Source organism: Pinus tabuliformis, chromosome X (assembly GCF_031772625.1).
Source record: "Pinus tabuliformis cultivar Carrire ecotype Pingquan chromosome X, CPIR1, whole genome shotgun sequence".
NCBI lineage: Eukaryota > Viridiplantae > Streptophyta > Pinopsida > Pinales > Pinaceae > Pinus > Pinus tabuliformis.
In genome coordinates this window covers 668,778,839-668,923,017 of record NC_142308.1, presented here as the reverse complement: position 1 = coordinate 668,923,017, position 144,179 = coordinate 668,778,839, and the positions used below count along the sequence as shown (strand labels likewise).

Here is a 144,179-nt window from a genome sequence, read left to right as displayed (position 1 = left end):
AACATGTATGTTAACCCAATTAAAAGGTTACAATTCATAAGAGTCAAAATATTTCATGCATAGTATGGAAATTTATTAATATAAATGTTTTTGCATTTATGTAATTTTGGCCTAATTAAATTATCTCATACAATATTTTGGAATGGGAAATTTCCCACCAATGTTTCTAAATCTTTTTTGCTCAGTCAATGGTTGTGAAGGAGGATTTTGTTTCTAAATCTTTTTTGGCTGAACAATGTGAACATATTTAATATGTAATGTTCTGCTAACCTTAAAAAAATAAATGTAACAATTGGAATAGTAAGGTAGCTATTCTGGCAGTTTAGATGTGTAAATATTGATGGTTCTCATTTTACATAGGAGCAGATGGAATAGAACTGATTGTTGTAAATTCTCTCTGGTTTATTTGAAATAAATTGAGTTGCGCGATTTACATTGAACATTACCAGTGGTATGATGCTATGAGTGGATGATATCTAAACTAATACTAAACCAGAAATAAATTGAGTTGCACAATTTACATTGAACATTACCATTGGTGTGATGTATTGGATGGTTGTTTTGTTTGGTAAATACCATTCATTTTTCAGATAAATTTCTTGGCAAAGTCACAATTTGCATAGTCACAAAGCAATTGTGATTGAAAATCTTGAGATTGAATGCTTGTTGTTTTTTTTAAATAACATTTTTTTAAGATAAACATCTCGGCAAAGAATATCCAACATGTAAAATTTGCAGCAATCGAGGTTAAAATTGCATGCCTCCCCTCCCCTCGGATGGGTGCAAATTCGGCATGGCAAATAATCTTTGATAAAGTCAATATCTTTTCCATAAAATAGTGTCAGAAAAAAGTACTCCAAAAATAATTCCTATGTTCACATGGTGAGTATTATCTACCCTATTATCTACCCAAAACAGTGTGAGCAGATGTATTATCTACCCAAAACAGTGTGGGCAGATGCAATGCCAATGAGGTTTTTCTATTCAATGCCTCAGAATTTGAACAAATTGTGCTTTGAAAAATGTGAAAAACCTTTGCGTGCAAAGGCAGTAGGTGAAATTGCATGCCTCCCCTCCCCTCCCCTCGGATGGGTGCAAATTTGGCCTAGAAAATAATCTTTGATAAAGTCAGTATATTTTCCATAAAATAGTGTCAGAGAAAAAGTACTCCAAAAATAATCCCTATGTTCACATTGTGAGTATTATCTACCCAAAATAGTGTGGGCAGATGTATTCTCTACCTAAAACAGTGTGAGCAGATTCAATGCCAATGAGCTTGTTCTATTCAAAGCCTCAGAATTTGGACAAATTGTGCTTTGAAAGATGTGAAAAACAAAATGAACCATTAATCTACTTACTTGTTGATATCCAGTCCCTTACACAATACTGAATAGATATTGTACTAAATTCTTGGTGTCCTATTTAAAAAAAGGTGTGGAGGTTTTTGTTTATGTCATTGAAGCCTTTGATGTAGCAGGTAGGCTCCTTTAAATAGTTCAGAAGTTGGTCCAGTAGAAGAAGCACTAGTAAGAGTGGGTTCTATTCTTGTGAGTGTTAGTTATAGTTTATACGGGTGAACCTATACTCATTGCGATATGCTAGTCTTGCATAGCAATTTTGATCATGTCATCTTTAATAATATATGCTAGTCTTGCATAACAATTTTGATCATGTCATCTTTAGTAATATCCCTACCAAGTTTCTTACATAGATAATCGTGGGAAAGCTTTTGTATTTAAGGACTTGTGAACATTTCTTATAAAATTCTTAAATGATATAAAATTCTTAAAGACTGATTTCTCCTTCTACTCTGCCACATCTATCCCTTAATCAGTAAAGTTGGTTAGTCCAAAAAATCCGTTGGTAAAGGCATTGATTGTGGCTGTGGGTTTTGCTACTGCCGTGTAGCTGTTGCTGGCCACTTGCCATAAGTTGTGGTCTTCTCTGAGCTAGTAATTGAGCAGGTGCTTCTCCAACAGCTGAAAGAAGTCCTTGTGGATTTTGATCTTGGTGTACTCTGGATTGACTTGGAAATTGACATTGGAGTTCGATTCTTGAAAGGAAATAAGATTCATACTAAATCTTACCCTTGGGAAAACCATGACCATCAATTGGCCCGGCCTATCCATGTTTGATAGCAACAAATAGTGCCCACTGTAGCATGAATAAGAAACTGAAGATTAGGATATCTGAACTTTTTTATTATACTACTTGCAGATCTGTCTCAGAGGTTTTTAGCCCTTGAACACTTACGGCATGTGCTTAATTGTCCCACACATAGCACGAGCAAAGTAACCCCCACAGGATTTGAATATGGGTTGATGGGAGTAAATACAGGATTTGAAAATGGACGGATGGAACTAAATCGATGTGGTTGGATTTTTTTAAGGGTTAAATTTAGCGGATTAACTGATTGTTATTATTATTATTATTTTTTAATATAAATATCCTTGTAAAAGAATGTGTCATTTTCAGAACCATCCATTAATTTCACATAAAAGATATCATTTATATTGCAATTCTCACAAAAAAAATTTCAATCAGTTTTCAAAGCTTGCGAGTATGGCAGGAAGTCAAATGAAGTTCATTTGAAGTCTGACAATATTTTCACTTGAAGGTTGTTGGACTGCAGAAGAGAAATCTTTATTTCCAACCTTTGAGAATTTTATCCACATGGTTTCTTGGTGACTCCAACATTTTCTCAGATGTTTTTGGCAAATGAACAAATGTATAATTTAGAATGGTCTTTTCAACGATGAAAATGACTTGTACATAAGCCCTCAAATACATTTCAAGGCAACTGCCATATTTGGCCCACATATACCTCCCTACATGAATATTTCTCACCAGCAAACAAATGCGGACTTGATTGATAAACTCCAGATGACACAAGTATGAATGGATAGTCCCAATGCTAGCATGCAATAAGTTAATTCTGTGCACTTTTCAGGGGCTTTTGTGTTGCTCTGTTGACTTAGAACACTTCCTATTTTTCTTTCACAGAAAAAGCTTGATGACACTGAGGAAGCCTTGAAAGATTTTCAAGAGAAACACAGTCAAGCTAATTGCACAATCAAGGAAAAGGAGTTCATTATCTCAAATTTGTTACAATCAGGTAGGTTCTAATATCTGCAAATGCTCTCTTTGTTTAGATATGATGTCTCTTCTTAAAGTTCACTAACTGATTTTTTTTTTTTTTAAATATCCTTGTAAAAAAATGAGTCGTTTTCAGAACCATCCATTAATTTCACAAAAAAGATATCATCTATATTGCAATTATCAAAAAAACAGTTTCAATCAGTTTTCAAAGCTTGTGGGTATGGCAGGAAGCCCAATGAAGTTCATTTGAAGTCTGACAATATTTTCACTTGAAGGTTGTTGGATTGCAGAAGAGAAATCTTTATTTCCAACCTTTGAGAATTTTATCCACATGGTTTCTCGGTGACTCCAACATTCTCTCATATGTTTTTGGCAAATGAACAAATGTATGTTTTAGAATGGTCTTTTCAATAACGAAAATGACTTGTCCATAAGCCCTCAAATACATTTCAAGGCAACTGCCATATTTGGCCCACATATACCTCCCTACATGAATATTTCTCACCAGCAAACAAATGCGGACTTGATTGATAAACTCCAGATGACACAAGTATGAATGAATAGTCCCAATGCTTGCATACAATAAGTTAATTATGGGCACTTTTCAGGTGTTTTTGTGTTGCTATGTTGACTTAGAACACTTCCTATTTTTCTTTCACATAAAAAGCTTGATGACACTGAGGAAGTCTTGAAAGATTTTCAAGAGAAACACAGTCAAGCTAACTGCACAATCAAGGAAAAGGAGTTCATTATCTCAAATTTGTTACAATCAGGTAGGTTTTAATATCTGCAAATGCTCTCTTTGTTTAGATATGATGTCTCTTCTTAAATTCACTCAATGATTTTTTTATTTTTATTTTTTATTTTTTTATATAAATATCCTTGTAAAAAATGTGTCATTTTCAGAACCATCCATTAATTTCACATAAAAGATATCATCTATATTGCAATTCTCAAAAAAATAGTTTCAATCAGTTTTCAAAGCTTGTGAGTATGGCAGGAAGCCAAATGAAGTTCATTTGAAGTCTGACAATATTTTCGCTTGAAGGTTGTTGGATTGCAGAAGAGAAATCTTTATTTCCAACCTTTGAGAATTTTATCCACATGGTTTCTTGGTGACTCCAACATTCTCTCAGATGTTTTTGGCAAATGAACAAATGTATGTTTTAGAATGGTCTTTTCAATGATGAAAATGACTTGTCCATAAGCCCTCAAATACATTTCAAGGCAACTGCCATATTTGGCCCACATATACCTCCCTACATGAATATTTCTCACCAACAAACAAATGCGGACTTGATTGATAAACTCTAGATGACACAAGTATGAATGAATAGTCCCAATGCTAGGATACAATAAGTTAATTCTGTGCACTTTTCAGGTGTTTTTGTGTTGCTCTGTTGACTTAGAACACTTCCTATTTTTCTTTCACATAAAAAGCTTGATGACACTGAGGAAGTCTTGAAAGATTTTCAAGAGAAACACAGTCAAGCTAACTGCACAATCAAGGAAAAGGAGTTCATTATCTCAAATTTGTTACAATCAGGTAGGTTCTCATATCTGCAAATGCTCTCTTTGTTTAGATATGATGTCTCTTCTTAAATTCACTCACTGATTTTTATTTTTATTTTTTTAAATATCCTTTAAAAAATGTGTCATTTTCAGAACCATCCATTAATTTCACATAAAAGATATCATCTATATTGCAATTCTCAAAGTGACAGTTTCAATCAGTTTTCAAAGCTTGTGAGTATGGCAGGAAGCCAAATGAAGTTCATTTGAAGTCTGACAATATTTTCACTTGAGGGTTTTTGGATTGCAGAAGAGAAATCTTTATTTCTAACCTTTGAGAATTTTATCCATATGGTTTCTTGGTGACTCCAACATTCTCTCAGATGTTTTTGGCAAATGAACAAATGTATGTTTTAGAATGGTCTTTTCAATGATGAAAATGACTTGTCCATAAGCCCTCAAATACATTTCAAGGCAACTGCCATATTTGGCCCACATATACCTCCCTACATGAATATTTCTCACCAGCAAATAAATGCGGACTTGATTGTTAAACTCCAGATGACACAAGTATGAATGAATAGTCCCAATGCTAGCATACAATAAGTTAATTCTGTGCGCTTTTCAGGTGTTTTTGTGTTACTCTGTTGACTTAGAACACTTCCTATTTTTCTTTCACAGAAAAAGCTTGATGACACTGAGAAAGCCTTGAAAGATTTTCAAGAGAAACACAGTCAAGCTAACTGCACAATCAAGGAAAAGGAGTTCATTATCTCAAATTTGTTACAATCAGGTAGGTTCTAATATCTGCAAATGCCTTCTTTGTTTAGATATGATGTCTCTTCTTAAAGTTCACATATTTGCTCAAATTATGGGCCTTAATATCATATTTTCTTGTGGTGAACAAAGAAATCCCTTGTTGAGCAGGCAGCAGATCTCCGGTCAGAACTAGAAAGTGTAGCACAGGATGTTTATGGCCTATTTGCAAAAATTGGTACTTATTTCTTTGAAGACTTTCTTACCCTGGGTTTTGGGTTTTACTTTCATTCTGCTAAAAAATGCTCAGACACTGGCCATCTGTGCAGAAAGGAAGAATAAGATAAAAAGTGGAAACCAAAATTTGGTTCAAACATTTCAGTCTCAGCTGTCACAACATCTGGATGTCTTACATAGATCGGTTTTGAATTCAGTCTCACAACAGCAACAACAGCTAAGTAGTGAAGAGTGGATTTATATATATTTTACTTGTGTGTAGGTTTTGGCCATTGCTGTTTCAGAGGCTGATGCAATGCTCTGTGAAATGCAACATGCACTTGCAATTAATTCAACTTTTGGAAGATAGTTGAAGCCTGAGAATCACATCAACATGAGAACATATCCTAAATCAGCATTTATGATGGATGAGAACCATGGATTTGTGAGTGAACAAGGAACTTGTGAGACTAGAAAATGCGACTCTGCAACTCTTTGTAAAGATGGCTTACACTAGGTAAACAATGATAATGATACAATGGAGACAGAACAAACAAGAGTGGAGTGTCTCATTAGCTAGGGAGTGATAATTCTGTAAGTCATATCTTGTTTCATGGATCTTCTTGTACTCTGGAAATAATTATTTTGAACTTGTGTATGCTAATATGTCTAGGATTGCAAGGGATAATATGCTTCTACCAGAAAGGAAAAGGTTTGGGATGTTATCCCACAGAACTGTCATTTCTGCTTTGAGCATCGATGTCGAACAAAAATCATTATATATGTTGCAATTTCTAGACAAACTGCTCCAAAACTTTTGACAGGGTAAATGATCTTGCACAATTTATGTTGAAAACACATCATCTTGTAACTGATGTGTGGCCTGTGCTTTCCTTCATGGGGTTGCCATATTGTTTGTCTTGGATCAAAGAATTGAATTATTCCGTAAAATTTATTGTATTTCAGTTTGTTGCTGCGCAATTTTTGACAGTTCAGACTGCGAAAGAAGTATAATAGATTTAATGCTGCAGTAAAGTTCTTAGGAGAAATCAAATGCTCCCAATTCAGGCTCCTACCAATTCAGACTCTGTAATCAATATTACCAGCTATGTGTACTCTAATAGAGTAATCCTTTGCCACAAAATGCTGTTGCTTTTATTTCCTTCATCTAAGGTCTATTTCAAGCTACCCTTCAATATCATTTTAATTTTACTGAAAACATGGAATGTGATTATCATTTGGGTTACTAACAATATCTATTTCATGTATTTTAATTGATACATAGACGCATCGTGGCACTTTAAGATCACAGTTTTTACTACTCCGTTAGGAACAATTAGAACATATTTTTTTTATGGGAATTTACACAAAAAATTTATAAACAGGAAAACTTTACTATGGCCATATATATATATATATATAGTTGCTTCTTGATCTGATTTCAAATTTTTACAAATCATAACTTTTTGAGTGAATAGAATTAACCACTGCGACAGTAAAAGGGGCACACTAGAGGCTAGAGAGCATAATAGCTCAAAGAAAGGACTAGCAAATCCAATACAATGCATAAGTCAACAGCCTTAAAAATTTCCTCGGCTCAAATCTGTTCACTTCAATCAACAAAAATCTCTGTCCCTTCTTGGCATACATTGTGAAACCTTTTACCAGTCTCTTAAAGATTATTCTTGTAGACCTCAAATAACACCAACCTTAGGTGATGCGACAAGTAAATGATCAGGACTAAAAATTCCCCAAAAAATTGGATTCAAACCACAGAAATAAAGATCCAATATCATGCCTGAATCTACTTGTTTCTTGCATCCTACCCTGATTCCATTTGTCTCTTCAAAGAGCATTCAAGCACCTTTAGGGCTTTTGCTATTTAGTCATCTCTTAGCTCTCTTGCAGAATGCATGTTTCCATTTGTCTTTCCCCTTTTTGGAAGGAATTCCTATGCCTGCAGAGTTTTTTGGTGAGCTGCAAGTGACGAGTCGAGCCCAGGAGCGAGTGAGTTGTAGGGGTGAGTCGAGTTGGTTGGGGGAGCAACGCGCGGTTTGCAAATTCCTCCATTTTGAATTGGAACGCGCATTAACTCAATCCTGTCAGACCAGCTCCGATCCGAGCAAATGAGGCATTTAATGCGGAGTGGTGGCGGAGGGTGGCTGAGCTTGGGGAGGGTGGCAGAGGGCGGAGGAATTGTCGGCGGCAGAGCCGAACGTTTTTCCGGGCGGCGGCGGAGCCGGACGTTTTTCCGGGCGGCGACGGAAACCGAGCAATTCCTCTGCCTAGCTAGACTACTTCGTGACAGCAATGGTTACCTTTCTACTTGTCAACGTAGCAGTGCAGCTTTTTCCACGCAACCGCGACCCTTGTGACAGACCAAATCTACGCGCACCCCTATTGTCACGCAGCTGCCCCCTAGACTGCTTTATCGTCCCGCACTCTCTTTCTACTGGCTGGAGTGGTGAGGCTGTCCTTCGGACAATTAGTCAGGCGGTTGGCCCACCCATGTAGAGCTTCAGGCGACTGCCATTTACTCTGCCTGGGAAGGGTTCTCCATTGAGCTTGGCAAGCTGGACTGTGCCTCCATATGTAAATTCTTTGACTACATAGGGTCCTAACCAGTGTATGCGAAGTTTGTCAGGGAATTTTTCGAACTTGCTGTCATATAATAATACTAGGTCGTTTGCTTTGAACGTGTGCATTTTGATATGGCAATCATGCCAAGCTTTTTCTCGTTGCTTCTGTACTTGCTGATGAAACCCTGCTAGAAATCGCTCCTCTTCAAGTTCCTCTAGTTGTGCGATCCTTTCTTCCAATGCTCCGCGGTCTGCCTTACCTGTCGCTGCTGTGATTCGTAAAATAGGAACAATGTACTCCATTGGCATGACAGCTTCCTTGACATAGACTAACCAGAAAGGGGTCTGGCCTGTCAGATTCTTGCATGTTGTTCGGTATGCCCATAGCACAGCAGATATGCGAAAATCCCAATCGTTGCGTTGTGCATTACACACCTTGGTCAACGCTATCTCTAAAATTTTGTTAAATGCTTCAAGGTCCCGTTTGCTTGTGGATGATACGACGTACTCTGCTAATGATATATCTGAAATTCCTTAGTGAGCGCGCTGATAGTCTCATTTAGAAAATGCGTTCCGCAGTCGCTCATTAGAATTTTTGGACATCTAAATCGCGTTAACACATTCTCGAACAAGAATTTCGCAGCTTTAGCAGTCGTACAGTCTTTAACCAGCTGTGCTTCCGCCCATCGGGTCAAGTATTCTATCGCCGTGATGATATAGCGTGCCCCAGTCTTTCCTGGAGGAGTGATAGGCCCCACAAAAATGATGCCCATTTTTCAAACAGTTGTAGCATCATCTGTGGCTTGAGTGGAATTTCATCCCTCCGCGATGGTTTCCTAGTCCGGTGACATACGTCACAAGCCCGATAGTACGCTTTCAAGTTTTGATGTAGAGTTGGCCACCATAGTCTGCTGCGAAGAATATTTTGTGCTGCAGCGCGGCCCGCATAATGTCCTTTGGCAACCCCTCCATGTGCTTTGGCCAGGATTTGTCCTCGCTCGAATTTAGGCACATATCTACATAATATTTCGTCGTTGCCCATTTTGTAGAGGTGCCCTGCCATAACAGTAAAATTCGCTGCGTGTATCACCAATTCTTTCTTTTGCTGAACGGAATATCCCTGCGACGCAGTTCCTATGGTTAAGAAGTGGATTATATCCTCAAAATGGCCATCCACAACCCGTACTGCATACAACTGTGCATCTGGTAGCCCTTCCTCTAAGTTTGTGGGCTCTTCACCGTTCTCAATCCGGGACAGGTGATCTGGGCCTGCGTTTAGACGTCCTGGCTTTACGATGACTTCAAAATCATATTCTTGAAATAATAACAACCATCTACAAATGTGCCCCCCCAACACAGGCTTGTTCACTAGGTATTTGAGCACAGAGTGATCAGTATACATCTTAAAGTGTCCTCCAAGTAGGTAGTGGCAGTATTTCTAGAGTGCGTACACCATCGCCAGTCCCTCCCGCTCTATAGTGGAGTAGTTCTTCTCAGCTTTGGATAATCATCGACTTGCGAATGCGATTGGGTGATCAATTCCTTCCGCTCCTTCCTGTGTGAGTACTACGCCCAACGCAATACACGACATGTCAACATGTACGTGAAATTCGATGTCCCATTTTGGAAAGACCAAGATAGGAGCTGATGCCATCTTTTCCTTGAGCATTTCCAGACTTTTGTTACATTCCTCATTCCAGCAATAAGTAGTGTCCTTCTTCAACAATTGTTCCATCGGTGCCATGATCTGCGCATAACACTTGATGAACTTTCAGTAGTAACCAGTGTGTCCTAGTGTGGCGCGCAACTGCTTGACACTTCGCGGCACTTGGAGATTGAGTATAACAACAATCTTTTCCGGATCCACCACGAGGCCTTGTGTTTCCTGGAAAACTAGTGTCTTTTTGATCTGCTAGCCCCATTAGGATTAACAACTATCCTAGAAACAAACAATCAAAGCAATTTGCGATTTCCTCTATGTACGATAGATAAGAGAGAAGCAAAGGGACCAACCTGGATCTTCTGCTTGACTCCTTGCTTGATTTCTCTCCCCCTTGATAGAGCTTGCAACTCTTCTCCTACTTATCCCGCTCAGTGAATACTTGTAGAGACAAAGTAACAAAACACCATCAAAGCATCTTGATCTATCATATCATAAGCATTGCAGAATCAGAAATACAATGAACATACAATAGTATTCACAAATACACAATTGTATGGAGGAAAACTCAAAGAACTTTATTAATAATAGAAGGGAGAATTACAACCCAGCGGTCTGATCCAACATCATCCTCCTAGCATCAAAGCCCTCTTCACCTCATGAAAAGCAAGATCACCCAACAATACAATGCTCTTTCTCAGATATAAACTATCAACACTTCCTTACAAATTACCAAATTCCAGCCTCCAGATCTCTCAGATGAGGGATCCATTTATAGATGTCTGCAAGGGTGTGAGTCATCTTTGGGTTTTTGATTAGCGTCATTCCACTTGTTGTTTTTGGTTCCACTTGGAGATTTCTTGGGTCTCTTACTCATCCTTGGGTGAATTCAGAGAAACAAGTGTCATAGGAGAAGTTTCTAGTAGATTCCATGAGCATCCACTTAGCAAACTGTCTCGGACATTTGTCCATTCTCCTAGAACATCCAAAGGTTCACCTATTTTTAAACTCTGTCTCAAAGCCTTGGAGCACTTCAACCATAATCTGTATTGGATCCCAGGTAATGGGCAAAAAATTAGAATCTGGGATGATCCAATTCTGGGCGATCAACCTTTGAATCAGATGGAAGATCTAGCCAATATCAAAGCCTGGCTACAGGCCCACAATCTAAATACCCTCTGGGACATCTCCACCTGGTCAGAGGATGCTTCCTGTCTATGGAACAGCTGGTACCTGGGGGAGATTCCTCAGTGGCTGGAAGGTGAAGCCTCGATTTTGCTGGATAGGCTCCAAGGAAAATCCCCTTTAAGAGCTTCTGCTAAGGACAAACGAGGGTGGGGATCGCGCTCTGGTGTATATTCAGCTTCTGAAGGTTACAATAGTTTGAAGGCCTTTCCAAATGTTCCTCCGAATCCTGCTCCATGGAAATTTATTTGGGCATTCCCCTCTCTCCCCAAAGTTGATTTCTTCTGCTGGACTTTAGCACACAACAGCATCCTCACTAGAGATAATCTCCGCAGGCGTGGTATGGAAGGTCCTTCCATGTGCACCCTGTGTATGTCGGATGATGAAACCGCTGATCATATGTTCTTAAATTGTCCCTTTGCTCTAGAAGTCTGGAAGGGTGTCCTGCTGCTAGATTCTGACAAAATAGAGCTCCCAGGGAACATCCCCAATCTTATTCAAAACTGGGTCACTCTATCCCCGTTCGATCTCTCCAAAAAACACCTTCTCAAAACTTGTTGGATGTGGATTCCCAAATTTGTTTGTTGGAAGCTGTGGCTGGAAAGGAACAACAGAACATTCAGGAATGAAAGCGGCAACCCAACAAGAGTCATCAATAAAGTCAAAGCTTTTTTGGGGGAATCTCTAGCAGCCAATACTATCATAAAGAATGGAAAAGAGCTGGACAGAGAGGAGGATCTCTGGTTGAAAGGGCTATTCCCAAATCATAAGGATCGTTCCCCTACTCCTGCCATTGCCATCTCCAACTGGGAAATTCGGTTGGGAGAACAGGAGTTCATTAAGTGGAGATCGGCTCTGAATGAACACTGTCTATTTTTCGACGGGGCCTCTAAAGGCAACCCTGGTATCGCTGGAGGTGGAGGGGTTCTCCTAGGTCCTGATGGTTCCACTGTGATTCGATTTGCCTGGGGTCTGGGCAGGGAAACTAATAACAGAGCGGAGGCTCTTGCTCTGTGGCAGGGTCTGAATCAAGCGATTAAAGGTAACTTCCTCTCCATCTCTGTATTCGGGGACTCCAGGCTCATTATCCAGGCGTTGAATACTCATAAGAATCCTGCTAAGCTTCAATTATCCACCGTCCTCAGGAAAATCAGGTTAATATTGCCAAAATTTCTCAAAATCTCTTTCTATCACATCCCTAGGAAGTTAAATTCCCAGGTGGACAAGGAAGCCAATCTTGGCTCTCTTCGAAGTAAAAGATCTCTTACTGTTAATCAAGCTGAATCAATCTGCAATATCCCTTAAGACCTGTGACTTTTGGGTCCCCCTCCCCCTGGGTTCCACTCTGTTTCCAAACCACGGCCTTTTTCTCCCTGATCCGATCGCCAACCTTCTGTATCGAAGCAACCTGACCTATCCCCATTTCTCCGTGCTGTGACCTCTCTCAACTTTATTTCTCTCCAAGGTTGACAGAGAGGCACATTGGATTTACTGATTAATTTCCCAAGCCTGTGACTTCGACCGAATATCTGCAGGTTTTACTTGACTTCACTTCTTAAAAGCCAGCATGCTCCTTCCCCTGTTTTCCATGCGGTTTCCCTCTGCTTTCCGTGGAAAGGACGCCAGGCGATCATCTTCAGCTCCGTGGTAGAAGCACTCATTCAGTTTCAGATTGGATCTACAGGCTCCTAAAGGGGGGATCTCCTCTCGGCCCCTGATCTGCTAAATTTCGGGCGTTCATTCGTGACTTTCCTGTCATCTTCAAGGTGTCTCAGTACCTGTTGCAAGTTTTCCTGGCGCTTTAGAAAAATGCTGCTCCGTGCTATTAGCAAGAGCAGGAATGTAACGGCTCTCGGCTGCTATTTTGGCGCCGATTAATAAAATTTACCCGTTTCTGTCTAAAAAAAAAAACATTCACAAAATTAAAATATTAAATGCCTCGTTATAATGAACATCATCAACACACCCATCACACCTCAAAATGACTATTACCTTTAAAAAAAAAACACACATAGCTATAATGTTGAATATGTTACTAGATGTATACTATCGGAATATCAATTATAACTATAACATATTCATTGCAATTTCATAAAAGAAATTTAAAATATTTTCATAAAGATTATGGTAGGCTGGTAGTTTATATATTTCTATAAAATAAATATAAGGGTCAAACTCTAGTAGAACCAAGTAACTTAGATGATACTGATTAAACAATTTAAATATCATATTTATTTGTCCAACATAATATTTACATTATCTTATTCTTCTATCAAATTTTGAATTATAATTGATTAAATAATTTGTAACATATATATATATATATATATTAATTTCACAACAAAATTATAAATGATGATCTAAATATATAAAAACAAACTGCTTTATAACTATTACGCATGTTAATTAGAGTTTCGAATTAAAAAAAAAAAAAAAAAAAAAAAAAAAACTATTGTCATAATAAGGTGATGTATCACTATTTTATTAATTATATTTTTTTTATCAACCCAAAAAGATTTGCATGCAAACATGCGTGAGTGTGTAGAGTCAAAGTTCAAGGGGCTATGACTGCGCCGACGAAAGAAAGCAACACAAGCCTGGCATCCAGCGTCCGCGACCACGATTAAAGTATAGATATAAGGCCATCCTATTTATAAATAATTTATAGTCATTATTATTTATAAACATTTTAAAGTCATTTAGGCATCTTTATAAGATTAAAATGAAACAATATTACATTCACGCACCCATATCTATCAGGTATTAATATACACCGACATCTCTTTACATCGAACGGCTTGGTTTTAAATGAATTTATATCGATGCGCAACATCTAGTTAAAAATCTTAAAATTATTTAATGACTTTTGGTTCGAATGGATTTTATATATATATATATATATATATATATATATAAGAAATTAATTAAAAGGGGTACTTAGTATAATTTTATAATTTTTATAATAAAAGGAGTACGTTAATAAAACATAAAGAAAGACAATTTATTAAATCACAAAGTATATATATACGTGACCTTAAAAGAAATATGGGAGATGATACGTGACATGGAAGGGTGTCACCAAGAGACTAAGCGGTGGGCTGCTGGTGGAAGAGCGGCCACCGCCAAGAAACCAGATAAAAACCACGGAGCAGAATTTTAGAGGGGAACCGAGGGAATAGGAAGGTAAACAAGGAGGAAAGGAAAATTGAAGGAGGAGGAACATCATCAACGGAAATTATCCACAGGAAGAGCCGGAATTGTTCTGAGGTTTTGGGCACGGGGGAACAGTCGGCTTCATCTCAGAAGCTTACTAGATTGAGTAGCCAGGTTCTGCTCAGTTTGGCTGGGTGGATTCGGTCTTTTGGTAATCGAAGCAAGGAGCTAGAGGCATCATCAACTGCAAGGGCACATGAAACATTACAATGGTAAGGACATATGAGAAATGCCGACGTGATCAGGCAGCATCACCGTCATTAATGCCACCACCGTCATCATCATCATCCCCATTGCCACCAGCATCATCATCGTCTCCACCGAGACCATTATCAACACCAATCGCTCCAGCACCGGAGTTGACCGTGATAATGAACTCATTGGAAGCCTTGTTGGAAACATTAAAAGAATCAACTATGGCTAAGACCAAAAAAGAACTTCAACCCTTAGTAACCAATTCAGCGGAACTAAAGAATTTTGAGCACAAAAGATCAAAAGAAGATATTTCTAGGGAGCTTCAGAAAATTAAACTCCCAGAATTTTCAGGAGGTCGAGCAGGTGAATGCGCTGAGACATGGTTAGAAGAAATGAACAGATGCTTTAGATTAAGAGAATATTCTTCTTCTACAAAAACAAAAATTGTTGTATTTCAATTAAAGGAAAGTGCCTTGATTTGATGGGGAAATCTGGAAAAACAACTATACCTGACATCGGATAATGTCCCTTTGGGAATTGTTCGAAAAAATATTCTGCGCAAAGTATATACCTCCAGATTATATATATTATAACCTAAAACAGCGATATATATATATATATATATATATATATATAATTAACATAAAGTATATATGATTAAATATATATAAATATATTAAATATATAATATTATATATTTATATTATAAATATATAAGATAAATTTATATATATATATATATATATATATATATATATATTAACGCAAATATTATATATTATATATAAACTTTGAAGGCTATATATAATTTATATTAATTCCTTACATATAGTTTGTTTTCTATCTAATAATCATTTTGTTGAATTTAATTTTCGGCTAGCACCAGATATTGTTCTAAGGATGGTCATTTTTCTTTACTTACTTCTTGAATTACATATGCCTAACAACATTTTCTTAAGCAACGCTTCATTTTCATTGCGAATATGTAATGTAAAGATACTTTTCTTTTGATTCCTTGAATCTGGATCGCTTCTCCTTCATCATTTATACTTAGAATTATTTTCCCATAACAGTCTATCCAAGCTTGATGAGCTTCTAACCAATCCATACCTATGACAACTATAATTTAGTAAGATCAATAACAGATTCTGTCTTGGTATCCATGTACCAGTGGAATTTAAACATATATTATGTCATAAAAGTTCACGTTTATATATGATCATTCAAAATGGTTTTGAGTCTCTGATTTGCAGTAAAGTAAATATATACAAAACATAGTTTAAAGTTCTTCAAATTTAAGGACTTTACAGAATTTGATTTAAGGACTGTACAGAATTTAACAGCCATTGTAAAGATAGTAAAGGATTTCTGAAATAAACATCATGAACCTTAAATTAAATTAAATGAAATTGCGTACCTAATTCTCCCATCTGGTGTCAGTCCATGTTGCTCCTAGTTTTTGAGTCCCTTACATGTAAGGACTTTACATAATTTTATTTAAGCACTGATTCTCCCATCTGATGTCGGTCCACATTGCTCCTAGTTTCTGATTCCCTTACCAAACCCACTGATTCCTCCCTGCCTATCTGCGATCAACCTCTGCGGTTCCAAGATCCAGAGAACTGGAAGTTCACTGGCCCCCATGCCCAAAACTCCAAGAACAGCTCAAAATTTCCCAATTCTCAATCCAAAATCGAGCCCCTGGCTCATCCCTCAAACAGTTTGATTTTCTATCACCCTTCCCTGTATTTTTTTTCTCTTTTGAAATCCTCTTTCCCCTCTTTTAAATAGTAGAGGTCCCTTCACCTCTACATATCCGTTCACCGCCTTTATGAAAGAATATTTTTTTTTTTTAAGCGGTGGTTGCTTTGTCATGCTTCTTGCCTTTAATTGAATCAAATCCCCTTATAACATCGAGTGGTGTCACTTTTAATTATGATGGTTGGTATTTTAATTTATTAAATAATATATGCCCACAATGATTTTAAATATTAAATATTATTTTATGTTCATAACATATCAGGTTTAATAATAAGATTTATGGGTTTAGTTTATTTAATATATATTTTAGGTTATATATAAGCTGGTAAGCCTATGAATAAACTCAACTATATTTCTTACTAAATGTATATCCCTTCTATTTACGAGAATTAGATATTTAATTAACACTTTTAATAGTTAATTCATTTATCTTATATTTAGACATTCTCCATGAATAGTCGATATATATATACTAGTGCAATGTATATGATGCATGTATATGTAGCTATCATATGCATGTCTCACATGCATGCTAATATTGCTATGTTGTTCAAATCAACATGCATGCTAATATTGCTATGTTGTTCGTGATTTGAAATAGGTTGTTACATACACCCCTCCTTTAAAAAAAGCTTTGTCCCGAAGTTAAGGGTTTATAAAATATATCAATAATTCCTTTAGGGTATGTAAAGATTGTGTTATGTGATTGAATTTTCATTTATAATTGTGAGAACACTTTAAAATTTGTGATTTGAACATTGATAGGTTTATAATTTTAATGGTCATGCCTTGCCCAAACCAAGTTCCCAAGCTATTATAAAATCATCCTATCATTCCTAATCTATTACGCTCCCATCCTATCCATCCTCTACTGGAGTATGCTATGACATTAGTTATACTGACCTAACCATTCATAAACTCTAAGGATGGCAGCGTCGACTATATCGACCTGATTTCTCAGTAGGCATCCGGCAGTCATCATCACACGTCTAGGGGAACGTGACTCACACAGTCCTCCCATGACTCCAGGTTTTGGAGGATAAACGGTGGGCAACACCTCAACCCCTCCCAGTAGTATTAAGGTCAATACCCTATCATGGAATCTCATTGAGCCTCAATTGTTCTTGGAGTTTTGTCATCACGTAGTCGGTTTGGTAATTATACTATCTGCAATGTAAACACTTGCCCAGAAATTATAACATATGCATCGATATATTCAAAATCAATTCAGATAACGATTTTCTATGCATTTTAATAAACTCTCATCTATGATATTAATATTTGAGTTCATATAACATACTTGACTATGTCTAACCAATATATTTGTAAATTCATTTTCACATCAAGTAGTCAAGTGTATTCATTATTTTATTTCCATCTCATCATTAATGTTGATATGTAAAAATAAAAATAAAATTATAAATATCACATTCATAACATAAGTCATGATTTATATAGGTATCCATGTACCAACAATGTTAAGCATAATAATTTGAAGTCATTCTTTCGTGTATTGATTGTGCATGAAACTTATGACTTTGGATTGCTAACTGATACTTGATATTTGATTTTACCAACACATATCGTTATGTCTCAAACATTCATTGATCTATATGTTTTTTTGTTCCAATAACAACTAACTAGGTTATTATCTTACTTAGTAACAAAATGCATCATATGGATACACATTAGCAAAGATAGACCTGAATTCATTCCTTTTAATAATAATGTTGTTTGTTGTGCTCTTTTATACATATATTATTTGAAATGCCTAGATCAAAGCATGGTATGCAACAACATTTGGGGAACATGTCTTGTACTCAACATTTCCTCTAACAAACACCATACATTGCTTAATGTTTAAATGGTAGTATACTCTTTCAATACCTCGACCCTATATGTTGTATTTATGCTCATGGAACCTGTGCTCAGGTTGTATTCATCAATTATAAGAATGGTTAAATTAGGTCTAAATGTTGTGTATGCATCCGTTCCTATTGATTGTTTCACTACCAAGGAGCTGATATCCACGTCAAGTGAACTATTGTTTCCAGATCTGTTGCCAGAGCACATTCTAGGTTCCAAACTACGGTATCATGATAAACTAAAACTATCTTAAGGGTTTAACAGATCTAAAACAAGACCCTAATAAACAAACCAAATAATGGATTCAAGAGGACCAACATAGGTTAATTGCTGGGGATGTGGAGGACCGCATTTTCAACGTGATTGGCCTGAAACTTCATCAAATATACTGCATAGGACTCGAAAGGAACCAATATCAAACAACCAAGGCAGTCATAGAATTCATGCATTAGTCAACAACGACCAAGCAGCACATCAATCCACTACAGTGGAATCTTCAGGTATTATTAATGGTATAAAACTCAAAATATTATTTGATACTAGTGCCACAGATAGTTTCATTTCGTCATATGCATTAAACAAATGTAGGTTGGTAGCTTGCAGACAAAATGATTTCAGACAGGTAGAAATGGCCTCAGGAAAATTATAATCCGTAGACTTAAATGTGGATCAATACAAAATTGACCTAGGGGTCTGTACGACTAAACTAAAAGTTTATGTCACAGTCTTAGAAACTTATGATCTTGTCATAGATATGGATTGGCTAGAAGCTCATCAAACTTGGGTAGACTATTATAGGAAAAGAATTCTAGGTATAAATGATGAAGGAGAAGCGATCCAAATTCAAGGAATCAAAAGAAAAGTATCTTTACGTTACATATCCGCAATGAAAATGAAACGTTGCTTAAAAAAGGGTTGCCAAACATATGTAATTCAAGAAGTAAATAAAGAAAAAGGACCATCCTTAGAACAATATCCGGTGTTAGCCGAATTTCCGGATGTGTTTCCAAAGGAACTACCAGGATTACCCCCTGTAAGAGAGTTGGATCTCACTATTGAATTGAAACCTGGTATTCAACCAATCTCTAAAACACCTTATAGAATGACAGGACCGTAAAACAGATGTAAAACAGTAAAGGAGATTTTATCCTGAACCTGTAATTATTTTCCTGAAGTCTTACAAATTTAACTAACAAAACTGTTGAGGGTACCTACCTATGCCCTTGCGGTTGATGATGCCTCCAGCTCCCTGCTTCGGTTACTAAAAGACCGAATCCACCCAGCCAAGCTGAGCAGAACCTGGCTACTCAGTCCAGTAAGCTTCTGAAATGAAGTCGACTGTTCCCTGTGCCTAGAACCTCAGAACAATTAAGGTTCAAAGAGATTCTATGATAGGGTATTAATCCTAATTCTATTGGGAGGGGTGGAGGTGTTACCCACCGTTTATCCTCCAAACCCTGGAGTCATGGGAGGACTGTGCGAATCACACTCCCCTAGACGTGTGATGATGACTATCGGATACCTACTGGGAATCAAGTCAGTATAACCAATGTTGTCATCCTTAGAGTTTATGAATGGTTAAGTCCGTAAAACTGATGCCATGGCATACTCCAGTAGAGGGCGGATAGGATGGGAGCGGAAGAGATTAAGAAGGATAGGATGATTTTGTAATAGCTTGGGGACCTAATTGAAGTAAGACATGTTCATTAAAGTTGTAAACCTAAAAGTATTTAAAAAAAAAAACAAAAATTTTATAGTATCTTCACATTAAATAATAATTCAACCTCGATGCACAATCCTAAGAAGAATGTACTAATTGCAATCATATAAAATAAAAACTCTAAAAATAACAATCTATCTATAAATAACAATCTATCTATAAATATAGAGAACGCAAAAATTATAGCAGGCATATGATGCATACATATGATAGCTACATATACATGTGTCGCATACACCACACTAATATTTATATACTAAGTTAACTATAAGTACTAAATATCATGACACTTCTTTAAATAGAAGTTCTATTCATCCATCAACACCCATATTGTTTAATGTATCATAATTAACGGGTAAATACTAAAAGAAGGCTATATAAATTATATCTTTCGGATTATTAATAAAAAATTATATTAATAAAATAATAAAATAATTAATATATATATATATATATATAATTAATTAAAAGGGGTACTTAGTATAATATTATAATCTTTATAATAAAAGGAGTACGTTAATAAAACATAAAGAAAGGCAATTTATTAAATCATAAAGTATATATATACGTGACCTTAAAAGAAATATGGGAGATGATACGTGACATGGAAATGTGTCACCAAGAGACTAAGCGATGGGCTGCTAGTGAAAGAGCAGCCACCGCCAAGAAACCAGATAAAAACCACGAAGCAAAATTTTAGAGGGGAACCGAGGGAATAAGCACTGTTTTACAAGCCGGCCGATTCGAAACCGACTCGGCCGAGTCGAACCGAGTCATTAGCCTGAGGAGTGACCCGGCCACCTAACCGGTTTGGTTGACCGAGTCACACATGACTCGGCCGAGTCATTGGATGACTCGGTCAACCCGGCCGAGTCCGTTATGACTCAGCCGAGTCACACTTGGGACGACTGGGCAGCGTAAAAAGTTAAAAAAAAATCACTTTTTTGGTAATTTTTCAAATGTTTAATGCAGTTTATGGATTCCAAAGGGTAATAGTAATTTGTTAAATGCTTTTGGGGTCCATTTCCCCCTCCCAAACCCTATTTAAGACACCCAAATGCTCTCATTCACTCACAGCAGTCTTATGCATTTGAGTGAGAGTCTTCTTTGAGAATCAGTGAGCAGTTCTTGAGCTTGTTTTGGAGCAGCAGTGAGGAGTCTTGGAGGAGCATTGTAGCTGGAGTGAGGAGCTTCTTGGGCAGCCATTTGGAGCAGCATTGAGGAGCTGATTCTTGGAGCAAGCTTGAGGAGGCAGTTGTGCCTGGAGGTATTTTTTTCCACCTCTATAAATCTGTTTTTGCTTAGTAAATTTTAGGTGCATATCAAGAAAGCTTAGAAAGTGTTTTTTGTCAAATAAATGAACATTGAATCAATTTTTTTATTTTCATTTTCAGATTGTTTTCCTAGTCAAAAAATGGCACCTAGAGCAAAAGATCCTGCTTGGGCATATGTTGAAATGGTTGATAGTCAGATGCATTGCAAATTTTGCCATAGGAAAATTAAGGAAGGTCCTGGGGGCATTAATAGGCTGAAACAACACTTGGCAGGGATTAGAGGCCAAATTACCCCATGTACCTCATCAGAAATTAGGGAGATTAGAAAGAATTTGTTGGTCAGCTTTGAGAAATTTAAAGAAGATAAGGCTAGGCAAAAAGAGATACAGGCTGAAATTGGGAGGAAGAGGGAGATACAAAAAATGATGGCTACCAACCCCCACTATGATTTTGAGGGTTCTTCCTCTATCCCTCAAACTGAGGCATCCAACCCTTTTCGTTATGTTCCTCCCTCTTTTGGTTCTGTTCAAGATAAGGGAAAGGGTAGAATGAATTTGAAAAAGGGTGATGTGACTATCAAAAGTTATTTCACTCCATCCTCTCCATCAGATGCACATGGTCCTGAAGTTAGTAAAGGTCAAATTCAGCCCACTTTAGATGACCATTGGAAGAAAGAATTGAGGGAGACTGCTTGTGACTACATAGCTAGATGGTGGTATGATGTTGATATCCCCTTTAATGCTGCTCGTTCACCATATTATGAGCCTATGTTTGATGCCATACATGCTGCTGGAAAAGGCTTCAAAGGCCCTACTATGCAAGAGCTAAGGGGGTTTCGTTTGCAGAAAGAAATTCAATCCATTAATGAGTATTTGCAAGAGTTTAGGGACTCATGGGCAAGAACAGGGTGTACCATCATGTCAGATGGATGGACTGATCAAAGAAACCGTACCATCATAAACTTTCTTGTCTTCTGCCCACAGGGAACCATGTTTTTAAAATCAGTTGATGCATCTGATAAGATAAAAGATGGCCACTTGTTGTTTCAGCTATTGGATCAGGTTGTTGAGGAGGTGGGGGTGGCTAATGTTGTTCAAATCATCACAGATAATGCCTCTAACTATGTTCTTGCTGGTAAACTGTTAGAGGAAAAACACAAGACCATCTTTTGGACCCCATGCGTTGCACATTGCATAGACCTCATGCTTGAGGATATTGGAAAATTAGATTGGGTCAGAAACACTGTAGATCATGCCAAAAGCATAACAAAATTTATCTACAATCATACACTGGTTTTGAGTCTCATGAGGAAACACACTGGAGGCAAGGATATTATTAGGCCTGCCATCACTAGATTTGCTACACATTTTTTGACATTGCAATCTATGCTTTCCCAACATAGAAACTTGCAAAAGATGTTTTCCAATGATGAATGGAATCAAAGCAATTGGTATAACAAACCAGAAGGCAAAGAATTGAAAAGGAAAGTCCATGAAGAAGCTTTTTGGAGAAAGGCAGCAGAGATTGTGAAGCTTGCTGAGCCACTAGTTAAGCTGTTGCAATTGGTGGAAGGGGAAAGGTTGGCTATGGGCTTCATTTATGAGGCTATGGATCAAGCAAAGGAGCAAATAAAGACGGCATACAAGGATAGAGTGGCAAAGTATGGGCCCATTTGGGCAATCATTGGTGAAAAATGGAACAACCAACTCCATCGCCCTATACATGCAGCTGGGTATTTTTTGAATCCACGGTATCATTATAAAGCTAAGGAGTCAGGAGCTTTGAGGGGGGAGGTCAAAGATGGACTGGTTGATTGCATTGAACGCATGATCCCATCGGAGTCTGATCAGCTGGAGATACATCGACAGGTCACATCCTTCAGCAATGCAACAGGTACCTTTGGGAAGAACCTAGCAAAGATTGCAAGAGAAGCAGATGAGCCAGGTAAACAAAAATTTCAATTTTCAATTTCTTAATGGTTTTACAGTTTTACTTTTTTTATTAAAGTTTGTTAAATCATTTATAATTTGAAAGTTAGATATAATTTGTAATTTTGTTGAGCTTCAGCCTTCATCTAACTCATAATTCATTACACTCCTATGTTTTTTGCAGCACAATGGTGGGAGGCCTTTGGTGGCCAGTGCCCTGAATTGCAAAAGTTTGCAATTCGTATTTTGAGTCAAATTTGCAGTGCATCTGGGTGTGAGCGCAATTGGTCTGTCTTTGAGAGGATTCACACAAAGAAGAGAAACCGTTTGGATCAAAAACTGTTGAATGATCTAATTTTTGTCCAATACAACCTTCGACTCAGACGAAACCAATTGCTGAACAAAAGACCTGATTCAGAGCCCATCGCGTTGGAAGACATTGATCCAACATCAGATTGGGTAGTGGAGAGTCGTCCACCAGAGTTTGATCCTGATGAGGATCTTGATGAACTTGAACATGTTGTTCAACTTCAGCCTGTTCAGTTGAATGCAGATCCCAATCCACCAACCTCAGTCTCACAGCCAGCAAGGACTCCAGTTGTAGGTGCTTCCTCTGCTCAATCACGACATAAGCGCAGCCGCATATCTACTCTATCTCAGCTTGCATCTGCTGCACAGCCTGCTAGTGGTACTGGTACCACTTCTACAGTTGCAGTTGGAGACGATGATGATGATGAGGAGGAGCCATGGGGCCCCTTGTCTGACTCTGATGATGATGATCCAAAGATTGGTCGAGATGATCTTGGCTCCCTGGCAGTAGCTACTAGCCAGTAGTACTAGTATTGCAGTCTGGTCACCATCACAGTTTACTTTTGTTGTAGAGGCCATTTCTAGCCTCCTTGTTTATTTGTATTTTGTTTTGAGTCTTTGATCATGTATGACAGTTGACTATGTATTGCCATTGGGTACCATTTTGATATAGTCGATTGGTTCATGAGCCTACTTTGATCATATGTTGTCTTCCATCTATATTATAATGCTGTGTGTTTGGAAACATGAATGAAAATCTTTAAAATTATGTTTAAAATATTTAAAATTATGTTTTTTAATAAAAAAAATAAATATTTAATGTATTTTTTACAACGACCGAGTCATTGAAATCGAGCCGGCTGAGTCATTACCGTTTCGGAGTCGATCCTCGGCCGACTCGGAGTCGGAGTCGGAGTCTTAAAACATTGGGAATAAGAAGGTAAACAGGGAGGAAAGGGAAACTGAAGGAGGAACATCATCAACGGAAATTATCCACAGGAAAAGCCAGAATTGTTCTGAGGTTCTAGGCACGGGGATACAGTCGGCTTCATCTCAAAAGCTTACTAGACTGAGTAGCCAGATTCTGCTCAATTTGGCTGGGTGGATTCGGTCTTTTGGTAACCGAAGTAGGGAGCTGAAGGCATCATCAACCGCAAGGGCACAGGTACCCTCAACAGTTCTTTTAGTTAATCCGTTAGTTAAATTTGTAAGACTTCAAGAAAAAAATTACAGATTCAAGATAAAATCTCCTTTACTATTCTACATTTGCTTTACAGTCCTGTCAATACCCTTTGCTCATAGATCCCTGTCACCATTGACCTCTTAGATTTGCTTCCATATAAGCATTGCAGTAGCAATTTATGGATACATTCTGCTCTCAGTTAAGAATTATTTAACCTTCTTGAATGTGAACAGAAACTCCTACTGTTAAGCCACATTTAGTAACGGCATCTCTCTTTAGCATTTATCTCAAGCTATTGTTCAATCATATATCACGTTTCACTGGTTCCTTTACTGCTACTTTAAGCTAGCCTGTTAGGCTATTGAAGCATAATAGAAAATCCTACTGCAAGGCCAAAATTGAGAATGGAAACCCTCTTGAGCATTTATTTCTCAAACACATGATCTTAGCTGGGCGAGTATTCGCATCACACTCAACCATGAACTTGCCACTCACCAAGACTTGCCCTTACTCGCCAAACTCACCAATACTCACCCTTACTATATTTTGATTTTTTTGTATTTGTAAAGCCTGAGCCTTTCTTTAAGTCACCGAGTCTTGCCGAGTTCCGGGCTATGTTACTAGAAACGGGACGGTTGCCACCGTTCCCCGTAAAAAACATGTAAGAAACGGAAACCAGACGGAAACGTCGTTTTCTACTGTTTCTACTGTTATTTTAGCTAACGGGTGCGGGTGTATATGTTTTATGGGAAATATTTTACCGGTGGTAGTTCGCTCTTTTGCATGTCATTCTCAGCCCTGTATTTTCACTTTTTATTGTAGATTTCACTCATGTATTCATTCAATAACCTAGAGGCTTATGCCAAGTATATAGAAAGTTGATCATTTCTTTACTATTGTCCCTTTTTTAGTTGATTTGTTTTCCTTTAAAATATATATTGTTAAAATTCATAGTTTAAACACTATTCTATATGTGGCTCAAGAAATTCACATTTAATTGCAAATTCTATTTATTGTTATATATATATATATATATAATTATTTGGAATTTTTTTTAAGGAAACAATAATTAGCTGAATGCCCAAAATGCATAAAAATGTATACACTTAATTGATTAGGAGGCATAAGAATGTATATATTTAATAGTCAATTTGCTAAGCATCAGTTTCTTATTTAAATTATTTAGGTTTTTAATAAAATTTGGGCTGGAAATTTAGTTGAAACTATATTGAAAATTGAAACTAATGTATTTTTTATTTTTATTTTCATTTTCTCTCTCCTCGTTTCTTGAGTGCGAAACCTCCAAACTCCGTTTCTCGTACCGTTTTCGTTTCTCGTTTCGTTTCCCGTTTCTCGTTTCTGGTAACATAGGTTCCGGGCCAGCTTAGTGTTTGTTTAGTCCAAAGTGTGACAACTGCGGTTGAAACAGATTTTTAAGGAAGAAAAGACACAACTACATCCAAATATCCAACTTGTCAAAATTCAAAAACATAAATTGATGAATGCCAAATCAATCCTCCCTCTGGGTAAGCACGATTTTACGAGAACAAAATAACAGGCCTGAATTTTTAAAACTAGATTCTTGAAAGCAACCATTTTTTCTGAATGATGAAAGAAAAGACAGTATCCAGGAATAAATAACATTTTTTACACCAAATTTTGCAGTGTCAAAAACTGCCGCTTACATTCTAAAAAGAACTAACATGGAAATGTTGAAGAAACCAAGCAAAATCCCGGCATGGTTATCATGGTGGAAAACGGAACTAAAAATTATACATAAAGTCTTATATAAAATGGCATTGCTAGAACAACCTCAAGTGATATTGCTGGATCTTAAGCTGAAGCAATTAGGCCCAAAACTTGCCATAAAGGAGACATGGATACCTCAAGTACCACTGAAAACGGGCCCTTTTTACAACTGGAAGCTCAAAGGAACCACCCAATATATATGTTGCAAACATTTTGAGCTCTTACACTCTAGAAGCATTTCCTGTGCACAATCGATGGACCGGATTCATCATACTCTGATTTTGCAATCCACATCTGCAATGCGCCCATAAACAAAGAGGTAAGTGAAATATTTGATAGCGCTGGAAAGGAAATACATACAGACGCACACAAAAAATGAAAACGAAACGTAGTACATACCTGCTGGAAGGTAGTCAAAGATGCCAAGATAGAGCCTCCAATCCATACACTGTACTTTCTCTCTGGAGGTGCCACCACCTTTATCTTCATACTACTTGGAGCAAGTGCGATGATTTCCTTACTCATACGATCAGCGATTCCAGGAAACATGGTTGAACCACCACTTAATACAACATTCGCATACAAGTCTTTACGAATGTCCACATCACACTTCATAATAGAATTATAGGTTGTTTCATGGATGCCACAGTATTCCATTCCTATCAAAGATGGCTCGAACAACGCCTCTGCACATCTGAACCGCTCAGCACCGATTGTTATCACCTGACCGTCAGGAAGTTCATAGCTTTTCTCTATAGACGAACTTGCTTTTGCAGTTTCCAGTTCCTGCTCATAGTCAAGGGCAACATATGCTAACTTCTCCTTCACGTCTCGTACTATCTCACGCTCTGCAGTTGTCGTAAAAGAGTACCCACGCTCAGTAAGAATCTTCATCAATGAATCAGTCAGATCACGCCCGGCAAGATCCAGTCTGAGGATGGCATGAGGCAAAGCATATCCCTCATAAATTGGGACAGTGTGTGTAACACCATCACCAGAGTCCAGTACAATACCTGGAAAGAATATCAATAAACAATAAATTAATGCCTCTCAAATTATAGTAATGAAACTGATTAACAGAAGAACATCGCACTTTCATTTCATGAAATGCATTTGAGTTCAGAATATCGCACCGGTTGTACGCCCACTTGCATATAAAGAAAGCACTGCTTGAATGGCAACATACATGGCAGGCACATTGAATGTCTCAAACATTAGTTGTGTCATCTTCTCTCGGTTAGCCTTGGGATTAAGAGGTGCCTCTGTGAGTAAAACAGGATGTTCATCTGGAGATACACGGAGCTCATTGTAGAAAGTGTGATGCCAAATCTTCTCCATATCACCCCAATTGGTCACAATACCATGCTCAATTGGATATTTTAGAGATAGAATACCACGCTTTGACTGCGCTTCATCACCAACATATACATCCTTCTGCCCCATACCCACCATGACACCCCTATGCCTTGGTCTACCAATAATACTGGGAAAAACTGCACGAGGAGCATCATCCCCCGCAAATCCTGCCTGCCGTTATAAAAAAGTAACATTGCAGTACCATTTGCAGATGTTATCTAACTACACAGGATTACACAATATAATATTGTCTGAAGATATTAATATGTAAAAGAAATATTCTTTGCAATTTATCATACACTGACTTCCAACATAGATTATACTCACCTTAACCATACCAGATCCATTGTCAGAGACAAGAGGCTGGATATCCTCATAAGCCATTTTGCTCAAGGTATGAAACAACCTATAACAGAAAGAAACCATCACCTCAACCCACAATCCACTGAAAAAGGAGACTATTTATATCATAGAAAAAAAAGGGATAGAACTCTTATGGTTGTAATCCCATGTCAAGGGATGAAAAGGAATCCCGTGACGGAATCCGAGGAAGGACTACTGCATCATCAATGAGGAAACTGAAATATACCAGTAGAAAAATGACAATAATTAAGTAAATAATGTAATTGTGGGTAAATATGGTTTTTACCGTTCAGTCAGTTTTATAACGAATAGAAGTTATGTAACGAATTAGCCCAATAATGAATAAAAGTTATGTAATGAAGTAGCCCATATTAATTAGGGATTTCCAATCCATTACAACGTGGAGATTTCCATGACACACTATCAAGGTTTTACCACGTAACTCTTTGTGTATTCTTGTTGTGTCTTTCAGTTTCCACTATATATTTCTTCCTCAATTAAAATTGTTTATAGGTTCAAGTACAAGAAGTGGTTTTTTGTTTTGAGTAACAAAAAAATATTAGAATACGAAGGGAAATCCAAAAAACCAGATTTTTTTTTTTAAAAACCCCTACTTGAAAGAAGGAAACCAAAAATTTAAGGAAACCCTAGTAGGAGGATTTGTAAGAAGAAATAGCAAAAATGATGACTGCTAAGTTTGAGGTAGAGAAGTTCACTAGCAAGAACAATTTCGCATTGTGGAAACTGAAAGTTGGGGATTTGCTGGTGCAACAAAGGTTGCACAAAGTTTTAGATAGGGTGAAGAAGAAACCTGTAGGTATGACAGATTTGGATTGGGAGGACTTGGATGCCCGAGCTCTCAGTACCATCAAGTTGTGCCTGGCAGATGAATTTCTCTTCAATATTGTTGAAGAACTCTTAGCAGCAGGTTTATAGGAAAAACTAGAAGCATTGTATATGACGAAATCTTTAACCAACAAAATTTATCTGAAAAGACAATTGTATAGTCTTCGGATGAAGGAAGGTACAAAAATTGCAAAACACTGAAATATCCCAAATGAAATAAATTTGGAACAAGAAAATTTTTTCTTCAAATTTTAATTCAAAAATTCTTTAGATAAAAATTTTATTCATAAACAAAAAATTGCCACATAAAATTTAAGCCAATAGAACAATGCAATCCCATAATACACTGAACAAGAAATCCTCAGCTTTATTATATTAGATAAACTGGGGTTTACATGCAAATACAACTCATATAGTTGAGATAAACGAGCCTCAATTAAATCTACAATAATGTCGCAAATTGGCCTCCCAAACAAACTAAAAAACAATACACTGCAACCTGTGAACCTTGAATGGATTCACCAAAGGAAGAGATGGGTGTTCGCCCACTCTCGCTGAATCACTCGAGGGTCTCTGTCCTAGGGCTACCAATGGAATAGAGAACCGGGTTCTCAACCTCTCATACAAGAAACAATATCAAATCCAAGATCCAAGATGTCTCCAAATGTCCTCCTCATTTATAGATCTGTTGGATAAATCTCCAAGCTTCTAAAAACATCTTGTTTTATTATTTTATTATTATTCTAGAAGCTCCTCCATTGACTTTATCAAGTGACCTTTTAATTTTATTTCATTTCACTTAAGTCACTTTTGACCCCTTTTCCCCAATTAATTATTCTTCCTTAATTCAATGACTAATTTAAGTCATTTTTAATTAAAGAAAATGGAAAGTCGTCCACCATACTCTCTTCGGCCACTGGAAGTCACTTCTCAATATCCCATTCTATAGATCTTTTCGTTCTGGTTCCAATGAGCTATTACACTAAGGTGTTCCATCAATTAATCTCCCCGGAATGTCACTTCGAGCATAGTTAATTAAGTTAGGCTCCATAAAAATGTTAATTTTGAAAGTTGTCAGAATGCGATGGAACGAAAGGAAAATTGTGCAGATGATGAAATATGTCAAGCGAATGCCATCAGATCCCATGAAAACTTCTCAAAACTCCATCGGGACCCTTGATGACATAAACTTGCTCCACTGACCTGGTCATCACCTGCCCTGGAAATCCACTCTGTTGTATCGTGGAGAAAAATACAAGTGGGGACAATACAAACACTTAAATGTTTTTAATACACTTATTTGTCAATTGTTAGATATGGAAGTTAAAATTCAGGAAGAAGACAAAGCTATCACCTTGTTATGTTCTTTGTCCGAGTCCTAGGACCACTTTGTAACTTCTATTTGTTTGAGCACAACGAAATCTTTGGAATTTGATTTAGTTGTGAGAGCCATGTTATCTGAAGAAGTACGGAAGAAGTCCAACATTGAAACCTTCGCACCAGAAGCCATAGTAGCTAGAGGTCGGTCAAAGGAAAGAGGGTAGAAAGCAAGGAGTTCTTCCAGATCAAAATCAAAGGGCAAGAAGTGTAAAGCCAAATGTTGGTACTGCAACAAAATAGAACACCTCAAAAATGACTATTGGAAAAGAAAGGAGTCCGTTGAAAACCAAAAGAAAAAGGGAAATCAAGTTGATTCAGATATGATTGATGAAGTTTTATCTGCAGAATTAGGTATGGTAGATGAAGCTTTACCTATTAGCAATGTCTCTCAAAACTACGAAAATTGGTTGTTAGGCTGTGGTACTTCTCATCACATGAGCCCGCACAAAAATTGGTTTACTTCATATGACGTTGTGAATGGTAGTTATGTGTTTATGGGAAATAATGTATCTTGTAAGACTGTTGGGATGGGAAATATCAAAATTAAAATGAACGATGATACAGTTAGAATATTAATTGTTGTTAAGCATGTACCTGAATTGAGGAAAAATTCAATTTTTTTGAATTGTTGGACTCGGATGGTTACAAGTTTACAGGTCAAAATGGAATGTTGAAAATTTCAAAATGCGCTCTAATTGTTATGAAGGATGAGAAGATCGGAAACCTTTACAGACTCAAAGTACTCGGGGCGGTGAGGTAGCGACTGTATCTGAGAAGGCGATCTGAATATGGAACTACTTGTAAATGCTTAGCAAGGTATTCAATTCAGTTAACATACATGTTTAAATGATGTACATGTCTTGCAGTTAAAATCAAATGAGTTTTTTAGCTGTTTATGACCCTTTTATGTGTAGTAAAATTAATTCATTTCTCTATTTAACATACTAAAACAGATTGGTTCTGAAAAATAACTCAACCACAGATGCAATAGCATATGATGAAGCAGTTCACCCCTCCTGGGTTACATCTGCTGGGTCCAAGGCTCCCAAATGGGCATGTCCTTAATTTGATTAAAAGCTCAAAATGATTGTACAGCGGAATACAAGCCTTAACGGGTGAAATGGACTGTAAAAATAGATTCAGAACGCTCAAATCAGTCAAAAATGACTACTGGTTCTCATCCAATGGGTACCTGCAACCCTATACAGCTCCCACAATACTAGGCCCTAGTGGCTCCTAGAACTTCCACAGAGCAAAACCACCTGCAAATGACCTCTATTGGCTGTGAAACCTATGCCAATGGCTTCAGAAAGTCGAAGAGACCCCAAAATCAAAAAAAAAAAATCGTCCAAAAATGACTTTCCTAGCCAAAGTTATGGCTCATTGTAGTCTACTGCCAGTTGGTCCTAGAAAGACTCCAGCTAACTTTAGTTAGAGTCTAGTTAACTCCACCAATTATGGCGAGACCGCCCAAATTTGGTGGTCCACCAAAATTTCCGCCAGACAGATTGCGCTCTTAACTGAGCTTAACTATTACATGTGAATGATTTTCAGCGGTGGTTAGAACTGGCAGTTGCCTCGGATTTAGCGCCATGCGTTTTATGAAATGGTTTGTTGAACTGTGTGTTAAACCATATTTTCCACCATATATAATGTGACCACGTTAATATGGCATTAACCATGCAGTTTTGTTTGACCACCGATTTTGGAGATTAGGCTACGATTCTAGCGTTGAGGTTCCATGAATGGGGGGTTGGCCCCCTTTCGTGCCCCGCCCAAAGCATTGTAAACCTTAAATATGGTTGCCTCCACCCTCATATCAAGTCCAAATACATGGTGCGTTCATAAGACTTTGCATTAGTACAAAGGAGGTCGCGGGTTCGATCCTCTACACCTCCACCAACCTTTTAATATATATATGCCAATAATTGCTGATGTCATCCAGGCCACGTGGTGGCCTCCAGGCCTGCCACGTGACAGCCTGTGATTCGCTGCCCAAAAGGAATAATCCCTAGAATATTCTGGGAATATTCTATGGAATATTCTATTTTAAATTTTTTTGAAAAAAAATCATAATTTCAGTGTTATTGGGCAACTCTTCTTTTTGGCATAACTTCCTCATACGGAGACCATTTTTCGAACCATTCGCGGTGCCGGAATCAGAAGGACGAGCTCTATCCGGTCGTTCAAGTTCGAACCAGTTCTGAGCACTTTCAAAATTAAGCATTTTCGACACTTGGTCTTGAGCTCCTGATCACACCTCCCAAATGAGAGTATTTTGGTCCCCAAAAACTTACTGAAACGCTGAACTGAACTGTAGTACAGACAATGAGAGAATGAGCATCCTCTTCTCTTCAGCCCTTCAAACATTTGCTTTGCATGGAAAATGATTTTGAACCACAAATGGAAAGAAATTGACATTTCCCTTCCTAAATGCGCTTGTCCTCCTGTCCACAACTGTCTTTCTTGCACTCACACAGAAATTTTCTGGCGAGAAAATTACAGAATGAAACTGAACAACGCTGCCTTGATCAATGATCTAAGGTGGCTCAAAACAAACAAGATATTACAGCATAGAATACATGCATACATCTAAAATTTACATAGGAATACGTCTTACTGTGTCAAGAAGTCCATCCACTTCTCACCAAGCCACTTCCATGGCGATTTTTGTTGCTGCAACTTTTCTTCGTGTGAATCTTCACTATCCACATCAATAATGGAATCTATGGTTCAAACTTTACCAATCTTCTTGTCATCCTGCTGCATGTGTGTAAGATGACAGGTTGGATGTAAAAATCCAACAATGAGAGGCAATAGGTCCCCTCTTTTGGCAAAAAGTGCAAATCTTATGCACCTTCTTGGAAGGTAGTCTTTGCTTCATATGTTCCTTGTATGCTTTCTTCCTCATCCAACATCTTGAAACATGATGGTTAAATTGACCACAATATGTACAAGAAATCTTTCTTCCATTCAAGCATGTAAAATTTTCATGCCTTGCAGAAACACAATCGAATTAATCATGAGAAGATGTATACCTCTTGTGTTGCTTTGCATGTTCATCCTTTTTGCCTCCATGAGGAGATGAACTAGTAGAGACTCCAGTTTTCAATTACAGACTAACATCACCGTTCTTGTCTTGAAAACTGCCTGAAATTGCATGCTTGCCATAAGCTGCATGTCTACCATCTTCTTGCTGCAACAAAGGCTTCAAACAATGGCAATCATCTTTGAAACAAATTTGACATATTTGCCTCATGGCACTTGGAACAGAAGTTCTCTTTGAATTAGCCTCACATGCCTTCATGGCTTTTGAGTCTTCACCATTAGATTGCACATAACCAAGTCCAAGATTCTTTGGTCGTTCCTCAACAGAAATAGGTTCAACAATGCCTTGCGCATGCTTTCCTAATCCTTTGCCTTCATAACCCATCTTAATCATTAACTTGGATCCTACTCCCCTTGTATGTTTTTCGAAAGATCCAACACATCTTTCTAAAAAGGAAACTAAAGACAAATCAGAATGGATTACCTCTTTCTCGCGCATGTTCTTGGTCAAAGCCTCTTGGGCTTGATGAAGCTGCAACTCCATATCATGCAATCTTTGAAGAATTTTTTCCTTCTGCTTCATGGCCGACAATCTCTCACGAATCTCTGTGCCTTTTCTTCTATCCTCAAACAGGATTTGCACCATATCCTTCAATACGAGGAATTCACGCTTCATATCCTCATCGAAGAACCTTGTGAAGGAGAAATCTTCACTTGAAGAAGTTGTCAATATAATGTTAATGAACAAATTAACTTCAACAATGTGCTTAAAGCTTTTCAAAACAAATAACAAAGCTTTTTACCCAAATGTCTTTACAACCATCACATTCAAGCAGCCATTAACACACAAATCAAGGGAACATCTTGTTCACGCAGCCAACAGCAAATCAACTCAAGTGAAATTCTTGAGGTGATTTTGAGGTCCTTTTGGGGTAAGGAAAATATCTGCTCTTCCTTTTTGTCTTCTCCAAGAATTAGCTAATCAGTGGCTATCCCCAAACTTCAGCATCTCAAACAATATGCAGTTTGCATAATAGTAAAGCAGTCAATCTTCTACACTGCTTAAAACACCTTTCAAGCTATACAATCAAGCTATTGTGATGTCAATAAAGAAAACTATCTTCCTTATGAGTGATAGCTTCTATTGAGGCTCTTGAGGGTGAATCTGAAGGTGGAGATAATGGCACCCTGGCCCTCCTTAACTAAGGATTCTCTCGTTCTCTAGTCAAATGTCCTTCCCCTCTCTGAAGTTTTAGCCTGGTAAGCATCAAAACTTGCAAGACAGTCAAAATATCCTTGCACAAAAACAATCAAAAGACAACTACACCAGAGATTGACTAAAAAGAGCGTTTATCTACTTTGCAATTGTATAACAAGAGCATTTCGAAGGCTACCTGGCTCATTTCAGGCTCTGTCTATAGTTTATTTGACTGCTTTTGATACAAAGAAACAACAACATAGCTCTGATACCAACTTGATCTCAATATGAAACTACTTGTAAATGCTTAGCAAGGTATTCAATTCAGTAAACATACATGTTTAAATGATGTACATGTCTTGCAGTTAAAATCAAATGAGTTTTTCAGCTGTTTATGACCCTTTTATGTGTAGTAGAATTAATTCATTTTTCTGTTTAACATACTAAAACAGATTTGTTCTGAAAAATAATTCAACCACAGATGCAATAGCTTATGATGAAGCAGTTCACCCCTCTTAGGCTACATCAGCTGGGTCCAAGGCTCCCAAATGGGCATGTCCTTGATTTGATTAAAAGCTAAAAATAATTGTACAGCTGAATACAATCCTTAATAGGCGAAATGGACTGTAAAAATAGATTCAGAACACTCAAATCAGTTAAGAATGACTACTGGTTCTCATCCAATGGGTACCTGCAACCTTATACAGGTCCCACAATACTAGGCCCTGGTGGCTCCTAGAACTTCCACGGAGCAAAAACACCTGCAAATGACCTCTGTTGGCTGTGAAACCTGTGCCAATGGCTTCAAAAGGTCGAAGAGACCCCAAAATAATAAAAAAAATCGTCCAAAAAGGGCTCTCCTAGCCAAAGTTATGGCTCATTGAAGTCTACTGTCAGTGGGTTCTAGAAAGACTCCAGTGAACTTCAATTAGAGTCCAGTTAACTCCGCCAATTATGGCAGGACTACCCAAATTTGGCGGTCCGCCAAAATTTCCGCCAGATAGACCGTGCTCTTAACTGAGCTTAACTGTTACATGCGAATGATTTTCGGCGATGGTTAGAACTGACAGTTGCCTCGGATTTAGCGCCATGCATTATATGAAATGGTTTGTTGAACTGTGTGTTAAACCATATTTCCTCCATATATAATGTGACCACATTAATATGGCATTAACCATGTAGTTTTGTTTGACCGCCGATTTGGGAGATTAGGCCACGGTTCTGGCATTGAGGTTCCATGAATGGGGGGCTAGCCCTTGGGGGCTGGCCCCCTTTCGGGCCCCACCCAAAGCATTTTAAACCTAAATATGGTTTCCTCTGCCCTCATATCAAGTCCGTAATACATGGCATGTTGGTAAGACTTTGCATTAGTACGGGTTCGATCCTCTGCGCCTCCACCAACCTTTTAATATATATATGCCAATACTTGCTGATGTCATCTAGGCCACGTGGCAACCTTTGGGCCTGCCACGTGACAGCCTGTGATTCGCTGCCCAAAAAGAATATTCCCTAGAATATTTTGACAATATTCTATGGAATATTCTATTTTAAATTTTTTTGAAAAAAAATCAAAATTTCAATGTTATTGGGCAATTCTTCTTTTTGGCATAACTTCCTTATACAAAGACCGTTTTTCGAACCGTTCGCGGCACCAGAATCAAGAGGACGAGCTCTATTTGGTCGTTCAGGTTCGAACCAGTTCTGAGCACTTTCAAAATTGAGCATTTTCGACACTTGGTCTTGAGCTCCTAATCAGAAGGCAAAAGAAGGTATTCGCCTATGGCATCAGTGGCTCGGTCACATGAGCAAGAAGGGTCTTCAAGCACTGATGAATTGCAAGTTGCTCCCTGATTTGAACTCCTTGAAGTTGGATTTTTGTAAACATTGTGTATATGGTAAACAATGTAAACAAAAATTTAAAACTAAAAGTCATAATAGTAAAGAAATTTTGGACTATATTCATTTTGATCTTTGGGGACCATCTCCTACTGTATCTTATGGAGGTGCATTATACTTCTTAACATTTATTGATGATTTCTCCAAGAAAGTCTGGGTCTATATGTTGAAAAGAAAAGCTGATGTATTTAATGTTTTTAAACAATTTAAAGCTATGGTGGAAAAGAAAATAGGCAAATCAATTAAATGTTTAAGAATTGACAATGGCGGTGAATTTACTTCCTTAGAATTTGAAAAATACTATAAGGATGAAGGGATTGTTAGACATAAAATTATTGTTTATACTCCTCAGCAAAATGGCGTTGCTGAACGTATGAATCAGACTCTTATGGAAAGAGCCAGAAGCATGATCAACAATGCTAACCTGCAAAAGGAGTTGTGGGCAGAAGTAGTATCTACTACTTGTTATTTAGTAAACAGGTCACCTTCAATTGCAATTAATTGTGAAATTCCTGAATAAGTTTGGTCAGGTCAGTCTTGTGATTATTCACATTTAAGGAATTTTGGTTGTGATGTCTATGCTCTTATTCCGAAGAATAAGCGTTCAAAGTTAGATCCAAAAGAAAAATGTTATGTCTTTGTTGGATATGATTATGCAGTGAAAGGATATAGGTTGTATGATCCTTCTTCACGCAAGATAGTCATTAGTAGAGATGTAAACATTTGATGAATCTTCTCTTCTAAACTCAAATGTTGAAAAAGTTGAATAGGAACAGGTATTGCCGAATCAACAAATTCAGTTGGAGGCTAAATCCTTTCTAGAAATTCGAAAGGAAGGAGAGACTTCAGAAGAGAAAGGTGAAGAAGATAAAGGAAACTATAGAAGTTCAACAACTAGTTCAACAACTAGTCACTCTAAGAAGGTCTACAAGGGAAAGAAGAACACCCAAAAGGTATGAAGATTTTGCTTCATCTATTGCATTGATTACTAAAGATGGGGAACCTTCTTGTTATCAGGAAGTAGTGGATGATGCGGATAGCGAACAATGGAAAATGGCTATGGACGAAGAAATGGATTCCTTAGCCAAGAAGAAAACCTGGGATCTTGTAGAACTTCCTGAAGGGAGAAGTGTTGTCAGATGCAAATGGGTCTTCAAATTAAAGCGAAATGTTGATGGAAGTATTTAAAAGCATAAGGCAAGACTGGTTGCAAAAGGGTATTCTCATGTTGAAGGTATTGATTTTCATGAGATTTTTTCCCCAGTCGTAAAACCTATTTCTATTCGTACTATGTTAGCACTAACTGCATTGCTTAACCTTGAGTTAGAACAGTTTAAAACAATTTTTCTTCATGGTGATTTGGATGAAGAGATTTATATGGAACAAATAGAAGGTTTTGTACAAGGTCGCAACAAAAGATTAGTTTTCAAGCTCAGGAAATCATTGTATGGTCTAAGGCAGTGTCCCAAGCAATGGTACAAGAATTTTGACTCCTTTATGGTGAACTAAAACTTTAGTAGAAGTGAGTATGATCATTGTGTATACTTCAAAAGTTTCAATAGCATATTCATTATCTTGATCTTGTATGTTGACGATATGCTTATTGCGAGCAAAAGCATGGAAGAGATCAACAGGTTAAAGGCTCAGCTCTCTAAGACATTTGATATGAAGGATCTTGTAGCGGAAAAACCTATCTTGGGCATGGAGATACATTGAAACAGGAAAAATAGAAAGCTCTGGTTATCACAACAGAAGTATGTGGAGAGAATACTTGAAAAGTTCGGTATGGACAATGTGAAACCTGTTAATGTTCCATTAGCTTCCCATTTTAAGCTTTCTTCGGTTTTGAGTCCTAGAACTGATGAAGAAAATAAGTATATGTCTCGTGTACCATTTGCAAATGTGGTGGGCAAATTAATGTATGCGATGGTATCTACAAGGCCTGACATTTCACATGCATTTGGAGTTATCAGCAAGTTCATGGCAAATCCAGGAGAAGAACATTGGCGAGTTGTGAAATGGGTGCTTCAATATTTGAGAGGCACAAGTGACCATTGCATCATCTTTAATGGTAGTGAAGGTTCAGTGTGCGGATATGTGGATGTTGATTATGCAGGTGATTTGGACAAAAAGAGATCTACTACAGGATATGTCTTTACTCTTGCAGGTGGAGCAATTAGCTGGATGTCAAAGCTTCAAGAAATTGTTGCTTTGTCCACTACCGAAGCAAAGTATATCGCTACTTCAGATCCAATAAAGAAGCAATCTGGTTGAAAAGTCTACTTGATGAACTTGGAAGGACGCAGGAGAAAGTAAATGTGTTCTGTGATAGTTAGAGTGCTATTCATTTGACTACAAATCCAACTTATCACATCAAGACCAAGCACATTGATGTAAGGTTCAATGGCGGCAAAGTAGCTCTCAAGAAGGTCCATACATAGGAGAATCGTGCAGATATATTCACGAACCTAGTTTCAGTAGAGAAGCTGCAATGGTGTTTGGCTTCTCTTGGCTTGTAGAAGAGATGATGAATGGGCATGGGCAAGGGATTAAGAAAATTGTTGTCAAGGTGGAGATTGTAGAAAAAAGACAACAATTATGTAAATAATGTAATTGTGGGTAAATCTAGATTTTATCATTCAATCAGTTTTATAACGAATAAAAGTTATGTAACGAAGTAGCCCAATAATGAATAGAAGTTAAGTAAAGAAGTAGCCCATATTAATTGGGGATTGCCTGAGAGGCTTGTAACTGGGAGAATCATTTCTTGAGCAATAAGATTTCCAATCTCTTGCCCCATGGAGGTTTCCTTGACACACTGTCAGGGTTTTACCAAGTAATTCTTTGTGTGTTCTTGTTGTGTCTTTCAGTTTCCACCTTATATATTTCTTCCTCAATTAAAATTGTTTATAGGTTCAAGTACAAGAATACCCATAAAAGGTACTAGGATTTTACTCTCCGATGCAAACCACTACCATACACAATGTTGCTATCAACCTTAGTTCCATAGAATCTTTCAACTCCATACAATTTACTGGATACATCTAAATCTTGGTAGTTAATCCCATTAGGAAGTACCCACAATTCTGAGATTGAACCTAAACAAAATTTAATAGCATCCACCTTGTAGCTTAAATGCCTATGAAAATATGTGTATTCAACATTGGTTGAAAGCTAGAAACCGAGAATGGACCTAGCTTCGAGAAGATGTGTATGTTAAAATATGACAGAAATTAGTTGAAAGCAAATGTGAAAACCAAAATTTACCTAGGTAAATATTTGGTGGTTAGTCTAACAGTGTTGGTTTATGAAACCAGCGGTAGTTTGTATAATGAATGTAACAGTGCCAAGATAGTTACGTTAAGGCAGCCCGAGAGATGGGTGGGGTGGATACTAAGCCTAATTGTAAAATTCTTCTTGATTAATAAAATACCTTACTTTAGGGGTGGCAGGAGGGGGAGGGATTCTTTTGAATCCCAAAGGAAATCATGAAATTAGGTACTCTTGGGGTCTTGGCAAAAGAACAAATAACATGGTGGAAACGTATGGGCTTCTAATTAGGCTTCAGTTGGAAAAAGAAAGGAACCCCTCCAACATAACTATTCTTGGAGACTCCCTTCTTATCATTCATCATCTTCACATCAGATCGCCCCCTAGGAACAACCAACTAAATCTTTTTTTCAACAGAATCCTCAGCTTACTGGAAATCTTCCCTCATCAATCCGTCCACATCCTAAGGAGTGAAAACAAAGAAGTGGATGAGCAAACCAACCTAACCTGTTGCCTGGAGGCTGGTCAGCTAGTCACGAATGGTCATTTAGAATGGAAGACGATCCCATAAGGCACTCTCTTAATGCATTATTCCTCTGCTCCATAAGTTCCAATGGAAGAATTTCGTTGGGGGCATCTTTTCAACCTTCCATAACAAAGTTTTATAAAGTCTTTGATTCACATAATCCTATAACTTTTAAGGTGCTAAGTATGATCGCTTCATTGGACACTGTGGTCAAGGTGGCAAGCATCAAGCATGTTGGACACGTGCTTTCCATGTCCCTCCGGGCAGTACCTAATGTTAAATGCCACCGTGCCATTAAATTCTTCAAGGAATTGGTGTTCAATCGAATTCAATTAGGATGGGATCATTGTTGTGTGCAAACCTACAAGAATTCAGATCAAACTGCAAAGAGGTCGTAAGACTAGAGGCATCCAAGTCTCTGGCTCTTGTAATTGGCATGAGAGATAGGTTAATTTCAAAAGCACCCAGGTCTCTGGATCTTGTAATTGGCATGAGAGTCTGGTTAATTTCAATTGGAGTGAAGGACATCGCATGGTTCTTATGAGAATGGGGCATAGTCTTACCCCAAAGAGCAGATGGAGTCTATGGACTAGAAGTGTCCCAAAGCCTCTCTCCAGATTTGCAATGTTGTTCTGGCTCAAAAGGGGGGCATTTCCCATGGATGGGTGCGTTGATCTTTCTGGAGTCTTCAAGGTCTCTTAAGTGCTTATTGCATCTCCCTTTCTCCGCCCTTGGAGCCACAATTATAGAGTAGTGAGGGGCCTACGGATATTCTTTTGGCAATACTAGATTTTTGAACACTTTAAAGGTTCTTTTCTACTAGTTCTGAAATTTTATTTCATCGAGTTAATGGTTTGGATCGATTCAGGATTCTCTGTGGTAGTTGGTCCCTCCTCCTTAGCAAGTGGTGTCTCTTGCGGCCTAGTTTTCTTAGCCCCCTCCCGCCTCACTCTCCTACTGGGGCTTACCTTCTTCCTCTCTGATTTGTCCCTTGGTCCACCTGCCAACTTGTGATTTTCACTTTGTGTCGCCAACTATGGAACACAGGTATCCTCCCTATGTTCCTTCCGGAGGGGTTACTACTTTCCCCCGTTTTCTGCACCCTCCAACTGATAGTCAACCTCTAATTCGGAACCTTTGCCACGAAATTCAACAACAATCTGACACCATCCTATTCCTGACAAAGGAATTTCAAAACCTGACAATGCAAGTGAGAAGGCTGGAAGATGAAGTTGAAGCAATTAGAAGCCAATTTTCAAAGTCCCACACTCAACAGAACTTCGGTGATCAACACAGGTCAGCTAACAACGCCTCAAGTGCTCAAGTTGATAACATTGTCTTGAGCAACGCCTTAAGTGCTCAAGTTGATAATATGTCTCTCGATCCTCTGCCGGAGCAATGACTTCCTTTTGCAAAATTTTGTTTTTGTCTGGCCAATATTGTAAAATCTATTGTTGCAGTTTGGTTAGTGGAATGTACATCGAGAAGTTTCATAAATGTTAATTTTGAATCTTCTCTCTCGTATTTCTTTGAAGATCCAGCACTAGGGAGCTCATTGTAACTTTGTTCCTGTGTACTTTGTTGCGTCAGGGCGTAGACTTACTTCAAATGCTTCTCATTCTTGTCAAAAGAAAAAACCCTTACCTTGCCTCATGGATGTTTCCATGATAAATTGTCAAGGTTGTACCACATAAATTTCGAGTTGTGTTATTCTGAATCTTTTCATTATATCTTTGCTCTTGTTAATATTTTACAGAGTCTCGAGCTAGTCCACGATTGTTTGCAGCCTAAAAAAAGGGAAGTTGTGGCTATAGAGGTGCAAAGGTATTTAATGTGCAGAGAAACAAATTCAAGTGGCAATCAAACCCACAAAGATCGCCAAAACCAGTGTAGTGGAGAAGTGGCAAAACATTGAAAAAAAAACCAGCCACCTGTTCACACAAAGGGAAAATCGTCTAGATTGCAAAGAAAGTCAAGTTGTATGCAGAGGAGATCACTGACCACTCACAAACCACTCATCCTATCCTGAGGAGAAGAGTTTTTTGAAACAACGCAGATTTAAATGGGTAAACCCTAGCTTGTGGAGCCATTTTTTTATATGTAGAGATAATTAATTTAAAAAAAAAATCATGGAAGCTCATTTTTTTAAAGGGAAGATGGAGCTATATTATACATTTTCATAATTCAAGTTTGGACCAAGGGTTTGAGAAACAAGGTTAGTGAAAAATGAGGATTGTGAAAATATCATTTTCACAGTTTTCTAAAATTGGAAAAAAAAAAAATCAATTTGGAGGGGCAGCTTGTGTGTAGATAATAATGGCGACGGTGATGAATACCAAATTCAAAGGTCAAGAAATTTAATGGTAAAAATAACTTTGAATTATGGAAACTTTAAATGCAAGATTTGTTAGTACGACAATGGTTGCGTAAGGCGTTAGACAACAAGAGGAAGAAACTTGCAGCTATGACTGATGTAAAGTGGGAAGACTTGGATGCCAAAGCCTCAACACAATTTAGTTATGTCTTGCAGATGATGTCTTTTTAACATTGTTGGAAAAGTAATAGCGGCAAGTTCATAGCCTAAGTTAGAAATCCTTTACATGAGGAAGTCCTTGGTGAATCAAATCTACTTGAAGTGGCAACTATACAATGGACCACGAGGTTTGTGAAAAACGAGGTTTGTGAAAATTTCATTTTCAAAATTTTCCGAATTGACATATTGAAAAAAAAATCAATTTGGAAGGGCAATTTGTGTGTAGAGAATAATGGCAAAGGTGAGGAATATCAAATTCGAGGTGGAGAAATTTAATGGCAAAAATAACTATGAGTTATGGAAAATTTAACTGCAAGATTTGTTAGAACGACAATGGTTTCATAAGGCATTAGATGGCAAGAGGAAGAAACCTACAGCTATGACCAATGAAAAGTGGGAAGACTTTGGATGCTAGGGCCCTCAACACAATTCGGTTACGTCTTGTGGATGATGTCTTGTTTAACATTGTTGGAGAAGTAACAACACTAGGTTCATGGACTAAGTTAGAAAGCCTTTACATGACGAAGTCCTTGATAAATCAAATCTACTTGAAGAGGCAATTGTATAGACATAAAATGAAAGAAAGTACAAAACTTGCATATCATTTGAATGTTTTAATACAATTAAATGCTAGTTGACTAGTATGGATGTTAAAATTGATGATGACTACAAGGAAATTACATTATTGTGTTCATTACCTAAATTGTGGGATTATTTGTAACTTTCATTAGCTTTAGTACAATTGAGACTCTCGAATTTGATTTTGTTGTTGAAGCATTGTTGTCTGAGGACGTGAGGAGAAAATCTAGTATTTAAATCTCCATGCCATAAGCAATGGTGGCTAGAGGTTGGTCCAAAGAAAAAGGAGAAAAGTCGAGAGGTGCATCCAAATCAAAGTCAAAAGAAAAGAGGAGCAAAATTAAATGTTGGTATTTTAACAAGTCAAGGCATCTCAAGAATGATTGTTGAAAGAGACAGGAATTGAATGAAGATTCCAAAAAGGAGGAAAATCTACTTGAATTAGGTCCAAGTATGATTGATGAAGTTTTGCCTTTTTGTAATGTTCCTCAATACTATCAAGAATGGTTATTAGATTTTGGTGCTTCTCATTATATGTGTCCAAATAGTAGTTGGTTTTTTTTATATCAAGTTGATGATGGTGGAATTGTTCTTATGGATAATAACATTTCTTGTAAAATTGTTAGGGTAGTTAGCATCAAAATTAAATATTTTATGATATTATAAGGACATTAGTAGATGCTAGACATGTGCTTGAGCTAAAGAAGAATTTAATTTCTTTGGATTCTAAAGGTCATAAGTTTACAAGTCAAGGTGGAGCATTGAAGGTGTCCAAGGGTGGTTTTGCGGTTTTGAAGGCTACAAAGATAGGAAACCTTTACATGCTGGATGGAAGTAATCAAATCAATGAAGCAATGATCCAGGTGGATATTGGTGGCCATGATCCAGGTGGATATTAGTGGCCACCCACCCATTCCACTTAGACCCCCAACACTATGTCCTTTCAGTTTCCTAATTTCCATCATAATTTCCTATTTCAGAAATTTTCTATTTTTGGCAGTTTTTCGAGTCCTGAATTTTTAAAGGCATTTTGAGGCCCTAAACGGCGTTTTTTGGGGAAATGGTCTAAGAGAAGTCAAAGACTACGTTTTCAGTCAAAAGTTGTTGTCCTAGAATAGACCTTTCTAACGAGCTATCATGCGAGCCAAACAGAGATTGTATGGCAGAGTTATGACTCCAAGAAGTTGATGTTCCAACTAACCCAAGAGGGGCCCACAAGCTTTTGGCGTTTCATCTCCTAGGGTTAGGTTTTGGATGTTTAAGGTTTGTCATTTTTTTTCGTGATAAAAAAGCCTCTAAGCCTCATTGTAACTCAATTTAGAAGTCATGTAGCTGCCACATCTCTTCTCAGAGATAAGCTACTATCTTCCAAGCTAGTTTGTTTCCTTTCTGCATGTAAACAATTTTCAGCATTTGCTATTTATTAATTGAAGTTTTGTTTCATTGTATCTCTTTGTTTTTGTTCAAATCCGTATTTCATTTCATTCCTTCATAAATTCGAATCAATGGTATGAGAGCAGTCTGCTCTTTCTCTATTTTTTGTGCATATCCCCAACTAGGTCGGGGTATAAGGAGTTGAGACTTGAACTGGTTGAGCCCTTGCAATACCGGCCTCGTTGACCCCGATGACCTCCCATGGCAAAAGAAAAGAAATACGACAGAGCAGGAGATCCTTTCAAATTGTTGCTCGAAGAAGCCCTCGAGTGAAAAAAAAAACGAGACGATGGATATTTTTTCCCAAATCCTTCGGCGAATACCAGTGGGTGAAGCATCTTCATCCATCAGTCACTTCGGAGGTGTTGTCCCCTTTAAGGTACAAGTTAACTTTGACATTCCTATATTTGAAGGCTAGATAGACGCAGATGCTCCAGATAGATGCTTAAATCTGCTAGAAGGATATTTTTTGGTCCATAATTTTTCCGATAGGGAAAAAATTACTTTTGCACTCCTCAAGGTCGCCCCACATGTCAATGACTGGTGGGAAACTTACTGTGAGCAGAAGGACGAGGAAGAGCCCTCGTTGTTTTCAGTCGCACCCTCTTTGAATTCCTTTCAAGATGTCGTCAAGGAACAAAATTACCCTGTCGAGAGCTATGAAGACAAGTACATAAAATGGACCTCCCTACGACAAGAAAGGGACTAAGACGCGTCGGAGTTCAGGAATATTTTCTTACCCTATGCACGAAGTTGAGTATCAAGGACTTTGAGCTGCACCTGGTACTCAAGTACTGTGGTTGTCTGCACAAAAACATTCAAGCATAAATGGAGTTCCTAGACATCTCCTTGCTTGGTGTAGCATACCAATATGTTGTCAAGATCGAGCAAAAATTTAACCAAAAGACAAGAGACTTTGGATCTACGAATTCGTAGTAAGGAAAAGGTACCCCCAAAGTGCAAAACAAAGGATAGAGGCTAAGTGGAATGACCCAGGACAACCCATCGAAGCCGCAAGCAAAGAATAGCAATGGGAATACGAAGAAAGACACAGAAAAGTGGTGTGAGTTCCACGAGAGCCCCATTCACAACACAAATGAGTGTCACACAAAGCAATCACTGGTGGCCAAGTTTAAAGCTTCAAAGTTAGATGTTTATTCCGACTTTGAGCCAGAAATCGATAAGGGGAAACATAGTATTGATGCAAAACATAGTGCCACCGTTGCCACCACCAAGATCCAAAAGATTGAGCCCAGAGATCTAGAGGAGGGTGAGCGTCTCCTCCACTCACAAATGTGGGTGAAGGGTTCTCCGCTACAGTTCATTGTCAATAGTGGGAGTCAAAAGAACCTCATCTCAACAAAGGTTGTTAAGTAGTTGAGTCTGCTAACAACACCACACCCGCAACGATACACCATCAGATGGCTCCACCAAGGGTGAGATCTCTGCGTCAACCAGCAATGTCACCTCCCCTACAGCATCAAGCCCTTCATGCACGAGGTACTATGTGATGTTGCTCCCCTTGAAGTTTGTGATGTTTTATTAGGCCAATCATACTTGTGGAAGAGTCATGTTGTGTATGAGTCCAAACCTCGTACTTTTATTATTACTTCGGGCAGAAAGTTATACAGGATACCGAAGGTAGCCCCGACTACTACTATTTCTCTGATCTCTGCTAAGTAATGCAGTGAAATCATATCCCAAATTGGGAAATTTGTTTTCTTCTTGATTTGTTCTCAAAGGGGAAGATCGTGGTCACTTCCATGATCCCCAAAAAGTGTCCCTCCACACAACAGAAACAAGTTGATAAGGTCATGGAAGAGTACAGGGACATCTTCTCCTCAACTACTAGGGTGTCTTTGCACTGTCAGGTCAAGCATTCGATCGATCCGACTCTCAAAGAATCTTTATCTTATGGGCCAATCTACCATCGTTCACTACTAGAAAACGAGGAAATCAAGTGGTAGACCCAGGAGTTGCTACAAAAATGGCACATCCGACCAAGTTCCTCGCCTTTTGGAAGCTCAATTGGACTCATACAGAAGAAAGATGGGACCTAGAGACTCTGCATTGATTATCGGGCATTGAAAAAAATCACTATCAAGAACAAATCCCTGATCCCACGGATTGATGACCTTCTTGACCAATGCAAGGGGGTTAAGTACTTCAGCAAAATTGATTTGAAATATGGCTATCACCAAGTTCCAATAGAACCCACAGATGTATGGAAGATCACCTTCAAATCCATGGAGGTTCTCTTTTAGTGATTGGTCATGCCCTTCGAACTGACAAATGCTCTTGCAACTTTTATGAGGCTGATGGATGACATCTTTCGGCCTTTCACCATACCTAGATGACATCCTCATTTTTAACAAGAGTTGGGTAGAGCACCTGCAACATATTCAGCATGTCCTTCAAACCCTGCAGCAACACAAACTATGTGCCAACTTAGAGAAATGTTCCTTTGGCATGGACCAGGTCCAATATGTGGGCTACATAATTGATGAGCAAGGCATGCATGTGGATCTAGCTAAGATCCAAGTCATTCGAGATTGGCCAGCCCCAACGACTCTAATAGAGCTCACAGCTTTTTGGGCCTTGTCAATTTCTATCAAAGATTCGTCTTGGGGTTCTCTCATATGACTTGGCCTTTGAGTCAAGTTACCAAGGGCGTAGCGAAAGCAAAGTTTTTATGGTCCAAATCACAGTAGAAGGCATTCATTGAGCTGAAACACCGCCTTTCTCTGCGCCAATCCTCACATTGCCAGACCGGCAATAGCCATTTGAAATTGAGACAGATGCCTCTGACTATGTTATTGGTGCAATTCTCACCCAGCATGAGCATCTGATGGCCTATCAGAGTGAGACAATCTTTGATACTATGCGGAAGTACCCCACCTGCAATAAGGAGATGTATTCCATCATTTAGGCTTGCTGCCAATGGAAGCATTACATTCTGGGGAAGGAGATGATCATCCACACAGATCATCGACCTCTTCAATTTATACAGACACAGGGAAAGTTGTAGAACAATCGTCATAAAAAATGATCCACATATCTGTAACAATTACATTTGAACATTAAATACAAGAAGGACAACACCAATAGAAATTGCCTCAGTCGACCCCCAGTTGTGGCACTGACCACCGTTCTCACCTCCTATGGACACGAGACTTCTGGATGGACGTAACTATACAAAAATGATCTAGAATTTCCTACTTCCACCTCCAAGATGCATTGTTATGCTACCTAGGACACCTTTGTGTTCCTTCAGGCGAGCGCGCCAAACTAATTTGGGAGGTGCAATACAGTCAGGTTGCAGGACACTTTGGTATGGAGAAGATAGTGCCAGTACTATAGAAGTATTTTTATTGGCCAAAAATATGACGGGATGTTGGAAAATATATCAAATCCTGAACTACCCGTGTCATCGCCAAACCCACCATTAAGAAACAAAGTCTCTACACTCCTTTTCCTGCTCCTAGTCGGCCTTGGGAATCCATCTCCGTGGACTATGTTTGGTCTTCCTTATACCAAGCATGGTAATGATTGTGTATTTGTGGTCATTGATAGATTTTCTAATATGGGCATATTGGTTGCCTGCAAGAAGAATATCACAATAGAGCCATTGCCAAACTCTTCTTCAAATCAGTGTGGATACATTTTGAGATCCCGCAAACCATTATATCACATCAGGATAACGGGTTCCTAAGCGCATTTTGGTTGAGCCTTTGGTCGTTGTTGGACACCAAGCTCACCAAGTCGACTGCATTCCACCCCAGATTGATGGTCAGACAGAGGTCGTCAACAAGACGCTAATGCACATACTACACATGTACAACTCCAAGCGTCCATGAACATGGGATGAGAGTCTCCCCTATGTGCAACACAACGATAACAGATCTCTCCATAGCTCGACTAACCATATCCCCTTTCAAGTGGGCCTTGGATTTCAGCCATTGTGCCCCATTTGTGAAAATTCTAATACCAAAATCCTATTGCAGCAGCTGGAAATTATTCTCCTAATTGTTAAATTTATTTAATTTATTTCAAATTTGTTGTTTCCTACGACAAATACTAAATAAATCACATTGCAACCTTCACAAATAAAATACTTTGGAAGAAAATAAAATGTTGGACACTGAGAAATGCTAGCACACACATAAAATTAACACAATTATTTTTGGACAAAAGTCCCCGGAAAAACGCAACTTGGGAAAACCAATGCAGTAGCTTAGGGTTTTATTATTGTGTAGCGGTGAAATAATCTGAGTACAATCTAGATGTCGAATATTGGCAATCCTGCAGAGAAAACACTAGAAAAAATCTAGTTAGGAATCTTCCTCACCCAACAACAAATCCGGGCTCTGACTATAGCTCCAAGTGAGCTGTCCAAACTGCCTCTGCGATGGCTCTACGTCACCCTAGCACAGTCCCTTCTACATTCAATTTGAATCAGCCTCTCCTCAAGCCATCTAGTCTGTTGTTGTCTGGGAAAATGTTTCTCTTGGCCCCTGAAACCTCTGTCCAACTTTTGGAACTAAAACTCGGCCTTTCCCCAGCAAAATCGAAATTGCCTCTAGAGGCTACTGCGCCACCCTAGCGTCAACCTCTCTGCAAATGCACTCACCTAATCTGGAAATCTTCCTCCAGCTTCACTATCTCAACCCCTCTCTCACTGCTTCGATCTCTAGCTCTCTTTGGCAACTAACTGCTGCTACTTTGGAAATCGATCTGCTAAGAAATCAAACTGCTCAAGTGTCTTCTCCATCACCATATCGACCTCCTTTTATAATCCTCTATTGGAGCACCAACAACCAAGATTAAAACATAATCGATGGCCAGGATCATCTCTGGATCGATCCATGTGAGTTTCTAGATGATTCACGGCTTCTTAATTAATACTAATTAATTAACCATATTCCCTAAGTTTAGACTTAGGGAATATTTAAAAACTGGTTAATAATCTGATTAAGTCATTTCTAGGCGGAATTTCCATAAACAATTTCTGGGTTTTGGGGATCTCAGGTATTCTAGCCTCTCCACAAAATTTCAAGGCTAGAACACATTCGATGCTACAAAAGCTAACACTCCCTCTTAGCGAGGAATGTGTTCTAATGCTACTGCACACCCTGTCTCTGCATCATCTCCTGTCATGTTGTTGATGTCTGACCAAACTGCCCACCAAGCACTGCGCAACTCTGATAAACGTTGCATCTGTGTTGTTGCTGACCTGTTGTACTATTGCCAACACTGCATCTGCACTACAACTCCCTCTCATCTATTGTTGCCGCAACTACAACATCTGCAACTGAAAAGCATCCAAAATATTGAATCAACTGTGATCAGTATAACGAATCGGTCAGTCAAATCTCTGAGTGTTGCTAGTATATGCATAGTCACTAAAGAATCTGCACTACTACTAACTCTGCACTATGTAAACTACACTGATGCCAACTCTACATTGCGCTCCCCAACATCTGACTGCTACTAGTCTCTGCAAACTGTCACTGTGGCATTTGACTACATCAAATGTCACTAATCCATCCTGTTACTGAATATTGTGGACCCCCATAGCCAGGTATTGATCTATGAGGTGGACTCGTCAAGGATCCTACCCATCTGTAGCACTCTAGGGCTACAACACCAAGTCACCCCACCTCACTCTTGGAGGTATATCAGCAAACATGGCGAAGTCTTCCTCCAGCCTGGAGGAAAGCCTATCGATCTCTGTTGAAGCTGCCTGTTGGTCCTGCTTCTCCTCCTTGTCCTTCTTCTTGAGAGTACACTAGGTAATATAGTGACCAAGCACACCACATCTAAAGCACTTAACCTTCAACACATCCTTCTTCTTCCTCTACTCCCTCTGGTCCTTGACTGGGACCCTTAGATGCGAGGGCCACATTCTACTTCTCCTTCACCTGCGTTGATCCGTTGTTGCTTCCATTGATGGAGCCCTTCAATAGAGCTCATCTCAACTCCTGCTGCAAATCGGCCCATATCCTGTCCCACCTTGGCAAGATATCTCTGCCCAAGATACTTTGGACAAATACCTGCCACTCTTTTGAGACACTGTTGAGTGCCAATCGCACTAGCTCCATGGGTTGAGGCGCTGCCCCAACAACTGACAGTTGGTCTCAGACCTCCTGAATCCTAGTAAGTAAGGGGTCTATGTCTTCCCCTTTCTGCATCTGAATGAGTCTCAACTTCTCCTATAAGTACATCTTTCATTGCTCGGAAGTACCTTGGTATAGCGTGGAGAGAGTCTCCCACATCTCTTTGATCGTTCCCTTGGCCGCTATATGTGAGACAATATGATCCTGGACTCCATCTAGGATCAAGTACTTCGCTTGTGCCATCTCCTTTCTATACTCTTTCAGTTGATCTGCATCCGTGGGAACTACTACCACCGCATCAATATAGGCTTTCAATCGATATTCATCTAGAAGGAAGGACATCCTTGCCTTCTAGATGACGTAGTTGGAAGCTCCATCCAACCTACCCTGATCACGAAGTGCAGCAACGACTATCTCAACGATCTGTCGAAAACTTTGTTGGAAAATGTAACTATGTTCGGTCTTCAATAATGTACTTGAGTCATCATGTAATGTACTTGTCAAAAGAATAAAGAAAATAATTTTTATTATTATTATTGTGACTTATTAAAGCATGGGTTTCATGCTTGGGTCACCATGTTTTAGGTCAAAGTCCCCATTGAGGACTTCTAGGATTTATTCTGAGTCTATAAAATTATTGTACATTTAAAGAGACCCTTCTTGGGCTTTTGAATCATGTAAAAAGGTTTAGTATTGAGTCAAATATGAATTATGGAACCTCCACACCATGTCAGCCTAAGGGAAGATCAAGTCAGCCTAAGACCCTATTCGACCCCACAAGAAGCCTATAAAAGGAAGGACATTGAATTCATTTGGAGCATCACTTCTCATCAAGTTCGAATTCTCTCTACTGGGCAGAAGTGCGAAAATCTTGTTGCTAGGCAGAAGTGCGAAGTGGGTAGCTGGGAAAGTCTGTTGCCGGGAAGCCAAAGTGAATGCGAGTTTGGGTGAGTCTAAGGAGTCAAGGAAAATCAAAATTTTGGTGGTGGTCTCTCTTTGTTTCATGCTCTGGATTGGGAGATCGAAGTCTTCCAAGTTGGATTGTTGCCGAAAGCTATTAGCTGCTGCAAGTTGCTGCATAGTCGAAGTTGCTAGGAAGAGGTCAATCTTCTGGAGGTTGAAATTTGAATTGTTGTGGAGGGAAGGTTTGGTCTTGGTCTAAGGTGAAGATTCTCAAAGGATACTATTGAAAGGAAGAATTACTTTGAGTGGGTTTTCCCCTCTAGGGGGGTTTTTCCCTGACATGTGCCTACATCTTGTGTTCATTGTTTTATGTGTTGTTGCTTTTGGTAATTGCTTGATGAACTAAAGAAAGAAGATATAAAGAATCACAATAATAAGAAACTTCACAAGTAATTATCAAGATCAAGAAAATCTTTATTACCTTTCTGATTTTCCAACAAAATTCCTCTTTCCTTCTGCTCAGTTGTTGCTCTGTTATTCGCACTCCCTTCTGGAGTGAGAAGGTATGCTCACAACGACTGCTGATCTACAAGGAAAAATCGAACTTCTTGAGACTAGCAGTTCCCTGAGGAAAATTTTCCCTCTGTGTGTGCTCTTCTCTCTTCCACGCCAACATTGGCTCTACTCTATCAAACTATTGCAAAAACCACTATGTCCAGCTAGAGATCTACTCTACGAAAAATCTGAGTTGCTCCCTCTACCTCTTGAATCACTCAATCTGGTATGACCGAATTTTTTTGTCCCTCACTCAGAAAAAATCGAACCTCCAAAACTAACTCGGCCTCCTCGCAGAACGACTATTCTACCCTTGGGAATTTCAGCTTGCTTCCCACACTGAAAAACGAAATTCCTTCTCTTTTCATCTCTGAGCTCACCAACTAATCAACTGTGCTCTAATACCATGTGAAAATTCCAATACCAGAATCCTATTGCAGCAACTAGAAATTATTTTCCTAATAGTTAAATTTATTTAACTATTTATGTTGTTTCCTACGACAAACACTGAATAAATCATATTGTAACCTTCACAAATAAAATATTGTGGAAGAAATAAAATGTTGAAAGCTGAGAAATGCTAGCCCACACACATAAAATTAACACAATTATTTTTGGACAAAAGTCCCCGAAAAAATCCAACTTGGGAAAACCAGTGCAGTAGCTAAGGGTTTTATTATTATGCAGCATTGAAATAATATTAGTACAATCTGGATGTCGAATACTAGCAATCTTGCAAAGAAAATACTAGCCAAAAACTAGTGAAGAATTTTCCTCACCCCACAGGTAAATTCGAGCTCTGACTAAAGCTCCAAGTGAGTGTCCAAACTACCTCTACATTGGCTCTGTCTCACCCTAGCGCACTCCCTTCTGTGCTCAGTCTGATTCAGTCTCTCCTCAAACCGCCTTGTTTGTCGCTGTCTGGGAAAATGTTTCTCCTGGCCCCACGGAACCTTTGTCCAGCTTCTAGCACTGAAACTCAACTTTTGCCCAACAGAGTCGAAATTGCCTCTAAAGGCTACTGCATTGCCCCAGCATCAGCCTCTCTGTGGCTCTTTTGCCTCTCTGCAAATGTACTCTTCGGATTTGGAAATCTTCCTCCGACTTCACTATCTCTGCCCCTCTCACTACTTCGGTCTCTAGCTCTCTCCAGCAACTGACTATTGCTACTCTGGAAATCGATCTACCAAGAAATCGAACTGCTCAAGTGTCTTCTCCATCACCACATCAACTTCCTCTTATAATCCTCTATTGGAGCACCAACGACCAAGATTAAAACATAATCGATGGCCAAGATCATCTTTGGATCGATTCGTGTGAGTTTCTAGATGATTCATGCATTGACTTAATTAATACTGATTAATTAACCATATTCCCTAAGTTTAGACTTAGTTAATAATCTAATTAAGTCATTTCTAGGCGGAATTTCCAGAAACGATTGCTGGGTTTTGGAGCTCTCATGTATTCTAGCCTCTCCACAACATTTCAAGGCTAGAACACATCTGATGCTACAAAAACTAGCACCATTGACATTTCAATGCCTCTTGCAACTGTACAGGCAAAATATGCACATGTTCAATCTGAAGTCGATAAATCCACCAAGTTTATTGAACGCATTTAGCCCATTTACCAACAAGTTCATCATATCCTGGATAAAGCCAATGCCAAGTACAAACAACGTCATGATCAGCATCGGGTGCACATAAGTATCAAGTGGGTGACAAGGTTTCGTTAAATTTGCAAAGGAAACACCTTTCCAAAGCCCATCAGAAGCTTCGAACACTTTGATACGAGCCTTGCACCATCACCAAGGTTGTGGGTGACAATTCTTTTGAGTTAAGTATTCCCCCATTCCTTGGCCTACATCCAGTATTCAATATGGACCGCCTTCAGCCATACTTTCCACCATTGTTGGACACATCAGCCATTGTTGAGCAGGCCACAACTGATCGGATCATGGACACACAGATTAAGAACACTCCAAAATAGAGGATCCATCTATATCAGGTTGTCAAAGCCGGCTAGCCCCTGCACCAAGGCAAGTGACTCATCAGGGACCAAGTTCAATAGAAGTTTCCCCATCTCATGGAGAAACTCAATGCAATGGGGACCATTGCTTCCTAGGGGGGAAGGACTGATCCAAGTGGATACTGGTGGCCACCCGCCTATTCTGCTTAGACCCCCAACACTGTTTCTTTTCAGTTTCCTAATTTTCAGCACAATTTCCTATTTCAACAACTTTCTATTTTTGGCAGTTTTTCGGGTCTTGAACTTTTGGAGCAGTGTTGAGGCCCTAAACAATGTTTCTTGGGGAAATGGGTAAACATGAGTTGAACACTTTGTTTGTAACTGAAAGTTTTGTCCTAAGATGGACCTTTCTAACGGGCTATCGTGCACACCAAACAAAGATCGTATGCCAAAGTTATGCACACGAGAAGTCGACTTTCCAACTAACCCTAGTGGGGCCCACAAGCTTTTGGCATTTCATCTTCTAGGGTTAGGTTTGGATTTTTAGGTTTTATCATTGTTTCTTCATGATAAAAATGCCTCTTAGCCTCATTGTAACTCAGTTTAGAAGGCATGTAGCTGCCACATCTCTTCTCAGAGATAAGCTACTATCGCTCGAGTTAGTTTGTTTCCTTTCTGCACGTAAACAGTTTTTAGCGTTTGCTATTTATTAATTGAAGTTTTGTTTCGTTATATCTCTGTGTTTTTGTTTAAATATTTATTTCATTTCATTCCTTCATAAATTCGGATCAATCCATTCATTTATGGCATCAAAGACTAGGTCATATGAGCGAGAAAGGACTATAGAAAGTGATAAATGGCAAATTACTTCCAAATTTAAAATCTTTAAATTTAAATTTGTGCAAACAATGTATATTTTGGAAAGTAGAGTAAACAAAAGTTTAAAGCAAGCAACCATATTAGTAAAGGTATTCTTGCTTATATCCATTCAGATGTTTGGGGGGGCATCCCCTATAGTTTCTTTCAGAGAATCATCATATTTTGATACAATTATAGATGATTTCTCTAGAAAAGTGTAGGTCTGTGTCATGAAAAGGAAAGTTGATGTGTTTAATACATTTAAACAATTTAAAGTGATGGTAGAAAAGAAAGTTGACAAAAAAATCAAATGTTTAAGAATGAATTATGGAGGTGAGTTCACTTCTTTAGAATTCACAAAATATTGTAAAGAAGTTAAAATTGTAAGACACAAAGCCACTACATAAACTCCCAAACAAAATGGCATAGTAGAACACATGAACCAAACTCTTCTAGAAAAAGCAAGGAGCATGGCAATAATTGAAGACAATTGAAAAAGAATTGAAGACAGCTGAAAAAGAATTGAAAACACCAAGAGGAAGGAAGACCTAGACGATGAAGACTTTGAAGAAGACCTAAAAGGCGATATTGTATCTGCCCTTAAAGAAATAGCCAAATTCCAAGAGGAAAATGAAGAACTCAAGAAGTAGGTACAAGATGTTGATCATGACCATGTCAAAACAAAGCAAGAATTTGTCCTTTTAAGGCATCAAGTATGAGAAAAAGTTGAGAATCTCTACAAGCTTAAGAAAGAATTCCATCAGAATGAGAAGAGACATAATGAAGAAGTCATCTCCATGACAACTCAATTAGAACAAGTAGAGAGAAGGGAAGGCATTTTGACAAGTCATCTCAAACAAAGATTTGAGGACTTGAGTAAATTTGAAGCAAAAATTGGTCAACATGAAGAAGAAGTCAACTCCCTAAATGTTCAGCTAGAGGAAGCAAAGAGAGCAGAACAAGTAATGAAGATCCAGCTGACAAACAAAGAAGACAGTGAAAGGGCTTGAAGAAGATATTGTTTCCCTGAAAAATGAAGACAGCAAGCTATTTAAGAGTCTATAGAGTTCTCAAGTCTTGGATGACATCCTAAGTTGTCAAAGATCACCACTTGACAAATCTGGTCTTGGATATGCAAGTGAGGCTTCTAGCAAAAGTGATGCAAACCCTAAAGCATCAAAGAACAAGAATGTGGAGAAGCTTGAAATTTGTACCCCCAGCTCCAGCAAAAGCAAGGAAAGGAGTCAAAATAACATTGGAAGAACCTATGCTCCAAGAAGATATGTTGATGTTGTCAAAAATACAAGTAGCAATGAATATCATCAAAGAATCTCAAGGTAGAACAAATTCATAAGTGCACCAAGACAATCCTCATCTTCCAGGTATCAAACTATATTTTTTGGTCATTGTTACTCTTGTACAAATTTTGGGCACATGGCAAAAGATTGCAAGGCATATGACAAAGATATCTACAAGGACTCCTATCAATTTCCCAGAAGTAAGGTTGCAGGGAGATACTCCAATAACAAAATTTATGTTCCTTCATTCAAGTCCAGAACTGAATGATTCAAATGCCATAATGTTGGGCATATAGCTCGAGATTGTAGCTTGAATTGGGTTCCTGGACGATTCAAAGAGTTATCAACCATGCATGGAAAAATAAAAAAGTTTGGAGAAGGAAGCATGTTGAACCAAAAAAAGAACATTTTGAGTGTGCCTTGAATGTTCAAGGTATTAATTCTTGTTGCTAATATAATATCGGCATCATAGGCAGAAACCATGTTCCTCCAAGATTTGATAACGTTTTGCCTATTAGAAAGAGGAAGATCATGCTAGAAATTGTCAATAAAATAAATGCATATGGTCAAGGGGAGCATAGGTCAAGGAGTTGATTCTGGATGATCAGCTAATGAGCAGCGAGGAAATGAGCATCAAGACAGTTTATGTAGATGACTGACTCATTCCTTCACTGAGAAAATCCATCCGTCCATGATATTGCAGTTATAAATGGTGAGATGGTAATGACTTCCATTAAATGGAGACACAAAATTTGACAGTGATAATGATGGTCCATGCCCTAAATTATGTAGGCTAGGATTTGGCTAGACATTGTATTTAGCAATGGAGGATTTGGGACCACTGTATTAATTGATATTTCACACTTTCAGGCACGGAAGTTGAGAAAGAAGGGTATCTTTCTTTGGCATTACCTATGGGAAGTGTTACCACTCAAACTAGCAAGAGGTGCTAGAGAAGCATTTGCTAGGTCAAGAGCAACAATGAAGCTAAAGCCCGTTGTCACCACAGCTAAAGCTTCCTACTCTTTACGAACTTTCCCCAATGGGAGGAGACCCAATATACAAAGAATCACTTATGAGGGATAGATCAACTAAGATGGATGTGAAGTGATCTCGAGGACCCTTTCCTAGGGAAGACTCAAAAAGGGTATTTGCTTGCTTCTTAAGCAAGGTACAAAGTTTTCTAGGAAAAGGGGATGAGGATTTAAGGGGTAGGTTTAAAGAGTGTGAATTGTAAAGGAGCATCCCAATCCCTAAAATCCTTATGGAACTTGGTTTCTCGAGTGGTTTTTGTTATGAAACTAGCTCACAAAAAGATAGAAAAGATAAATCAACACCTTAGAATTCAGCGTCTTCGAGGGGGCAACCTACTTTACATTACACATATGAATGATTCTTTTATGATTCAAATGACAAAGCCTCCTTTCTATACATAGGAGTCTAAGGAGACACAATATAACCTAGCCGACCTAACAATAATAATATAAAGGCACAAAAATAACAATAAAGGGATTCTATGGGGCACAGTAATAACAATATGGGGACAACCGGGGCACAACAATATTAATAAGGGATACAATTACAATAGTAATGGGGTAATCACTAGTATTATAGGGACCTAACATGCCCCTCCTCCAAAAAAGTGTTGTCCTCAACACTTGAGTAGTTCTGGATGCTTCTACATAAAATTCTCATCCTCCCATGTGGAACCTTCAGCGGATAAGTTTTTCCACTTGATGAGATACTCCGAAATTGATCGATTTCATAGCTGTCAAGTTCTTGTTTGTGTGACTGCTTCTGGTTCCAATATAATTTTTCCTTCCTCGTCAAGTTCTGGCAATATTGTTTGAACTGGGAGCTTGTTGCCTATAACCTTCTTTAAAGATGAAACATAGAAAACTGGGCGCACTCGAGAAGCTGCAGGAAGCGCCAATTTGTATGCCATAGTACCATTCTTTTGCAACACCTTGTACGGACCATAATAATTTGGTGATAATTTACTATCCTTCTTAGCTTGCTTGAGGGACATTTGTTTATATGGTTGTAGCCGTAGGAATACCCAATCACCTACATCAAAACTTCTTTCGCTGCGATGTTGATCTGCCTATTGTTTCATTCTATTCTGCGCCAACACGAGGTTATCCTTTAAGAGTTGGAGGACTTCTTGTCGCTGCTCGATGTGATGTTCCACTGCTTGAACCTTAGAATTTTCTCTTAAATATGATGTGATGGATGGTGGCTGATATCCATAAAATGCCATAAATGGGGTCATTTTTGTTACTGTATGGAAGGAAGTGTTCTACCACCATTCAGCGAGAGGCAACCATTTGACCCAATGTGTTTGTTTATCAGATACAAAGCAACGAAGATATCCTTCCAAAAATTTGTTTACTATCTCAGTTTGCCCATCAGATTGAGGATGATAAAATGAGCTATGAGCTAACTGAGTACCGAGACAAGAAAATAATTCTGTCCAAAAATTTCCAGTGAAAATGGGATCCCTGTCACTTACAATAATCTTTGGGTTTCCATGTAGCTTTTGAATTGTTTCCATAAATGCAGTAGAAACTGTACTAGCTTTAAATGGATGTGATAATGCACAAAAGTGTGCATACTCGGTAAGTCTATTAACTACCACCATGATGACACTCTTTCCCTCAGACTTGGGTAAACCTGTGATAAAACCCATTGAAACCTCCTCCCAACGTTAGTTTGGAATGGATAAAGGTTGTAATAGACCCGAGGTCTTAATTGTTTCAACTTTATTTTGTTGGCAAACCAAACATTCTGTCACAAACTTTTGAATATCCGATTTAAGGCCATCCCAAAACAATTTCTTCTTAACCTTGTGGTAAGTTTTTAAAAACCCTGAGTGCCCTCCTAAGGGAGAAGTGTGCAATTCCATAAGAATTTTTTGTTTGAGTTGGGAATTCTTACAGAGGTATAAGCGATCTTTGTACCATAACGAATCATTTTTCCAGCTAAATGTATCAGATGTACTGGAATCTTGTTGTAACTTTCGAATAAGTGCCCACACTTCTTCATCATTCTTCCATTCCTCCCTTGCTTCGTTTATCCAATCTGGTTGGATAATAGAAATGGCACACAACAATGCTTCCACATCTTCATCCTTTCTTGAGAGTGCATCTGCCACGACATTTTGTTTCCCTTTTTTGTAGATGATTTCAAAGTCATAACCCAACATCTTTGTGACCATTTTTTTTGCTCTTCAGAGGATAATCTTTGTTCTAAAAAGTATTTAAGGCTATCATGATCCGTTTTTACCTTGAAGTGTCTTCCCATTAGGTACGTCGCCATTTCTTAAGTGCATGTAGTATTGTCAACATTTCCTTCTCATAAATAGCTTTGTGTAAAAACTTTCCATTGATTGGACGACTTTCAAATGCAATGGGTCTTTCATCTTGCATTAAAACAACACCAATTCCATTTCCTGAAGCATCACATTCCACAATAAAGGTTTTTGTGAAGTCTGGTGTAGCTAAGACCGATGCTTGGCACATTGCCTCTTTAAGATGTTCAAAGGCCTTTGTTGCTTCTGGAGTCCATGAAAATGCATCTTTCTTCAATAATGTTGTTAGAGGTGTTGCTATTCTCACATAATTCTTAACAAACTTGCGATAATACCCTGCCAACCCGAAAAATCCTCGCAGATGCTTTATGGATGTGGGGATTTTCCATTCCTTAATCGCTTTAATTTTGCTAGGGTCTACCTTAACTCCTTCATGAGATACAATATGACCCAGATATTCCACCTCTTGTACCCCAAAGAAACATTTGGATCTTTTTGCATATAATTGTTTCTCCTCCAATAGTTGTAGCACCCTGTCAACATGTTCAACATGATCCTTCCAAGATTTGTTGTAGATTAGTATATCATCAAAAAAAACTAACACAAATTTTCTAAGGAAGGGTTTGAAAATGGAATTCATCAAACCTTGAAATGTAGAAGGTGCATTGGTAAGGCCAAAAGGCATGACCAAAAATTCATAATGACCCTCATGAGTTCTAAATGATGTTTTCAAAATGTCTTTAGTCTTCATTCTGATTTGATGATATCCTGAACGAAGATCCAACTTGGTGAAGTAAATTGATCCATGCAATTCATCTAATAATTCATCAATGACAGGAATGGGAAACTTATCTTTAATAGTGAGCTTGTTGAGCTCCCTATAATCTAGACACATGCACCATGATCCATCCTTCTTGTGCACCAATACTACTGGAGCAGAGAAAGAACTTTGACTAGGTTGAATTATACCAGCCTCTAGCATTTCTGCAACCACACGTTCAATTTCACTCTTTTGGGCATAGGGATATCTGTACGGCCCGATGTTTGGAGGAACACTTCCTGGAATCAGATGAATACCATGATCATGATCACGAATAGGTGGGAGACCTTTGGGAGTCTCAAATACCTTGGAATGATTGTCCAAGACTTTTTGGAGATCTGGAAAAATAGATGATTTCGATGTGGAAACATCTAGCGAACATAATTGTGCAATTACACCTCTTTGTTCCTTTTTTAAAAGCTTTGTCATACCGTTAGAGCTTATTATCTTTCCTAGTTTCCCTGCAATACCCCTTAATTCAACTTCCTTTCCTTCTGCATAAAATTGCATGAAAAGTTCTTGAAAATTAAAAGCTATTGTACCCAAGGATTGTAACCATTGGACTCCTAGTACAACATCAGCACCTCTCATTGGAATGGAAAGCATTGGGCTAGTCAATACATATTCTCCCATGGATAGCTTGATATTATGGCACTTTCCAGAGCAATTTATTGTTCATCCATTTGCAACCATCACTTGACACTCTGGTGCTAGATATAGGAAGCAATTCAATTCTTTTGCTACCTTACAATGAATAAAATTGTGGGTACTTCCTGAATCAATCAACACTATGACCTTTTTCTTCTTGATTTGTCCTTCTATCTTGATGGTTTGAGGAGTGGTAATTCCAGCCAATGCATTACAAGATATGGTCGGATTCATTTCTTCTTTATCTAGGCTTTGTTCTTGGAGTATATCCTCTTCTTTTGACCTTTCTTGCTCCTTTTCTTCTTCCTCTTCACAATCTATGTAGAATAATTTCTTCTCAGCACACTTATGACCTTTACTGTATTTGCTATCACAACTGTAACAAAGCCCTTTTGCTCTTTTTTCTTCCAATTGTTGTGGTGTCAACCTTATAGGTTGTGGAAGACTAGGAGCAACAATACTTCCATCTTTATAGTTGTGAGTGCTATGCTTCCTGGTTGCCATAATTTTGCTTTCCATTTTTCTTGCTAACTTGAATGCCTTCTCTAATGAATCAGGTTCCCAAATGCGAACATCATGTTGGATATTGTCCTTTAAAGTCCCTATAAACACATCAATCCTATGCTCCTCTAGAATATTTTTTACCCTTATGTTCAATTTCTGGAACTCCTCAATGTGCTCCATTATTGAACCCTTTTGTTTGAGACTTATCAATTGGCTAAAAAAAAGTGTTGTTTTTTGTATCCTCATAATGTGGTGTCAATTCTTCCATAAAAATTGCCCAAGTGATAATTTGTTTATGAGAGCAAAGCCATTGATACCATACAAACTGATTTGGTTCCAAATATAAAGTTGCAATACGTACTTTTTGTGTGTTTTGCACATTATTGAAATCGAAAAATTGCTCTATCTGTAATATCCATGTTGCGAGATCCTTGCCATCAAACTTTCTCATATCGATTTTTGGAATATGGTGGGTCTTCGATCCAACATTAGAATCTATAAAATCATGATTAACATTTCTTTTGTTCGCATCATGAGTTTCTTTTACTACCCTTTCACCATTAGTAAGTATTTCTTATAGAAAATTTGTCAAATCTGTCTTCAAATCTATCTTCAAATAGTCAATTTTAGCTTCCACGCCTTTATCTTAGATTCCACGCCATTTATCTTAGCTTCTGTTAGCTTTTGTGATAGTGAAATTTGTTGCACTTGGTCTTGTAATTTTGATATATCATGTAGCATTTCTTCCTCTTTTTCATGACTCATGCTAGAGCTTTCAGGTTGCTTACTAGGTGTTTGCATTTTCTTTCCTCGGGCCATCAGTTATCAATAATAATTCTCTACTATGCCCTTTGAATTCCTTCAAAATAATTTTTCAAACCAAGCTTAAGCGAAAATTTAAAAAAAATCTAGACACATTTTTTCACTTTGTAGGAGCTCGATATTGCCTCTGATGTATCTCTGTAATTTCGGATCATCCAGTTCTGAAATTGCGAACTACAGTAGCCTTCTGTGTCCTCTTTCCACTGCCACCAGTCTGATCCCAATTGGATTCTCCAAGGAAGAGTTATGCCAAATCTCCCACAGTGACCTGATTATAGACTAGTTCAGTAGAGCGAACTTGTACGACCTGCCACATGTCCCTGTTTCAACCTTTGGCTCTGAAAAATATATACAAGAAACTACAGTCCGTTCTCTTTCTGTACCTTATGAAATTTCAATCCGATGCTCAAAGAGAAAGTTATGAAGATTTTCCCTAGGTCACTTGTTTGGAATGTAATTCAAGAGTCTGCAAAAAAACCAACTTCCTCAGATCATATCTCCGGAAATATAGCGCGAAAAGCTCTAAAATTCGAAGTCGAGCTTCAATGCAATTTCGTCTCAAATGGGTTTTTTTTCGCTTCTGAAACATCGCAGAAAAAAAGTTATAGCGAAAATGCCACAATGACCTATTTGGAGCAGCGAAACCCTAGAATCCAAAGCTCTGAGACCAAATGTTATGAAACCAACTTACAAAAAGATAGAAAAGATAGATCAACGCCTTAGAATTCAACCTCTTCGAGGGGGAAACCTCCTTTACATTACACAAATGAATGATTCTTTTATGATTCAAATGACAAAGCCTCCTTTCTATATATAAGAGTCTAAGGAGTCACAATATAACCCAGTCGACCTAACAATAATAATATAAAGGCACAAAAATAACAATAGAGGGATTCTATGGGGCACAGTAATAACAATATGGGGACAATAGGGACACTAGGGACAATGGGGACAATGGGGACACTAGGGACACAGTAATAACAATATGGGGACAACTGCAATAGTAATGGGGTAATCACTAGTATTATAGGGACCTAACAGTTTTTTTGAAGGATTAACTTTGATGACATATGGGACCACATGGGACCAAGTGGACCCTAGCCAGGTCAAGAGGAGGGAGTTTAGAAATCAATGATGAACTTGACCTAAACAAGGAGAAGGGGATCGAAGAAATGATTTTCACTTAAAGGTGCAAAATGATCCCTATGAGGAACTAGCCTAGGGAAACTTAGGGCAAAAACCAATCTCGAGGCTAGGGCTTGGGATATCTCACAAGCCCACCGTCAGAATTCCCTCAAATTTGGAGGCCGCCTAAGAGACACACCAGCGCAGTAGAGGCTAAGAGATAGAAGTTTTTCTATGGGTGGTTTTTCAGTAAAATCATGCCCTAGGATCCCTAATGTAGCTAGACCTAGAATAAAGGAGAGGTGAAGAAAAATGGTTCTTTAGGTGATCACCTTATGGTAGACAAATGCCTAATCCTTTGGGGAGATTGGAGTCAAGAAGAATATGAGAATGGACTTCGGTTTCTAGGTCAAGGAGGCTTCAAGATCAACTTCACTTGTCATTAATGCAAAGGAGAGTGACCTTAAAAGCTTTTATAAGAAAAAATTCAAGATGAGATGGCTTATCAAGATAAATTCAACCATAGAATTATCCCTAGGAAAATTCGTTCAACATACATGGCCCATACATAGACAGATGTTATATAGAAACATAATTCCACAATTTCACAGTAAATGCATGCAGCGATTAGCCCTAGTATAGAGAAAATCCCATCATCAATGCATGTGAAAAAATAAAAGAAAAAATAGCATTAAATTTTGTACTTACATGTAAGAGAATACATCCAACCATCAACAAATTGCCAATCAAGAAGCTCCAAGACAAGAAGAGAATCCAAACATCAAAATTCATCCATGCTCCAAACTTTTGTCCACCAAGAAGGATTAGCGAAAATCTCTAGAGAGATACAAGTCCAAACCAAGTGATGATGAGAAATGAACTCTCATCATTTGTATTTATACACTCCTAATGAGTTCGATTTAGGTACTTGAGCGTACATTAGCCCCTAAAATAGAAATAATGTGCAAATAACCAACTTTGGGTGACAAGCCCACCAAATTAACTCAAAAACAAAATAACAAGCCTCTCAAGAGGTCGAATGATCAATAATACATGTCGCTGGGCCTTCTAAGAAGCCTGATAAAGTCAATAAGTGCAATAATGAAGAATAAGACTTCCAAACGTAATGGATAAGGGATTGGCCTCTTGTTTCCACAAAACGAACCTGTGGTGCTCCCAATGGGTATGACAATACACAAGTGACCTCATGGGTCTCCAAGTAAGTCGAAGATGCATGTAGACCATCTATAACGGCTCACGTGATGGTGTAAGTGATGCCATATCAACATACAAGTCCTGGGTCATCTGGCAAGTGAGTGGTACAACTGTGGGGCCGACTGAGCATGGTGAACTAGGTGCATCTTTCTCGTCCAATAAGTGAATCTCGAGCAATCTCTAAACATATTTGAAGATCCATGGAGTGTTGTCTACCTCTGTGGAGGCCCACGGCTCTCAACACACACCCTACATGTGTCAATGTACCCCTCTGGAGGGTTAGGACCACATATAGGGAGACCAAACCCAAAATGGACACCATATGCAATCCTGCATAAAATCCAATGCATCCCCTAGCCTTCCAATACAAGTCATCAAGGAAAATCGAGTAAAAAGAGCTTACAAACCATGGACAACAGGCGGGCACTCCATAATGGCATGCCCTTCCATAGTGGGCTTTGGCATGTGCTAATGTATCCAAGCTCCAAATGGAGTTAACCAAGTATCCTATTAGGTGGTTTCTACTTCTAAAGGGAATATTATGTCCAAAGTACATCCTTTAAAGGGTGGTGGCATGTGATAAAGAGATGAATGTAGTAGGGAATGAAAGGGGCAACCCTGGGCCACATGCTAGGGTACAAGAGTAGTTAATAAAAGGGAAGCCCACACTTGGGTATATAATGTATAGGAGGGAACAATCGTGGTACATGAGGTGCCCCAACCTTGATTTTTCCACCCCTCTTTATATGCCTTTTTCCTTTTATGATTTTTCTTTAATTAACTGCTTGGGGTTCAAGGGATAAGAGTATGATGTGTAAGAAAATAAATTGGATTCACTCCTCTGGCCCCACATGTCCCAAATCAGAGGAATCGGACATGTGTCCTCGAAACCGTGTCGGATCGTGCCTCGATTCCAAGACACATGTCACAGATTTTTTCCCTTCGTGCGGCTTTAAAAGTGCGATTTGACCATTCTTTATTCACCAAAATCATTGGGGGTTTGTTGTGGATGTGTGAGAGCTAAGAGCAAAGAGTGTGGGAGCATTTTGGAGGCGATTCAAGCAACAAGTAAGTGCATTTTCTCTCTATTTTTTTTGAATTTTTATTACAGCAATTTGCATGTGCATTTGTTTTACAAATTTGTGCATTTTTTCTTTATTTTTTTTACAGCATTCATGTCTCAATCAAGGGCAACAGGGAAGGGGCAAAGGAAGGGGAAGAATGTTCCCATTGGAGATCAAGATGCCCCTCCTCTTCCAATTTCATCAGGGTCTGCAAGTGTTCCCTCTATTGCAAGTGGGGCTGCAACAGCAGCTTCAAATGTTGAAGGAAGACAGCAACCTCAAGATAACAAATATCCGTTGTGGAAATATGTCAAAAGAGAGAAAGGACCAGGCAGCAAGATGAAGGGAGGAGGCAATGTTGCTTGGAAATGCAACTATTGCAAAAATCATTTCATGAGCACATATTTCTGTGTGAAAGCTCATTTGTTGGCTTTACCAAGTTGTGGAATTGCAACATGTAAATAGGTGTCTTTAACTAAGAGGAAGGAAATGGAAAAAAAAAAAAGCCAACGTTGGTATGGAAAAGGTGGTTGAAACATCTAAAAAAACAAGAACGAAGACCCCCTTTCATTCTTGAGGAAAAGCAACAACAAATTTCCATTTGAGAGTTTTGGTGGGGGACAAGCAACAAAAAGAAATGCGATGGCACTTGGTCCAATGGAAAAAAAAATCAGAAAGAGAAACGGGAAGAGCTTGATCTCACCATTGCAATTTTTTCTATCAAAATTTCATATCCTTTAATGTTACACGCTCACCTTTATTTATTGAGATGTGTTGAGCTCTAACTCAAGGGGCTCCTTCAGGGTATGTGCCTCCTGGGTCAGAGAAGCTTAGAACCACATTGTTGACAAACATAAAGAAAGAGGTGGACAAAATGCTTGAGCCTATTCAATCAGCATGGCCAACATCTAGGGTTAACATTGTTTCTAATGGATGGACAGATCCAACACAACACCCACTCATCAACTTCATGGTGTCTTCCTTAAATGGTCTAGTTTTCTTGAAATCAGTGGATGCACTTGGACAATACAAGGATGCACAATATATGGGTGAGTTGTTTATTAAAGTTATTGAAGATGTAGGTGTTAATTCTTGTGTGCAAATCATTATAGATAATGCACTTGTTTGTAAGGTTGCTGATATGATTGTGGAAGCTAAATATCCACAAGTATTTTAGACACCTTGCATTGTCCATTATTTGAATTTAGCGCTTAAATCTATTGCTTCTGATGTGCTTTGGATTGGAAGCATTATTGAGGATGCACAACATATCTGCAACTTTGTACAAAATCATATAAATGCCCTCACTATCTACAAGGAGTACACCAATCTATCATTGTTGAAGATTGTCGATACACAGTTTGCCTCTTCATTCATCATGTTAAAGAGGTTGAGGGAGGTCAAGACCGCTCTTGGGGCCATGGTTATTTCAAAGTTTTGGTCTTTTTGGAGAAAGACAGATTAAGCAGCCTCAAAACGAATGAAGGACATAGTGTTAGATGATGCTTGGTGGGAGAGGGTAGAGATCTACTTATTCAGATCATGGGCCCTATCATTTCTTTGCTTCGATTTGAAAATACAAACCAACCCATTTTTGGAGAGGTTTATGAGGGATCGAACTCCATGACTGAGTCTATGAGGAGCATTATTTTACAGAGTGAGTGCCCCAAGTATGAGACATCATCAAAGGCCTTCTTCACCACCATACAAGATATTCTTGTCAGCAGATGGGACAAGAATTGCATACCTTTACATTGTTTGGCTCACTCATTGAACCCAAAATACTACAACCATGAGTGGTTGAATGGTGGGCCTTCCCGCAGATTCCCTCCTCACATGGATGGGAAAATTTCACAAGGGAGGAAAGTTGCATTGAGGCAAATTTTTCAGGATGGAGCATCCCTTGATGAGGTGGAGGATGCCTTTGCAGAGTTTTCCACTAGCACTGGTCGATTTGCAGGATATGATGTGATTAGAGACAGGGGGCTAAGAAGCCCTATTCTTGGTGGGAAACTCATGCGGCAAAAAGCCCTCCCCTCTACAGCAGTTAACCATGAGGCTCCTTTCTCAGGTGACTTCATCTTCTTGTTGTGAGAGGAATTGGAGCACATATGGTTATTTGTATATTCTCAAGAAGAGCAGGCTTGAGCAGTCCAGGGCGGAGATAATGGTGTATGTGCACAACAACCTTCGTCTTATTGACAGGCAGAGGGATGAGCGGTTGAAGGGAAAGACAAAGATGTGGGATGACTTTCCTGATGATATGGGTTTGGACAACAATGTTGAGTTGGCATTGGCTAACATGGATCTTAATGAGCCAGTGTTAGAGCCAGTCACTTTTGATGATGGTGATACTGTAGAGGGGTCATCCTCCACACCAGCAGATGCAGAGATGACATTAGATACAAAGGAGGAGGATGCAGCAGATGAGAACAGTGGTGACCATGATGATGAGTACAGTGATGTTGATTTTTATTATGAGGATTGATGACTCATGAGCTACCTACTGCCTTCAGGCTTGTAGTTGTTTTGTATTTACTATTTCTATTGCCATTGGCATTGCTACTACCTATGTAACATTGTACACATTTTGGTTTTGATGACTTAATGAGGAAACTATAGTATCATGTCTTTCTCCTATTGGATCATTGATGAATATGTATTATGATTTATTATTTATGTCACAATTGTATTTGTATGCATAATGTTACTTTGTAAAACTTACATCTAGATGAAGATCTATGTTTGAATCAACGAATTTGTATCATGAATGAGAATTTGTGGAAGAAATATTTAATTTTTTATATATATATATATATATATATATATATAATAAAATAATATATATTGTGTCGTGTTCCAGAGGGTCAACGTGTCAGTGTCCAACACTCGAATCCCCATGTCCCATGTCCCCGTGTCAGGTGACTTAGTGTGTAAAATATAGCAGTGAATACCGCCTTTAAGGTATGGCAGTTCATTGCCTGCCACGGGTTAGGACAATAATGGGTTCCTGAATGATAAAGAAGGCTTATCTAGGGCTTATAGGAACCAGAGTGATGGCCATGATAATGGGGTAAAGCTCATGTATTGGCTTTTGCCCACATGCTAAATGTGTTTGTCCTGGCTGTTGGAAATAATACTGAGAGGGGGGGGTGAATCAGTATTATCAAATTCTTTTCAATATACCTTCCAGTTTTATACTTTAATTTATTCTTCAGATATTGATCATTAATCTGTATGTCAGTGCCATATAATAATAAACAAGAACAAGAAAAATAGATAGGCACACCAAAGAACACCAGATATAAGGTGGAAACCCAATGTGGGTGAAAACCACCTGTTGCAATATGTCTCTATCTTCTTTCAATTAGAAACTTCTTTTACAAGGATTTTGTACTGGTGCAGTCCTTTACCAGTACGCAGGCTGCAACCTGCAGAGAGCTACAACTCTCTCTCGTTTTCCAGTCTCTCCTGGAAGGGAGCTATCACCCCCTTTGCTCTTTTACTTCTTTAAGGACCACGTTTCATTAATTTTCAAACTGGATCCAAGAAGATCAAATAATCATCAAGTACATGCAAATCACCCAATATCCTTATACAATCAACCAATGAATCACCCAACTTCTCAGAATGCTGTAAACATAAAAGTACTACCAGAAATCTAAACCCAGAACTCTGCAGCAATAGATAAAAGACAGCCAACAAATGTTTCAAGATAGGTCCGCAACTTCACCAATAGTGGCCTGCGAATACCCGCAGCTCTTCTGTGTCTAAACTGCGCAGATCCGCACCTCGTCGGTCTACTGCTCTGCGTATCTCCGCACCACTCGTTCTGCTGCCCTGCGTACCTCTACTCAGATCTGCACCTACACTGTCTATCCGACAGCGTACCTCCGCAACTTGTTCTTCTGTTTCCTGTGAACCTCCGCACTGTGTCTTCTTCTACACTGCGTACCTCGCACTACGCCTTCTGCTGCGTTGCGTACCCCCGCACTGCGCTTTCTCCTGCGCTGCGTACCCCTGCACTCATGCCGTGGATCGTCTGCGAACCTCTGATTAGGGCCAAATTAACAGTCTTCCAGTGTGCCACAGACAGATCACAACTTATCAATAGATTCGCCTTAAGTTTTCTCCTTGATTTAGATCTAGCTTTTAAAACCAATCACCCAAAATTCCAGATCTGAAGATATTCAAATTTCACAAGTGTCTAGCCAAGTGATCTCTTTTCCTTTTTATAGGCAAGCCCTTATTCAAACCATGGGACAAAACCATCGAAAACCAATACAAGGGATCCAAACAGGGGTTCAAATAAATTAGATCCTATACCACGGGCTAAAACCATAGGATCATGAACGACGGGCTAAATACCAAGGGCCAAACATAAGAAACCCCACGTGAGCGTGCTTCTCTGCATTAGAGTGAGTGAACTGGGGGACCGCACCTTATGAATGGATAACCTGCGGGTATGTCCGCACTTCCTGGATGGCGAACCTGCGGGCCTGCACCTTTTGAACAATGGACCTGCGAACCTCTTATTTTCCATCATTTTGAGAGCCTGAAATAGAATTTTGTCACTTGAGTGAATTGCCATCAAGTACAACACCTGTACCATAGAGCCAAACCAGAATCATAATGCCAACACCGGCCATCTTTTGCATTTCATGGTACATGTTCCCATTGAATGTGGCCAATTATGCTTTTATCTTTCTTTTCAGCTACATCAACCTCTGGGGCATCATTTTAGGCTCGACCCAAGGTGTGGGCAAGGGGAAGGGGAAGGTTAACCTTATGTGGACCTAGTGCAAAAATGTGGACCCAAGTGGGAGAAATGATGAATGGGGTTATAATGAGTGGAAGGGGAGTAATATATGATCTATTGTTGAATGTTAGTTTTGCTATGCTAATTTCAACACTTTTATGTGCATAGGTTTCCTTATAGTGTTTGTGAATGAAAACAGGTAAATTTGTCAAGTTTTATGTTAAGTTCATGAGCAAAATAACATGAAAATCAAGTGTTGAACAGCATCAAACAAATGTACAGCAAACCATCAAAATGAACACTTAACACAGTGTTTTGATGAAGGAGTTCACCCCTCCTAGGCTACATCTCCTTGGTCCAGCTTCCATGGCTTGGGCCTCTATATTAGCTCAAAATGGCAAAAGTGTTGTTTACAATGCTCTATTGCTCCTGCAACCTGCTCCAATGTGCTCAGAACATCAAAATCATCTAAGATAACCTTTTCCTGATCCCAATTTGATCGAACTTTTCAAAAGTTATGGCAAAAACGGTTTCTCCTAGTAAAACTCCACTAAAACTGGAGGAACTCTAGTTAAATCCGCCAAAACTAGAGTTACTGCCGATTTTGGAGGGACTACCAAAAACTCCGCCGAACTAACTGCGTAATTAATTATGGATAAGTCGAATTAATTAGGTGGTAATTTGGATTAGCGCATTAAGCGTGTTTTATGGTGCAGTTTTGGCTAACTGTTAACCTGCGGTTTAAGTGGAGGCGGTCACATGTTGTGGCAACTGCAACGGTCATGGCAAGTGGTTTACGATTGGTCGTCAGTTCTGTGGTAAGGTCACATGGGAGGGGGCTGGCTCCCTCCTTCCCCCAACCGCAAACGGTTAACACCATATATACGATATGCGACCATTGACTATTAAGCCACAACACAGTGGTAGAACGGTAATGCATGTGGTTTGTTCGAGCGAGGTCGTGGGTTCGACTCCACCGACCTGCCCATAAAATTTTACACTGCAGCACGCCGATACCCAACCTTTGGGGAGGGACACGTGGCGGCCTTCGGGCTTGCCACTTGTCCCCTCATTGGCTCTTCGTAAACCAATAAAAACAAGCCAATTCACCAACCACAGCATGCCACTTGGCAAAACCTGATTGGACATTGACCAATTCGTTGACTTGCCCAGTCACCTGCCATGTCAGCAGTACAGACTACTGACTATGCAGTGATTGTACCTTTTCTTTCAAAAATCCCTCTGTTTCGCAAAGCGGACAAAACGCGATATCTTCCTCATACGAGCTCGTTTTTGAGTGAAACGAGTTGCGTTGGGATCGTATCGTCGAGACGGACGTGGTCTTTTAGGTTTTGAGCAATTCTGAGAATTTGATTTTTGAGCTAAACACTGAGCCCTTGACCATTCCTCCCCACTATAAGCATTTTGGACCCCAAGGATATGAGCTCTGACTCTTTTCAAGTTGTTCTTGCACAGTGTGATGTATCAACTGAATTTTCTCTATGAACTTCCCTTCCTTATCTATGTTGCTATGACCATCGATGGCAAAATCTTTCTCAAAGATGAAGTCCAATTGCAATATTGGCAAGTACCCAAAACATGCCTCAAATAGCGATGTGTTTGTGGAAGAATTCTTTGCCCTGTTGTATGCATGGTGTATGTAATGCAACTGTTCATCTCACAACTTGGGATGTTTATTGCAATATCCTCTAAGAATATGAATGACTGTCCTATTGACCACCCCAGTTTGTCCATCTGTTTGCGGATGAAAAGTTGTACTCTTCTTCAACTTAGTGTCCATCATGTCCCACAAATTTGACCAAAAATTCCCAACAAATCGAGAATCTCGATCACTTACAATGGAAGTAGGAAGACCAAAATGAACCCAAATATTTTGGAAGAAAAGATGAGTTGTTTGTTCAACAGTAATATGATTTTTACATGGCATTAGAATACACATCTTGTTGAACCTGTCTACAACTACATACAAGTAATCATGACCTTTCCTTAACAATGGAAGACCTCCTACAAAATCCATTGAGATACTCTCCCATGGACGTGAAGGTACTGGAAGTGGGGTGTACAATCCTAGTTTCCTATTGCTAGGTTCAGTTGTTGCACACAAAGAACATCCTCTAATGAAACGAGATACATTATCAAACATGCGTGGCCAATAACAATACCTTTGGAGATTCGCTATTGTCTTGCCTACACCAAAGTGTCCAACAATCAATGAAGTGTGTGCCTCCCTTATGATATTGTTTCTTTCTCCCTATGGAATACATAACTTGCCCAAGTGATACAACAAACTGTTATGTACATGGTAATCTAACTCTTCAATTTGGTTTCCTTGCCTCAAGCTTGCATACACATCTTGAAAGTCGTTATCATATGCATATTTCTCAATGTAACTTTCATGTAAAACATAATTGTGCTCGAGTATAATAGATGAATTTATAATAGGCCTAGAAAGCATATCAACAACCTTATTGTAGATTCCCATTTTTTACTTGATAACCGAATGGAACTGTTGTAGAAAACCCATCCATCTGAAGTGTCGTGATTGTTGCAACTTTGACTGTGACTGTAAGCACCACAATGGTTGATGGTCGGTATGGATAATGGTCTCCTTCCCCATCAAGTAGTGTTTCCATTTTTTAACACTTTGTACCAATGTGTAAAGTTCTTTGTCATAAGTGGAATAGTCAATCACAGCTCCATTAAAATTTCAAAATGAAATGAAATGGGCTTACCATGCTGCATAAGAACTGCTCCCATGGCGTAATCACTAGCATTCGTTTGAATCGCAAATGGCTATTTAAGATCCGGAAGAGCCAATACCGGTGCTGAACTGATATTTTGTTTTAAAGAATCAAATGCTTTCTGCTATATATCTCCCCAATGGACGATTTTCTTGACACTAGTCAATGCATGTAGTCATGCTGCAATCGAAGAAAAATTAGCAATAAATTTCCTCCAATATTGTGCTGCCCCTAGAAAGCTTCTTACCTCTGTAACTGTATTGGGCTTGGGCCAATTCACAATGACCTCAAACTTAGAGGGGTCTATCTTCAGCTCACCTCCTGCAACAATGTGTCCCAAATACACTAAAGACATCTTGCCAAATTCACACTTTGACATCTTTAAAAACAATTGTTCTTTTCTCAAGACATCAAGTACTTTGTTCACATGCATGACATGTTCATCTCTGGATTTGCTGAATATGAGAATATGATCTAAGTAACAATGACAAAGTCATCTAGAAATGGTCTCAATACATCATTCATAACTCTCATGAAAGTAGTTGGAGCATTTGTAAGACCGAAAGGCATAACAAGCCACTCAAACAATCCTTGTTTAGTTTTAAATGTGGTTTTCCAAATGTCCTCTTCAACTATTCTAACTTGATGATAACCACTTCGTAAGTCTAACTTAGTGAAATATTTTGCATATCTCAATTGATCAAGCAAATCATTAATTATTGGGAGTGGATAACGATTCTTTACCATTATTTTATTTAGTGCACGGAAATCCACACACATGCGCCAAGTCCCGTCCTTCTTTGGCACCAAGACAATGGGTGAACCACATGGCGAAGTAGATGGGCATATGATACCTTTGTTCAGCAATTCTTGAATTTGCTTCTTGATTTCCATACTCTCCATGATCAACATGCGATACATGCCAATGTTTGGAAGTGGTACATCCCACTGCAACTGTAACTCACGTTGAATTCCCCTCTTGGGAGGTAACCCCTTTGGTTCCTGAAACATCTTGCCATGCTTGCTTACCACATCAAACAAGTCAGATTTTAACTTATCATCACAACCTTGAAAAGATTCATAATCAATATCATTCTTTTTCTTGATCATGAGAAGCACAAAATTTTTACTTGCATTTACTAGTCTCTTCATCTGCCCTGCATTAACCAAAGAAATGTTTAACATTTTGCAATGGACTCTCACAATATACTCCACTCCATCCTTGTGCAATAGATATTTGTTCTCATGGCGATAAAAAACTGCTTTCCTATCATTAAAATATGGGCTTCCCAAAATGATTCCTGAGATGTTAAGTGGAACTACATCTAACTCAACTTCATCAATGAATTCTTCAGTAATGGCAAACCTGAATAAGCATTTCCTTGTACCCTGTAAATTTGCATTATTAACTATCCAACCCAAGGGATATGGCTTATGATGAGGTACAGTTTCAAGGTTAAGTTTTTTGACCAAGTCTTATAAAATTAAGTTCGATTGTGACCCACTATCAAATAATGCATCAATCTTTGTATGATTTGAAATTACCCTTACATGGAACAACTCTATCCTTGATTCTTCATTTGGAGTGTTGTTGTGACTATGTGAGGAGCTTGTGCTTGCAATAGCTTCTTTCCCTTTTGAGACCATGGCTGAAATCTTGGTCTCATCACCAAAATCTGATCCAAGATCATGTTGTGGTAGCGGTCATCTTTTGTTTATTGTTTGGTTTCGTAGGCCTTAGTTCGGGATGTAATTTCCAACAATAGGTTTCATCATGCCCCGGTTTGGAACAATGTTGGCATATAGTTTTCTCCCCCTTCTTTATTCACACTTGCATTCTTCTTTTCTTTCCCTTTTCCACCCTTCTCTTTCTCCTTACCCTTGAATGGATTCTTCTTACTACCCTCTTCCTTAATGTTCTTTCCTCTTGCTTCAAGGTGTGTGGCTTGCACACATACCTCATCCAAATTGCTTGGATTGAACACAAGGATAGTATGTTTTAAGTAGGAATGTAAACCCCAATATATTTCAACAGTGTATCTTGGGAATTCAAGTTTACTCCTAACAACAAAGCCCTTTTCCTAAACTCCTGGGTATAGTCGTGAACTGTTTGGCCCTTGAGTTGCCTAAAATTTTGCCAACTCATAATGCCTTTTTGCATATGGTCTAAAGGATAAAATTTTCTTTTAATTGCAGAAACAAATTCAACCCAAGTAATGGATATCTTACCATGAATTCACATTTCCTCGAGTCTTTGCTTCCCACCAAACTAGTGCTACTCCTTCTAGCCTCAACGAAGCCAACTGGATTTTTATGTCATCTTCTTGAAGGTTATGAATTCCGCAATAAACCGCCAATTGTCTAACTCTTATGCATTGACCTCACCATTGTACACGGGAAGTTCACCATTGTACATGGGAAGTTCAAACTTAATATCCAATTTGAGTAAGGGAGCTTTTTCCTTTGGGGTTTTTGAATGAGTATGAACAGTTTTTGTGGTGGAAGTGGAAGATGATGTTATTTGTGATGATGAAGATGAGGAAGATGATGAAGATGGTGGAGATGGAGGAGGCTTTCCTCCATTACCCTTTGAATCCTTCTTTTCATCTTTTTTATCTTTTGAGCTTCCCTCTCCATGTGGGGACTTAGAACTCTCTCCAACCATTCTAGTATTCCTCTCTTCATAGAGGACTCTAACCATGTCAGTTAAGTCATAGAAAGCTTTCTTGAATGCTTCCTCTTCTGAAAGACCTCCAGTCTCTCCTGCTCTAGACATGATGGCTTTGGATTCAAGCTCAGCTTTTGGTACTGCTTGTACCTCCTCAATCTCAATTGAAGGTAAAACTTGAGGTGTTTCAAGTGCAGCTGGGATTGGAACTTTGGGTGGAGATTGTGGCCTTGTGGCTCTCCTTCTTCTGGGCATTACCTCAAGATTTGCAACCAATAGTTTCCCTTCTCCTCTCTGCAACTTTAACCTTGTAAGCATCACAAATTTGCAACCATTAAAACCCTACTTGCACAAAACTCAAGCAATCAAGCAAATAACCTTTGCTTCAATGCCAACTTGATATGTTGTTGAACGCTAGTTTTGCTGTGCTAATTTCAACTTCAGAATTAAAAACAAATGCTTATCTTTTGCTTCATGTGCATACGTTTCCTTATAGTGTTTGTGAATGAAAACAAGTAAATTTGTCAAGTTTTATGTTAAGTTCATGAGCAAAATAACATGAAAATCAAGTGTTTAAAAGCAGCAAACAAATGTACAACAAACCATCAACATGAACACTTAACACAATGTTTTGATGAAGGAGTTCACCCCTCCTGGCCTACATCTCCTTGGTACAACTTCCATGGGCTTGGGCCTCTGTATTAGCTCAAAATGGCAAAAGTGTTGTTTACAATGCTTTACTGCTCCTGCAACCTGCTTCAATATGCTCAAAACATCAAAATCATCTAGGATAGCCTTTTCCCGATCCCAATTTGGTGGAATTTTTTAAAAGTTATGGCAAAAATTGTTTCTCCTAGTAAAACTCCACTAAAACTGGAGGAACTCTAGTTAACTCCATTAAAACTGGAGTTATTGCTGATTTTGGAGGGACCGCCAAAAACTCCGCCGAACTAATTGCGTAATTAATTATGGATAAGTTAGATTAATTAGGCGTTAATCCAGATTAGCGCATTAAGCGTGTTTTATGGTGTGGTTTTGGCTAACCGTTAACCTGCGGTTTAAGTGGGGGAGGGACACATGTCGTGGTAACCACAACAGTCATGGCAAGTGGTTTACGATTGGCCACCAGTTCTGTGGTAAGGTCACATGGGAGGGGGCTGGCTCCCTCCTTCCCTCAACCGCAAACGATTAACACCATATATACGATATGCGACCATTGACTATTAAGTCATAACGTGGTGGTAGAACAGTAATGCATGTGGTTTGTTCGAGCAAGGTCGCGGGTTCGTCTCCGCCAACCTGCCCATAAAATTTTACACTGCAACGTGTCGATACCCAGCCTTTGGGGAGGGACATGTGGCGGCCTCCGGGCTTGCCACTTGTCCCCTCGTCATTGGCCCTTCATAAAAAAATAAAAACGAGCCAATTCACCAACCTGCAAACCAACCACAGTATGCCACTTGGCAAAACCTGATTGGACATTGACCAATTCCTTGACCTACCCAGTCACCTGCCATGTCAGCAGTACAGATTGCTAACTATGCAATGACTGTACCTTTTTTTTCAAAAATTCCTTTGTTTGGGAAAGCAGACAGAACGCGATATCTTCCTCATACAAGCTCGGTTTTGAGTAAAATGAGTTGCATTGGGATCATATCACCGAGACAGACGTGGTCATTGAAGTTTCGAGCGATTCTGAGAACTTTGATTTTTGAGCTAAATAGTAAGCACCTGATCAATATATGTGAATGAGGGAGCGGGACCACACAACCAAAATCAAGGTTTCCCATGTAGTACCATCCCTAAAGCCCAAAGATTAGTAAAAGACATCCCATGGGACTAGGGTCCAAAGTTAACATCCAAAAGAGGTGTAGCGGACATGAGCACAGACCTAGCCCACTCTTTCTGCCGAATCCCCCCATTAATCCATGCCCAAAAGTGTCATGATAAGCAAACTACAATACTCAATTACCAAATGACAAGGCATACCTTTAAGTTCGAGAGGCCCACCTTCAAACATACGATCATAACAGATGGGTGAGGGACCACATGGCTGGTTCAGGTGGCAGAGAATGGAACAACGAGCTAGTTGGTGGCTATAAGGGGCTATTAGCTGCAGGATGAGAACCATCTTGGAGAAAAAAATTCTTCTAGGAATATCACCCAAAAAATGGTGGGTAATGTTGTCACTGCAAAATGTGTTTTTAGTCGTCCAAAGAGTAAATGAGCAAAGAAGTTTGCAATCATTTTCCAAGCAACAGAAGGACTCAAAGGCTAAATCGGACCCTCCCCCTTGGAAAGTGCTATGAACAAGCTTTCGAACGATATGTGGAAGTCCAACAATGGACTCCTGGATCAAAAGATATGGTCTACTAAAGTTCAAGGATTGAAGCCTTAGGAAGGAATATCGAAGGTCTGATATATCAGAGATTGCATATCGAACGTCCAGAGATATCGATAATCGCAACATCAAAGCATCAGCCATATCGGTGATCGCAACATCAGAGCATCAGCCATATCAGTGATCGCAACATCAAAGCATCAACCATATCAGCAATTGCAACATCATAGCATTAGCCATATCGACGCATCGCATATCAGAGGTCCAAAGATATTGGTGCATCGCAACATCACAGTCAGGCAAATCGGCGATTGGAGAATTGGAACTTCTGAACATGAGAACCTTTTAAAAAGTTACGATATGGGTGAAGCACCGATAGTGTTTAAAACCACCAGGAATGCCAATAAAAGATTCATAAAGGATTTTATCGCAAATCCAAAGGTGGGCGAGCCCTTCTCTCTCTCCTCTAGCACGACACGTGGTGGCATATGATTGGTCCCAATAAGCTACAGTGGCATCTGACGTGGCGGTACAGAAAGACACGTGGCAGGCAATTTTGGCATTTTGAGGGGCCTAAGGGGACAAATTTAGGTGACACATGTTACCACTCACGAGGTGCCACGTGGAGTGATGATGTCATATCGGAGATCGCATATCAGAGATTGAGGATGTCGGCACTTTATGACAATTTGCAATTGGAAACTTCCGATAAGGGGGCTCCGATATTGGGTTGGCACACGGTCGTTAAGACTTAAAGAACCAAGGGTGCTAAGCACTTAACAAAGAAAAATGGCCCCCGACAGGAGCAAAACGCCCTAGCACCTTAAGGCTAAGTGGTAAGCCACAACCCTCGGTCCTATGATGAGAAATGCAGAAAGGGGCTAAACAAAAGGAGCTTGGTGGCATCGAAACTTTACAATTTCAAAAGGCTTTTGCAAATGAAGTTCTGATGAGTTGCAGCTCCGACATATTGGGCCCCGATATTGTAATGCAAAAGTGTTAAAAGATGGATGAGTCAGCAGCTATGTCACAAAATACCACTAAGGCCATCACAGGTAATCGCTCCCAGCTCCAGAAAGTGAGGATTCAAGCAGTTAAGGCGAAAATGACAGGTGAACCAGCCGAGTAGCTGAAGAAGAACATCATGGCAAAGATGTGGCCTGATCAAAGGCAATCACAGGCTCGGCATAGAGATATTTTCTTGACCATCATTTGGTTGTTTTGTTTTAATATTTTTGTTATTTTGTGTATGTTAAAGAAAGGAAACAAATTTGTTGCAATGATTTGGGCGGTTGAGCCTTCGCACACCGAGACAACTAGTCAATCAAACAGTTGGAGCTTGGCTAAGATATTTTTCTCGGTCATCATTCAATTGTTTCATTTTGTTATTTTTGTGATTTTGTGTGTATTATAAAGAAAGAAATCAAATATGTTGCAATGATTTGGGCAACTGAGCCTTTGCACGCCGAGGCAGCTAGTCAATCAGACAGCTGGAGCTCGGCTACGATATGTTGTAACTATTCTTCAAGCTCTCCCTCTCCTTGTAGAAAGAGGGAGGAAACACTTAAAGAGGGTTTAGAATTTTTGGAAAGAACTCTTGGAAAGGGCCTTTTCTTGTTTTCATGAAGGCAGTGTTATGAATCTTGATGTATGCACATTTCTCAGAAAATTAATGCGAGATTTCTAGTGATTCCAACTTATTGGATTGCAGTATGTTCATCTCCCCTTGTGTTTTCATATATGTTAAATATTCTTCTTAGATTTCATGTCATGTAGCTGCTAGACATATTTCTCATTAGATGCAGATTCATTTAGATCAAGTTATTGATGGAAAATGCCTATATTGATGTGGAAATTAAGTCTTTAAAAAGCGCTCCATGTATCTTAGCATTCAATAAGCATTCCCTTTCTCTCGTTTCTCTCTAAATCTAGATACACAGAATTCTTATGTTTAAGCTCTGTATGATGGAGTCCTCCTCTACTGTCTTCTACAATTATATTAATCTTAACAACTGAATTTACTACAAACTCTCAATCTAATTTTGCCACCACTGATCGAGGATCTATACACATGCGTGTGTGTCGGTTCATACATTGTATCTTTATGAATGGTTTGAATCAATCTTATTTGATTTATATGTAAAAAACTATGGTGCTACAAGTCCTTAAGACAAATTTGACAGCACTAATTAAGATGTCATAGGCACTGGTCTCCTATCAACCTGGAGGCTGACCCTAGGAGTGACAACAGATAACAGGAAGCAGATACACATCCATACAAGGACAAGTGGATCTTAGCTCATTTTTTTCCCTATTTTTATTGAATCATCCCACCATCATGGAGACTATTGGACTAATTTCAAAAAAAAAGGTGTTCAAGATGAACATTGATATGTTAGGACCTATATAGTGTGATTGGGATTATGCATACACAGTGGTTTGGTATGACTCACATAAAGTTGTACTCCATCTTGCATCAATGCCACGAGCTTGGCTCTACACTTAATGCACAGTGGGTGTCTTCTAATGTTGTGCATCGATGGATTTGGAGGCTACACAGTTTTTCGTTAGAGTTGGAAATAATACTAAGAGGGGGGGTGAATCAGTATTATCAGATCAATAACTTTTCATTTCCCAAACAGATTTATATATGCTACTTCTATGAATTTAACTAGCGTGTACACGCTACTGTGATTAGTGAAACCAGCATATAACCAAAGAATTTGTGATTTAGTTAATTTATCATGTGTTGATCTATAACCAATGCATCAGTAAGTTATTAAACAATGCAGTAAAAACAGAATAAACCATCACACATAAGCAACACACATGAACACCAAGATTTAAGGTGGAAACCCAATGTGGGTGAAAACCACCTGCTGTTGTCGTCTTTTTCTTCTTTTAATAATAAGCAAATATGTTTACAATCTTGTACTGGTGCAGACTCATAGCAGTATGCAGGCACCCACCTGCAAAAGGCTACAACCTTCTCTCGTTTTCCAGCTTATACTGAAAGGGAGCTACAACCCCCTAGCTCTTATAATAGCCAATGTGTTTCCTAGTACGTAGGCGCCAGCCTACAGAAGGCTACGACCTTCTCTCTTCCTCTAGGGAACACGTTTCCTAAATTTTCATACTGGATGCTCCTGGTACACAACAATACACATGAAGGCCTCGTTTCATCAAATTTTCATACTGGACCCATCAAAGCTTTCAAACTTCTTCAACCAATAATCAGTTATTCTGAACACTCAGATCGCCATCACCAGAACACTACGCTGAACCCAGAAACCTACATTATCATTCAGAACTAGCTGCAACCTCAAAAATCATGCATCAGAATGTACACACTACTTTACTGAACCCAACCTACGTGTATATACTACTTCCTTTAATCAAACCTGTGTATACCTTCAAAACTACTGAAACGTAAAACTTTTGGATCAAGTCTGTACCAACCAGCAATATACTGAACATCTACTGTCAATTTATAGAGCTTTACACAGGCAGTAGCAAAGATCACCCTTCTCACTTATACAATCATTAAATCAAATATCAAACTCCTTATGCATTCAGTTTTACATTCAGATCTAAGAAAACTTCATTGACAGAGAACAGTAAAACAACAAAACTGATAAGATAGATCAATCAGAGACGAAGAATAGGCTTTTCCTCTGTACACGCTACTTGAAAGAGTAGAACCTACGTGTACACGTGCTTTTACCAAGACGAACCAGCGTATAGATCTGCAAATATTAACTCATGACTTCGCTGTTATTCCGGAATTCAGACAAACCCAGATCATGACATTTAAAGAATAAAACAGGTGTACACAATCAGATCTGGCCCAACCAATATCAAATCATTCAATGATAAGTCATTTCAGGTCTCATGATCCTGATTCAACATTGAATTTAAGGTGCACATAATATTTCAGATCAAATCACCAACATAGCCCCCGGAACATAAAATATACTTCAGATAGAAGTATTCCTTAGAAACCCTTTTCACTTACACACTTTGGCCTTATGATCTTCTCCTCCTTATATAGTTTTAGGCCTTTCTCAATACCTCGAACCAAAACCACTTAGGACCCATGGTATTCTTGGATGGGATTAAATAGTCGTTATTCCTCTCAATATTGTGGGCTAATACCATGGTATTGAACCCCGGTAATGTCTTCTCTTGAATTTCCTTGATTTTCCAACATCTACGCGCTTTTCTTCTTGTTAAAGTGTGTGTATACGTATACGCTCTTTTTGTTCTGTGAACCAACGTGTATACGCTGTTTTGACTAAGTGGACTTGCGTATACATCTTAAACTGCTTTTCACCATCCTTTACCTTCAACTTCTTCATTCTGATTAGTAGACTTTAGTTCCATCTCCTGTTCTTCTGTACCAATGCCCTGTTACCTCTGAATGGACCAGTTACACTGTGGGTTGCTTTTCATCAAAACTGAACTGACCTGTGAGTGAGTTGCGATCAAAGACAACACTTGTATCATAATGCCAACAACTAGCACAGGTGTCATGTGTTTTCATGGCTGGATATCTACCAAGGCCTGATTAGCACATAAAACTACTCTAAGAAGAAAGAATAAATCCAAGCAATAATTATAGGCAGTCTAGACTCTTGCCTTGTCAACACTAGATGCCTCTTCATTTGTGCTGGTGCTTTTCTAGCCACAAAGGGCTGTCCCTAGGGTTTTATCATTATCTGTTGTGCTTTCTGCTTAGAAATCTGCATGTCAACTTGAAAATTTGAAATAAATCAGCATGCTAAGCTTCACTCAAGTGCCTAGAACACACCCAAGAATAGGGTATGTTACCCCTCATGTTGTACGAGGATCATTTAGCATGTTCCAGTTCTATTTACTAGACATATCTTGATGACAGAAAGAAAAATGATTAGTGCAAAATGTAGGCTTTCTCACTTGTATTGATTGATGGAATCTAAGGGCCATAGCTATTATAATATCCCACGGTATGATGGTGATGCATTAGCAGTGAGACTTGGCTTGCATTTCGAGAATGTGCAGATTGTGTGGCAAATGATCTCTTTGACATATTGTTATTGTTGACCCTCATGTCGATGAGTGAGAATTGTGCTTTCAGGAGTAACTTGCAGAAAATTCTGTCTTGGGGGTGGTTGAGCATACTGATCTTCATTGAGAATCTTGGTGATTGCTCTCTTGATGATATGATCAGTTTGCTTATGAGAATGTGGTCCTTCTAGAAGAGCATCCCATCATGGGATATGTCTAGTATATACTTAATCAAATAGTGATTACCTGTTCTATAACACCTCAAGGATGGGGTAATGTGACCTGTAGTTAGACTGAAGAATGTGAACGAGTTATGAAGCAGCGACTTAAAGTGTTAGTTGCCAGAAATCAGTGTAATTAAAAATGAAATCTTGCAGCATCCGTAACACATGTCAGAATATGATATTACTGCCAGAAGCTGGCTCTTGGAGGAAAATTTCTGAGAACAATGGTTTGGAACAACTTTTCGTATGGGTGCTGGCTTCATATATGTGGAAATGGTAAGGATAAAATGCAGCAACATGGAGAAGTGAGGATCGGCACACCAAGAACGGAGAGCATGATGACAGAGAGAGCAGCACAATAACAGGGGGAGTTGCCCTTGATGAAGATAGGGGGTATAAATGACAGGAGGAGCTCTTGATGGAAAACACTGTTAAGAAAAGTACCCCATTTGCCATTGATGTCAAAAGGGGAGAAAAGGAAAAGGAGTCCCATCATTTATAAGAGTTATGATAGATGTGTTGCCATCAATGACAAAAAGGGGAGATTGTTGGTCAGTCTTTGTCATTGATGTCAAAGCAAAGGAAGCAAGGACCGGGTTTGCCATTGATCCAGACTTGAAGATGGGTTCCCTACAAAAGTTTGTGGAAAGCTACAGCAATTGTTAAGACATGGGTCCAGTTGCATTTCCTGTGGAAGAAGTGCACAAGATTGATAGTTTCCACCTCCAGAAACCACCCATTTATCAGCTGCAAATACAGCACTCTTTTAAATGTCCAAGCATGTTGCACTGTCTGTGAGATATAGAAAGAATACGTATATATTTAGTACATCTCTTCAAATTGCTTCACTTCAGATCCCTTATTACAATTTCATATTCCCTTGATGGGAGGCTTTTGTGTAGCATAACAGTCAGTACAGCAAGGCACAAAAGGAAAATTTTGTAGGTGTTATTCGAGAAACCACTTCTGGACACACGATCTAGCCAATTCTGATTTCTATCTGAATTTATACCTTAGAGGAGGCTCAAGAATCAGTACTTCTGCATCCAGTAAGGATAACGCTGAAATATGCTAAGAAATATGTAAATAATCTCTTGACAAATCGGCTCTACATAAAATATATGTTGGCTCCCTCCTACCAAAAGACACGACTGTTCAGGAAATTTGACCACTATAAATTAAAAACTTGCCTTCCTGTTTTGCATGGAATTCGGTCAAGGATCAGAAAAATAGTGCAGATCTGAAGAAACAAGAAGGAACAGAACTTGTTATTTTTCTGTGGGATTTTAGGACTTGTTGGGAACAAACTTTTTTTCTGATTTCATTTTATTCTCCTTGAAGGCATAACCGCAGCTCTCTATTGAAAGTAACTTTGCAAGCAAAGATCACACCCTTTGTGATACATGTGACTAGCATATCTTCACAACAAAGGCATTCAGACCTGAGAGTAACCGAGACATTCAGACCTGTGGCTAACAAACAGTTCGGACCGGTGGGTAGTAAACCTCGGACATCTGGCCAGCAAAAATTCGGGCCTCAAGTCTAACAGAAGCTGGGAATTTCGGACCTGTAGTTTATCATCACCTCGGCCTCATTACAGAAGTGGAGTAGCAGACCTTGACCACAGCATAGAACAGACCTTGGATCCTTGTCCAATCTACTACAGACCTCGAGCTATTACATAACACAGCTCTTGACATCATTGAAGGCAAAGGAACAGGTTGAGGACAGTTTTTGGTGTTGCCCTAGCTCAGAGATCTAGAGAGGCAGACCTGTAGACTTGAAGACCCTCTGTACAATCTTTTTTGAAGCAGCTGGTGTAGACATCCTTGTGGCAGATCCTCATTGAAGGCACCCTTTGAAAATATTTTTTCAAGAACTCCTTGGAACACCCCTGAAGACAATTTGAAGACATCATGTTGGGGTATTCATTAAGCATTGTATGGAGTTGTAGCAGAGACCATTGTTGCAGGCAGCAATGTGAAGCAGAATTTGTTTGTTGTTGAAAATTCAGGAAGAAATTCCTAATTTAATTTTCCCTTGAATTAAATTAGGAGAAAAATGTAATTCCACATCACAAGACAACTTGAATGAGTTAATTGAGTTAGTATCACTTAGTTAGCTTAGTTAATTCGAGTTGTGGACCTAACTTGAGTTGTGTATAGTGATTCCTAAATTTTAGGAGCCTAGGTTGAGTTAATTTCAGTTGTAACAATTTAATTCAGTTAAATTGAGTTAAGGTCAGTTAAACTAGTTCCAACTATTGGAGGAACTAATAGGAGGTCTAGCAGTGAGGTGCAGCTTCATGTGCTCAACAAGTTAACTAATAAATCAGCGATAATTAACTCATGCATGCATGAAATTTGAGTTACCCAGTTGAGATTGGAGTTCAAGGGCACTGTACTATCAATTGTATAATTTTCTGAGTTGTACAAGTGGTGCATGCAGTGAAAGAAGGGCCTATAGGGATTGCGCAATTCTAATTGGGAATTTCCCTAATTAATAGGGGATTTCCCTAATTAATAGGGGGTTAATTTGCTAGGAAACATCGCAAGGAAGTAGGAGCTTGGCAGGCAGCAGAATTGGCTTAGTATTGGCCAGAGTCAACTTGTAAAGAAGTGAAATAGATTATACTTGTGCAGAGATTGTTTAGGCTGAACAAGCATTGTATTTTCTTCTCTTTTTTCTGATCTAATGCAATATACAGATAGGAAGGGGTTTTGAGCAGCAAGCTTTCCCCTTAGATAAATCTCTGAGCATATGTGATTGAATCATAGTTTTAAAAACCAAAACCGGTGACTGGACCTGTCCACCTAATAAATCGGGTTCAAACCAGGACTGGTTAAGTCTAAATGAACCGGCTTTAAAAATATATATATTAAATAATTATTTTTTAATGAAAAAACTATTTTTAAGATTTAAAACCATGATTCCATACCAATAGACACAAAATATGCAAAGTTTGCTCATATATATACCATGTAAAGGTGAATATATCAAAATGGCACCAAGTGCAATACATATCAACAACAAAATATATAATCAATGAGGCTCTAAATGGCATCTAGAGTGCAAAAACAAAGCCTACAAACTATGGGGCCACTGGCCTACTACAAGTCTACATATATGATAATAGTGATCAGCATTATCACTTGAAACTTCTCATGAGCCATCATGATCAAACTTAGTTGGTTGAGTCTCGACTCCCAAACTTTGCAACTGCTTGGGTCACAAACTTCTCTATTGGTTCAGTGACTTAAGTCTCAAACTTTTGAAGGTATTCTGCCCTAATATGCCCTATTACTTCATTTGGTGCTCCACAAGGCTTTACATGGCTTCCTATCCCAGCCAAATGTTGTTTGAACCTGTTAATACCCCCTCCTTCAATAGATTTTTGGCAATATTTGCAAATCATTTTGCCATCAATCATATCACAAAGAGCCCATGTAGTATCATTGGCTTTTGGAGGCATGATGACTACTACTTAGCTCAAACTCTTTGTTGTTCCACTACTCCAGCGAAAACTCAACACTCTCCAAGCTCCCAAACAAACTCAGAAAAAACTTCAAATGAGATGTGTGAGGCAAATGAGGGGCATGAGCTCCTTTTAAAGGCTTGGATAGGGTGTTTTTGGAAGGAAACAACCCTTATTTTCCCTCCAAAACACCCTAAAAGCTTCCTAAATTGTGTTGTGTGGGTCCTTCGCGACCTTGGCAACTAACCAACCGGTTTAGGTCGAAACGATCGTTTGACCATAAACCAGCCGGTTAGCACTAGTTTTTGTGGTTTCTAGGCGAAGTGAGAGGTCGAACCCAATTTTTCTGCCAGTTTGACTTGGTCGGCTAATGAACCGGCCGGTTTGACTAGTTACCGGTTCAAACCAGCCGGTTTTTAAAACACTGGATTGAATCTTGTCTCATGTTTATGTTGTGATTTCTCAATCAATTAATTCTGTTGATGAGTAGAGTAAATTCAAGTCTTTTGTTTTAGCAAATTACATAAGCAGTTTGAATCTATAAGGAATTTCTACATTTGTTATGTGAAGACATGAAGAGTCTTGGAGATACTTTCTAAGCAAGCCATTGAAGACTTTGTGTAACTAAATTTGAAGCATGATGTTGAACAATCAATGATGAGATCTTGGACATGTATATGAAGCATTGTTGAAGCAAGCATTCTTGAAGGACAACTCAAGTACTGTTGAACAATTCTTTCAAATCTTATTGTAGAAACCTTTGGAAGACTTGAAGCTATAAAGAATTAAAGCAAATAGAGAGGGTTGTAGCCCTTGAGGATTGGAGTCCTCACACAAGGTTGGAGCCTTGTGAAAAACCAGGTCGGACCTTGAATTATTGGAGAGGATTGGAGTCCTCGAGTAGACCAAGTTGGAGCTTGGTGTAATACAGGTTGGAGCCTAGTTTTAAATTGACATTGGAGTCTTCATCTAGGGTTGGAGCCCTAAAGTGTTATTGATTTGCTGTAAAAGAGGATTGGAGTCCTCATTATTCTCATTAATAAAATTATTCTTTTTCTATACATCTTGTGTTTTGTTTTTACTAAGTGACCTTAAATGGCATAAAATAAAAATTGTAAAAGAAATAGTAATTCAACCCCCCTCAGTATTTCTGACACTCATTCCTCGAGCTACGAGCAATAATACAAGGAAAATTCAAGAAAAAGTAAAAGGAAATATAAAGGAGGGGAAAAACAAAGGCCAAGGTAACTCATGCATCCACAATTGCTCCCTACTCACATCTATACACCCAGGATGAGGTATTCCATCATAGTTGATCCAATGTTGCACAAAGCAGGGACGTTTTTTGGAAGAAAAGTGTCAAAAGCGTCATTTTCCAAAAATCCAAGAAGCGAAGCATCTTGGAAGCATCTACTATATATGTGTGTGTGTGTGTGCATTTATATTAAAAAAAATGCATAATACCAAATTAGTTGTAGAAGATATGAAAACATGCGTATTTGTACATAAATCAAGATGGATATGGCATCCATTGTACATCAATGATTAATTATTCAAGCATCAACCATCTAGAATCCATATTCTTCTCCTCTTGTCTAGCCTTTGCCTCTACCTCGATTGTCTAGGGATATTACTCAACATTGCCCAATTTTTATCAAACTACCTAATCCAAGCCTTAAAATATGGTAGAAAAAGCTTAACATGCTTGACCAATGATTTTGACATGATTGAAAGGTAATTTTTTGCTAAGGCCACGACAAAGGAGTTCAACAATTAACACCACCAACACTAGGGTACATAAAAGGTTTGGTGCTCTTGATTACTTCTCCTCTTGTCTAGCCTTTGCCTCTACTTTGATTGTCTACGGATATTAGTCAAGATTGCCCAATTTTGATCAAACTACCTAATCTAAGCCTTAAAATATGGTAGAAAAAGCTTAACATGCTTGATCAATGATTTTGACATGATTGAAAGGTAGCTTTTTTGTTAAGGCCATGGCAAAGGAGTTCAACAATTAACACCACCAACACTAGGTACATATAGGGCTTGGTGCTCTTGATTAAATGCCAATCACATACCCTCATACATGATATAATCTAATGAAATTCCACAATCCCATTGATCCTGAATTCCTGAAAACTGTTAATTCTACTGAATTTTGAATAAGATATGAAATTTGATTTTCTCCATATGAAGTCTGATGAGACTGGAACCACTCTCAAACATCTTGAATCATTTCATGGTAATGTTAAAAACTTTGGTAAAAAGATGAAAATGAAAGATAAAGGAGAATGTCACTTTTACTTTAAACATTACCATGAGGGAGCATCTAGGAACTATCTAAGAAGCATCAAGGTAGAACCTTGGAAGTGTTCGAGAAGCCCCAACCCAACTTAAGTCAAAGAAAAAAAATTAAAAAAAAATTGAAATCAGGCCCCCAAGGAACCGCCCGTCTCCCTTTGGATCTGTGTGGATCTATGCCCGAACCAAAGTTACTTGGGAGGAGTGGAAGCGAGGAGCAGAGAGCGACGTTTTCAAAAGCTCTCGATTTGGGAACGAATATCCACTGCAACCCTAGCCCGAATATCCACAGATCCTTTTCTGTATTTGCGGATCAGGCCCGCGCGGTTCCAAATTTCCAAGAATCACCTCAAAACGGCAAAACCTCATATCCGATTTCGGATCCACGATTCTGTCAGAGCATCAACTAAGGATTCGTATGGAACACGCTTCTGACCTTGGATCCTTTGGGGGGGGAGGATCATGCAACACTAAGCTGGTCACTTTGACCATGGCACTTGGCCATGGAGTTCTTTCCCCTCTGTTCCATCATTATTTGCATGGCACCTATCGATTGAAGGGTGGAAAAAGGACATGTCACTTCCCTTTGGGGGTAGAAAATACCTAGAAGGGTCATCTATTAACCACTCCTACTGAGGGAGGTAACATTATTACGTGACCAAGGCCCCAATTTTGGAAGAGAAGCCACATATGAATTGTTATTATGCCCACTCGTTCAAGCTTGGTTCACTTAGATGCACTAATGATTAATGTGCCTGATGATGAAAGTTGCATCATTGGATATTGTGTGTAATTGGCAGGTGGTTCCATCCATAGGTCTGAGTAATTTAATTGGGGTTTGGGTCCTCTAAAGGGACATATTGAAACCCATAGGTGATTTGTTGAGAGCCATGGGTTTCTGGACAATTATATCGCATCATTCATAGCCACGTGTGCATTCAGCATCCACAACATTCCTACCTTTGCCCTATATTATTCATGGGATGATGCACCTGGACTAGCATGCCCCCAGCCAGCTTAGCAGTACTACTGGGTCAAGCGGTTGATCCAAGACCAAGATGAGGTTTGTCTCATGCCTTGGGACATGGGAGGGTTAGCACCATCTTTAGTGCCCTCAACGTTGGAGCAGAGAAGGAAATTACAACACTTGGAGACCCATGAGACCTTTGTGCCCCAACTCACATTTGGGGTCTGTTAGTGTCAATCTTGTCTACTTGTCACCAGTGATCAAATATGCTTTTACCAAGTCTATTAAGGGTATCAAGGTCAAATTTTATCATGTCACTAGGTTTTCAGAGTAAAATTTGGTCACTAGTTGTTGTGTCTAGGTCACTGTTGCTCCCTTCACTTACTCATGGTTCTCATCACTCATCATGGTTATTGTCTTCTTCGAGGTATCATACGTTCATTTAAGTGTCTTGGGTCATGAAATGGTCAAATTCATCATTTTAGGTCATGGTCTAGGGTTTCACTCCATGTGTCATCATGATACCAAAGGTCAAAACAAAAACATGTCCATCATGTAATTCAGTGGGTAAAGGGAGTTAGCAGCTTAGGGAAAGCAAAATAAAGGTAAAGGTAATGTTTTATTTCAAATAAGACAAAGCTACAGTGCACTACCTCGTCTCATCATTTCTCATATGGACAATTTTGTTCAATTTATATTTCTGACCAAATGGAGAAGAATTTTACAAAAGTGAAAGAGGTTTTTGTCAATGATAGGCCAAGGAACAAAACCTCCTTCAGTTTATGCACAGGTATTATGATTTGAGAGAAATGCCCAAACTACACTTGCAACAGGAGAGTTGTTACACTTCTGGACAGTTTGACTTCAAGACAGATTTTCAGGTATTTGGAGCAGGTGTTGGCAGTTATTAAGGACTCTATTGTGTAGCAGACATCCTAAGCTTTCCAATGGTACCTTCAGATAGTGATTTGGATTAGTTGAAGGCCTCCAAAAGTGCTCTACAAGTTGTCGCTGCACTTTTGTCAGAGACACCCTGGGTTTTTTTAGTGACCTTGGGAATATTAATTTTTCTCCTTGATGGAGTGTCCAAATTACATTCTTGATGAGTCCATCTTGTAGCAGACTTCAAGAGCTTTCCAACGAGCTATCAAGTTCACAATTTGGATCAGTTTAAGGCCTCCAAAAGCTGGTTGGAAGACAGCGTTGCGCTTCTGTGAACTGCATTGCGCTTCTGGAGGTGGCGCTGCGCTTCCATGAACTACGCTACGCTTGTGCCAGAGTAGCCCGAAACTCACCCAAATTTCGATTTTGAGCTTGCATTCCTACTTCTTGCTATTCTAAGCTTGTTCACAAGTAAGTATCATCCTTTTGCTCACCTTTTTCCTTTGGCAAGATGAATGCAAATGCAAGTTCTCTTCATCTAGGGTTTAGGTGAAATTTTCATGCTGCAAGTGCTAGTGTAACTGATGATTTGGTTAGTTTTGATATTGAAAACATGTAAATTTTTCAGCTCATACCTCTATACATGTTTAAAACACCCTTTGATTCACTAAAAAACTTATCAATCCTCAGATTGCCTCACCCTTACATAAACCCTAGCTCATACCTATCATTTTGGACTGTTTCCTAGTAGGACTGTTTTTATATTCTCCTACTCATCTCTCTCTCTCATTTCACTCCATTGAAACTTCCTAAGTTTTCTACCACCCCTATCCATCTCCCAAAATTCTCCTATCATCATCTCCCTTCCCTAACTCCCTCATTTCATCATTTCTTTCCTTGAGCAAGGAAATAGTCAGCTTAAGGCTAGACAGCTCATCATGGAGAAAGAGAAATCTAAGTTGTTGCAGCAAGGAAGCAAAGGCAAAGCAGTGTTGGAGCCTAATGAACATAAGGAAACTGAAAAACAAGTCAGAAAAAAAAGGCCAAGGACCAAGGGACTCAAAAAGGCATTAAGGAAGAGAAAGGACATAATCTACTATAGATGAAGACCTAGACATGGAGGACAGAATTGCCTTGGAAATCAATGAAGATAGAGAGTATTGGCTAAATAAGGTCAATGACCACTTAGAACAGCTTCTTGACAAAGCCAACAGGGATAATCAGCTATTAAGGCACATGGCCCATCATTATCAGACCAGAAATATGATTTGCAACATCAAGCTCAAGCAGTTGAAAGACAAGCTAAAAGAAACCCTAAAGGACAAAAATGAGAGAGATAACTTGGAGATGCTTGTTGAAACATCCATGAGGCCATGACATACATCATTTTTCACTTCATGACCAATTTTGAAGGTTTTCTGAGAATTTTTGGTTTTTTAACTATTTTGGTGCCAAATTCATAAATTGAGCTAGTCACAAGGTGCTACGCTTTTTCCTCGGGGCTCCAAATGACAAGTGGCTTACATTTTTTGAACGCTGATGACCTCCTCTCAAAACCCATTTCATCAGATTTCTCAAACATGGCTCAAATTTTGAGAAAAAAGGAGAAAGAAAGGACAAAAATCATCATTTTGCCACTCTTTTTGACAGGCGCTGCGCTTTTGGAGACACCTTGGGAGAATGAGTTTTTGAATGCCTTCCCATGGATCATTTTCAAAAATTCAAAGTGTTCTAGAAACTAGACAGACAAGGCTAGTTGATCGTTCTCTCATATCTCAATTTGGACTTCAGGAAGGCACCTTAAAGTGGGCTCAAAGTTGGCGTTGTGCTTATGCAAATTTCTAAGTTTTTTTAAATTTCACTGTGTAATTACTAATTTCCTAATTTTCAGTTGGACTTCGTCAAAGTCAAAACTCATGATGTAATTAAAGTAGTTCGAGGTTAGATGATGTAATCATGAATAAATAGACATGATAGGTTGTTTTTATGGTTAATTAGGCCTCATTAAGGAAGCAAAATTCAAAACAAAGTCTAAGAGAAGAGTTTGTATTTGACCTTCTCACTCTTACCTGTTGGTTGAGAGAATCTTGGAAACAGTTCCACCACCTAGGAATTCGACTCCTGAAGGTGGGGAAGCTGTTTGATTGAGTCTATATGTATCATTTCTCATTCAGAGAGAGAGGTTAGACTTTTGTGGAGAAGTTTGTACCTTATGTTCTCTTACAGCTAATACAGGAGCGGTTGCAGCTATATTTCAGGAATTCTTGTTCAGTGAGTCTATGGCGTTGTTTTCTTTTCCTATCAGTTTCTAATGGATAAAACGTCTCTCTTTTCATGCGTTATCTTCTTCCTATGAATTTACTTGCAATTATATAGACAAAAATCTTATATTTAAGCTCTATTTATCTAGAAATCATGCTTGTGTCTCTTTCCTTCTAAGACTAATGAATTCATGCTTTTACATGCTCATTATGTTCTTTTAAACTTTCAAACCTATACTACATTGACAACACTTTAAGTTCACCATAACACACTGATATCTATCTCCTTTTTATACTTGTCACTGCATACTTGAAGCCTTGACCTAATTACCTGCTCTAATCCCTAGTCCAGCAAACCAAAAACCCTAAATTCACAAATACTCAAACAAGACTTGTATATCTAGCCTAAAACCTATTTCTTTTCAGTTATTCATTGACAAATCCTTAGAGAGATCCCTCTCTGGTTCAGTAGGGCTAGCTACTGAACTGAAAGTGGTTCGAGGTTACCTCTTTCGATCTCCTCCTCAACCTAGGAAATTGTAGGGGATAACGGGGTCCACAAGATGATTTACACCAAGATACAGGGGCCAACCCTAGATCTTGATTTTAGAGGCCTTCTATACTTGTCATGGCACCAAAAGGCCTAAACATCAACCTTCAAGAAGCCCTCGCAACCATTACATCAACATTTCGGCAATCATTTGTGGATAGAAAATCAAATTTGCAAAAGTTACTAGGTCGGCTTGTGACCTAGGCCATTACTTGCACATTATTTTATGATTAGAGGGGCTTGTAGGCTAAAATAGGATATGATAGAGAACATATATATTATAGATCTCTCATTTGATTTATCATCATCATCACTCATTGGAATTTCGACCTCCTCAGAGGAATTTGCATTTGCTCTTTTATGGGCTATATTGGATCTTGGATGCACTTGGATGTTTGGAGCTGATTTTTGGATATTCTTTGGAGCTATTCCTTGGATTAATGAATGGATTTCTTGCACATTGTCTTGTAAGTACTCTTAATTGTTGAAGATCTATTTTATATGTCTAATGTATTGAATGATTGATTCTAGTTCATGCTAAGTTGTGCCCTAATTTTATTGAAGATTAATTGAATGCTAAGTAGATGAATGTTGTGTGCATTACTCATACATGACATGTTAAGAATTGTCCTAGTGGTGAACTCCTAGTAGCTCTCCCATATAATTTCATTATTTCATATAATTGGTGAATGCTTGAAATTTGTTGCTAGGGCATCAAATTTCGGCCTCCTTGGAAACAAGGTTAGCTAATCTAACACATCCTTGACTCCATATGCCCAAAGGACAAGGCACTAATCCAAATTGTTGGTGATCATTCTCACATTTTCTCCATATTTTCTCTCTCCTAAATTTCAATCCTTTCAAGGCTAGCGAAGAAATCTAGGGCTTGGTGTGAACATTTAGGGAGGGAGGATTTTGGTGGTTGAAGAGCCTAAACATCAAGTAGGTAAGATTTTCCACAAAACCTATCAATTTGGTGGGCATCCACTTCAATTTCATCCATAAATTCTCTTGCCCTAAGTGTTTGCCCTAAGAGGGAAACCCTAGTTTTTCTTCCCTCAACTTAAGGACTTCCTTGAAGGTTTCATGAGCCTTGGCCTAGCTAATATACATTATAAGAAACCTTTTCTCCTTGCCTTGACCTTGAGGTTTTGTACAACATCACAAAATAAGGTTAGTTTGCAAGCTCAATAAATCAATGTATGACCTGAAGCAATCTCCCAGGCAAACGAACAAGAAGTTTGATTCCTTCATCATGAGCCAAAGTTATACTAGGAGTATGACCATTGTGTGTGCTTCAAAAGTTTGAATAGTGTTATATGTTGACAATATGTTTTTTGCATGCAAAAGCATGGACGAGATGAAGGCTCAAATGGTTAGGACCTTTCATATGAAGGACCTAGGAGCAACAAAACAAGTCTTCAGCATTGAAATACATAGAGAGAAAAAACAGTAAGCTTAGGTTTTCACAACAAAAGTATGTCGAGAAAAAAATCATAAAATTCGGGATGAATAATGTGAAACCTATAAATATGCCTTTCTCTTACCATTTTAAGCTTCCTTCAAGTTTATGTCCTAGTAATGAGGAAGAAAAAGATTATGTCTCATGTAAACAAGTCTTCGGAATTGAAATACATAGAGAAAGAAATAAAAAGTAAGCTTAGGTTTTCACAACAAAAGTATGTTGAGAAAACACTCATAAACATCATGATGAATAATGTGAAACCTATAAATATGCCTTTCGCTTCCCATTTTAAGCCTCCTTCAAGTTTATGCCCTAGTAATGAGGAAGAAAAAGATTGTCTCATGTACCATATGCTAATGCAGTAAGAAGTTTGATGCATGCGATCATATGTACCAAACAAATATTTCACATGCAGAGGATGTTGTTAACAGGTACATGGCAAATCTAGGAAGAGAACATTGGAATGCAATGAAATGGGTGCTTCGATATCTTAGAGGCACAAGTGATTATTGCATCACCTTTAATGGTAGTAGTGATTCTATATGCAGTTATGTTGATTCAAATTTTCTAGGTGATTTGGACAAGAGGAGGTCTACTTCAGGTTATGTCTTTACTCTTGCAGGAGGATCTATTAGTTAGATGTCAAAGCTTCAAGATAAAATTGTTTAATCCACTACAAAGACAGAATATATATTGCTATCTCACATGCTTGCAAAGAGGCAATTTGGTTGGAGGGTCTTTTGGGTGAGCTTGGAAGAGCAAGAACAACGTAATTGTATTTTGTGATAGTCAAAGTGCTATTCATTTGGCTACAAATCTAGCTTATCATAGTAAGACTAAGCATATTGATATTAAGTACCATTTTGTAAGACAAATCATGGATTAAGGTGGAGTAGATCTTAAAAAGGTCCACACTCAAGAAAATTTTGTATACATGTTTACTAAACTAGTGTTGTTAGAGAAGTTGTGATTATGTTTGGCTTCTCTTGGCATACAGAAGACGTGATGAATGGACTTGGGAAAGGTATCAAGTAAATTGTTGTCAAGCTAGAGATTGTTAAAATATGACAACAATTAGTTAAAAGAAATTATAAAAACCAAAATTTACTATAGGTGAATATTTGGTGGTTAGTGACTAGTCTAACAGTGTTGGTTTACAAAACCGATGGTAGTTCATATAAAAGATGTAACCGTGCCAAGATAGTTATATCAAGGCAACCCAAGTGATGGGTGGAGTGGGTAGCACGCCTAGTTCTAAAGTTCTTCTTGATTAATAAAATACCTTACATTGCCCCGAGGATGTTTCCCTAATAAACTATCAGGATTTTACCACGTAAATTTCATGTGTTGCATGTTATTTTGAATATTGTCATTATATCTCAACGCTTGTTAGCATTTTACAGACTAGTAGAATAAAGATTTCCACAGTTATTCATATTTGAAGAAAATTTCCAGATGGAATTGTGTATTCAATATTCTCTAGTCCCCGATGATGGGTGGAGAGTCCACCCGAATCATTGGACTAGATATTAATCCGATACACAGTTCATTCTGGAAATTTTCTTCAAATTTTACAGACTCTTGAATACCAACAATGCAATGAAAGTTGCTGCAAAGATAAACAATGATTCTTGTTTACCATTGGAGTGGAACCTGATAATTATATGAAGACTCCATGCCCAAGGATGATCCAGAGGACACTTGTACCATCAAGTATCATCAGTCAACAGAGTTTTTTAACTCTACTTCTATCTTCTCATCATCTTTCTTGTACCCAGATTCCACACCCTGTAGGGAATTGTAATAAGTGATACTAGTAATGATGAGTTTTTGAGTCTATAATGGGTCTAGGATGTTGAGACTCGATCAACGAACGAGTAAACCTTGGAGTGTTTTTTTATCTGGTTAATTATCCCTTCTTTTTCAAAGGCAGATAATTTTTTGGGTTTTTCACTCACTTTTTACCCCAAATCCGGGGTGACGATTTGAAGGTTGAGCCCCTAATACATCATAGTGTCTAAAGTCGATGTATATTACCATACTAAATCACACAAAAAAATTCATGGAATTTGGCTAGATCTAAGTAGGACTTTTCAATAATTAAAAATTTCCCGCAAAATGGGATTTTTTAATTATTTTCTATGTAATGATGTAAATAAGTGGCCTTAGAAAATGTCTGGGGCGTGTGACTACTCGAAATTCATCCTCAGAGACCCAACACTATCCTAGGACCCCACTTCGAGGGTCAAAAAATGACTTATAGTCCCTCAAAAGCTAATTTTCCTAGTGAAAGTGGCAAAAAAATGAAAAAAATCAATAATTGGAAAATTTTCTAAACTTTTCCTAGTCAAAGAAAGTCAACCAAATGACATGGTAGTTCCAAATGAAATTCAAAGATGATGCGGTAATTATGTGGGGCCCACCACATGAAGCCAAAACTCAAGTCAAAAGCACAAGCCAAAGTCAACAAGTGGCAAGTCAAATGGAAGTCAAAAGTACCATATTGGTTGCATGAAATGTCACGTATGGCTAAAAATCAAATTTGATTTAATTCAAACATATTGGATTTGATATATGTTTCATATGCCAAAGTCTAAAGTCAAAAGAAGTGTGAGTGATTTATGGACCCCACCTCACACTCCTACTCTACGCATGACCAGCAAAATTAAAATACGCACATGCCATAAAAAGGAATCCACGCAGGCCATGTGAAGGCTCCACGCAACAAGGAAAGATCACCCTAAGTATGGTTGATTTGTTTGGGATCTTATTAAGATATTTGGGGAGATATGTCTCCACCAAGATTTACATGTATCAACCAACCAACACCTATAACAGTCAACGCACAACTACAGAGAGCCTACACGCAGTTTACACTCAGCCAAACAACATGTAAGCACAGCAGTTTGCTAGAGCAGCGTTGGCACTTATGATAGGTGTCACATACATGAGTTTTGTTGTGGAGAATTTGATGGGAGTTTGCTCCCCTATCACCTGTGATCATCTACACTTGCCAGCGATCAAGGGAATGTGCACCAGCAGTTAGAAGTGTGTTGATCCACGTTGATCCTCGCAAGGAATACACACAACAGATTTGAAGATATTCGATGGACAGTCAAGGAGTCAAAGTTTCCACCCACAGCCAATCATCTTGCCACTTGTGATTTGATTTTCTACATTGGGATTGTCAATCCATCTCCACTTGTCATTGGAATTTTCCTTGGGATCATCTCCCATTTTCTTATTTATATGAGTCTTGAGCTCTCATTTTTCTTCTTTAGAACGAGCTATTGAGCTTACGGAGTCTCTGTTGGATTTTGTATTCATCTTTCATATAATAAAATAGGCTTTGGGGTACTATTGTGTTGGTGTTCTCCTTCCATTTCTTGAGGTGATGTTATTTCAATTTTTGTGCTTTACATTCTACATATATGTTGGTTTATGCTAGTTATCATTTTGCCACTTGTTTGGATTAACATATGCAAGCTATCTTGTATGGTTTTTGGGTTAGAGTGATACTCTAGAAAGAGGAGCACTGGAAGATTTTTGGTGAAATCTCTAGCCTTCTCCTCCATTGTATAATCTAATCCCTTATGATTGCTGACATTTTTTTCAAGTGTGTATAGATCTTTAGATTAGGTTGAAGGATTTACTTGGGCATGGGGTAGCTCTCCAATAGACGAACTAACTCCCAAGATCAAGAATAGAAGGACCCAATCGGTTTGCCTCAAGGATCTCATTCAACGATTTTGAAAGAGGGAGTTTCCTTTCCTCTAGCCTACTAAGATCATATAAATTTAAATAAAATATTTTTCTTGATCAATATCTTGTGCTTTCAAGGATTTTATTTGCTACCTAGAGCATTGTTTTAACTAGACAAATATGGAGTTCTACTTGCATGTCTTGATTTAGTTCTTGTACACTAATTGTAGATTATCATTTTGACTCTTTCATGTCATCTTTGTCTCCATTTCAGGATTGCTTTGCTTTCAATTCTTGAAAAATTCTACTTTTGTTTTAGGAAAAATACAATTTCATTTCTTAAAAAGCGAATACTTGGAAGGAGATAGCTTAAACAGAGAGAGAAGGGATTTAGTGTGACAACCCCGTCTCTGAGTTCCCTGCCACCAACCACACCTTATGGGGTTGAAGGCTTTTCTCATTGACTTGTAGGTAGGTGTAGGCGGTAGGGTCAACATCTTTGGCGCCGTTGTCGGGGACAAGCGTTCTTGTACCTAGGAAATCGACTAACCTTTTGGTTTTAGCATTTTTGAGCTTTAGATTTAGATTCTTGCTCAAGTGGTGACTCCACCCAATCCAAATTTTGCAAAAGTCTCTACTAGGAGAAATTCAAGTGGTCTAGTTAGCCCCTCTCTTAATATTGAAAGGGTTTTTAGAGAGAGGTTGAATAGACTTTCTCATAGTAGAGCTCTTGCTAGTCTTGGGAATAAAGCTATTTCCGATATTCATTTTCTTTTTTAGGAACAAGTAGAGCCTAACATCATGAATGATCTTTTTGCTCCTTGTGACTTCACTAACATAAATGGCTATCCTCACAATATCCCTGACAAGGCTATTGAAAAGTTGCCTTCCTTTCAAGGTAACAATGCCATTAGTGCTACATCACATGTGAAAAACTTTAATGTTTGTATCTTTAAATGGTGTAATGCTGCTAATAATGAGGATGTGAAGATTGTGAAGATGAGACTTTTCGTTTTATCTTTACAAGATGATGCTCTTGATTGGCTCACTAAGCAACCTGCTAACCATATAACTCTTTACAAGCCATTCTAATTGCATTTTTAGACAAGTTTGGAGAGAAGAAGGAAAATAGGCATTTGATCAACGCCATTAGAAATATTAAGAAAAATGAGAACGAAACCATAGAGAAGTTTAACAAGAGATTCAATGGATTAGTAAAATCATGCCTGCTATTGTTAAAACTCTTGATGAATTTCTTTTATGCTCATATCCGGATGCTTATGGTGTTGACACTATTTATGAGTTGAGAAGGAAGGAGCCTGTTAATTTAGGTGTAGCTCAAACTAAAGCCTTAAAAATGGAAAAGGCTAGAAAACAATCAGGAAAGTCTGAACTTCCTGGTTTCACTAGAGGGCCATTGAAACCGAATGATTCCAAAAACAAGGCCAAAGAAGAGACTACACATGATCCTATTAAGGAGTTAACCCAACTCATCAAGAATATGGAGGCAAATCACACCTGTCAAATGAATACTATCCAAAATCGATTAGTGGCCATGGAAAGAAATCAAAGTGGGAGATTCCCAAATAGAGGAAATGATATATGGCAAAAGAAAGGACCACCCAATGACCACAGGCCACCTAACCCACTTGAGTCTACAAACTTAGTTGATGATTCCATGCCTTATTGTAGACCTTGTGATGACATACATAATGAACTCACTTGTCCTTATGCAAGGATCCTAGAAGGAGATATGGTGGGAACAAGTAAGCAAATCAATGTATTTGGAGAAGAGCATCATTTGTCCTTGAAAAAATGGATGGCAGTTATGGAGATTAGTCAGAAGGTAAATAAAAAGTCTCCATCCTCCTATAGTATAAATAATTTTGAAGATTTGGATAGGATCACTGAGTTATATGGAGAGAAGGAGATATGGTGGGAACAAGTAAGCAAATCAATGTAGTTGGAAAAGAGCATCATTTGTCCTTGAAAAAATAAATGGCAGTTATGGAGATTAGTCAAAAGGTAAATAAAAAGTCTCCATCCTCCTATAATATAAATAATTTTGAAGATTTGGATAGGATCACTGAGTTATATGGAGAGAAGCCTTCATCAACTCAGATTTTAGAGATAGCCAAGGATAAGGAAAGGGGAAATAATAAAGAAAGAAATCATAGTAAAACTTTCACTCCAGCCACATCAAAGTTGAATATTGACTTGGGAGGATGGATTAATAATGCTAAGATTTTAGTTCTTGTCACTGAAATCATGAAGATTCCCTCCCAAAGATATAAATTGTTGAAAGCCATTGATGCTCCCAATGGAAAATAAATGTCTAATTTTTCTAAGGATAGATATGAGGATGCCCCTATCACTCTGTAAAGTAGTGATATGTGTAGAGATAAGAGAGACTGCCAACCTTTTTTCATCACTATGTTGGTCAATGGAATGCTTTTACACAATTGTATGTTTGACTCTGGAGCATCATCTTGTGTCATGACTAAGAAAATCATAAATCAATTAAATTTGAGGATTTCTAGACCCTACCACAACATTTGTGCAATGGATTCAAAGATCATTGAAGTGCGTGGTTTGATAAAATATCTTCAAGTCCACTTAGCTGTACATCCTAACATTATGATCACCATGGATATTGTGGTGATTGATGTGCCTGATGCTTGGGGGATGTTATTGTCTAGAAAGTGTGGAGTTGATATTGGGGGTAGTTTGCAAATGGATTTAAGTTATGCTATCATCCATAATAGTGAGGGCATCATGGCTAGATTGGATAGGGAATTGGAAAGGAAGTTTCATATAGAAAATCCCAAGGAGCCTCATAATGAAATTGTGTATGAATCTGATAACTTGGAAAACTATGCTATCTTGGCTAATTCCTTTCCTCCTTTGGAGAAGGAGGTGGATTGTAAAAAATATGGAGTTTGGCACATGAATTTTGATGGTGCCCATTCTAGGTATGGTAAGGGCGCTGGAATTGTCCTTACCTCCCCTTTTGATCACATATTCAAGTTTACCTATAGATTGGAATTCGATGCAACCAACAATATAGCAGAGTATGAGGCTCTATTGTTGGGTCTTGAGTTGGCAAAAGACTTGAGGATAAAGTTGCTTAGTATCAAGGGGGATTCTGATCTAGTCATTCTTCAAACTAAGAATCAATTTACATGCAAGAATGATTTCAAGCAATTCCTAGGGAAGGAAATAAACAAGTTGATGAGTTGGATGTTGTTGCATCTACATTACAGCTTGGAGAGAACTTGATGGATGATAAAATTAAGATGGAGATTATCTTTAGGCTATCAGTTCCTGATAATCTTGGGCATTGGAAAAACTTTAATGATGAAAGCCAGGTGGTTTGTTTTTAAATAACATGGAGTTTTCTGAATTTAAGGTTGGCTACAAAGAAGAAGGATGTGATTATGAGTTTAATGTGGTGACAAATCCCACTCCTAGGGAACGTGTAGCCTTGGAGAAAGTGTTTGATAGACATGATGCATCAAAGAGAAGAGATGATAAGAAAATTGACCTAGGGGAATTCACTGAAGTGAATATTAGTACCCCTCATGACCCAAAGATTATTAAAATAGGCAAGGGTACCAATGAGAAAGAAAGGAAGAAGTTGATAAATTTACTTCATGAATATAGAGATATTTTGGCTTTTTCATATGATGAGTTGAAAGGTTATAGGGAAGATGTTATGGAACATACTATCCCTCTTAAGGATGAAAATGCCAAACCCTTTAGGTAGAAACTTAGGCAAATCAATCCTAAGTTAGCCCCCTTGGTGCAAAAGGAATTGCAAAAGATGCTTCAAGCTGGTATAATTGCTCACACTAGGCATTCCACATGGTGTTCAAACTTGGTTATTGTAAGGAAGAAGAATGGATCAATCGAGCTATATGTAGATTTTCGAAATCCTAATTTAGCTTGTAAAAAAAGATAATTACCCTTTACCTAATATGAAAACATTATTGCAAAGGGTAATAGGATCTGGAATTATATCTTTGTTAGATGGATTTTCACGATACAACGAAGTCTTGGTGAAGGAGGATAGACATAAAACAACATTCACCACACCATGGGGTACTTTTGAATATTTGAGGATGCCTTTTGGATTAACGAATGTTGGAGCAACTTTTCAAAGGGCTATGGACTATGCCTTTAAGGGTCTAATTGGGAAATTTATTGAGATCTATCAAGATGACTTAATTGTGTTTTCTAAAAATGGAATTTCCCATATAGGCCACCTAAAGCAAATTTTTTATAGGTGTAGAGAGTATGCAATATCCTTAAATCCTGCTAAATCTATTTTTGGAGTCACTAAATGTAAGTTGCTTGGTCACATCATTTCAAAGGATGGGATCAAGATTGACCCTAAAAGAGTTGAGGCTAGTATTCAAAAAATTCCTTTGCCTCATAATATTAAAACCCTTCAATCCTCCTTAAGAAAGATTAATTTTCTTAGAAGGTTTATTCCAAATTACGCTGAGATTGCCAAACCCATCCAAACCCTCTTAAAGAAAGATGTTAAGTTTGTTTGGGGAATGAGGGTAGAAAAGGTTCTAAGGAAATAAAGGATTCTATTGTCAAAGTACCTATTCTAGTAAGCCCTAATTATTCAAAGGAATTTTTTATTTTCTCTTTTGCATCCAAAGATACTATTGTTGGGGTGTTACTTCAAAAGAATAATGAAGGGCATGAGCAACCTATTACTTTTATGAGTAGGTCCCTTCAAGGGTCTGAGTTGAAGTATAGCACCATGGAGAAACAAGCTTATGCTTTAGTCAAGTCTCTTATGGAGAGTTCTTGGCGAACTGCCACAAAGCACAAGAGCTCAGTGAGATGTTCCACTACGCGTGGGGTATTCTAGGATAATTGCATTTGTTCCCCACTCTGCTGTAAAGGATATTTTAGTCCAAGCGGATTGCTTAGGAACTCAAGCTATGTGGGTCTCGAAGACTCAAGAGTGTGATTTGGATATTAGACCTACCAAGCTTGTGAAAGGTTAGGGATTGGCCAAAATCTTGACTAAAGGAAATGAGAAAGCGATAGGAAAGATTTGTCTAAATGATTTGGAATTAACTTCATCAGAACTTCAAAGGTTGGGTCAACTTGAATGGTATAGAGACATTATTTATTATTTGCAAAATTTATCATGTCCTAACCATTTAGTTGGCCACAAGAGAAGAGAATTAAGGCTTAGAGCAACTAAGTATTGCATTATGAAGGATGGTCTAGGTTGGAGAAATCCGGAGGGGGTAATACTTAGGTGTGTTGATGAAGTTGAAGCCAAAAAGCTTCTATCTGAGTTTCATTCAGGATTTTGTGGAGGGCATTATGTTGCTAAGACTACTACCCACAAAATCTTGAGGGCTGGTTATTTTTGGCCTTCTATTTTTGCTGATGTGCACAAGCATGTTAGAGGTTGCCAAGCTTGTCAACTATTCACTAGGAAGTAGAAGTTAGCCTCTTTGCCTCTTCAGCCTGTGGTCGTGTAGGCTCCCTTTCAACATTGGGGGCTAGATTTTATAGGGAAATTTAATGAAAATTCGAATAATGGCTACTCATGGATTATAACTGTCACTGATTATTTTAATAAATGGGTAGAGGCCATCCCTACAAAACACGCCACCAACAAAGTAGTGATAGATTTTATTGAAGATAAGATTATCACTCGTTTTGGTGTCCCTGCCAAGATTACTTCCGAAAATGCCAAGGCTTTTAGCTTTGCTGAATTCTCATCGTTTTGCTTTAAGTATGGCATTGTTTTATTCCATTCATCAAACTACTATCCTCAGGGTAATGGCTTAGCAGAGTCTAATAATAAGAATTTGATAACCATAGTCAAGAAGATAGTAGGGGATAACAAACGGACAAGGGATATTAAAATTAAATATGCTTTGTGGGCTGATAGCATTACAAAGAATAGTTCTACTGGGAAGAGTCCCTTTGAGTTGGTTTATGGCTTGGATGTTACCCTTCCTGTGCATTTGAGGTTACCAGCTTACCAATTGCTACAAAGTTTTACATCTGATAAAGATGTTGTGCAATGTAGGATTGACTAAATTGTAGAATTGGATGAAACCAGAAGAAGAGCCTTTAAGCGTTGTTGTAAAAATCAATCTAAGGTAAAAGGAAATTTTGACAAATCATCTAGGAATAGAGTGTTTTCTAACAATGATATGGTTTTGCTATGGGATCGCAGGAATGAAAAGCCAGGAAATCATGGTAAGTTTGACAGTTTGTGGCTTGGACCATACATTATCAGGGAAGCAACTAGATAGAATTCCTACCATTTGAGCACTTCGGATGGAGAACCACTCGAGTTACTAGTGAATGGCCCACTGCTCAAATTGTTCTACAAAGAAAATATCTGATGCCATGGGGCATATTTTTGTATCATATTTCTAACCTTATCTCGTGTTATTTTTGTTTAATTAGTTTTATTTCATGAATAAATTGTCATTTATGCTCTTAGAATAAATTTCCATTTCTTCATTTCTGTACTTTATTTTTTTGATGATATTTTGAATGGATACTGCTGATATATGTCTCTTGTCGGTTGATGCAGATTCTAGGTTCTTGCACACTATCACTTTGTACCTAGCATGCATCCCCATATGGAGCCAAATGTTGACCACTAGAGTGGCACCTGATGATTATATGAAGACTCCATGCCCAAGGATGATCCAGAGGACACTTGTACCATCAGATATCATCAGTCAACAGAGTTTTTTAACTCTACTTCTATCTTCTCATTATCTTTCTTGTACCCAGATTCCACACCCTGCAGGGAATTGTAAAAAGTGATACTAGTAATGATAAGTTTTTGAGTCTGTAACGGGCCTAGGATGTTGGGACTCAATCAACAAACGAGTAAACCTTTGAGTGTTTTTTTATCTGGTTAATTATCCCTTCTTTTTCAAAGGCAAATAATTTTTTGGGTTTTTCACTCACTTTTTACCCCAAATCCGGGGTGACGATTTGAAGGTTGAGCCCCTAACACATCATAGTGTCTAAAGTCGATGTATATTACCATACTAAATCACACAAAAAAAATCATGGAATTTGGCTAGGTCTAAGTAGGATTTTTTAATAATTAAAAATTTCCCGCAAAATGAGATTTTTTAATTATTTTCTATGTAATGATGTAAATAAGTGGCCTTAGGAAATGTCTGGGGCGTGTGACTACTCGAAATTCATCCTCAGAGACCCAGCACTATCCTAAGACCCCACTTTTAGGGTCAAAAAATGACTTATAGTCCCTCAAAAGCTGATTTTCCTAGTGAAAGCGGCAAAAAAATGAAAAAATCAATAATTGGAAAATTTTCTAAATTTTTCCTAAGTCAAAGAAAGTCAACCAAATGACAAGGCAGTTTCAAATGAAATTCAAAGATGATGTGGTAATTATGTGGGGCCCACCACATGAAGCCACAACTCAAGTCAAAAGCACAAGCCAAAGTCAAATTTCCAAGTGGCAAGTCAAATGGAAGTCAAAAGTACCACGTTGGTTGCATGAAATGTCACGTATGGCTAAAAATCAAATTTGATTTAATTCAAACATATTGGATTTGATATATGTTTCATATGTCGAAGTCTAAAAGTACCACGTTGGTTGCATGAAATGTCACGTATGGCTAAAAATCAAATTTGATTTAATTCAAACATATTGGATTTGATATATGTTTCATATGTCGAAGTCTAAAGTAAAAAGAAGTGTGAGTGGGTTATGGACCCCACCTCACCCTCCTACTCTACGCATGACCAGCAAAATTAAAATACGCACATGCCATAAAAAGGAATCCATGCAAGCCATGTGAAGGCTCCACAATGTAGGGAAAAATCACCGTAAGTATGGTTGATTTGTTTGGGATCTTATTAAGATATTTGGGGAGATATGTCTCCACCAAGATTTACATGTATCAAGCAGCCAACATCTATAACAGTCAACGCACAACTACAGGGAGCCTACACGCAGTTTACACTCAACCAAACAACATTTACGCACAGCAGTTTGTTGGAGCAGCGTTGGCACTTATGATAGGTGTCACATACATGAGTTTTGTTGTGGAGAATTTGATGGGAGTTTTCTCCCCTATCACCTGTGATCATCTACACTTGCCAGCAATCAAAGGAATGTGCACCAACAGTTAGAAGTACGTTGATCCTCACAAGGAATACACACAGCAGATTTGAAGATATTCGATGGACAGTCAAGGAGTCAAGGTTGCCACCTACAGCCAGTCATCTTGCCACTTGTGATTTGATTTTCTACATTGGGATTGTCAATCCATCTCCACTTGTCATTGGAATTTTCTTTGGGATCATCTCCCATTTTCTTATTTATATGAGTCTTGAGCTCTCATTTTTCTTCTTTAGAATGAGCTATTGGGCTTACGGAGACTCTATTGGATTTTGTATTCATCTTTCATATAATAAAAGATGTAAAGACCGTAAACAAATGCAAAAAACAGTAAGGGATGAACTTGTAAACAATTTCCTGAAATCTGACAAATTCAATTAACAGAACTGCTGAGGTACCTACCTGCGCCCCTGTGGTTGAAGATGCCTCCGGCTGCACTGCTACAATTACCAAAAGACCGAATCCACCCAGCCAAACTGAGCAGAACCTGGCTGCTCAATCCAGTAAGCTTCTTAACATAAGCCAACTGTTCCCCGTGCCCAGAACCTCAGAACAACTCAAGCTCTTCCTATGGATGATTTCTATACATGATGTTCCTCCTCCTTCCCATTTCTTCCTCCTATTTTTCCTCCTCTGCCCAAATCACTGTCCCGTGGTTTTATCTTGTTTTTTGGCAGAGGCCGCTCTTCCATTTGCAGCCACCGCCCAGCCTGCTGGTGACATGCTCCTCCCTTACGCATTCCTCCCTTATCCCATTTAAGGTCGTGAACGTATATGTTTATGTTTTAAAATCATATGATATTTTTATTAAATACTCTTTTAATATAACCTTTATATCGTATATACCACATTATGATTTAATATATCATTTAAACATTATAAACATTATATTTAATATACCACATTGTTTTATTATATATTTGTTTTAATATAACATTATAACTTTATACTTGGAGCCCCTTTTAATTAATTTCTTATATATATTTTAAAATTTATTTTAAAAATTTATTAATATAATTTTTATCAATAATCTAGAATATATAATTTATATAGTCCTCTTTTAAGATTTAGCCATAAAGATTTACCCATACATTAAGCAATATTGATGAATGAGTAGAACCTCTATTCAAAGAAGTGTCATGGTATTTAGCACTTATAGTTAATTTAGTATATAATACTAGTGCGGTGTATGCGACACATGCATATGTAGCGATCATGTGCATGTACCGTATGCCTGCTATTATTTTTGCGTTCTTTATATTTATAGATGGATCGTTACAAAAGAGGCTTTGGGGTACTATTGTGTTGGTGTTCTCCTTCCATTTCTTGAGGTGATGTTATTTCAATTGTTGTGCTTTACATTCTACATGTATGTTGGATTATGCTAGTTATCATTTTGCCACTTGTTTGGATTAACATATGCAAGCTATCTTGTATGGTTTTTGGGTAAGAGAAATACTCTAGGAAGATGAGCACTAGAACATTTTTGGTGAAATCTCTAGCCTTCTCCTCCATTGTATAATCTAATCCCTTATAATTACTGACATTTTTTTTCAAGTGTGTAGAGATCTTTAGATTTGATTGAAAGATTTACTTGGGCGTGGAGTAGCTCTCCAATAGACGAACTAACACCCAAGATCAATAATAGAAGGACCCAATTGGTTTGCCTCAAGAATCTCATCAAACGATTTTGAAAGAGGGAGTTTCCTTTCCTCTAGCCTACTAAGATCATATAAATTTAAACTAAATATTTTTCTTGATCAATATCTTGTGCTTTCAAGGATTTTATTTGCTACCTAGAACATTGTTTTAACTAGACCAGTATGGAGTTCTACTTGCATGTCAATACAATTTCATTTCTTAAAGAACAAATACTTGGAAGGCACTGATTGTTTATGTATTTCATGCTTATCTTATTATGTTATTGCTCATATTAGTTTTTGCTTATAAATCTTTAAAAAATAATCTATTTAACTCTAACAATTCTCCTAGAAACTCACATATATTTTTAACTTAACTTTTTATTAGGGACCACCCCCTTTAGCTAACCTAAGAGATAGCTTAAACGAAGAGAGAAGGGATTTAGTGTGACAACCCCTTCTCTGAGTTCCCTGCCACCAACCACACCTTATGGGGTTGAAGGCTTTTCTCACTGACTTGTAGGTAGGTGTAGGCAGCAAGGTCAACAATTCCAATGGTTATACTCTTTCCAAGGAAACCACACTTTTGAAAAAGTTATGAACCAAAAACTTGGACTCTGATATGTTTTTCCTGTTTTCTGAAAAATGTGTGAAAACTAGCAAGTGCTAACACAGCAACAACAGATACAAAAATAGCAGTAATAATCATACCGGCAACAGCAGATTCAGTACTGGCAGCAATATATTTAAACAATTTTCTAGCAAAAGATTTAATAGCATATTCCATTGCACTGACAGCAGGAGAGAAACAACAATGGATACAAGTAACGACATCTGAATGCTAAAACTCATAGCACATAAATTCAAACTTTCTGAGAAGGTATGGATGCAAACCCAGGCCAGACCAAACACAATACTCTTGGACCAAATAGTTTATTTCAGACTACCTGCAATAGCACATTTTGCAAGGCCTCTACTGTAATGCTTAAGTGATTTTTATAGCTTGTGATCCCATTTTATTTATAGAAGAGTTACAATCCTCAATTGGTGGCGGGTTGTGCTCGAGGTCTATAAAGTGGATTGGTTAGCATGATTTGAGGGCCCTCAATCTATGCATTGTCACAAAATCTAACTCCTCATCAAGCCACAAAGATGGAATGCCCTTGGAAGTGGGCATGAATGGATTTTGGCATGGAAGCGTTGTTCTTTCAACTTCTTCCATATTGCACACCAATTCATGTATTGTTGTCAATGCGGAGCATCCTTTTGAAGTGCATTTAGGCGTTTGTCTTTTGTTTTCAGGAAAAAATAGTCTCCATTTATCTGTCTGTATTGGCCATCAAAATATAGGATTTTTGGTTAGAAAATTGTGCGGACTTCACTATGTATCAGGCTATTCTTCAGCACAAATAGGTAACCGGGGCTTGCTGCTTTTCCTCAATTATTCTAATCATGTTTGTATGGTTTTAACTTCTAAGAATATGATGCAGTTTTTATGTTGTTCACACTTCACATTTTTTCCATCTCTGCGCTGTCTTTTGCATGACACCTAGCTGAACATATTTCTGTGACCACTGTATTATCAAAATGGAATGTTAACTAGAATCGTTGTATACTCTTTTTGCATTGCACATCCATACCTATAGACATTCTACTCTGGAATCCACAGAATGTTGCATTTCACTCAGCTTTGTATGCTTGCAAAGAGTTTACATAGCCTTTCTCAACAAAGTAGGTCTGGTTTCAATCAAGTATTTTAAAGGACTATTTGGATGCAAAACCTGTTATCAGATTTAGTAAGATCAGGGAAGAAGACTCGTTAAAAGTAATGCATTTTAAACATATGGCAACATAGTCGGAAAAGTAAACATATTGGGCAGACTCCAGATAATGGCATACGTAATGCATTTTAAAGAGGTACAGAAAGTAAACCAAAAATATGCTAACATGGAGATTGTGAATAATATGTGCAGAAATTCCTTTGTAAATATTCAAAGTTTTATGCAAATAAGTATTGGCCCATCTCATAGTGGGTATGTTGACTCATTGTACATTGATTATACATGGCTCACTAAATACTATATAAAAACTACAAGCTTTTAGAAAATTGTCTCCATAGATATGAACTTTAAATTGCCATATTCCACGGGGTTTTAATTCATATTAAATCTAGAGTATGATGCAAGGAATTAGACAAGTAACAGAGTGAAACTATGAAGACTATTATTTTGTACAATCTGGCAAGTAGGCGTAGAAAGCTCTCAAATAGAACAAAATAAAGCGAAGCCTTGATGGGTAGCCCAATTGGTTGAAGCCCCTCGCCAAGTCATTGGCCCTCTGTGATGAGGTGCAAGTTCAATTCTCCTTGGGCCTATCAGGGTTGGGCTCCCAAAAATAGAGTCGACTAGGTGGGTAAATTAGACCCATCTAGGATCGTTCTGAAGAAAAAAAGAAAGAACAAAATAAAGCGAAATTGTTCGCTTTATTTTGTTCTATTTGAGAGCTTTCTACACCTACTTGTCAGAGTGTACGAAATAATAGTCTTCATACTCTGTTACTTCTCTAATTCCTTGCATCATACTCTAGATTTAGGATGATAAATAAATTAAAACCCCCGTGGAATATGGTGATTTAAAGCTCATATCTATGAGACAAAATTTTCTAAAATTTACTAGAGAATTTATGCGCATATTATGCTAAATCTCCATGTTACCATATTTTTCGTTTACTTTTTCAACTCTCTCTCTCTCTCTCTCTCTCTCTATATATATATATATATATATATGTTACACTCTAACAAAGTTAATAGCTAGAGATAAAGTTTCTTATTCCACAATAAAGTTTCCAAAATCACAATTTGGTAGGCAGCGAATGGTTAACAATCAATTTTGAAAAAATTGTAGTGAATTGGTAAGGGTATGTGTAATGCCTCCATCTTCGTCTGTAGCACATTAAGGAGGGGTATCTTTTTCTTGTCTTTTTCCACTGATTTGTATCTGTCTGGTTTAATTTTTTTTCATTAAAATTAAGTCATTAACCCTTCTAGGCATAGGCATCCCTTTCCTAGCTAGATATTTCCTATAGGGATCCATCTCGCCAATTTTAATCCTTTGAACATAATGCTTACCCCTCAGGCCAACCCTCATTTTAGTTAACATCAAGTCTCCTTTCAAATATCTGTTAAAATTGGTAACTAGGGCCAAACTCGACATGGGTCATCTTATTTATGACAGCTGATATTTTTCTTGGATTTCTCTCTCCGAGAGGTGTAGGATTGATCTAAAGAAAATCTGATTCTGAAATGTACAAAGGAAGTTATGAATTTATTTTGATTATGGTCAAATTGTCAAGGTCAGCCAGCAAACTTATGTAGGCTCAAAAGTCCAACAGTTACGTCTCTTCATCCTCAACGTTGCATATAAATAGAAGGTGACTTAGCCTCATTTGGACACACCCATCTTCACACTTCTCACTCTCTCTCCTCATTGATTGGGTACGAATTTCTGGGCCTCTCTCTCTCTCCACACGTCTGAAATGTCAAGAGAGCGAAATTTCAGGAAGCCAAAATTTCAAGTGGCCGAAATTTCAAGTGGCCGAATTTCAGGACAGTTTGATCAAGTGTTGATTAGCATGCGTTGACCTCCTTTGACTGTGTTTTTGTGAGGGCTATCTCTGTTTGGGCGGGCCGCATTTCTGGGCACAAAAATTGAGGCTAAACATTGACTATTGACCAACGTTGATTGAAGCTAGGGCTGATCGCAGGTGGGTTGTTTGACCAGACTTTGACTGGGATGAACTTGACTATTTTGAGGGCAGTTTTATCTTGCTATTTGGAGGCCGAAGTTGACTGAAGTTGACCGATTTGTTGAGGGTCAAATCTGCCATGTTGACCAGCATTGACTTTTCTAGTTAAGGCTCTTTTGCTACTGTTATAAATTATCAAATTTGTAAATTGTACTAGCTCTCTCTACTGAACTATTAAAGACTAAAAGAAGATTTGATCAAGGGTTTACCCACATTGGGGTTTGTCCCTGGTTGGTGCCACATCTTGCATCTTATTGTCTTGGCTTGTCTCCTACTCTTTATGTTCTATCTGCATTTTACTACCATGTTGATGTGATTGCTAATCTGAATATTGACTTTGAGCTAATAAAGAAATTGAAGTAAAATTGCTCTAAAGCATAGAACATACCATTGTTGCCTAAAATTAACATGGTATCAAAGCTGAGGTGAAGACAAAGCCCAAGCAAGAGTGAAAGAGCAATCACCAAAGACAGTTGGATAAGGACAAAAGGTTCAATGGATTCCTCTAAACACAAGCTCCATGATAAATCTGACTATCATGGATGGAAGATGTCTCTTGATTTGACCTTGGAAGAAAAAGAAGTGATGGACTATGTGCAAGGTAAAATCCCTGAACCTCCTTCAAATGCACCGGCTGCTGCGAAGACCAAGTATAATAGGGCTGAAGTCAAAGCAAAGAAGATTATCAGGGATTCCATTGACAAGCATCTAGTGGCCTACATCTCCGAATTGAAGACCTCCAAGGAGATCTACGACAAGTTGGTCGGCATGTTCAAGGTTAGTAATGCTAATCAAATTCTATTTCTCAAGAATAAGTTGAAGGATATTAAGAAGGGCAAGGACGAGGATATTCAATCCTATTTCTTGAGGATTACTGAGATCAAGAATGATCTACTCTCAATTGGAGAAGTCATTCCTGACAGGGAACTTACTCTCACCACCCTTAGAGGACTCCCACCTGAGTGGTATGTATTTAGAACCACCGTCCTCAACAATGATCAAATTCCAGGGTTTGAAGAATTGATGTCGAGATGCATTCAAGAAGAAACAAGAATGGTGGAGCAAGAAATGCCTTCTAATAGAAGCAACCCCACTGCATTCTCCGCTCATGCCAAAAGGAGAAATAATGCAGGGTCTAAAGGTCATTTCCATGGAAAGCTTGGATCTAAGGGAGGAAGGAAGGGCAGGTGCTTTGTTTGCAATAAGTTTGGCCACTATGCAAGGGAGTGTCCAAATAGAAGGGACACATCGCATGATGATGATCACAATCATTCCATGGGCAACTTCAACAACAACGATCAAAGGAATGGCAAGTCCAATGGCAAAGGAAAGAGGAATGCGGGACATCAAGTAAATGGTCAACCCTCCAAGAAATCAAGGAACTCCAAGTATGAAGAACCAAATGTTGTTAACGATAAGCAAAAAGAGTACTATCTTATATCGGCCCTCTCCAGTGCCTCTCCTCCAGACACTTTGGGAAATTGGTTGACTGATAGTGATGCCAGTAGGCACTTCCCCTGATACAAGGAAGCCCTCTCTAATCTGATAGAAAGGGAGACAAAATTGGAGATCATCCTTGGAGACGATGCCACCTATCCCGTGAAGGGAGTAGGGAATGTCACCCTTCAATTGAATCAAGGTAACACTATTCATTTGTAAGAAGTACTATATGTACCTGATCTCAAGAAGAACCTAGTGTCCATTTCAGTCATGGAGGACAAAGAATTCAAGGCAGCATTCATGGATGGAAAGGTACATGTTTGGAAAAGAAATTTTAAAGATGCTTTTACTCTTGGGTTCAGGGTTGACACTTTGTATCAAGTTGGAGGAAGTACAATGGGAGCCATGTCTTGCGACACATCTCTAAAATCTGAACTATTGCACTAGAGGTTTGCCCATCTTCATTATAAGGCCCTATCCGATGTGATATAGATGGTGACAAGCATGCCCAAGTTCAAAGTAGAGCATGAAGGTGTACGTTCGGGATGTGCCGAAGGAAAACTTACAAGGGGACCATTCCCCTCAAGTAATAGCAAGACCACAGATATATTGCAATTGATCCACTCCGACATATCTAGTATGATGCCCATAAACTCTTTGGGGGGATACTTATATTATCTCACCTTTACGGATGATTAGTCTCACAAGACCTGGATCTACTTCTTGAAGAAGGAGGATGAAGTGTTCGCCTGGTTCCGACACTTCAAAGTCTTGATCAAAAACCAATCCGAGAAGAAAATCAAGAGATTGAGGACTGATAATGGGACCGAGTACGAATCTAATGAATTCCAAGATTATTGCAAAGAAGCTGGAATTAAGAGGGAGACTGCAACGCCATACACTCCTGAGCAAAATGGTGTGGCTGAGAGGAAGAATCGCTCTATTGTAGAAGCAGCGCGTGCCATGCTTCATGATCAAGGCCCTTTGAAGTTCCTATGGGTTGAAGCTGTAAATATCGCCGTGTATGTTCAAAATTGATGCCCTCATCAAGCATTGGACTCCAAGACTCCCGAAGAAATGTTCACTAGTAAGAAACCCGATGTCTCTCATTTTAGAATTTTTGGAAGTCCCGTATATTTTCATGTGCCGAAAGAGAAAAGAAGCAAATTGGGTGCATCTGGGAAGAAAGGAATCTTTATGGACTACAGTGGAAATTCCAAGGGATATAGAATTTATGTAGTTGGTCAAAAGGAAGTTGAGATAAGTCATGATGTCACCTTCGACGAAGATATGGCCCTCAGGAAGATCAACAACCTTCCTATCCTAAGGAAGGACAAAGAAGCTGACACCGGAAATCAGGGTGCAAAAGAAGACGAAACGATGCCTGATGTTGATGAACCTATGGATCCTATTGATCCTCCTCCTCATGAGCCCTCCTCCTCCAAAAGGAGACCCTCATGGCTTAGGGAGACTCTCGAAGATGCTGAGAGACATATTGCACCAAGGGGGACTTTCCGTGAAAGCAAGAAGCCGAACAAGTATCAAGGATATTTGACCGCCATGAGCACTATCATTCAAAATGAGCCTTCATCATTCGAAGAAGCCGTGAAGCATCAAGTATGGAAGGATGCTATGAATGAAGAATACGAGTCAATTATGAAGAATGATGTCTAGGATGTGGTCCCTAGACCCCAGGACAAATCGGTTGTCACCTCTAAGTGGCTCTACAAAATCAAGCATGGAGCTGATGGAAGCGCAGACCCTCTCATTCACAAATGTGAGAGGGAGATGGCTTCTGAATTTGAGATGAAGGACCTAGGACATATGCATTATTTCCTAGGGTTGGAGGTCTGGAAAAATCCAGGTGAAATTTTCCTCTCTCAAGGAAAATATGTTGTGAAGATATTGGAAAGATTTGGGATGGTGGACTACAAGTCTGTGACTACTCCGATGGAACTTAACTTTAAGAATTTATGTGGTAGTGTTGTTGGACCTGAATTGGGAAATGCTTTTGAGTATCATCAACTCATAGAAGCACTGATGTTCTTGGTGAACTCTTGCCCAGACATATGTTTTGCAATTAAAAAACTGAGCCAATATATGGTTGGGCCTCATCATATACATTGGATTAGTGTCAAGAATCTTCTGAGATATCTTCAAGGCGCAATCACTCATAGACTGAGATACGCTGTCGGAGATGTGAGGTTGCATGGTTATTCTGATGTTGATTGGGCTGGCAGTGTGGGGGATCGTAAAAGCACTTCTGGATGTTGTTTTTCTTTGGGTTTTGCTTCGATATCCTGGATGAGCAGGAAGCAGAAATCAGTTCGCTTGAGCACCGTCGAGGCCGAATACATAGTTGCTAGTATGGCCTCCTGTGAAGCTGTCTGGTTGAGGAAGTTCTTCAGTGAGATGTTTGGACATGTGCTGCACACCACTGTGATCCTCTGCAACAATCGGAGTGGGATCCGATTATTAGAGAATCCAGTGAGCATATAGATATCAGGTACCACTTTATCTAGGATATGGTACAACAAGGAGCAATAAGGCTCCATCACATTGGGACTGATGAGCAAGTCGTCGATATTCTGACAAAGCCCCTGGGGAAGGTCAAGTTCTTAGCCTTCCGAGAACGACTTGGAGTCGTGGAAAGACCCTCTTATGAGGGTCCTGTATGAGATGGACATTAGCTCTGGGAGCTTCGGGGGGCTTGGGGTACTTCTTGGAGCAATGAGCAACCATAGGGTGAGTGGTTCAGCCTTCCCCTAATGGTTTGTTGTGTACAAGGTGAGTGGTTCAGCCTTCCCCTGCAATACCCCTTAGCGACATGTAGGCAGGATGAGTGGTTCATCCTTCTCCTGCTGAGACATCCTACCCATGCAGTCTGGGACTCATGGGAAGTACCTCTCATCTGGCCAATGAGTAGGGAAATGAGGATAGGGACCATAGTACTATCGATGAACACATCATGTACTACCATATTCCCTATGCTAGGAAGACCGATATTGATCTGGGATTAATTGGAACTGACTTCGGGTCAGTAAGAGTGGTATGGGACACTCTCTTTTGATTGGAACTGACTTCAGGTTAGTAAGAGTGGTATGAGGCACTTTCTTTTGATTGGAACTGACTTTGGGTCAGTAAGAGTGGTATGACACACTCTCCTTTGATTGGGACTGACTTCGGGTCAGTAGAGAATGGTATGATACATTCTTGATCGCTTCTTCTTCTTCATAGTTCAGCAAAGCAGAGCAGTGCAAAGCAGTGCATTGATGGCAGAGATAGTACAGATTGGCAGATGGATTAGCAAATGGAGTTCTCCCTAGTTGAGAGGGAGTGTTAAAATTGGCGGCTAGGGCCAAACTCCACATGGGTCATCTTATTTATGACAGCTGATATTTTTCTTGGATTCCTCGCTCCGAGAGGTGTAGGATTGATCTAAAGATCATCCGATTCTAACATGTACAAATGAAGTTATGAATTTATTTTGATTATGGTCAAATTGTCAAAGTCGGCCAGCAAACTTATGTAGGCTCAAAAGCCCAACAATCATGTCTATTCATCCTCAACTTTGCATATAAATAGAAGGTGACTTAGCCTCATTTAGATACACTCATCTTCACACTTCTCTCTCTCTCTCCTCATTGATTGGGTACGAATTTCTGAGCCTCTCTCTCTCCACACGTTCGAAATTTCAAGAGACCAAAATTTTAGGAGACCGAAATTTCAAGAGGCCAAAATTTCGAGACCGAATTTTCAGGAGATCAAATTTAAGGGCAATTTGACCATGCATTGACCTCCTTTGACTGCATTTTTGTGAGGGCTATCTCTGTTTGTGCAGACCACATTTTTGGGCACAAAAATCGAGGCTAAACGTTCATTGTTGACCAACGTTGATTGCAGCTCGAGCTGACCACAGGTGGGTTGTTTGACCAAACTTTGACTAGGATGAATTTGACTATTTTGAGGGTTGTTTTATCTTGTTGTTTGGAGGCCGAAGTTGACTGAAGTTGACCAATTTGCTGAGGGTCAAATCTGCCCTATTGACCAGCGTTGACTTTTCTGGTTAGGGCTCTTTTGCTGATGTTATAAATTATCAGATTTGTAAATTGTACTATCTCTCTCTACTGAACTATTGAAGACTAAAAGAAGATTTGATCAAGGGTTTCCCCACATTGGGATTTCTCCCTGGCTAGTGCCACATCTTGTGTCCTCTTGTCTTGGCTTGTCTTCTATTGTTTATGTTTATGTTCTATCTGCATTTTACTATCATGTTGATGTGATTCCTAATCCGAATATTGATACTGGGCTAATAAAGAAATTGAAGTAAAATTGCTCTAAAGCATAGAACATACCATTGTTGCCTAAAATTAACAATATCCCATTGGGCATTGTGAAAGGATGTACATAACCAAGCCATTGGGCCTCTTTCAAAAAACCCATTGGGCCTTTCTTGAAGATTAGCTCGATACATAACATTTGAATATAATACACTCATGCCACAAGGTCTCTTTATAATAACCCATTGAGCCTATTTGAAATATGTGCCCAACAAGCCATTGGCCATATTTGAAACATCTTCCCTCCCTCCAAAGATCTCCTTGATGGCAAAACCATTGAGATCTATCAAAAGGTTTCCTTAATGGCAAATCCATCGGGCTATTTTGAGAGATAGCCGTTGGTTACTTTTGAAAGATTCACTTTATATATCATTGGGCCTTTTTGAAAGAACATCTTTTGAATTGCTTTGATAGACCACAGGCCTCCTTAAAAGCACATCTTTAGGCCTTGATAAACCACAAGCCTTCTCAAAAGAACATCTTTTAAAAGGCCTCGATATACCATTCAGCCTCCTCGAAAGAACATCTCGTGAAAGGCCCCAGTAGATGATTGGGTCTCCTGAAAAAAACATCTTGTTAAAGGCCTCAATAGATTATTGGGCCTCTTTGAAAGAACATCTTTTGAAAGCCCCTGATAAGCTATCAGGCCTCTTTGAAGGCATTGTGAAATATGCACATAACCAAGCCATTGGGCCATTTACAAAGAAACATCTTTTGAATGCCCCTAAAAGGCCATCAAGCCCTTTTGAATTCCCTCAATAGGCCATTGGTCCTGCTATCCACCAAAAGTGGGTGACCCCTAGGTCACGTGTGAGCTGTTTGGACTCGCAGGACCAATGGCCTATTGAGGGAATTCAAAAGGGCTTGATGGCCTTTTAGGGGCATTCCAAAGATGTTTCTTTGTAAATGGCCCAATGGCCTATTGAGGCATTTGAATATTTGTTTCTTCAAATTTGGCCCAATTGCCTCTCAGAGGAATTCAATGGTTGTTGCTCGAGGTATAATCAATGGGCCTTCTTGCATTTCATCTTGATGGTATTTGATTACGTCATTTCTTCGGAGGTTGGCAAATGACCTTCAAGGAGGCCTAATAGTTTATATGGGGCTTTCGAAAGATGTTCTTTCAAAGAGGCCCAATAATCTATTGAGGCCTTTCACAAGATGTTTTTCTCAGGATACCCAATCATCTACTAGGGCCTTTCATGAGATGTTATTTCGAGAAGGCCTAGTGTTCCATCGAGGCCTTTCAAAAGATGTTCTTTTGAGGAGGCCTGTGCTCTATCAAGGCCTTTCAAAAGATCTGCTTTTAAGGAGCTTTGTGGTCTATCAAAGCAATTCAAAATATGTTCTTTCAAAAAGGCCCAATGATCTATAAAGTGAATCTTTCAAAAGTAACCAATGGCTATCTCTCAAAATAGCTCGATGGATTTGCCATTAAGGAAACCTTTTGATAGATCTCAATGGTTTTGCATCAAGGAGATCTTTGGAGAGAGGGAAGATATTTCAGATATGGCCAATGGCTTGTTGGGCACATATTTCAAATAAGCTAAATGGGTTATTATAAAGAGGCCCCGCGGCATGAGTGTATTATATTCAAATGTTATGTATCAGGCTAATCTTCAAGAAAGGCCCAATGGGATCTTCAAATAGGCCCAATGGGTTTTTTGAAAGAGGCCCAATGGCTTGGTTATGTACATCTTTCACAATGCCCAATGGGATATTTGAAAGGAGACCCGATGTTAACTAAAATGAGGGTTGGCTTATGTGGTAAGCATTATGTTCAAAGGATTAAAATTGGCAAGATGGTTCCCTAGAGGAAATATCTAGCTAGGAACGGGATGCCTATGCCTAGAAGGGTTAATAAGTTGATTTGAATGAAAAATAAATTAACCCCGAAGGATACAGATCAGTGGAAAAAGGCAAAAAAAGGTACCCCTCCTCAAATGTGCTACAGAGGAAGATGGAGACATTCCACATACCCCTTCCAATTCACTACAGTTTTTTCAAAATTGATTGTTAACCATTTGCTGCCTGCCAAATTGTGATTTTGGAAACTTTATTGTGGAATAAGAAAAGTTTATCTCTATTTATTAACTTTGTCAAAGTGTAACATTGGTATATATATATAGAGAGAGAGGGAGAGAGGGTGCAAAAAGTAAACCAAAAATATTGTAACATGGAGATGGCGCATAATATGCGCATAAATTCCCTGATAAAGATTCAAAGTTTTATACAAATAAATATTGGCCCATCTCATAGTAGGTATGTTGACTCATTGTACATTAATTATACATGGCTCACTAAAAGACTATAGAAAAACAACAATCTTTTAGAAAATTTTGACTCCATAAATATGAACTTTAAATCATATTCCATGGAGGTTTTAATTTATTTATCATCCTAAATCTAGAGGATGATGCAAGGAATTAGAGAAGTAAGAGAGTGAAACTATGAAGACTATTATTTCGTATTTTGTTCTAATTGAGAGTTTTCTACGCCTACTTGCCAGATTGTATAAAATAATAGTCTTCATAGTTTCACTCTGTTACTTCTCTAATTCCTTGCATCATACTCTAGATTTAGGATGAATTAAAACCCCGTGGAATATGGCAATTTAAAGTTAATATCTATGGAGACAATTTTCTAAAAGCTTGTAGTTTTTCTATAGTATTTTAGTGAGCCATGTATAATCAATATACAATGACTCAACAGTTAAAAATAATCAATATTATTTTGTATTAATGGAGAAATGGTTACATAGTTGTAACGTATCTCCTTAGTTTAGGATTTGTTCCTAGAGTTTAGGAGTTTGTTTACAACTAACTAATTTCTAGTGATGTATTTAATACTGTAATATTCATTTGATGGAATAGTAGAGTGAACGGAGAGAGAGTCTCTTCTTTGTTTTTGGGTGCAGTCTCCAGGTGCTGTACACACCTGTGAGCTGCAACTCCTTCATTTAATTCAAAGTCTGATTTTTATCTTGGTATCAGAGCTTAGGGTAGAGATAGCCTCAAATTTTTTTTAGGGATGTATCATTATCTACATATCTGTAGTGGTAGGAAAGCATGCAAGTGTATATGTATGATCAGGTGGAACTGCAGTAACACCTGGAGCGAAGGGTCTCAGATGACTGATCATCTCTGAGCCGAAGAAAGGGTTGGAGCACAATTTTTTTTCAGAAGAAGCAGCAGTTGGCGCGGATTTTTTGCAGACAGTCGCGCCAATACAGAACAGAACAAACGAGCGCGATTTTTTTTGTGAACAGACGTGCCCATTGGCGCGGGTTTGAGGCTGATAAGCGCGCCAAGTAAAAAGTAACTGAATTGGCGCGGATCCGTGGCTGTTAATCGCGCCAATTTCGGGGCACTTCATATATTTTTCTTTTTTGCAGTTGGCGCGGATCCGTGGCTGTTCAGAGCGCCAAAGAGCCAACCTCTTTCTCTCTGAAAATCTGCAATTTTTCGTTGCAGATCGGAGTTGCCCGGTGGTGGCACGTGGAGATTTATGCTCGGTGGCAGCAGATTTGATTTGCCCAGTGGTGGTGAATTGGGGTTCCGAGATCCGCTTGATGGTAGCAAATCGGACCTGCCCGGTGGTGGCGAATTAGAGCTCTGAGATCTGCTCGGTGGCAGCAAATCGGATTTGCCCGGTGGTGGCGCAATGCAACTCCTTTATCTGTTCGGTGGAAGCAGATCATCTTTGCCCGGTGGTGGCATGTTGGAGTTGTTTGTTGATCTGTTCGGTGGTAGCAGATCGTTTTTGCTCGGTGGTGGCACAGTGAAGTCCCTGATCTGTTCAGTGGCAGTAGATCGAACTTGCCCGGTGGTGGCCGATTGAAGTGTTCAGTTGGATAGAAATGAATAACAGTATAGAATCATATCTCCACGAGTCTGGCAAACTCGATGGATCAAATTTCTCCAACTGGAAATTCAAAATGCAAACTTTGTTGGAGAGCGTAAATGCATGGTCGATCGTTGAGGGAAATGAGCAGAGATCTGGAACAACGACCCAAGAACAAGATTGGGATAAAAGAGAAATGAAAGCAAAAGTTATACTAAAGATGTCCATTAAGGACAATATTATCCCACATATCAGAGATTCTAAGTCGGGCGCTGATATATGGACAACAATCAAGAACTTGTACGAGACACAAAATACAAATCGTGTTCTGGCACTCAAAGACAAGTTGTTTGCATTGAAGATGGAGGAGAATGAGTCTGTTGTTGAATTCATGGCCAGAGTTAAGGACCTGAGTGATAAACTGGGAGCTATCAAGGAGAAGGTATCTGACTCGGATCTGGTCACACTCGCATTGAACAGAATGACTAATGAATACCACGTTCATCACAGGGATGTCAGCAAGGGAGAAAGCCCCTTCATTTGATGAGCTAACAGCGATTCTGCTCCAGGAGGAGGAGCGACGACAGAATTTAAAAACTCAGAGCAATGACTCGGCTCTGATGGCAAAAAGACGACAGTACAGAGGGAAGCAGCACCAGCACCAACATCAGCACCAGCAACCGCAGTAGCAACAGCAGAAAGGGGCCAAAACATTTTCAAAAGAGATCATTTAAAGGTATGACCGATAATTATGTTAAGAAATGTTTTTACTGTGGAAAACCTGGTCATCAGATTAAAGAATGCTATAAGAGGCAGGCGGATGAAAGAAGAAGCAAACAGAGGAAACACCAGGGCTGTTTTGCTGGAGAAGAAAGGAGTTGCAGCTCACAGGTGTGTATAGCGCCTGGAGACTGCACCAACAACAAAGAAGAGACTTTCTCTCCGTTCACTCTACTATTCCATCAAATGAATATTACAATATTAAATACATCACTAGAAATTAGGTAGTTGTAAACAAACTCCTAAACTCTAGGAACATTATTTTCGTATTTTGTTCTATTTGAGAGTTTTCTACGCCTACTTGCCAGATTGTACAAAATAATAGTCTTCATAGTTTCACTCTATTACTTCTCTAATTCCTTGCATCATACTCTAGATTTAGGATGAATTAAAACCCCGTGGAATATGGCAATTTAAAGTTCATATCTATGGAGACAATTTTCTAAAAACTTGTAGTTTTTCTATAGTATTTTAGTGAGCCATGTATAATCAATATACAATGACTCAACATACCCACTACGATATGGGCCAATATGTATTTGCATAAAACTTTGAATATTTACAAAGGAATTTATTGCACATATTATTCACAATCTCCATGTTAGCATATTTTTGGTTTACTTTCTACACCTCTTTAAAATGCATTACTTATGCCATTATCTGGAGTCTGCCCAATATTTTTACTTTTCCGACTATTTTTCCATATGTTTAAAATGCATTACTTTTAATGAGTCTTCTTCCCTGATCTTACCAAATCTGATAAGAGGTTTTGCATCCAAGTAGTCCTTTAAAATACTTGATTGAAACCGGACCTACTTTGTTGAAAAAGGCTACGTAAACTCTTTGCAAGCATACAAAGCTAAGTGAAATGCAACATTCTATGGATTCCAAAGTAGAATGTCTATAGGTATGGAAGCGCAATGCAAAAAGAGTATACAACTATTCTAGTTAACATTCCATTTTGAAAATACAGTGGCCATAGAAATATGTTCAGCTAGGTGTCATGCAAAAGACAGCGTAGAGACGGAAAAAATGTGAACAACATAAAAACTGCATCATATTCTTAAAACCATACAAACATGATTAGAATAATTGAGGAAAAACAACAAGCCCCGGCTACCTATTTGTGTTGAAGAATAACCTGCTATATAGTGAAGTCCGCACAATTTTCTAACCAAAAATCCTATATTTTGATGGCCAATACAGACAGATAAATGGAGACTATTTTTTCCTAAAAAAAAAAGACAAACGCCTCAATGCACTCCAAAAGCATGCTCCGCATTGACAACAATACATGAATTGGTGTGCAATATGGAAGAAGTTGAAAGAACAACGCTTCCATGCCACAATCCATTCATGCCCAGGGCCCACTATTTTCTATCCATAAAATAGCAAAGAGAAATCTTTGAAGAGAATATGCGGCATCATAACAGTTAAAAATAATGGAGAAATGGTTATATGGTTGTAACGCATCTCCTTAGTTTAGGATTAGTTCCTAGAGTTTAGGAGGTTGTTCACAACTACCTAATTTTCAGTGATGTATTTAATATTGTAATATTCATGTGATGTAAGGTAGAGTGTACGAGAGTGAGAGTCTCCTCTTTGTTTTGAGTGCAGTCTCCCAGGTGTTGTACACACCTGTGAGCTGCAACTCCTTCATTTCATTCGAAGTTTGATTTTTATCTTGGTATCAGAGCTTAGGGTAGAGATAGCCTCAATTTTTTTTTTAGGGATGTATCATTAGTTACATACCTGTAGTGGTAAGAGAGTATGTAAATGTGTCTGTGTGATCAGGTGGAACTGCAGTAACACCTGGAGCGAAGGGTCTCAGATGACTGATCATCTCTGAGCCAAAGAAAGGGTTGGAGCAGTTGGCGTGGATTTTTTGCAGATAGTCGCGCCAATACAGAACAGAACAGACGAGCGCGATTTTTTAGTGAACAGACGCACCCATTGGCGCGGGTTTGAGGCTGATAAGCGCACCATTGAAATTGTAACTGAATTGGAGCAGATCTGTGGCTGTTAATTGCGCCAATTTCCGTGCACATCGTGAATTTTTCTTTTCCGCAATTGGCGCAGATTCGTAGTTGTTCAGAGCACCACAAAGCCAACCTCTTTCTCTCTGGAAATCTACAATTTTTCGTTGCAGATTGGAGTTTCCCGGTGGTGGCACGTGGAGATTTCTGCTCGGTAGCAGCATATTTGATTGCCCGGTGGTGGCGAATTGAGGTTCCTTGATCCGCTCGGAGGTAGCAGATCGGACCTGCCCAGTGGTGGCGAATTAGAGCTCTGTGATCTGCTCGGTGGAAGCAGATCGGTTTTTTTTTCCCGGTGGTGGCGCAGTGCAGCTCCTCGATCTGTTCGGTGGAAGCAGATCGCCTTTGCCCGGTGGTGGCGTGTTGGAGCTTGTTTGTTGATCTGTTCAGTGGTAGCAGATCGGTTTTTCCTGGTGGTGGCACAGTGAAGTCCCTGATCTGTTCGGTGGTAGCAGATCGGACTTGCCCGATGGTGGCACAGTGAAGTTCCTGATCTGTTCGGTGGTAGCAGATCGGACTTGCCCGGTGGTGGCCAATTGGAGTGTTCAGTTGGGCGAAAATGAACAACAGTATAGGATCATACCTCCACGAGTCTGGAAAACTCGATGGAACGAATTTCTCCAACTGGAAATTCAAAATGCAAACTTTGCTGGAGAGCGTAAATGCATGGTTGATCGTTGAGGGAAATGAGCAGAGATCTGGAACAGCAACCCAAGAACAAGATTGGGATAAAAGAGAAACAAAAGCAAAAGTTATACTGAAGATGTCCGTTAAGGACAATATTATCCCACATATCAGAGATTCCAAGTTGGCCGCTGATATATGGACAACGATCAAGAACTTTTACGAGACTCAGAATACAAATCGTGTTTTGGCACTCAAGGGAAAGTTGTTTGCATTGAAGATGGACGAGAATGAGTCCGTTGTTGGATTCTTGGCCAGAGTCAAGGATCTGAGTGACAAACTGGGAGCTATTGGAGAAAAGGTGTCCAACTCAGATCTAGTCACATTCACATTGAACAGAATGACTGATGAATATCAGACGTTTATCTCAGGGCTGTCAGCGAGGGAGAAAGCCCCTTCATTTGATGAGCTGACAACGATTCTTCTCCAGGAGGAGGAACGACGACAAAATCTGAAAACTCAGAGCAATGACCTAGCTCTGATGGCGAAGAGGCGACAGTACAGAGGAAAGCAGCACCAGCACCAACATCAGCACCAGCAACCGCAGCACCAGCAACCGCAGCAGCAGCAGCAGAAGGGAGCCAACTCCTTTCAAAAGAGGTCATTCAGAGGTATGACTAATAATTATGTTAAGAGATGTTTTTATTGTGGGAAACCTGGTCATCAGATTAAAGAATACTATAAGAGGCAGGCGGATGAAAGAAGAGGCAAACAAAGGAAACATCAGGGCTGTTTTGTTGGAGAAGAGGAGGACCACAACCATGATCTTCGACTATTCACAGTCGATTGTGCTCTTTCAGCATCAAAGGGAGATGAGGACGACATATGGTATGTCGACTCTAGCGCATCCTCACATATGACCGATAAGAAGGACTGTTTTGAATTTCTTGAAGAATCTGCATGTGGATCAAAAATTTATCTAGGAGATGACAGTGGGTATGAGATCAAAGGATATGGAGATATTCCTGTGAAGCTACCTAGTGGCGACATTAAACATCTTAAAAATGTATTATATGTTCCAGGAATTAAGAAAAACTTGATCTCTGTCTCAATGATTACAGACCAGGACATGCAGGTGCAATTCTTTAAGAATGGTTGTGTCATTAAGGATAGACAGATGGAAACAGTTGCAACAGGAGTGCGCGTGGGGAATTTGTACAGACTGGATGCAAAGAGTATGCCACGACAAGCAATGGTTGCAGCTGGATCAACAATCGAAAATCTCTGGCATCAGAGATTTGGACATCTCAATTTGCAAGACCTCATCTTACTTCAAATAGAAAGAAAGAAGTTAGAAAGCATATAGAAAGAAGTTAGACCCCAAAGCCTTGAAATGTATATTTGTAGGATATGGCACAGAGTATAAGGCATACAAGTTATATAATCCTGTGACTCATAAAGTTTTTGCAAGCAGAGATGTTATTTTTCATGAACAAACTGAAGATGGAAAGGAAGAATCTAACAGTGATAGCCACATTCCATTGTTGATAGAGATGAACAGTGACGAAGATGAAGAGCAGGAGCAGGAGCAGAAACAAGAAGAAGTAGCAGCAGATAGTGTAATAAGTGATGATGCAGGCCCGGAAAGTACTGAAACAGATAGAGTTGAGGTAAGTCCTCTACCTAGAAGATCAGGTAGGAAGACTAGACTACCTGAAAGATTGAAAGGCTATGCTTTAATGTCCAAAATTTTAAACATTGTAGAACCTTCAAACTATGAAGAAGCAAGTAAATCAGATGAATGGAGGGCTGCAATGCATGAGGAAATTGAATTAATATATAGAAATCATACTTGGGATTTAGTTGAGTTGCCTGAAGGAAAAAACCCTATAGGATGCAAGTGGCTATATAAACCTAAGATAAATGCAGATGGGAGTGTAGAAAAATTCAAAGCTAGACTGGTAGCAAAGGGTTACTCACAGCAAGAAGGAATAGATTTCGATGACACCTTTGCCCCAGTAGCTAAACTAAATACAATTAGAATGCTAATTTCTTTAGCCACAAAACTTAAATGGAAGCTACACCAGCTAGATGTTAAGTCTGCATTTCTGAATGGAGAATTAAAGGAAGAAATTTATTTAGTACAGCCTCCTGGTTTTGTGAAAAAGGGGCAGGAGCATTTAGTGTGTAAATTGCATAAGGCACTTTATGGTTTGAAACAAGCACCCAGGTCATGGTATGAGAAAATTGATTCATTTTTTATACAACATGGTTTTCATAGGAGCCTCAACGACCCAAATCTGTATACCAAGATAAATAATCAGAGGCAAATCATTTTGATTTCTTTGTATGTGGATGACATGATCATAACAGGAAATGCAAATAATTTGATCAAAGAAATCAAGCAGCAAATGTCACAGGTATTTGAAATGAAAGACCTTGGAGATCTTCATTATTGCCTAGGTTTGGAGGTGTGGAAAAATTCTGGTCAAACTTTTCTAACTCAAGGAAAGTATGTCAGAACCCTGTTGGAAAGATTCAGAATGGAACAGTGCAAAACAGCAACAACACCATTGCAGCAGAATCTCAAGTTAAGCAGTGATGATGGCACAAAACAGGTGGATGCCACTTTGTATAGACAGCTAGTGGGAAGTTTGATATATCTCACGACAACTAGACCTGATCTGGCATATTCTATTAGTGTGTTGAGCCAGTTTATGTCCAAAACACTTGAAAGTCACTGGATTGCAGCAAAATGTGTGTTGAGGTACCTTAGTGGTACTTGTAATTATGGTATTTTATACACTGACATTCCTGATGTTACTTTAGCAGGTTATTCAAATTCTGATTGGGCAGGTAACCTGGATGATCGAAGATCCATCACAGGTTACACATTTAGTATTGGATCCAGGGTTATTTCGTGGAGTAGCAAAAAGCAAAGTACTGTAGCATTATCATCATGTGAAGCTGAGTACCAGGCGTTGTGTGCAGCTACATGTGAAGCCATCTGGTTGAGGAGATTGCTTAGCAATGCAGGCGAAGCACAGAAAGAAGCAACCAGCATCAAAACTGACAACCAAAGCATAATAAAGCTTGCATACAATCCAGTTTTCCATAAAAATACTAAACATATTGACACTCAGTTTCATTTTGTTCGAGAAAATATACAGTCAAAAGAAATATGTGTGGAGTATTGTAACACTAGTGATAATTTAGCTGATATTTTTACTAAGCCTCTAGGGTGAGTAAAGTTTGAATTATTTAGAGGGATGTTAGGAGTGCAGAATAACCCTTTCTCCATTAAGGGGGGAGTTAAAAATAATGGAGAAATGGTTATATGGTTGTAACGCATCTCCTTAGTTTAGGATTAGTTCCTAGAGTTTAGGAGGTTGTTCACAACTACCTAATTTTCAGTGATGTATTTAATATTGTAATATTCATGTGATGTAAGGTAGAGTGAACGAGAGTGAGAGTCTCCTCTTTGTTTTGAGTGTAGTCTCCCAGGTGTTGTACACACCTGTGAGCTGCAACTCCATTTAATTCAAAGTTTGATTTTTATCTATAACAATCTAAGAATGGGTATAAAATGTTTCCCCTACCCTCAGATGATCATACTAGATCGAATCAAAAATAATATTGCTACTGAGCTATCAGACAGGACGTTTATGGATATCAATAGCGCATTCTACAGCATTGAATGCAAACTCATGGAACCATTGCAACAGTTTCCATAGAAGACGGCCTTGCATAAGGGAATGTGCCAATCACAATCTTAAATCGAAGGCCATATGTAGACATGGCACATACTCTAGCAATAAAAGCCTATTTCCTTACCATGACTGATTATTATTTCCAGAAGAATTTTTAATTCTTTTCAAACAGGCAAAGATACATAAGCCAAGGAAATCGCTTTCACGTACGCTAACCTTGTCCCGTTCTATTATTAATGAGTGACTTCTAGAGAACTCTTACTTACTCTTACCTTGTCCATTTTTAAATTACTAATGAATAATTTTAACAGAATCCTCACTGTTTTCAGTATAGGAAAAAAAATTGGCGATTTCTCCCCACCCCAAGAAATCGCCAGATTTTTCATAAAATGCGCAATTTTGGTACTCACGCTGCATTTTTCTCACTTGCTGACGGTGATTTTGCGAAAAAGACGAAGATTGTTACAGCATATTTCAAAGGGAAACTTGATCTCTAATTCGAGTAACATATCTTCATGGATTAGCGTTTAGGCAACAATTTTGAGATCCAATATTTACTGGCCACAAAAAGGCAGAGGTCATTTATAGTAAATAATAGATAGATTTATAATATATAAAAAATAGATAGATTTATAATATATAAAAAAATCACATTTAAGGTAATTTTGTGTGAAGAATGCTAGGCGTTTTATAATTTAGATTTTTCCCAGTTTGTCATTACTGGAATTTGATCGTCTAATTTATTTTGAAACAAAAAATCAATTGAATTGATGAAATTGTTGTTGTTTTTCTTTTTTAGAAATAGATTCAACCCCTTCCAATACCTATACTACAACTGAATTATGCAATGTTAACATCTAGATTCCATCGATCTAAAATAATTCCTGTTAAATTTCAAGCCAAAAGACCAATTTTCCATCTGAGTGACTGGCAAAAGGCCATTTCTTAGCAAGTTTAGACTACTGAGTTAATGTACAGACATCTAATATATGTCATAATAGAAATAAATAAATAAATATTTATGTGACAATGTAATTTTGATATTATTGTAATTTATAACCAAACTTGAATGAAAAAATTAAATATTTGGGAATTTTTTTAACGATTCCCAATTATTTGCCAAATTGTGCCAATATTTTTGAATTTTTCCTGATTTTATAAGCTGGTGTTTTTGCCAAGTTGTGCCAAATTTTTTTCTGGCTTGATATCCTGAAGTCCAACTTTTTGGACGATGCTAGTGAAGGAAATTGCTGCCCTTACTCTAATTTCCATTTACCTTGTAAAAACTATTCTTTGATTAAAGATAGGGTTACCGGACTTGTGCAGACTGATATCTGCTTGAGGCTGCATTGCAAAAGCTTTAATAATGAAATTAAAATATGGTAGCTTTATGGCGGATTATTTATGTAGATATATTTAATGGTGTGCTCGAAAAGGATTCTTAAATTAACTTGCAGCTTGTTTCCATCTAACGGAATGATATTGAAAGATAAAAATTATTAAAGTGAAACGCCCCTAATTAATGACTTATTAAATTGGATGAAATACTTATACACACTGTAAATTTGTACAAAGATAAAATTATACTTCAACGGTTTAAATCGAGGCAGAGGCCAGTAAACGCTTATGCCATCTGCACTGAAGAGAAAGCCATTTTCAGCCGGCGTTGAGTTAGATAATTCCATTAACAGATTCTTCTGCGACTGTAAAGTAAAACCGCAGATTGCATGTATTTTAATTTACGTCCGTGCGCAAGTGACCTTGGTTCTGTTTAAAGCGGGAGCATATATCATTACTAGTGCGCCTGGCATTAGAGGTAGGTACAGAGCCGCTGTTACTTACGATCATATGAAAATGAAAAATATCGGAGAATAGGATTGAAGCGTGCCCTGACATGCAAAATGAAACGCACAACACAGCAAGCAAAGAATTTCTGTAAGAATGTGGCAAATTAGTCATTCTAAAACCATCGGGATTAACCCGCCGGCAGAGAACAAGGCATATCAGCCTAGCCTTTGGAACCTATCAATAAAGTAGCGTAAATTCATAAACCTTTGAACGAGCTACATATATTCATGTAAATTGCCATAGCTTTATCTGAATTCCTATAACAGGTGACCGTTTTGTTGCTTCACAAGCAGAAACAAAGCATTTAAGAAGAATGATATGAAAATAATCTTTTCTTTAATTTCCTTCACATGCAGAAACAGAGCATTTAAGGAAAATGATAAGAAATTAATCTTTGCATGAATTTCCTTCACACGCAGAAGCAAAGAATTTAAAGAAAATGATAAGAAATTAATCTTTGCATGAATTTCCTTCACACGCAGAAGCAAAGAATTTAAAGAAAATGATAAGAAATTAATCCTTTTATTGAATTTCCATACAGCGTAGACTAGAATCTATGAGAAAAGGAAAGATGTCTGCTTACTAGTAGTTTCCCAAGCTTGGACCAGTAAATCACAGAGGCCTTATTCACCTCTCTGCTCCACTGCTGTGGCAGAAAAAAACAAACCTGCGGCAACCAACCGTACAAAAAGAGTTCCAGAAGCGTTTTCACCGCGGTTACTTACCCCTTATTTACAAATTCCTCTGACATCGCGGTGGCAAGGAGAGATACAACATAAGGTATTTCAATTTATATCCAACGGAGAAAAAACGTATCTGAAAGTGGAGAGAGCTACGTGGATGTAGGGAATATTACTTAGCGCCCACTAAATTGGTGGTAAGAGTAAAATTAAGAGGTGGAATCCGCAGGTGTTGTATATTCTTGATTTTCTCGGACAAGTCGTCGAAATTAGGCGGGGGGTTGCTCCTGTCCGTTGGATCAACGGATTTTTCCGTGGCGCGTCCTATGATCATCAGATCTTCTGATGGACCATATCTGCAGTCGGATTTTTTAATTTCATTTATTGATTAAATTAATTTGCTGTAAAATTAACTTCATCGAAGCTTATCAAATTTTTATACTTGCTTATTTTTGCTTATTTTAGGTGGGGCTTTCGATTTAGTTACTTGTAATCGCTTGATTAGATGAGCAAAATCCAGTTATTTTACAGTGATTTTACTTACAATAGAGAAAGTGTAGTAGATTATGTAATGTGCACACATGGTTTCTGTGAAAAAATAGAGGAAGTTTTGATTGGACATCAAATCACAAGCTAATTTATTTAAGTTTCTCTTGCACTGAAAAAAAAGCAATTAGAGTAAAAAACAAAGTGTGTTCAACAAAATCTCTCAAAGGGCATAATTCTTTTGACTCCAAAAAATCGCAATACTTTCAAAATGACGCTAGAGAGGATCTTCGAGAAGGAGAAAATCACAATTCACGGCCTTCATAGCCATGAATTAACACATTTAATTCAAAGCGCACTTTCAGAGTGCAAAAGAGCAAAAATTAGGAAGTCTTAAACAAATTGCTTTCTGGTTAATGCTTGGTTTCACAAGGAATGCAAAAGGGCAAGGAGAATGTGGAAAGAGTCAAACAATGATAACATAATTTCATGGTTTTGAGGGAAGAACTAATCTTCCTGGGAAAAATAATCCCAAATTATTTTGGAAGGAGCTCCAGCCTGATAAATATACAAATTGAAAATAATATTACAGCTTCTAAGTTGTTTGACTATGCAAGACAATTCTATGAGCAGGATCTCAAGGTTGACCCTCCCCCCTTGGTCAACACTAATATTGAACTCTTCACGGTGCAAGAAGTAGAGATGGGTATCAAGAAGTTGGGTATTGGAAAATCAAAAGACTTTGTTGAACTCCAAGCAAAGTATCTAAAGTGGGGCTTAAAGATTCTTGCACCTCACATTACATAAATTTTCAATAACATCATACAATAGGGGTTCCCCACAAATTAGACAACTAGTCTGGCAATACCTCTTTTCAAGAGTGGTGACGCCAATAATCCCTCCCATTATAGGACCATAATGATAAATCCCTTGTTTGCAAAGTTATTTGGAAGCATGCTAGAAAATAAAATCAGCAAGTGGATAGAAGAAAGAGATAAGCCTGCTAAAAGGCAAGCAGGAAAACATTCCACAATTGATCAGTGTATAACTTTAAGGCACATCATTGAAAAAGTTTGGGAGAAAAAGGAATAAGTTTTTTGTTGCTTTGTTGATTTCAGAAAAACATTTGACACGGTTCCTAGGGATAAGCTTTGTTAAAGAATGGAGGAACTTGGGGTTCCTAAACATTTGAGAGCAGCGGTGCATAGGTTGTATGAAAATTTGAAAGTCAAAATTAGAACTTCAGCGGGGATTTCTGAAAGTTTTAGAAGTGATATCGGGGTCAAGCAAGGTTGCCCATCGTCTCCTACCCTTTTTGGTTTATATATTGACAAGCATGACGAATGGTTAAATTCGCAAGGGGGCAATGGTATCCGTTTGGGCAAGTTTGTTATAAGGCTTCTTTTGTATGCATATGACCTTACTCTGATTGCTAAATCTGCTCTTGGTTTGCAAGAGCACTTATTATCCCTTGAGCGTTTTTGTAGAAGGGTGAGGGTGCAAGTTAATATTGGCAAAACAAAAGTAGTGGTTTTCTCTAAAAAAGAAAACATAACCAACATAAGTTCTACTTTGAAGGCAACATTTTGGAAGAAGTTGTAGATTACAAATACCTCAGAATTGACTTCAACAAAAATCTAAGTTGGGATGATTGTAGAAGGAAACGAACTTTGGGGGGTTGCAAAGCATTTTATGCTTTTCAAAATAGGTGTAGAGAGGTAGAGTTATGGCACTAGAAAACCATCCAAACTCTTTTTGGGCTTCTAGTGATTTCGGTGATTCTTTATGGTTGTGAATTGTGGGACAGCAGTACATTCGACATGCAGTGGAAACAAATTGAGAAAATTCAGATGTGTTTGATTATAACAAACAAATTCAAAATTAAAAGTGCAGTTCCTTATGCTATCTTGTTCAGTGAAACATGGGTTGTTCCTATTGAAGTAATTGTTATGGTGCGAGTCATAAGGTATTTAGAAAAAATGAACAAATGGAAGAGGGTAGATGGCCTAGGGTTGTCTTTAATGACATATTGTGCAAAAGAAAGAAGACTTGGATGCAGCAAAATAACAAATGGTTTAATAAATGAGATATTTGCTTGAACACGTGCCCCATAAACTGTAAAGAGATAAAATCTTTTGTTATGATAAGTTCCACAAACGTACTTGGGATAAGGAGCTAGGGAGAAAGAAAAAATATTATATAGAAGTGTTTAATCCCACTCATAATCATCAACAAAAAGTGTACATAGAGACCAATATTTCTTGGAGAGCCAAAATTCTTATCGCTCAGTTAAGGACTAATTCTCATCAACTTCGTTGTGAAACAGGGCGCTGGAAAAGGCCAAAAGAAGTGTGGAAGAAAAAAGTGTGTATTTTTTGTTCTTCCAGAAAAGTGGAACCAGAAAATCACTTCATTTTAGATGTGAGGCCTTCAAAGACAATAGGGAAAGTTATGCAGATATTATGGCAGCTAGTTCTTGGGATAACTATTTAGCGAAGAGTTTGTCGAGAAGCTGGGAGTGTTTATTGTGAGGCTTCACAAGAAAAAGGTCGAATACATCAACCAGATGAAGAAGCAGTGTGTCCCATAGGCTATCTTTAGCCTCGTGGACGTTAAAATAATTTTATTTCTTTCTTTCTTTTTGATTTTGCACGTTAGGTCAGATAATCCATAGGGTGGTTTGAAAGCTCTTTTAAGGACAACATAGTTGGAAGGATTTGGACAAAATGTGGGTGTCGAGAGCAGTTTTCGAGAGTGGTTGAATACAAATTTTGAATGCAATTACATATATATTTTATTAGCATAGTCTAAAAAACTTACAAATTAGCTCAGAAAATAATGGTTTCGACAAGATTATGACAAAATTTGGGTTACAGTTGTCAAATATCAGGATTTTGGGTGCTCTAGAGGTTCTTGATGATATTGAATCCATTTCCACCATAAAAAAAAAAAAAAAAAAAAAAAAAAAAACTTCAAACACTCAAACATTTTGAATTTTTGAATTTTTTTAACCTAATTCAAAAATAATACCTATTTTATTAAGTTAACTTATATATTTAATAGGAAAATGAATTATGTTGTTATCAAAATTATGTAAAATTTAATTAAACTTAAATATTTTTTGAAATAATGTAACCCCATATTGCATTGTCATCTTCAATTCCTTTTATAAAATTTGAATATAAAAACCATAATGGTAACTAATCATCACACAAATCAACTCATCTACCCCTTATAAGTTTGTGTGTTTAAAATATTTACTTATAGGAAATAGTGATAAATTGTGAAAAAGGGAAACAACAACGCCTCAACTTGTGGTATAGACATATTCCTCCTTTCAATTGATTATTTTAACAATAAAAGCATGCACAAGTTTTCATCTAAGTATTTGTTCTCCAAATTATTATATAGCATTATGTTTGTCACACTCATGCATATTTTTTATTTTATGTATATTATTTATATTTAAATGGATGGTGGTCATTAGGCACATTTTATAGGAAGCATTTATTTACGAGGTTTACATTAATTTAATAAAAAATCATGATATTTTAATAAATTAAATTAAATTGATCTTATATCTATTTCAATTTTAGAATTATCAAGAATCAGAAGGATCAAATTTTATGTAAAAAAAATTAATAATATAAAAAATAGAAAAAAGTTTGCACCTTGATAGTTTTGATTCGTCTTGATTTAATAGATCAAGCATTTAAGATAGATCTAGAGTGGTATTATAAATTTCAAGTTGCATTCTATTTAAACTTACCTATTATAAAGACTTATGTCACATGTCAATTTGTCTACAATCACTTATTATTGAATATATTCATTAAAGGTTAAGTCATGTACCAAGATATAGCAATTATCATTAAATCAAACTTTAGATACTAATGTGCCCTTAGACAAAAGTGGTAACCTTGGCTTTTAAAATATGACTTTTCTATCATGTTTTTCAAGATTTCTTTGATTTGGATTACATTGAGAATTGATGAAGATGACAATGACAAACATAATAACACGAAGATATTGCAAAAAACACAGTAATGCGGTGAAACCCAAACTCTATTAATAAATGAAATAATGGAACATTGCAATATGCAAAGCAATACAAATTGCCTAGAATGGTGGTAGTTGATCTCCAACAACAAATTTTGTCTATCATGCCCATTCATAAAAAGTCCCCCACAAAAAAGTTGAAATTGTCTTTTGACATTAACTCTAAAAGTCTAAGAGGTAAAAACCCTAACCCCAAGGAATGAGGTGACAAAAGCAATGTGGGCCATTAGGAGCCTAGTTGATACATCAATTTCTCATGGCCACAACTTTCACACGAACTTTATTTTGGGTGTTCTTGAACTGTTACAAAACTTATTTTAAGTTATAGGTGCTTTGCCAATGTGTAAGAGTTAAAGATTGCCAACCTATATTAATTGTCAAAAGCACATGGCAATTGCCTAAAAATGCACTGGGAGTCTAGTTCCTACAAAACCGTTATATAACTAACAAGGTCTAGGACATTTATTTGGGTTTACAAAATATTTGTGTGGCCACTTGGATTATTTATCTCCCTTTAGGAAGCAAGGGTCCCCATTGCACCAAATTTCTTCATCAAATGAGGAAACTTTTACTAAAAAACACTCTTAGTCAAGGCGTTGCTTTGCTTCAATAACCTAATAGAGTTGTGTGTTTTGTTGGTTGGTTGCCTTCATCTTGGTGTCCATGATCTAGTTTATTGTAGCTTATTCAATGTAGTAAGGGTTGACTTGTGTGGGTTCCAAGTGCTCTTTCACCTCCAAGGTGTCTAATATATGGAAAATATGGAAGAAGCAACACTGCATTAAATGTAAGATGTAATACAAGGAAAGGTGGAATAATCAACTCCAAAGCATGTTCATCCATAGCCTTGGTGATGGTATAAGGTCCATATTAGAGTGGTATGAGTTTAGTGTAGGATTTATGAGTCATTATGTTTGCAAGTGAAAGCATTCCTTGTCATTGACTTAAAGCTTGTGTGGAACCCTATGTTGATCGTGTCGTTGTGTGTACTTGGTATTAGCTTTCTACAAATTTCATGAGCTTTTTGTTGTGTGCGTTGAACATGTTCAATAAGTTTTGTTGCTCTATCTACATCAGTCTAAGCATGGGAGGACTCTCCCCATGTATATTTAATAGGTAGAGCTATGTCAATTGGGACCAATGGTTGGAACCCTATACATGTGTGAAAAAGTTTGTCATCGATAGAATCGTAAAGGCTTGTGTTGTAACTATGTTGAACGTAAGGAATGATTTCATCCCATGTATGTGGATTCTTGGAGTTATACATCCAAAGGATTGAAAAAATCATTATGTTGAACCCCTCTATTTGTCCATCAATATAGGGGTGGAGGATAGTAAACTTGATCAAGTTAATCTCCATCACTAGCCATGAGCTAAACCAAAAAGTATCGAGGAACATATTATATTTCCCTAACACAATGGTCTATGGTAGCGCAAAATGAATACAAACATTCCCGATGAAGAACTTAGTAATGGTTTCCATAATGATGCTCTTCTTACAAGGTGCCAAAGTGACCATCTCAAATAACTACCTAGTTTTGATTAAGTCTTAGTGTAGTGCAATGCAGTGTTTGATAGAAGACAAAAGCATATGATCCTTAATACCATAGAAGCTTAAGTAAATGGTTTTATATAACTCTGAGTATGCGAAGGTTGAGGAGTTTTCCTATACATCCTAATGTGTCGAACTCCCGTAATCATGTGTGCATGTCTCTAAATGCACATACTCTTTTATTTAAGTGGGTTATAGTTGGTAAATTCCCTAGAATATATGAGAATCATATGTAACCAGTCCAATCGTCTATACATATGAGGCCTAAAATGTAATTAAGAGGGTTCTATTATATAATTGGTAAGAGTCTTAAGAGTTGTTTTTTGTTTATAGTTGTTGGTCTATCACGAGCTTTTCCTTTTAACCATAACCAAGAATTTTGTATTAATATAAATCTACATTTTGGGTGGAGCAAAAGTCCATATTTACATCAAAACTTTCCTTCTACCAGAGTTCTTCTAACAAGACTAGAGGCCCACTTTTGTACAATACATCAACAAAAATACATCATAAGCCTTGTTCCTAGTTATGAATATTATATATAAATGCCCAAATTTTCACAAGTTTGACTTGTGTGGTAACTACAAGTAGGAGGGATTACTAACCAAACTGAGAGGATAGATAGTCTAAGGTCCTATATTTATATCAAGTAGAGAATGAAGAGGATAACTAATAGAGTTTTCTGAAGAGGGGGAGATTGGGATACAGTTGACCTGAGAGCTTCAAATCATTAATTTGGCTCCTAGATTTGCTAATTTTGTCCTCCATCCTTTCAAGTTCATGTCTCTCGCTTATCAACGTGGCCATTATGGTACATCATTGTGCTTCCAATTGTATGAAGTACCTGGAGGTGGTCCATATCACTATAATGATCAGAGATATCTTCTAAGTGACAATAATGGATTTTGTTGTTACCTAAGTAAGTGTGCTCTACCATTCCCACACATTGTTCCATGAAATTCACTTCACACTAAGAGAAACGTGTTACCTTACATCATTGTGAATGTAACCATGTTGGAGCTATAAAATCCAATCTACATAAAACTCCACTTCCACCAAATCCAAAGAGTATGGGAGAGCTGAGGCTATAGAACCAAAACCTAATTGAAGAGATGAGTTAGGCATTGGCGACAACAATTTTGGAGAATAGTTATTTCTTCCTCCCATTCCACCAATAATATCATAAGAAATAGGGCGGCCAACTTAGGTGGGTCTGGAATCATTTTAGAGAGATATTGGCTTGATGCCATAACTAAGAACACACTCAAATTTTCTTGATGTGAGGTGTACCATTAAATATATGAAGGGTGAAAAATGAGTGTGTGGAAGTAAGGTGAGGTAGCTTTCAAATATTTATTGAGCCTATTGACTGTCCATATGAGTAGTGATGTCACCAGAAGGCATCATATGAATGCAACAACGTGCCAAGTTGTAGGGATTGGAGAATACAATCCCCTCGCATTTTTTCTTTGGGTACCTTCATCATTTCTTGTGGACTAATTTGATAGTTGATCGCCCCTTTTGTTGTTTTGTCTCAACACACAAAGGGCTTGGAATTCCATGATGGGACTTAAAGCAAGATGAATCTTCTTGAAGGTTGACTTGAGTCTAGAAATTCAGGGGAAATTCTTAAAATGGATATGCTTGATTATAAGAGTTAAGTCTCCCACAATGATAAGCTTATTAATGTTTAATACAAAGGCTTGTTTGATTCCTTGACATACTACATAGGTTTAAACTTGGTTGTTTGAGGCTTTGCCCAGGCTCCAAGAAAAAGTTATTTATTTATTCCCTTCGAAGTGCACTAACATGCCCCATGCACCTACCACCCCTACTCTACCATGAGTTATGCACATGAGTTATATTGCATTAGTCATTATGATATTATAATGGAGACTTGCTTTCACAAGTGTTTGTATTCACAATAGACATTGATGATTTATTTGTAGTTGCAATTGATGTGTTTATAGTTTGAGATTGGAGTTCAAGGGAAGTGTATTGTCAATTGTAGAATTTTCTAAGTTGTATAGGTGGTGCATGTAGACAAAGAAGGGCCTAAAGGAATTACACAACTCTCAATGAGTAATTTCCCTAATTAATAAGGGGTTAATTCCTCATCAAACAACGCAAGGAAATAAGAGCTTGAAAGGATGATAAATTGGCTAAGCATTGGCTTGAGGCAGTGAAATAGATTATACAAGTGCAGAGGTTGCTCAGGCTTGAGCAACATTGCATTTCAACTCTATTCTTTGATTAATACAATACAAATAGTAAGGGTTTTTGAGAAGTTTCTTTCCCCTAGATAAATCTTTGTGTATATGTGTTGAATCTTGATGCATGTTAATGATTTGTGTTCTCGATCGTGATTTTATTTCCGCAAATGAGTAGAGTAGCTTCAAGTCTTGTGATCTAGTAAATTTCATGAGCAGTTTTGAATCTACACATTAAATTTCTACATGGTATCAAAGTAGGAATCATAGTAGAGAAGAGAATTCAAAGTTATCTTTGCAGGTGGATCGAATTTGCAAGATCAATTCTTTAGAGCTAGCAAGATGGCTTTCTATGGACTGAGACTTGAGTATGCCCTTGAGGGTAGCTCGAATTATGTTGCTTGGAAGGAAAGGATGGAGGTAGTGTTGGAAGATAATGGGTTGAAGGAATTTGTAGATAATGATATCTCGAAGCCTCCAACATCTGATGCTCAAGGTCTAGTAGAATGGAATAATTATGTAGCAAAGGTGGGGAGGATCATACTCGAGGGAGTTCAAGACCATATTGTCTCGAATCTCCATGGGAAAGAGACTCCATATGCAATGTGGCAGTTCATGACAAATTTTTTCCAGAACAATAATGACCACGAGAAGTTGGAACTGAAGGACAAGCTTCGAAATATCATGATGCAAAAGAACGACATAATACCATAGTACCTCAGCAGGTTCACACAATGTTGTGATGAACTTGGTCAAGTTGGTGTTACTCTAGTAGAAAATGATCTGGTAAGCCTAGTACTTCTAGGCCTTCCCAAGAGCTGGCACAACTTCCTAGATTCAGGGGATGGAGAAGCTACCAAATTGAGAACGTCTTTGGTTTGATTTGGTGCAGGAAGAAATAAGGAAGAATACCAAAGATGGGACCTCTTCCAAAGAAGAGGAAGAGGAAATTTCATTAGTCAGCAAGGGAAATAAGGCCAAAGGGAAGAAGTCCCAATGTGAGGCTCATTCTAGCCAAGAGGGCAAGCAAAAAGACTTGTCCAAAATCAAGTGCTTTCATTGACATGAATTTCGGCACTATGCCACGAAATGTCCACAAGAAAATGAAAACAAGAAAAATCTTGTAGTAGCAGCAATAGGTGAAGCTTTGGCTTCATAGTTCGAGCTTGACTTCACTTTCATTACATGTATGTCAAGCACAATGATGGGGAGCATGTGGTACCTCGATAGTGGTGCCTCGTTTCACATGACGAGGAACAAAGAATTTTTCAATGACTTGGAGGAGAAAGATCTCTAAATGGACATTGAGTTTGGAGATGATGGAAGGTACAGTGCAACCAAGATTGGTACTGTCACCTTTCAGAGGGAGTCAGGCTCCCCTCTTAGTCTCAAGGATGTGATGTTTATTTCGGGTTTAAAGAAGAATCTTGTGTCCATTGTAGCATTGGAGGATTGTGGCTTCGATGTGATCTTTAGTAAAGGAAAGGCATTCTTGAGACACATAGCCACGGGATAGGTGAAGCAGATCGGGGTTCGAGTCAAGAACCTGTATGCACTTGAGGTAGAATATGCATGCAAAACCTTGAGGAGCAAGGAAGATTTGGTGGTTGAGAGGGATCATGTTAGACCTTTCAACATGAAACCTCAGAAGCAATCTCAAGAAGTTATGGAGCAGCCACAAATGGAGAAGAAGACAAGAGGTAGAGTGGAGACATCTACTCAACCAAAGTCCTATAGCAGGGGGAGAGTTCAAGCCAAGTGAGCAGAGGAAGTGTAACACCCTCCTCCCACATCTACCCAAGTAACCGACCAACTAGGGTAAACATGTGACAAGAAGTTACTATGATATGATTCGACCTCCTAAGTCACATTAAGGAAGTGGAACCGGTGGAAACACACCATACAGATCTTCAACATCAGTAATAGGACCCCTAGGAACCATCCCAACCTTTCTACTAACCAACCCTTGGATCCGGCTGAGATTTTAAACCACTTAACCCCAAGGCGCTCTCATGACATGGCATGCCAGCTTCCAGGGACTATTTTTCTAAGTGTTATGCCAGTGTCCCCGGGATTTGAACAATTTTTTTCAGGCCCAAAGCCGAGGCCACTGCCTAGAATTCAATGAAACCTTTAGAACATAAAGATAACAAAGAAATTATGATACAATTGTAATTATTTGAACAAGCCCTTGATTGGACCCCTACTAGCCATGACAAGCATTTCGTCAAACATATCTCGAATATGTAATCTACATGTATAAATAACATATCTAAGCATAGAGGTCTCATCCTTATCTGAGAATCACTAAGAAGCATTGATGCCTCAACACATTAGCTGCCATTTCATCCATTAGGTCATAGATCCATTGTTCATTCATTTACAAGTGAAAACATCATGAGAACCATACATAGCCACTATCATAATACATATTCATAACCATCATAATAGGGACAGAAATACCAAGGAAGCTACAATCATAAAATCCACATATAAAACAGTACAATACTCATAGAATAACAAGGATAAATAACCTCATATTAAAATTCAACTCAGTATGGGACTACCACGTTCCACCCGATCGTAGACATGGCTGAGCCAAATCTCTCTTCAGCTAGTCACCCCCATGCCATATTCCAAGCATGAATGTGGGATCTCATAAAACACATCAATTAAAGCCATCAAGGGCTTCTAAAGGCCAAACCACCTCAACCCATCAAACAATGATTCCACCCACGGTCGAACATCACAAAACCATCATCAAATTGGTCTCTACCTTAGCCTTCTAAGGGTCTAGAGCATTTGTTCCAACCAAGGCTTCCAGAACCAGTAACTCAATCCACAGCTTATCAGGCTTCCAGAGAGTTTGTTCAACCAATGCTTCCAGGATTAGTAACTGTCTAGTCAATTTAACGTCTTAAATTGCTCTACATAAATTATCAATCCGGGTATCGTAAACTGATGAAGTGTGGTGCACCATATGTGCTTAGTTAACCTTTTTCTTACTTCGTTGTTTTATAAATTTTATTTTGTTTTGGGGTTTTGTTTTTGTTGGTTATCTAAAGTGTCTAATGCAAATGGAAATCCTATTCTAAGGTCTTAAGAATACTTTTAAAGGTCAAGTATGGGTAGAGATTTCAAGACAATGTTTATGTCCCTAATGGTAACTTCCAAAACTTAGCACTTCAAAATATCCCAAAACATGCTATTGATCAAATCAGTACTTGAACAAAAGTGTAAATATGCAGCTACTTAAATCAAACAAAAGATGAAATACTGATCATGAAATCACTGTCTCTGCAGCTTGTCTAAATACGGAAATAAAATTTAAGCTATTGCACTCAAACAAATCAAAAACTGCAAACTAATAAAAGTAAAATCAAATCACATAATTCATAGTTCGATTCCTTTCCAGGTAGTCTAAGCTATGGCTTTTAGAGATAATCGTCAATGATATGAGCAAGTTGATATCTAATTGCAGGAAAGTAAAAATAAAATAAAATCACATCATTCATAGTTCGATTCCTCGTCAGGTAGTCTAAGCTATGGCTTTCGGAGATAATCGTCAATGATATGAGCAAGTTGATATCTAATTGCAGAAAAGTAAAACTAAAATCAAATCACATCATTCATAGTTCGATTCCTCGCCTGGTAGTCTAAGCTATGGCTTTCGGAGATAATCGTCAATGATATGAGCAAGTTGATATCTAATTGCAGAAAAGT

General features: G+C 38.3%; 1 protein-coding gene and 1 long non-coding RNA gene across 2 annotated transcripts; one reads left to right on the top strand and one right to left on the bottom strand.

Moving 5' to 3' along the window:
• Positions 1 to 4,530: 4,530 nt before the first annotated feature.
• LOC149141736 (uncharacterized) lies at positions 4,531 to 6,367 on the top strand. The gene is made up of 4 exons (XR_016265181.1): positions 4,531 to 4,645; positions 5,293 to 5,404; positions 5,521 to 5,605; positions 5,867 to 6,367. It is a non-coding gene; the product is annotated as an uncharacterized LOC149141736 (long non-coding RNA).
• A 19,723-nt stretch (positions 6,368 to 26,090) lies between these two features.
• Positions 26,091 to 132,251, bottom strand: LOC149141735 (actin-7-like). Its single transcript, XM_089449898.1, has 5 exons — positions 132,053 to 132,251; positions 27,889 to 27,967; positions 27,339 to 27,732; positions 26,605 to 27,218; positions 26,091 to 26,499 (listed from the first exon to the last, which is right to left on the bottom strand). The coding sequence occupies exons 2-5, from the start codon at positions 27,943 to 27,945 to the stop codon at positions 26,434 to 26,436; spliced, it is 1,131 nt and encodes a 376-aa protein (XP_089306024.1). The 5' UTR covers positions 27,946 to 27,967; positions 132,053 to 132,251; the 3' UTR covers positions 26,091 to 26,433.
• Positions 132,252 to 144,179: the final 11,928 nt, after the last annotated feature.

Coding starts and splice junctions, on each gene's coding strand:
- LOC149141735 (XM_089449898.1), bottom strand. CDS start 27,945: ATGGCTTATGAGGATATCCAGCCTCTTGTCTCTGACAATGGATCTGGT. Junction 27,219..27,338: donor TGCAAGTGGGCGTACAACCG/GTGCGATATTCT, acceptor TATTCTTTCCAG/GTATTGTACTGGACTCTGGT. Junction 26,500..26,604: donor CTTTGACTACCTTCCAGCAG/GTATGTACTACG, acceptor GGCGCATTGCAG/ATGTGGATTGCAAAATCAGA.